General features: G+C 39.7%; 1 protein-coding gene and 1 long non-coding RNA gene across 3 annotated transcripts; both read right to left on the reverse strand.

Moving 5' to 3' along the window:
• Positions 1–29,806: 29,806 nt before the first annotated feature.
• B4GALT1 (beta-1,4-galactosyltransferase 1) lies at positions 29,807–118,526 on the reverse strand. Of its 2 annotated transcripts, XM_020967325.2 has the most exons (6): positions 118,065–118,526; positions 63,701–63,936; positions 41,197–41,384; positions 38,801–38,923; positions 36,564–36,668; positions 29,807–36,187 (listed from the first exon to the last, which is right to left on the reverse strand). In XM_020967325.2, the coding sequence occupies exons 1-6, from the start codon at positions 118,429–118,431 to the stop codon at positions 36,055–36,057; spliced, it is 1,152 nt and encodes a 383-aa protein (XP_020822984.1). In that variant the 5' UTR covers positions 118,432–118,526; the 3' UTR covers positions 29,807–36,054. The 2 variants fall into 2 exon arrangements, with proteins under 2 accessions (XP_020822984.1, XP_020822986.1); XM_020967327.2 differs by lacking the exon at positions 38,801–38,923.
• An 853-nt stretch (positions 118,527–119,379) lies between these two features.
• On the reverse strand, positions 119,380–120,657 carry LOC110194838 (uncharacterized). Its single transcript, XR_002320805.2, has 2 exons — positions 120,573–120,657; positions 119,380–119,649 (listed from the first exon to the last, which is right to left on the reverse strand). It is a non-coding gene; the product is annotated as an uncharacterized LOC110194838 (long non-coding RNA).
• Positions 120,658–144,179: the final 23,522 nt, after the last annotated feature.

Consider the following 144,179-nt stretch of genomic DNA (forward strand, 5'->3'; position numbering starts at 1 on the left):
CAATATCATTAATGTGAAAATATGTTTAATAGGAATGTATATGTATAGCCTATATCAGATTGCATGCAGTCTTGGTTGGGGGAGGGAAGGGGAGAAAAATTTAAAACTCAAAAGTTTACGGAAGTGATTGTTGATAAATCAAAATAAATTTTAAAAATTAAAAAAAAAAACAGCAACATTGTGCGATGATCAGCAATGCAATGATCTAAGACAATTCCAAAAGACTTGTAATGGAAAATGCTATCCACAGTCAGAGAAAGAACTATGAGTCTGAATGCAGATTGAAGCATATTATTTTTCTTTTTTTTTTGTTTTTTCTATCTCATGATTTTTCCCCTTGTCCTGATTCTTCTTTCATAACATGTCTAGTGCAGAAATATGTTCAACGTGATTGTACATTTATAACCTATATCAAATTGCTTGCTGTCTTGGGGAGGGGGAGGGAGAAAAATTTGGAACTCAAAATTTTACAAAAATGAATGTTGACAACTATTTTTACTTGTAATTGGAAAAAAATACTACTAAGAAAAAGAAAAAGAATAGGTCATAGCCCATAACTTAAATTCTTTTTTTGACAGGACTACTAAAATAGAGATGAGGGGATTGTTGTGGATGTAGTTTACCTATATTTTAGGGAAGCTTTTGATAAGGTATCTTATACTCTTTTTAAAGAGAAGATGGAGAGATACAGATTAAACAAGAAAATTATTATACAATAATATATTATATAATAATACAATTATATGGATTCAGTACTGGTTAGATAGCCGACCTCAGAGAGGAGCTGTTAATTGTTCAGTGTCAACGTGGTGGTAGGAAGTGGTCTCTACAGGAGTAATCTAGAAACTGTATTTGGCCTTTGGATTTTTAGCATTTTTATCAATGACTTAGTTAAAAGTATAATTCCTATGCTCTTACCTCATCAAGAGGTTCTTTGTTGAACACATCAACACCTTGTTGGCTATGTTTCTTGTCCTTTCTGTGATTTCATCAACCAAGTTATGGGGAAAGCTCATGGGTGTCCTGACCAAAACCTCATCCTCTATATTAGTCACAAGCATCATAAATTTTGAGCTGAGAAGGACCTTAGAAGTCATGTATTTTGGGCCTCTCAAGTAAATTTAAGCCCAGAGAGGTTTAGTAATTTGCCCAAGGTCACATAGGTTTTAAGAGGCAGAACTGTGGTTTAAACCCAGGATCTTTGGTTTTAAATCCAGAGCTCTTTCTACTGCACTATGTTGTTCCCAAATTGAAGTCCTTATCATGTCACACATGAATTACAAAATTCTGGTTGGTTTGGCATACTGCTACCAGATTAATCTTTCTCTTGCACAGATCTCATGGTGCCACTTCTCTACCTAAGAACGTATTATGGCTCCCTATAACCTTTTCTGGCCCTCCCCAACCTTTTTTTTCTGAGGCAATAGAAGTTAAGTGACTTGCCCAGGATCACAGAGCTAGTAAGTGTCTGAGGCCACATTTGAACTCAGGTCCTCCTGACTCCTCTATGCCACCTAGGTATCTCCTGTACTCTGCTCCAAGAGCTCCTCCCCCCGCCCCCCCCGCCTCCTCAATAACCTTCTGAAGCAAGTCCAAACTGTTTTGCTTGATTTTCAAGATCCTTCTCTTATACTAGCCATCTTGTCTTATAACAATTATAGCTCTTCAAAATTAGAGCAGGCCATCTTATGGGCATCCTCTCCCTGAAAGTGTTAAAGCCAAGACTGGTAGATGATTTTTCAGTGTTGTTATGGAAGGAGTGCCATATTAGATGGGAGATCTGACTACATAAAATCTCTAAGATCCCTTTCAACTCTAAGATTTAATGATCCTATTCAGAATCAGGTAGAGATAGAAACTTATTTGCAAACCACTACTGACATTTATCTCTTACCCAATTGTTAAATTTAATTATTTACTCACTTCTGATAGTATCAAGATAGTGGGAGAATTCCTCAATGCCCAAGTTCTAAGATCCTGCAGGAGAAGCAATCATCTCCACCATCCATTAGTTGTCAGTATGACTGGAGGGTGAGTTGGAAGAGAAAAAGTTTAAGTAGCATCAGCTGAAGGGCTGGTATTGGGTGGATAGCAAAGGTCACATAAATACATAGGGTTCTATACAGCCTTAGGGCAACACTACCATGGCAGCAAAGAAGCCTATCAGGTGAGGCTACTTAACCACTTTCCGTGTTTGGGAGGTTGAATAATGGGGACCAGAGTCAGATGATTTGGGGCAGAATGTGTTACCTGAGGGTTTCAGAAGATGCCCAAGATCAGGTTTGCTCCATGCATTTCTTTGAAGTTAGTCTTATAAGAATACCCTGGTGGACAGGAAATCTCTGAGATAGTGGAGGTCTTCTCCCAAGAAGAATGTTAAGTTTATCTGGGGGGGGGGAATAGACAGCCTGAGGGTCTGTCTCTACGCAACCTTATAGTTCTATTTCCTTGGTCTCACAGAATACTCTTTCGAGGAGTAGATGTTTCTTTCCGAAATGACAGCAAATAATTTATCTGCTTTTTTCTACAAGACAGAAGAAAAATGTTTCCTTATTTTATTAGTCATATTGATTTCCCTTACCTAATAGGCATGATGTAGTAGACAGAGTGCTGGACTTGGAGTCAGAGAGACCCAGTTCAAATCCTGCCTTTGACACTTATTACCTTTCAGACCTTTGGGTAAGTAACTTAACTCCTCTGAGCCTCAGTTTCCTTATTTGTAAAATTAGGAGATTGAATTAGAAGGCTTTTAAGTTACCTCCCTTCTCTTAATCTTTGACGCTTTATCTTAAAAGTCAAGTGATCACTCACCTTCCCATTATGATGTTGTTAAAAGAGAACTTCATAAATTATTACTAAGCTGCCCTCACATCAGACCTCTCAGATTCCAGGATATAAAAAGCTATCAAGAAAGAAGGAGAGAGAGAAGGACAGAAACAAGGACAGGAAGGGAGAGTCTGTGGCATTAGCAGCTGCAAGAAGAGAAGCCTGTTTCCCTGGCTTCCTTCAAGTCTCAGCTAAAATCCTGTTTACTGCAAAAAGCCTTTGGCGAACCCCTCTTAACGCCAGTGCCTTCCCTGTGTTGATTATCTCCAATTTACTTTGTATTTATCTTATTTGTATATTGTTGTTTCCATGTTGTCTCTTCCATTAGACTGTAAGCTCCTTGAGGGCAGAGACTGTCTCTTGCCTTTCTTTGTATCCCCAGCACTTAGCACAGGGCCCGGCACATAGTAGGCATTTAATAAATGCCTGTTGACTTGAGAGTCATAGAATCCTAGAGTTGGAAATTACCTTTGCAGGTCATCACTCAACGCAAGAATCATCTCTAATGCTAGCCATTATTGACATTTACACAGTACTGTAAGGGACTTTCCTTATAACGACCTTGGATCTCACCATTGCATATAAATAGAACACTTCCATAATCAAGAAATAACCAACCAACCCCTCTTCCCCTAAAAACCCTCTGAAATTCCTCTCTCCTATCATTCCATCATTGCCTAAGCCTTGATCCTCTTAAACCTCTTTACCCTAATCAAAATCATGATCTCCAGTCATTCCATCTCTCAGTTCTTTCTCAGATCAAAATCCCTGCCTTTACTTCATTTGTCCGCCTTCCCAGGCTCAAACCCCTGAGTAAACCTGTTCAATTCCACGTTGTCCTCTACTTTGGATACCCATGCCCCCTTGTCTTGTTTTCCCTTGCCAAAGGTTTGCTCTGGATGCTTCAATCACACACTGCCTCTATTTATGTACTGCTGAACAGATAACACATCTGGGCTAACTACCCAAGACACTGGTCCACTACCAATTTATATTATCTAATGGCAGCAGGGCAATCCTTTTACTCCTCCCTAATTGAATCTCTGGCCCTCTCCCCATGGAAGTTGTTTTAAACCTCCTCTAGGTTCCCACATTTCTCCTCCCCTTTTTTTCTGAAAAGATAGGGGTTGGTTGTGGTTTGCACTAATTGAATACCCACATACCTGAGATTATAGAGCCAATGAAATATTGATATATTGAAGAAGTATGACCTTACATTTATACTTATTCAATATCACCTTAGATTAAATCAATCAATCAACAAACATTCAATAGTCCCCTTTCCCCTTATTATGTTCCAGGCACTGTGCTATGTATAGATCTATCTATCTATCTATCTATCTATCTATCTATCTATCTATCTATCTATCTATCTATCTATCTATCTATCAGCCAGGCTTCCAGCTAAACCTGCAGGATTTTGCATGAATTTCTCTGAATTGGTAGAAAGAATGATGACTCAACATTGCCTGCCTGTGTGAGGAGTGAAGTTGGCATGAAAGCTTTGGAAAGGAGACAGTCTTCATTTTTTCGAGAGAGAAAACATATGTGGTTCCAGACTCTCTTCAGGACCAACTTCAGGGAGGAGGGGATAAAAAGACTTTGAAAGTAGCAAACATGCAGGAGAAGATGGCACTTCAATATGTCCCTGATTTCCAGCTTACCTCCCCAGAGACTTAGAGATTGGGGCCTCTCTCTTGGCTGAATGAGATATCACCTTGTTCCCATCTAGGGAGCTCATTCGCTCTTCTATATTTTCTAACATATTTTAATCTGAGGGACTTCTTCAATTTCTATGTGCTATATCTGCTTAGATAAAAGTGTTTTACTCACAATTCACTATTTATGATGGTTTTCTTTGTAATTAGTATTACTGGGAAGGGACCAAGTTGGTGGGTATAAGCTTGGAATGTCCTCCCCCTTGAAGAGATAGTGGCCAAAAAAGCAGCTTGAACCTAAAAATTGTATCCCTAGATTTGTGTATGTGTGTGTGGTGGGGAGCACAGGTTAGATTTAAATCTAGTCTGGTACCCTTCTCTCTCACCAAGGAACAAAACAGCCAACCTCATGGCTCTTTATCTTCAAGGCAGAAATCACAGTTTCCCTCAGAGAAGAGTGACCAAGATTCCAAAGATATATCTATCTACTCATGCCTCCACTCACATCATCTCTCCATACATTTAGACATTCCATGTGGATGCACATATAACCTAGAAGGGCAGCATGCCTTACACATATAACCCCTGAAATAATTCTTCTTGTCACCATCATCATCATCATTTATATAATGCTTTAAGTTTATAAAGTGTTTTACAAATGTCTCCTTTTATCCTCACAACAATCCTGAAAAGTAGGTGCTATTATTATCTCCATATTACAGATGAGGAAACTGAGGCAGATAGTGATAATGTGACTTGTCCAGGGTTTGTTGTGCAGTCATTTTTCAGTTGTATCTGACTCTTCATGACCCCATTTGGAATTTTCTTGGCAAAGATTCTGGCACGGTTTGCCATTTCCTTCTCCGGCTCATTTTACAGATGAAGAAACTGAGGCAGACAGGGTTAAGTGACTTGCCCAGGGTCACACAGCTAGTAAGTGTCTGAGGTCAGAATTGAACTCAGGTTTTCCTGATTCCAAGCCTAGTGCCCTGTCCACTGAGTTATCTAGCTGCCCCTGAGCTGTATCCCAATAAGAGACTGAGCATCAGATGAACCTCCTTCTTATCTAAAATGGACAAAGAAGAGGTACACATTTATATACACATACACACATTTTGGTGTAGAAATACATCAGACTCAACAAAGAATAAGTGGGGATGAGGCACGATGAACTTCCCAAAGCCAAAACTGAAAACCACTGGCTGTCTAGCAGACAACCCAGGGCATCCTGTACTCACGGCATAGTGTACTGGTCCACTTCCATCATTTTGTTCAAAGTTCGATATTTTACACGTATCATAGCTTTCCATTTTATTACATAGCACCACTATGAGTGATGCATAATAGCTGCTGTGATTGGATTCTGTAATAATGCCATTACCCAACATTTCTTTGAGATGAGGTTTCTGAGATCTTCCATCTTAGACAGAGGAATCCTCCCAGATCTTTCTCTGAATCGTCAGCTCACTTGACTATGTTTTGTGTTATGTTCATGCTATAGCAATGTCTGTTCATTTTTTTTGTGTGTGTATATGCTCCTATTTATTTTTAAGTAATGTTTTACATATAGGCCTATTGAAAGTATTACTGTTGGGACAGCTAGGTGGCACAGGATAGAGTACTGGCCCTGGATTCAGGAGGACCTGAGTTCAAATCCAGCCTCAGATACATAACACTTACTAGCTGTGTGACCCTGGGCAAGTCACTTAACCCCACTGCCTAACCCCCCCCCAAAGTGTTACTGTTGCAATTAGTTACCTTTGCTTCATTAGTCATCTTATTGCTTTCCATTGCACGTACTATGGATATATATGTTCCTTTGAAATGAGGATGTGTTATGCATCCTGCATGTAGTTAGGTATATTGCCACTGTAGTATCTTCCCAAGTGATGTTCTGTATGGTGCCATGCATTATTGCATCTTCTGTTAATATGCATGATGTACTTGCGTTCTGATGGTACCAAAGACTAGTTACCTGGAATGCCAGGAAAATCAGCCTTGTTTTAAAGTGCTGTTTGTGTTTATACTGTATGGTTACAGGTTTTGAATTTGCCCCAGCTGATCTTTTCAAGGGACTTCAAAGAGTTTCAACACAAGGGAGGCATGTAACCTGAGCTCCAAAGTCCATTGGTGGAAATTAATTGTGGGGGAAGGGCAAAGTAAGAGAAAGGAGAGATGTTTTCAGTTTTTTCAGGATTCTTCTGGCTTTCAGAAAAAAGGTGGATGACACCAACTCACTTAGGGAGGGGAACAGAAGGAGAGAGGAAGAAGGAGAGGGAGAGGAAGGAGAGAGAGAGAGGGAGAAAGAAAAAGAAACAAAGAAAGTAAGGAAGGAAGGAAAGAAAGGAGAGGAGGGAAAGGGGAAAAGGAAGGAAGGATGGAAAGAAGGAAAGAAAAGGAAAGAGAGAAAGAACTCATTTAACAAATTAGCAGAGTTCAAACAAAATGAATCCATACGGGAGCCATGTGCAAAAAAATATGTCTCTGCAACTTGAGTTCATCATTTCTGTCATGAGGATAACATGTTTCATCATAGGTCTTAATTGATCTTAAATTCTTAAGTCTTTTAAAGTTTTATTCTTTATCATTTTATTGTCTGTATAAATTGTTTTCTTGGTTTTGATCACTCTGCATTAGCTCATACCCTCCAGGATTTTCTAAAATTGTCTCTTGTAATTTCTTATGGCATGATGTTATTCCACTACATCCATGCAGTTTGTTTCAGTCATTCCCCAATTGTCTAAGAGGGAATCTAAAGCATTTATTTAAATTCTAGTTATTTTCTTTTCTCTCCTCACCCCCTTCCATTTTTAGTCCTTCATCCTTTCGATCATGAAGGCTGTGACATTATTATCCTCCCTCAACCATAACTCTTCCCCATCACCACTTGTTTCTTTGTTGTGTCTGATGTATTTCAACACCAAAATGTGTGTGTGTGTGTGTGTGTGTGTGTGTGTGTGTGTGTGATATGTAATTCTCCTTCATCCATCTTAGATAAGAGGGAGGTTCACCTGATGCCCAGTCTCTCATTGACAGAGGATTTAGATTGCACATGGCCAGATCACACAATTTCTAACCCACAGTGAGTTGAAAAGAACCCACTTCTCTACAGCCCAGCAGTTTTAATTTTTTTACCTGAGCTGAGGGCAAATAGGAAGTGTCTGTTTTCCCATAAATAAGGAACTGGCCTCAGGCAGAGTTAGATAGAAACCTGATAGGCCATTGTGTTCCAAGAATTCATTTGTAAGTTGGTTGTTTGGACCACAGAACACATTAGTCCATGGAAACACCCTGTCAGCTCACAAAAGCACTGGACTAGTAACTGGAATTTCATTTTGCAAATTCTCTAGACTATTTATAAAACCATGAAATAAGTCTTAGCCTAGACAGTATTACTGCTTACATTTCTCTATTCAGAGAAGTACTTACTTAGCCGCCAATTTTTTTTAAATCAAAGACTGTTCTCACCAGTTTAAATATTTGGAGACAATTAATTCTACTATTTCATACAATTTCCTTACTTAATTCGGTTGCATTGATTCCGTTTGTTTTCAAAAAGGGAAAAAAGGTGGATCCTTTAACTATAAGCTAGTGAGCTTGGCTTAATTCTGGCAAAACTGACTTAATTTCTAGCAAAATCCTAGAACACATTTTTAAAGGAATTTTCCCAGAATGCTTAGAAAGGAAAGTCATCACAAAGGGTCAATATGCCTCCCTCAGTCTACACAGCCTTGACCCCGGAGATGAGCTGAGAAAATGCACCTCTCTCTTCTTCAGAGGTGGGGAACTAAATGTGCGGAACATTTTCTATTGGTTAATTTTGCTAAATTTCTTTTCCCCCTTTTTTATTTTATTTTTTATAAGAGATGGCATTCTAGGGAAGGAAGAGATATATTCATAAATTAAGGTGATATAAAAAAAGATCTCAATAAAAAAGAACAGGTCATGCCAAATTTACCTGATTTCCTTTTTTTGATAAGGTTGTTAGACTGGAAGATTAGGGGAATGTGATAGAGATAGACAGATAGATAGATAGATAGATAGATAGATAGATAGATAGATAGATAGATAGATAGATAGATAGATAGATAGACAGATAGATAGATAGATAGATAGACAGATAGATAGGTATAGCATTTATTAAGCACCTTCTATGTGTTAACATTTGGGCTACAAATATAAAAAAGCAAGACAGTCTCTGTCCTTAAAGAACTTACATTCTAATGAGGAAAGATTTGAAATAAAGGGGACAGGGAAAGGGAGGCATGGTGTAGAAATGTCTGGGAAATGACATGGAGGCCTGGTTCTGGGCAAGATAATCAAAAGCTCACCTGTCAAAGCCAGGCGATCCAAGGGCAGAGATCAAGGTTGAAGTAAGGGGAGATGCTAGGGCAGCTAGATAATGCAATAGATAAGGTGCCAGGCCTGGAGTCAGGAAGACTTATCTTCCTGAGTTCAAAGCTGGCCTCAGACACTTACTGGCTGTGTAACCCTGGGCAAGTTACTTTACTGTTTGTCTCAGTTTCTCTGTAAAATGAGCTGGAGAAGGAAATGGCAAACCACTCCAGTATTTTTGCCAAGAAAACCCCAAATGGGGTCATGAAGAGTTGGACATCACTCAACAACAAAGAGGTGGGGCTGAAGATGACACATCTGGAAGCTGGTCTCTAACAGAGCTCTACAGTGTCCTTTACCTCATCTTGCCGGTTCAAAATGTTTATCATTACTTGAATGAAGGCATAAATGGCAGATTTATCAAATTTGTGGATTATCTGATGCTCGGTGAGATAGCTAACATGTCATCAAAAGAAAATCAAGGCCCTTTAATTTCTAGCAAAATCCTAAAACATTTTGAAAGGGATTTTTCCAGAATGCTTAGGAAAAAAAGGTCTCAACAGGCTAAATTCAGCAAGAGAAAATTCAATAGGGAGAAATGTAAAGTCCTATGTTGGGAGTCTGAAGATCTGAATTCAAGTTCTGCTTCTGACATATACTAGCAGTGTGACCCTAGGCAAGTAACTTAACCTCTCAGTGACCCATATGACCCACTTAAGCCTGTTTTGGTAGAAGTTTCTTATTCTTCTGGGCTGGGACTGACTTAGGCCAATCCCCTTATAGTTCAGAGTTGATACTGGAACAAAACCAAATGCTTGCAGGTTATTCAAGAGTTAACTAAAAAAGATTTACTTAGCCAAAGCAGGAGGAGGATATTCAACAAGGATGGGCACTGTGTATACTTGGAGGTGATTTAGCTAAGAGAAGGGCCCTTGCCAGAGTTACCCACCTTGATCTACCAGCCAACCATTAGACGGAGTGCCCTTTGTACTGCTTTGTACTCAGGTGCTGAGGAAGTAATGTGAACAGTCTGAGCCTTTATTCCTTAAATCAATTAAGTCTTGAGGAAGATCTCCATATCTTTTAAGAAAAAACTAGTTTAACTTGAATGGGAGGAAGAGGTCAGGATATTGCTTCTCACCTTTACACTTATGCAATCACAGGCCTGAATCAAACAAAAACATCATATAACACCATTTGTTCAGTCATTTTCCTCTCTTTTCCCCCAAATCAATGGACACCCACTTTATTTCTAGTTTTCTGCTAATACAAAAGTGCTTCTATAAATGTTGCTATATATGGGACCTTTATTTTTCACTTTTTCCCACATAATTCAAAATTATTTTTTCAGAATAATTGGACCAGTCCACAGTTCAACCAAATTTGGTTGCCTTCCTATAGCCCCTTCAACTCTGACTACTTCTGCCTCATTATCTTTGCCAATTAGCTGGGTGTAAGGTAAAACTTCAGAGCTGTTCTTAGCTGGACTTCTTTTATTCTACATGGTTGTTAGTAGTTTGCAATTCTTTTGATAACTATTTGTCCTTTTACTACTTTTTTTCTTTTTTGATGAGGCAATCAGGGTTAAGTAACTTGCCCAGGGTCACACAGCTAGTAAATTTCAAGTGTCTGAGGCCAAATTTGGACTCAGGTCCTCCTGACGCCAAAGCTGGAGCTCTATCTACTGGGCCACCTAGCTGCCCCTCCTTCTACCACTTATTAAGGAGATAGACAGATAGATAGATAGACAGACAGACAGATAAATGTCTTATATATTTGTGTTTATTCCCTATGTATCTTGGACATTAAAGCTATTTGATACAAAGATTTTTTTTAATCAAGTGAAACCTTCCTTTCTGATCCTAAATTGATTTTGTTGGTGCATAAGCTTTTCAACTTCATGTTAACTGAAATGATTCATTTTCTCTTTTATGATAAGTTCTCTCTTCTCTTTTTTTCTTTTGGTTGAGAATTCTCCCCTTCGCCATAGTTTTGAAAAGTATCTACTTTCATTTTCTTATGATTTTTAAATTATGTGGCTGTTCGTATTTAGGTTGAATACTCAGAATTTATTGCAGCATGTGGTGTAAGTTGCTAGTCTAAAACTGCTTTTTCCAGCAGTTCTTGCTGAATGAGAGTCCTTCCTCAAGTAGTTTATATCCTTAAACATGTGTTTGATGTTAAGAACATATGTTCTTAAACATGTTTATGTTCTTATAGTGTTTCCCAAACATTATATTATTGAGCCTGATTGTTTATGATTCCTGCTCATCTTGTCTGTTCTGTTGATCTATGCTCTTTTTAACCAGTACCAAGTCATTTTGATGCTTATGGGGTTTTTGTTGTTGCTGTTTACTTTGAGTTTTGGAAGGGCTATCCTTCTGTTCCCCACCCCTTCATTCTACTTTTATTTATTATTATTATTATTTCCCTTGAGAAACTAGATTTTTGGGGTTTTTTTTCCAAATGAATTTTATTAATTTATCAATATAAAGTAACCTCCTGGTAGTTTGATTGGTATAGCACTGAATCTATAAATTATCAATTGATCATTCTTCTGCTTTTAATTTCTACTATCCATTTTCTCCCTCTAATGGCTTAAAAAAATCTTTTTTTACTATATAGGGCTTTTGTTTTAGTAATACATCTTTTTTTTAGATCCATAGCAGGTATTTTTCTGAGATTTCCAATACAGGTTCAAGATTCCTGTGGTTTATTCTAGAATCACAGAATTGGAAAGTACATTAGAGGCGGCTTATCTTTCTTTTTGTTTTGAAGGGATGCGATTGGGGTTAAGTGACTTGTCCTGGGTCACACAACGAGTAAGTATCTGAGGTTGGATTTGAACCCAGGTCCTCCTGACTCTAGGACCAGTGTTCTATTCACTGTGCCACCTAACTGCCCTGACCCATGGCTTGTCAATCTCCACTATAACTTCCTTTTCTATTGCCATTCATTGTTTTTCCCCAATGAATAAATGCCTATGGTGAAAATTCCCTTTTCTTCAGTCAACTATGTAATTTATTTTGGCTTTCCTTCGGCCAGAAATTGCAACTTAATTATGCCCTATTACACAATGGTTTGCCTGTAATAATTGCTACTCACTACCTAGAATTCAGACTATTGTGTGTTTTTTCCTTATGTGTTCTCAGACTTCTTATTCTAGGAAGTCCTCGGTTGCATTATCCACAAATTTTAATGACACCTGCTGCCTGGATGAGGAATTTCTTTAACTGGTGTTCACAACTAAAGTCTTCCATTCTTATACTTGTAGTTTCCCCAGTATTATTTTCTATCTCTTTCTCAATCACATTACCTTGATCAGGCGCTTTAGCTCTATGTTTGTAATTCTTTAGATACGGAATTTCTATGACCACAAATACCATCACTTTAATGGAGTGATACAATATAACAAATGCCATATTACAAAATTTTAACAGGTCAATGCTTATCTTATTTGCAAAAAGTCCTTTCCCAACACAAAAACAATAAAGAAAAGAAGGAAAAGAAATTAAGCCTCTCTTCTCAGAGGGAAAGCCTGATCCCTTTCAGAATTCCCTGAACTTGTGGGGCTCTTCCTACAGGGATTAAGGACCTGGGGTTGAATGGAAGTCATTCTCTCATCTTTTAGGTGAAAAATTGAATCAGTTTGGTTTGGTACTTAGGTAGCAACACTGGTCCTTTTCTCCAATGGACAGGAACTCATTGTGCTATGTGGTGTGGGAGAGGGGTGACATATAACAAAACTGGCTTTCAGGCAATGAGGGGGCTGGGTAGTCAGTGTTACATTGTAACTGATCATGATCTGTCATAGCTAACTTTCTAAAATTCTATTCAAGTTCTTGACCTTTTTCTTATTTTTTATTAGATTTGTCCAGGTCTGAAAGGGGCATGTGCAGATGCCCAACTATTATAGTTTTGTTATTCCCCCTGTAATTCAATTAATTTTCTGTTAAGTGCTTAGATGCTATGCTAGTTAGTCCATATATATTATTTCGTTATATCTAGTGCCTTCAAGTGTAATATAGTTTTATTACTCATCCATTTTAACTATATCCACTTTTACTATTGTCTTATCTGAGATTATGGCTGCTATCCTTGATATTTGAAATTTGACTAAAGCACCATAAATTCTGCTTTAGGCCTTCATTTTAATTCTGTATGACTCCTTATGTTTCAAGTATGTGTCTTGTAAATAACGTTATTGGATTCTGCTTGCTAATTCATTCTGCTTTGCTCTGTTTTCTGAGTGAGATCCTCTCTCATGTTCATGATATGATTGATAATTGCGTATTTCCCTCAATCATATCTTCTTCTACTTTTTGTTCTCTCCTTCTCCTGTTCTCCTCCTTATAAAAAAATAAGGAATTCCTCTGGGATATTTTCTAGTTTATTATGTTTCTGTTAACATGGCACTGGAACAAAACACAGCACTGCAGATGTGGTCTGGCTAGGGCAATGTAGAATGGAATTATCCCCTCACTAGTCCTGGAAACTACAATTCTTATATTTCAGCCTAACCTTCTGTTTGTTAAGATGTACCAGGCCACTAAAACCCTCAGATCTTTGTCAAGCAAACCACCAAAAATCAGGATATTTGCCTTTCTTCAGTCTAGAAATACTGCTATCATTTTCTATCTTTTACATACATATAGTATTATATATTTATGTATAATATAGAAATATTATTATATTATCATATGTATATATGTATATGTGGAGAGAAAGAGAGAGTTAGTTGTTCATCATTTCAGTTGTGTCCCACTATCCATGACCCCATTTTAGGGTTTTCTTGGTAAAGATACTGGAGTAGTTTGCCATTTCCTTCTCTAGCTCATTTTACAGATGAGGAAACTGAGGCAAACAGGGTTAAATGACTTGCCCAGGGTCACACAGCTACTAAGTTTCTAGGCTAGATTTGAACTCATGAAGATGTCTTCCTGATTCCAAGCCCAGTGTTCTATCCACTTTATCATCTAACTGCCTCATATATATATATGTATGTGTGTGTATGTATGTATGTATGTATGTGTATAAATGTATGTATATATACACACACATATATGTATACATGTATATATATACACACATACACACATACATACATATATATGGATGTATATATATGTCTGCTTGGATACATACACATATATAGTTATTCTGAACTTGCCAAAAATTGACAGACATGAGGATTTCATATACAAAGTACTAAAAAAAATGATATATGAAGCCCTGCATCTCCATTATGTATAGTTTGCATTTCTTTTCAAAATTATATAAGCTCAACATGTTTCATTACTGTACCACCTCTTCTCAAAGCCCATTCCTCCTATCATTTAAAAAAAAACCCCTTGTAACAAACAAACATAGTCAAGCAAAACATTCACACATTGGCTCAAGTCTGAAATGTATATCTTAATATACACCTCAAGTCCCCCAGCTCTTTGTCAGGTAGTGGACAGCATACTCTATTATTATTTCTCTGGGGTCATGGCTGGTCATTGCACTGATCAGAGTTCTTAAGTCTTTCCAATTTGTTTTTCTTCACACACACACACACACACACACACACACACACACACACACACACACACAATACTTTTGCCAGCTCAAGGGGCTGAGGGGACCATTCATGGCTTATCCAATATTTCAAAGCTCACAAAGCTGTAACCTAGTTTGTTCTGTTTCTGATTCTCATTCACCCAAGATCAGGAAAGAATGAAACTCAAAAAAAAAAACCAAACCAGAAGACAGAAGCACCATGCATTCATAGACACGTGGCAGCCAGATGGGGAGAAGGCACAAGAATCCTACCCAAACCAAAGACCCATAGTTTCTTGCTTCACATTCAACCAGGGTAGAAAGAGATTTCATCTATTTAAACTTTTAGTATGCATCAGTTTTCATTTGGCAGAAAATTAAAAGGTCTTCTGTCGCCATTCAATAAGCAGACAAGAAACAATCAGAGAATATCTATGAATACTCAGAAATAGGGAATGAAAAGGCCCTTCCAGTACAAATTTCTGGAAGCAGACTTAAACAAGCCTCCATGTGGACATGTTTTAAAAACTGGACTCTTATTAGCCAGACTCTCCATCATACGTATTTCTTTCAATTCTCTCATTCAGTAATTGCCAGAGATTTGTAAATCTAACTTCTCTAACATTTTCTACAAGACCTATTTTTTTTAATCGTTTATCTTTTTGCTAAATTTGTAGAGGACTGAATGGGTGCAATGAGATCCCTAATTATTATAATTTTGTGGTCTATTTCTCTTTGTAATTCTATTAACAAAAGTTAATTTTAAGTATGTAGGTGCTATGCCATTCAGTGCCTATATATTAAGTAGTGACATAATTTCATTGTCTATGGTGCCTTTAGGCATAATGTAGTTTCTGTTTATCTCTCAATGATGTTTATTTTTATTCTTGCCTTATCTAAGGTCATGATTGCAACACCTGCTTTACTGAGTTGAGATAAAAAAAAGTTCTTCAGTCTCTTTAAATCTGTGTAAATCTTTATGTTTCAAGTGTGTTTCTTATAAACAACATACTGTAGGGCTCTGCTTTCTAATGTACTCTACTATAATCTTATATTTTATGAGTTTATCTCATTAAAATTCATGGTTATGATTGCTAATTATGTATCTACCTCCAAACTATTCTCTTGCATTTTGTTTTCTTTTTGCCTCTCACCATTTACTCTATAAAGAAGATGGTGACATAATTGGGGTAACCTACTTCTACTCAACTGCCCCTCTTCTCTTCTCCTCTGCCAGACACCAATCACTGGTTATTATCCTCTTTTTTTTCTTTTAATCCCTACTCCATGATTCATACTCTGAAGGTATCCCAATTCTATCCCTTCCTCTCAAAATTCCTTCTTTCCTCTCTCATCTCTTGTGTCTATGTTGAATTTAATGTATTTCTATGTAAAACTCATAATCTGTGTAAGTGGTAAATTCTCCTTTGTCCAGTTCAGATAAGAGTGAAATTCTTGTGGTGCCCACTATCCTGACTTCTTCCATCATGTTTGTCTATTATTCTGGCTCAACTGATTATGAGAAATCTCCTTCTTCCTCCTTTATTCTGTAGTGTATTCCCTTTCCCCTCTCTTTTCTTTCCACTCTGTCCAACATTAAAACAGAACAGATCCATCCCCTAGATTGTGTTTGTCTTAATTCTTTCTATGACCCTTGAAGATATTAAGGTCTTGAATGGATACATTAACTTTTCCCTTCTATTAGAATGTAACTACTTCATTACTGTAGCTTAAATATATTTGCCCTTCTCAGTTTCTCTTTACTTCTGTGATTGTATTTCAATGTTTTCTATTCAGTACTGTTCTTTTCATGAGGAATGCTGTACAGTAATCAGTTACATTAAAGGTCAATTTTTCCTTCTGGAGGATTAAAACAGCTTTACAGAGGAAGTTATTCTTGATTTCATATTCTTTTGCCTTTTGAAATGTCATATTCCAAGATCTTCTCTTCTTTTGGTGGTAGCTACCAAGTCTTGTGTGATCCTGACTGAGATTCCTTGATACTTCTACTCTTTCTGTCCACTTTTTGACTGACTGTATTTTTATTTGACCTAAAGCTCCAGATTTTTTCCCACATGATTTTCAGGTAGTCTAATGAGTCTTAAATTATATCTCCTTGATTATTTTCCAGGTGAGTTGTTTTTGATAGCAGATATCTTACATTTTCTTCTACTTTTTCAATCTTTTGTTTTTGTTTAAATATTTCTTGCTACCTCATGTAGAACCTGAGTTCTGCTTTGCCTATTCTAATTTTCAGGGAGTCTGTTTCTTGGGTCAAGTTTGCCATGGTTTATTCTAAATTATATATTCTCCTTCCAAATCTCCCCTCCATAGCTCTCATTTAATTTATATTCAACTTCTCTATCTTTTGCTTCATTTCATTCAGGCATTCCTGTGACCAAACCATTTTTTTCCTCTGAGGTTATGTTTGTAGTTGGGGGGCATGAAATCATTCTCTTCTTCTGAGTTGGAGTCCTGGGCTTCTCTGGATCTATCTATTTATCTTGGTTAGTACTTTCTTCTAATTACTTTTATTTCCATGCCTAGTTCCTGAATTGGAACTTTGTGCTTATGCTAGCCTCTGCCCCTATTCTTCATTCTTGAGTAGTATTATTTTGCCTGTTTCATCTGGGTCTCAATTACCTGGACCCTTGCTGCTAGCTTCCACTTCTTGTGATATATCTGCCCCCAGGACTCCTGTTATATTTTATATATTATAAGCCCTTTTGTCACCAGGATTCAGAGCATTAGATCTTCAGGGCTCTTTGTTTCAGCTCACGTCAGTGCCATAGACTTTAAGATCACCCAGGGTCTGAGCATTGTTGGCTCCTGGACCATTCCTAATAACATGCCCCACACCAATATACATTCATTTACCACTGCCAGCTCCCAAGGCCATGTATAAGGCTATACCAATACATCATGACTCATAGCGCTATTAGCTCCTGTCCTCTGTCCAAAGCCACACTGCCTCAGCTGTCTAACCATAATGGACCTTCTTGTCAGAGCTCACTGGTCCCCCCACTCCTAGTTATAGAGTGCCACAGACTCTAAGTGTGCCTACAGGGCCCCTGGTCCCAAATAGCAGTTTCTATCTTTTTTGTTTCCCCTCATAATGGCTTTTCTGACAGCCCCCCTTCTAGCTTCTGGCTGACTTACAATATAGGACTGCAATTGATGAAGACACTTATTATAGTTCCCTCATTAGATTTACTGATAATTATTCATTCTGGTACCATTTAAAGTTTTTCCTGGGGTACATGAATGAGAAGTGAGTAGCTTTTCAAGCAATTTACTCCACAATTTTATCCAGATATCACAATGTTTCCAAGAATATAGGCTCATAATACTAGAATAGACAGAAATCTTAGAAATCATAGATGAGGAAACTGAGGCCCAAGTGAGTCAAATGACTACTCTGAGGTCACATAGATAAGGAGGGCCAGAGATAAGATTTAAACCTAGGTCCTCCCAATTACAGTCAGTGCTATTTTCACAGTACCACAACACCTCTTAATCATGCATACTGGCAAAAATAATTACATCTGTCACTTCTTTCAGTACCTTATCTTGTAATTCATCAGGGCTTAATGACAAATTCATATATGATAACAAGTGCTGTTTTACCATCTCCCCATCTATCTTGAGTATCTACCTCACATTAGCCATTTTTTTCCCTGCCCTTTCCAGTTCAAAGATCATTCTTTTTCATTAGAAAAAACCCCGCAAAATTAGAATTGAATAGCCATGACCTCTCTGTCCTGTTGCAATGGTCCCATTCACCCTAATTAGTGATTTTTTTCTTTAAATTTCTCCATCAGTCTTAGCTCATTCTAAGTTTTAGCCCTTCTGGCATTATTTTATTGTTTTGTTTTCATTAATTCATTATATAAACATTTATTTTCTCTCTCTCTCTCCACCTCTCTTCTCCCTCTTTCCACCTCTCTTCTCCTCTCTCCACTGAATAATAAAAAGTCATAAAAAAAAAAGCTTCATAACGAATATATATGATCCAGCTAAACAAATTTTCACATTGGCCATGTCCAGCAATGTTTATTTCACTCTGCATTTTGGGTGACATATTACATCTTTAGTCCTCTGGACTCATGATTTATCATTGCATTCATAAGTGTTTTAAAGTCTTTCACAATTTTTTCTTCATAATTAGAATGAAGTGGGCAGAACTAAGAGAACAATTTATACAATGTATAGTTTAATCAAAACCAACTTCCACATTGGCCATATTAAAAAAAATTGTCTCATTCTGCACTCTGAGTACTTCACCTATTATCATGAGGTGAGTAGCATAGCGTATCATTCATCCTCTGGAATCTTGACTGGTCATTATGCTGATGAGTTTCTAATTCTTTTAAAGATTTTAACTTTTACTATAATATTGTCAGACTATTGTTCTTGATAGTTTCCCAGATGTCCTGGGTTCATATCTCTTGTGGAATTTTTAGGCCCTGGGATCCCATCTTTTTCTGAGCCCTTTGAAATCTGCTTTCCCCAGACCTAAGATGGATACAAAAAAAAAAAACTCTTCTCCATTTTACTCTCAATTATTACAAATTCTAAGAAGAAGTGGTTTCTTCTTCCCTAGGCTCCCATTGTTTACACATCAGTAACATTGCAAGTCACATCCAGATGAGAATTTTCCCCTTGTTGGTTCCTTTGCTTTTTAAAGGATGAAATTATGATTAAGGCAAGTCAAGAAATGATTAGCTGGTCTGTTTTTGGCAGGGGGAGAGATCCTGCAGATGTCTAAATAACTGAATGGCTGTGGATCTCACTGAGGAAATTCCGTATTATTTGGGGATTTGATGGAATAAACACAGTGTCACCAGCCAACAGAACCATCTGAAGGAACACATCTATGGGGAATTCCTTTTCCATTTGGACTTTGTATAGAATATCCTTCTTGAGATTGATGAAAACCTTTGGCAAGCATATGTTTCCATGTTTTATGCTTAGCTTGATGTTACAAATTGGAGGATCACTGAATAAAATTCTCTGCAGTTGCATCTATCAAGAAATCTTGCATGGTCTGAACTTGTACATAAGAGGCCTCTTATTGAAGGAGACCCTTTAAAGCAGAGTTCCCCAAACTTCTTCGGTTCAAGCTCCCTTAGGCCAAAAGAAATAGTTAACAGTTCTATTTATTATGTTGTTAAGTTGAAAAATTTAAATATACTGTGGTGGCCCTGTGAGTTCACTGATAGGGTGGTACACAGTTTTGGGAAATGTGGCTTTCAGGCGCTACATTTTGCATTACTGAGTCAAATGGCTTTTAAAATAATAATAATAATAATAAAAAAGCAGGCTCATATTTATTATATCTTTCATTCATTTGGGTAACTTTAAAGATATAGTTTACAGTGGAAAGCCTTTTCTTCTTTTAAAATATTTATTAATTTACTTCTTTTTAGTTTTCAACATTCACATCCACAAGATTTGGAGTTTCAAATTTTCTCTCATCCCATCCCTCCCCCAACCCCAAGACAGCATGCATTCTGAATACCCTTTACCCTAATCCACCCTCCTTTCTATTCCTCACCCCTTCTCTTATCCCCTTCCTCTTCTATATTCCTGTGGGGTAGGATAGATTTCTATATCCCACTGCCTGTATATCTTATTTCTCAGTTTCATGTGAAAACTTTTTTAACATTTGTTTTTAAAACTTTGGATTCCAAATTTTCTCCCTTCCTCTCCACCCTCATTGAGAAGGCAAGCAACTCAATACAGGTTATGCATGTGTAGTCATGCAAAACACTTCCATAGTAGTCATGCTGTGGAAAAGTAACTATATTTCCCTTTATCCTATCCCACCCCCCATTTATTCTATTCTCTCTTTTGACCCTGTCCCTCCTCAGAAGCATTTGCTTCTGATTATCCCCTCCCCCAATCTGCCCTCCCCTCTATCATCCCCTCCTGCTCTCTTATCCCCTTCCCCCCTATTTTCCTGTAGGGTAAGATAACTTTCCATACCCAATTGAGTGTGTATGTTATTCCTTCCTTAAGCCAAATCCGATGAGAATGAGATTCACTCATCCCCCTCACCTTCCCCTGCTTCTCCTCCACTACAAAAGCCTTTTCTTGTCTGTTTTATGTGAGATATTTTACCCCATTCTACCTCTCCCTTTTTCCTTCTCCCAGTATAATCCTCTCTCACCCATTAATTTTATTCTCCAGATATCACCCATTCATCTTCAACTCACCCTGTGCCCTCTATCAATCTATCTATACATATAATTTTTTTTGGAAAGCCTTTGTGAAAGCCTGTCAGTTCCTGTTTCATATTTTCATAAAGACTTCATAGAGATTAAAAAGTAGGCATGTGGTTCAGTAGTTATTGATATCATCTAAATTCCCCTCCCCTTCCCCCCAGGATCACAGCAGACTTTCTTTTCTAGCAGATGTCCTCACTATCATCCTCTCTTTTATTTTATTCTCTATCTACTGGGTCCTTCTTTGCTGCTTACAAACATAACCATACAATTCCCTTCTCTTAAAACACCCTCACTTGATCCAACCATCCCTGTAATAATTAGTCTATAAATTTGCCTCCCTTTCTCAGCTAAACTCCCTGAGAAAGCCGTCTACTTTAGTTGCCTCCACTTTTCTTCTTCCCCCTCTCTTCTAAGTCCTTTGGTTTCCAATCTCATAATTGGAGATTATATGAGGTGGTGAAACTAAGCCTCTCCAAAGCTACCAATGATTTCTCAATGACCAACTCGAATGGTTTTTTCTTCACCTTTGCCCTTCACCTCTGTGGCATTTAACACTGTTGACCACCTCCTCCTGTTCTCTTCTCTCTGGGTTCCCATGATGCTGATCTCCTAATTTTCCTGTATCTGTCTGATTGGTCCTCAGTCTCTTTTGTTGGCTCTTCATCCATGTCAGGTCCACTAACTGTGAGCACCATCCAGGGTTTTATCGTGGGCCTTCTTTTCTTCTCCCTCTATACTATTTTACTTGTTGATCTCATTAGCTCCTATGGGTTCAGTTATCATTTCTATGAAGATGATTCCTACATCTATATATCTGGGTCTTGTCTCTTGCTTGAGCTAATCACACATCACTTTCACACATCTTGAACTGGATGTCCCATAAGCATCTCAAATTTAACATGTCCAAAACAGGATTCATCATCTTTTCTCCAAAACCATCCCCCTTCTAAATTTCCATATTACCATCAACAGCACCATACTACCAGTCACCCAGATTCCCCACTTTGGTGTCATTTTTTTTTTTTGGCTAGACAATAGGATTAAGTGACTTGCCCAGAGTCACACAGCTAGTAAGTGTTATGTGTCTGAGACCGCATTTGAACTCAGGTCCTCCTGACTCCAGGGCCAGTGCTCTATCTACTGCACCACCCAGCTGCCCCTGGTGTCATCTTTGACACCTCACTTTCAACCCACAAATACAAACTGTTGCCAATATTTTTCATTTCTACCTTCATGTTTCTTGTTTATATCCCCTTTTCTCCACTCACATAGTCATCCCTCTGGTACAAGGACCATTTCTACCATCCTTTCTTTCATATGTCCCCTTCTTTCTCCTCACACAGATATAACCCCAAGTAGAGGCCCTCATTACCTCTCACTAGATTATTGCAATAACCTGCTGGTTGGTCTGCCTGCCACAAGTCTCTCCATACTCCAGTCTATCCTCCATTTAGTTGCCAAACTGATTTTTCCTAAAGCACAGGTCTGGATGGAATACTATTATGCTATAAGAAATGACTAGCAAGATGTTTTCCGAAAATCTTGGACTTCTATGAACTGATGCAAAATGAAATGAGCAGAACCACATGAACATTGTACACAGTAACAGCAATATTGAACAATGATCATCTGTGAATGACTTAGGCTATTCTCAGCAATACAATGATCCAAGACAATTTTAAAGGACTTATGATGAAAAAAGCCACCCACTTCCAGTGAAAGAACTGATGGAGTCTGAATACAGATTGAAACATTTTTAAAAACTTTATTATTCTGTTTCCATATTAGTTATTTTGTACAAGACTTGGACAAAGAAATGAACAAAGGAAGGAAGGAAGGAAGGAAGAAAGAGAGAGAGAAAGAGAAAGAAAGAAGAAAGGAGAAAAAGAAAGAAAGAGAAAAAGAAAGAAAAAGTAAGAAAGAAAGAAAGAAAGGAAGGAAGGATAACATGTTTCAGCCTACATTCAGACACTATCAGTTCTTTCTCTGGAGATGGATAGCATGCTTCATCATGAGTCCTTGGTCTGTGTTTTCTTTTGCAACACGGCAAGGTGGAAATGTTTCACATGACTGTACCTATATAATCTATATCAAATTGTTTGCCTTCTCAAGGAAGAAGGAAGAGGGAGAGAATTTGGAATTCAAAATTAAAAAAAAAAAGGATGTGAAAAGTTTTTGTTTCTGTGTAATTGAGAAAAAAATAAAAATTAAAAAAAAATAAAGCAGAGGTCTGATCACAGTCACCTTCCTTCTCAATAAACTTCAGGGGATCCTTATTACCTCCAGAGCAAATATGAAATCCTCTGTCATTTAAAGCTCTTCATAATCTGGCCCCTTCCTACCTTTCTAGGCTTATACATGCCATAATTGAACTCTTCTGGCCTGCTTGCTGTTCCTTGTACACAATGCTCCATCTCTGAACTCAGTGCCTTTGCATTGCTGACCCGGCATGCCTGAAATATTGTTCTTCCTCACCTTTGCCCCTTAGTTTCCCTGGTTGTCTTAAGACATAGCTCAAATCCCAGCTTCTACAGGAGGCTTTTCCTGGATGCCCCCACCTACTAAAGCTTTCCCTCTGACCTTTCATCTATTCTTTATGTATTTTTTACATGCACCTTGTTATCTTCATAGGGTTAGGGTTAGATGACTTACCCAGGATCATATAGTAGGTGTCCAAGGCTGGATTTAAACTCAGGTCTTCCCAACTGTAGGGATAGCACTCTATTCACTGCATCACATAGCAGTGGGAAAAAAGTAAAAAAGAATTTTAGAAAGAGTTATAAGAGACCACTGCGATCTTAGAATATCAAGACAAATGCTACCGTTACTGTTGATATTTGGAGGACAAATTCTTGTAAATACAGCCCTGGGTGACTTAAAGGGTGTAGTCTATAGGAAAATTAATTGTCAAAAAAGAAGAGACCACCTTGATATGAGCTGTCATGAGGCTTCACAATTGTGGCTTGCCAGCTATCCCCCACTGGGCCTGTAAAATGCTGAGCTGGAAGGTCACAGGCCAAACTGTCAAGTTTCTGTTCCATTTCAGCATTTTGGTATGTGCCTTTTTCCTCCACACTTTTCTGACGGACATAAGAATCTTGCCCCAAATTCTGATTGTCTGGGTTGGCAGGGAAAGGGTCGAAGGGAAGAGAATTTTTTTCTCTCACTGGCTGTGCCTGACACAGGAGGAGAGGGGCTGGGGCCTCAGCCTCCTTTCCCCTCAGGCAGCTGGGGCCTCCCCTTACCTGACCCTGTGGGGTTCCAAACCAGACCCATCAGAAGCCCAGAAGCTAGCCTGAAGACTTGGGAGCTAACAAGCTCTGGGAGGCCTAAGTTCAAAATAGGATTCAAACATATAAAGGAACATTCTCAATAAAATTGGCATATGAGATTAGGAAGGACCAATGAGAAAAATATCAAGCTGTTTCAGGTAGTTAGTTCCATTTCTTTCTTTTCTTTTTTTGTTTTTGCTCAGGCATTCAGGATTAAGTGACTTGCCCAGGGTCAACAGCTAGTAAGTGTTGATCAGGTGTCTGAGGTCGCATTTGAACTCAGGTCCTGACTCCAAGGCCAGTGCTCTATACACTGAGCCACCTAGCTGCCCCATTAGTTCCATTTCTTTAAAAATGCTTTCTCCATGAAAGACTTACCTTGCTTATTCATGTTTTAAGTTTAGTGGTTTATTGTTAAAAGTATTTCTCTTAGGGGCAGCTAGGTGGTGCAGTGGATAGAGCTTTGGCCTTGGAGTCAGGAGGATCTGAGTTCAAATCTGACCTCAGACTTACTAGCTGTGTGACCCTGGGCAAGTCACTTAACCCCAATTGCCTCACAAAAAAAAAAAATTCTCCTAACCAAAGTGGGGGAAAAAAGTGTGATAAACTTGATTCAATCAATCAACAAGTTATTAAGCACCTACTATATGCTGGGCTCTGGGGTATTATAAATACAAAGAACAATACAATCCCTACTCACAAGCATATATCCATCCATCCATATAAATATAAAACATAAATATAAAGTGTATAAGTACAAATATATACGAAGTAGTTAGATGCAGGGTAGGGAGGCTACTTATCAGTTGCAGGCAGAGTGCTGCGTCAAGAAAGGCTGATGCCAAAACTGTCTTAAAGGAAGAGATGCATTTGCCCCAGATGTATCCTCCCCATTCCCCATTAGGCACGGGGCACTGTCAGGAACAAGGTATGGAGCCTGAAGATGAAACAAGAAATGTTGTATGTGAGGAACACATGGCAGCTAGGGGGTGCAGCAGATAGAATGTTGGTCCTAGAGTCATGGAGACTCTTCTTCATGAGTTCAAATCTGACCTCAGACAGATACTCGCTGTGTGACCCTGGGCACTTCACTTAACCCTGTTTGCTTCAGTTTCCTCATCCGTAAAATGTGCTAGAGAAGGAAATGGCAAACCACTCCGGTATCTTTGCCAAGAAAACCCCCAATGGGGTCATGAAATGTCAGACACAACTGAAAAATGACTCAGCATGTGAGAAACGGAACAGAGAGAAGGCCAGTCTGGCGGGGATCGCACAGTATAGAAGGGAGAACTTTTTCAGTGAAAGCTGGAAAATAGTGTGGGGACAAAGTGATAGAACTTTATTTTAGGTGATCAGAGCAATAGCTTAACCCTTAATTAGGAGATTCTATAACTGTGGCATCATACCTAAAAACACAGGTTGAGTTACTCTGAAAATGCACATTAACCCCTTCGGAAAGGTTAACTCTGCAAGCTTTGTTGGTAAGATGACACAGCTCTGAGGTCTTGCCATTTAATTTCTAATTTGGAGCTTGAATTTTCTTTTGTTTTGTTTTTGGAGGCTGGGTCCCCCTATCTTGGAAGCACAGCAGCCCAGCCTGATCAGCCCGGAAGCCTTGACACCACCCGTTTCTACCTTGGGCTGCTTTGCCCTTTCTTCGGGCAGCCCTGGGGCTTCTCATTCTCGAGAATGGTGATCTCGGTGAATCATTTTGGTCGTGTCCAAATCTCTGTGACCACACTTGGGGTTTTCTTGGCAAAGATACTGGAATGGTTTGCCATTTCCTTCTTTGGCTCATTTTACTGATGAGGAATCTAAGGTAAATAGTGCTAAATGACTTGCCCAGGCTCAGACAGTTAGTAAATGTCTGAGGCTGGATTTGAACCCAGGTCCACTCCGACTCAAGGGCAGGCACTTTACTGTGCCACCTAGGGGTAGGGTAAGGTATCACTATATTGGTGCCAGATTTAATGTAGAAACTCAATCAACTTTAGCCCTACTATAACTCAGAACTTCCAAGTGCAATCAATCCCCCAGTCTCAGCCTTCCCTAGCAGCAGGGATTACACCTGATGAATCTTAGTCTTTGCATTATATCCAGGCACTCAATTGCTTCCCTCCTCCTCCTCACCAATATCAGAAGCCTTCCTCCTTTGCTCCACCTACCAGCCTCTTCCCTTTCACTCATCTCATTCTGATCCTCCCCTGACTTCCGGGACTAGGGACCATTCACTAACACAAGCACAAATTTTATAAATGTGTCACCACAGAGGAAATATTGGTATAATTGGATTGACTCTTTTTTTGTTTTATTTTGGTGAGACTATCTATGTCTATCAGTCATTTCTAACAGTTCTCTGGTCAGCCATGCACAGTAGATGGGCAAATTGGAAGGCTGGATAGAATGTGGAAGATGGGAGAGACATTTTCTAAAAGCAGTTGACTAATATTTCTGCACCCTCTACACTAGAGTTGGGCATTCCTGCAGGCAAGAAGACCAGAGTTCAAATCTGTCCATAGACACATATTAGCTTATGTGACCCTGGGCAAACACTCACCCTGCTTACCTCAGTTTCCTCATCTGCAAAATGGGAATAACAATAGCATGTACTTCCCTGGGTTGTTGTGAGGATCAAATGAAATGCCTATGCAGCACTCTGTGAACCTTAAAGTGCTATATAAACATAAGCTATTATTGTTTTCACATCTTGCTGTGTCCTTAGGTCGTTTCTTAGGCTTCACAAATATGGCATAGACTGGTTATGGTCCCTATTCAGATTAGTTTTGGTTGCAATGTGACAGACCAGAACTAACTGGACTATTTGTATATGACTAATTATTCCCGTAAGTACCTATGGGGCACAGTGGATAGAGGGCCTGGCCTGAAATCATGAACATCTGAGTTCAAATCCAGCCTCAAACACTTACTGGTTGTGTGATCCTGGGCAAGTCACTTAATCTGTTTACTTCAATTTTCTTATCTGCAAATTGGGATAATAATAGCACCTGCCTTCCAGGGTTGACATGAAGATAAAAGGAGATGATAAAGTGCTTGGCACATTGTAATCACTATATAAATGTTAACTATTATTATTATTTTTATTATTCTTACAGCACTTAGTACAGTGCCTAGCATATGGTAAGAGCTATAACAATGTTAGCTATTATTAAAGCTGGTACCAGAAAGGCATCAAACTCATATATCAGGCAAAAAATAATAACACTTAATTAAGACCACACACATGAAAATTTATAAAGATAAGCTCATTTATTCAAGTCATTAATGAATTTAAAGGCAAAAAAAATACAGTTCTCATCTGTTATGAATATCGAGGCTGGAATACCCATTTTCCCAGCTCTTAAAATTGTATATATACACACATATACACGTGCACACACACAAAAGTTAACCAAAAAAAAGTGCAAAGCAGAATTAGGATTTGAAGACAAACCAAATGACCCCATAACAAGCAACTGTAATGTTTACAGTTCAAAGTAACAGTATAACATACCTAACTCTGAGTACAAGCTCAAGAAAAGCCAGGTATTTGTACTTTCTTTTATGCTGAAATTATGTTGTGTGTACTTTTCATTAGTTTCCTAAAGACCAGCAATGGAACAGGTAAAATAATGGAAACACAAATGATAATTTCACAGTCACAATTCACTTGTGGATAAAAAAAATGCTCATAGAAAACCAGACCTTGAAAGATCCCAGAGAGAGAAAGAGAGTGAGAGAGAGAGAGACAGAGAGAGAGAGAGAGAGACAGAGAGAGAGAGAGAGGAGAGAGAGAGAGAGAGAGAGAAGAGAGAGAGAGAGAGGGAGAGGGAGAGAGAGAGAGAGAGAGAGAGAGAGAGAGAGAGAGAGAGAGAGAGAGAGAGAGAGAGAGAGAGAGAGAGAGAGAACAATGACTGCATTTCATGGACTGGTGGAGTCCAGTGGGAATTTCACAGTCTAACAGATGTGTCCCATGAACATTCAGCGACAGCTAACTCTCCTGAAGAATCCTTAGAAGGCCAGGAAATGAGTAGGGACTGGAAAGATATTTGTTTTCCCTTGTGCAGAGGATGATCTTACACACTCAAATGTTTGAGAGTGATATGAAGAAATATGAAATAGTCTGTGAATGAGGTTTTAGGATTTGGTATTTAAATTAAAAATAGGCACCAGAGAAGTTGCTATTCTGGGTTTCTGCTCCTTTTTTTTTTTTAAGGCACTTTATAAAATAATCCTGGTCATGATGTGACCTGGGAAAGAGAGACCATGAATTCTTAAGATTTGCATCACCCTCTTTCCCAAAGCTATGTTCCTACGGAAAGCATTTTTGGCTCTGAGAACACAGCTGTTAGGATTAAAAACTTAATAGAACAATTTCTTTGTGTTGCATAGCTGTTGCGGTAGTAGAAAACAGATTTTAAAAATAATAACTTTTTTTTGGGGGGGAGAAAGTTTAAAAAATTATTGGGAATTTGCAAAGTGAGAACCACAGCTATGATTTAAGAGACTGGGAGTGGGGGTATCCACTGGTATTTGGGGGCCAGGCAGTTGCTACACTTATAAAGGAAGGAAAACAAACAGTCTTCAGTTTTTCAGGCATATCAAGATTTCCAATGATTCTCCTCTGTTCAGCCACCACACAGCAGATGGGCAAGTTGGAAGGCTGGAGTGTGGGAGATGGGAGGGGCTTTAAGACCATATCCCTCATTTTACATAGGAATAAACTCTGGTCCACTTAAGGCTAGTGTTCTAAGGTCACATGGTGAATAAATAACAAAGCTTGTCTAGAACTTGGGTCTCCTGACACCTAGGCCTCAGCTCTAGAGTTAGGGCTTTGGGCAAATATACTTTTGAACCTAGTCAGTTTAACCAGTCTTAGCTCAGGCTGAATATTCAGGGATTTCTGGGTGGAAAATTTCTCATTTTGCCTCCTGTTCTGATGTGCTAAAATCCCAAGGAACAGGTTTAAGTAACAGCATAGTGCTAATAAGGCTTACAAAGTGATTAACATACAATTATCTCACATAACCCTCACAACAACCCTGTGAGGTAGGTAAGGTAGGTATCATTTATCTCTGTTTTACAAAGAGAAAAGCAAGGCTTTGATGACTTGCCTTACAGGTCACAAAGCTTGAAGAATCAGCATTGTTGGAATTCCAAAACCAGTGTTCTTTCCCCCACACCACGCAACTACAATTGTGGGTTATTGGATCTTATAGATTATTTGCACCATTATTAAAGCCACTGTAGAAAAAGTTGAGGGGTGGTGAAAGTTGTAAGCACCTGAGTTAAGCCTGGGCTAAAGTTTGTGAGGAGAAGGGAGATGCTACATGGATGAAAGAGGCCACCAGCAATCTTAGGAAACAGGAAGGTGGCGGGAAGGAAAAACTGAATGCATGGGGGAAACATGGCAGAAAGTAAAATGACAAGGGAAGAGAGGAGTTGGAGGGAGAAGAGTTTGAGAAACAAGAAGAAAAAAACGGATTGGTTTGGTAGGGGCTGACACAGACACTGCCTTGGTTGATACTTGGTATTCCAGTGCCATGAGCTTATTCCCAGACAAGATAGACCCTAAGAGTCCTCAAGGGCTGTAAAAAAATCTGGGAATATATATACTGAAAACAGTATTACCATCCACATCTATAATGAAACAGGGCACTCCACTCAGCTTGGCTTGCACGCTATCTCAGGCCAGTGTCTGTCCAGGTAAGCTTTCACTTTGTAATTAAGAAGTGATTTCCCAAAGAAAAAAAAAATGCTGTCTAACCATAAGGCAATTTTTGGACTGTTCTATGTCCTACTCTGAAAAGGGAAGTCCCTGTCTCAGAGGTTAAGCAGGTGGTCCCTTTGGCACTAGAGATCTGTCCTACCAAAGGGAAGGCAGAAGACTCTCCAGTATGCCTGGCAAACCAACATGTGGGTATAACAAACGAGACAATCCACAGCCTCATGTGAAAGACTTTTAAGTTCTCTTTTCTCTCAGTAAAGTGAAAAGGCATTAATACTGAATACAGCATACACATATTTTTGCCCCAACAACTCTTAACCTCAATGACATTTAAAACATTACAATTAAAGTGTATATAGGAAAATTCAAGTTTATGTCACGCTACCAGAAGAGAGAGTCTTCTTCAAAACCTAGAGAATACTAAACAACTGTGTAAAACCTGAATCAAAACAGATCACTTTATCCCACAATTACAACCTGATTTGTTCATTTTAAACAATACAAACTGCTATTAAAACATATTTGTCGGTCCTTAAAGAAATAAGGCAATTTAGAGACTGAGCACTAAACAATCTAGCAACCAGCATCTGCTCTGAGGGCTAAAATCCCTCAGAATTAAAATTTGGGGGAGACAAAAAATATCTAATACTACAATAATTGCTATAGTTGAGTTAAACTTTAAACAAATAGTACTTGAAAAGCAAACTGAACAGGGCATTTAAATTGCACTCATTCTCTGTAAAATTTTGGTATTTGTTATAATATGTGAAAGAAAATACATCATCTGCAATGCAGTCCAAGAAAAAATTCATAGCATCACCTGGGGGAACAGCTCTGGTACAGATATGTCTAACTAGAGATGAGTAGATGGGAGGTACACAGGCTTTTCTGATACAATCAGAGGATGGCAGAGAATAAGAAGCCCACTGCCCTTAGCACAGAGGAAATACAAAGGTCAAGAACAGGGGATCCAAGAGAGTTGCTGAGGGAGCAGGAGAGTAGCTCAAGAAAGCCAATGGGGCAGAGGAGAATGGGTTCTGTTCACAAGCAGGATAGTACTTACAAATGGGAATAGGCAATGTAGATAAAAGGAACACTGGCTAAAATAATGCCAGAAGGGAGTAAGATAGAGAATAGGAAAAGGAAGAGGCCAGAGGTCAGAGCTGAAGAAAGGGGATGGACAAGAAAGGGTCAAGACAGCTGGTAGAGGCAAATTATAGACATACAGCAATCAGCAGAATGGAGCACCTTTTAATGAGTCTGGCAGATTTTACTTCTTTGGTTCTTAAAGGATCTTGGGTCCTTCTTATACTTGACCCCCTATGACTTGAGCTTGGCAGGGGAGCCCTGTTAAGACCGTCTTTGCCTTCAGTAGTCAAGAGTATCCCATTATGCAGTTGGCTCTCAGTTCTCTCCACCCAGTATGTAGTGTTAGCTGCCATATTGGTTATGAATCAAGGACGGTCTACATCACAAACTTTGCTTTTCCCTAAAATCCACAGGAGTAGGGATGTAGATGAGATAGTAATGGAAAGTGGAAGAATGGTAGGAGAAGGGTGGAGCTAGAAGAGAAAGCCCAACTGCTTTGTGATCCAGACTATGGAGGATGGTTCAGTGTTTTGGGGAAGGACACACTGAATACAGGTTATGGGTACTGAGCTATGCCTGGCCCTCTACTTGCAAGGGCCCTTCATAATTTACATGCTATTTATAGCCTATCTTGGTCTACTAAAAGGTGGTCTGACAGTTAGTCTGAATAGCATCTAGTTCCCTCAAGTAATTATATATTATGGGGAAAAGGCAGAGAGAAACTGTGGAAGACAGGTTAAAGTCTTACTTGGAGTGGAATGAGGTGTTCTGAGGACATCAATAGTGATTATGAAGTTTAAAAAAAAAGTCAATCCTGGGGAAGACACACCCACCACCTGTCCTGGTGACAGGAGGAGGTATAATTGTCCAAGTAGTATTACAATGTCCAAATGGCATAATCTATTCACCACTCCTTGATTATAGTGAGCAAAGGACAAGTATATTTTTTGCGGGCAAAGCTGTGGACGGGGTATTGAAAGATGAGATGAACTAAGGGCTGCCGTCAGATGAGACGTGTAGGGAGACCACTTAGCCAAAAGATATTGCTAAGGAAAATCGAGCTATGGAGAAAGTAGATAAAGGGTGGAGCAGGTATGAAATCAGGCTATTTTTGAAAGGGTGTCTAACACTACAATGATGACACCATAGCCCTAAAGATTAATTTTTTAAAAAAAGATTCACCATAAGACCCAGGGATGCTATAACCTATGGACTGAAGGAAAAGTACAGGAGGTTTGGGGCAGCTAGGTGGCACAGTAGATAGAGCCCTGGCTCTGGAGTCAGGAGGACCTGAGTTCAAATCCGGCCTCATAGACTTGATCACTTGATACTTACTAGCTGTGTGACTCTAGGCAAGTCATTTAACCCCAGCTGCCTCACAAAAAAAAAAGTAAAGAAGGCTTGAAAGCAAGGAGAGCTATAGGACCCTGTTGAGTTTCCTAGTTTAATCTTTGGCAAATTGAATAAGATGAAATTCAATAGTGATAAATATGAAGAATCCAAGTGTATTTGGATTTTTTTAAAAAACAATTTCAAAAGTACAAGGTGGGACAGGCCTGGGTATAGACAGCAGCTATTCTGAAAAAGATGTAAGGTCTTACTGAATTCCAAGCTTAACGAGTCAGCAGAGTGAGAACAGCATTTCAAAAACAGCCCTCGTGGGCTGCATTAAGACGAGCATAAACTTCCAGGGACAGGAAAGTATAGTTCCACCGTACTTTGCCCTCACTGGATCTTATCTGGAGTCTTGTGTTTCAGTTCAAGAACAACACTGATAAATCAGAGGGAGTGCCCAGAGGAAGTCTGGTGAAGGGTCTCGAGGGCATGTCACAGGAAGTCCCGTTGGAAGAACTGGGCGTGTTGAACTGGAGAAGGCTTGGGGTGACACAGCAGCTGACTTCAAGCCTATGAAAGATTATCCTGCGGAAAGGGGATTAGATTGGTCCCAGAAGATGGAACTAGCAGCAATGGGTAGAAGCTGCCTAGGCAAACTGAGGCTTCATATCAGGAAAAGCTTCCAGACAACGAGAGTAGTCTAAAAGTAGAATAAGCAGGATGCCTTGAGAGGGGGTAGGCTGCCCCTCCTTGGAGGTCTTCAAGGTGAGGCTAAGTGACCATTTGTTCTGCATAGTGAGGATTCCTTCCAAGAATGAGTTGGGTTTTTTTTTTAATTGCTTGCTTTTTTTTTTGGGGGGGAGCAAGTGAGGTTAAGTGACTTGCCCAGGATCACACAGCTAGCAAGTGTCTGGGGCCACATTTGAACCTGATCAGGTCCTCCTGACTCCAGGACCAGTGCTCTCATGGATGAATTTAGCTATGTATGAGGTCCCTTCCAACTCTCACATTCTAGCATTCTGTGTTGATGTCACAGCAGGCTTATGGCCACTGGAAGTCCCGCTTGACCAGATGGATAGTTTTGAAGAAACCAACATGACCTTCAGGTAAGATTCCATGACAAAAGTCCTTCGCTATCAAAACCACATTTTTGAAATTAAAATTTAAAAAAGCAAAAAACTCATATTTTGCAAAAGAATAAGACTAGACGAATGTATATGTATAGCCCATATCAGATTGCATGCCATCTTGAGAAGGGAGGTGGGGAATCCGGAGGGAGAGAAAAATTTAAAACTCAAAAGCTTATGGAAAGAAATTAAAATAAATTTTTTAAAAATAGAAAAAAATAAGAACAAACAGTTCAGATGAAAGAGTGTGCTTGATGGACTGGATCCTGGAAATAAGTTTCAATGTTATCCAGATAAGATAATGATCTCTGTAAGTCTAATAACATTTAAGAAAATAAAGTTAATCAACTGGCTGGGATGCTAGAGACCCTGCAAAGGCCATACGCGGTTTGACCAGGCATTTTATGGTCAAATCGAATTCATCTGTAAGGTTGTTTTCAGCATCTTTTCCTTCCTTAGAGACAATTGGTTTGGAGGTCTTCCACAGTCTTAGTTTTGAAAAACTCAGGCATGTCTGAGCTAGACAAGCAAGTATGGAACTAGAGAAGAGGGCATTTATCTCATACCACAATGGCATTTACAGGCTTGGTTAGGAAGGACTATGACATCATTTCCCCCATGAACACAACCATAGAGCCCAGTAAGTGTCCTAAACAGATGAATTCCTAGCACAGGATGGTCTCCAGGTGACGCTGACTATCTGGATTCCTCAGTAAACCCTAAGATGAAGTTGAAGAGTTTGTGTTTCCTGAGAAATTGTCCTAGGTATTAAAGGCCATGTATGAGGGGCTTCTCTTACAAGGAGATGGATCTGGGACCAATAAAGAAGCTGCCCTTGCTGGTTTAGAGTTTAGGCAAACCAAAGGCTTGGGTTAAGAACCTCTTTTTGTCAGGTAGCTGAATCTGAAGAGGGTATTCAGTGGGAAAAGGACAGGACCTGAGAAGAGGCTCCACTGGACTCTACCTAAGAATGTGTTCCTTCCTTTGAGGTTTCCTCTTGTACTTGGATAGGGCTGTTCATAGAACAATGGACACTCTGCCTCACAAAACAAGCAAGGAGGTCTTCCTTTAGGCTCTAGATCTATTCTCTAAGAATGGACTCTACTTAATGCAGACTTTTTATACTAAGGAAGGAGACAGCAAAGTAGGAAAGAACAGGAGGCTCTGGTGTAAACCGTTGGTCGGTTGAAGAAAATCTAGGTAAGAGTTGAATTGCCTCTCTCGTTAGAAACACTGATCAATGAGGTATGACGGATACAGGCCAGCTGTACCTGAGCATGCTGAGTGGGGTCAACCAGGTTTTCTGGGTCACGGGCCAGCTAGAGCAGTTTAATTTCAATTCCAATTTAGATGTTAGCTTAACAACAAAAGGGCTTTGCTCTTCCTGTAGCTGCTGGATGGTGGATTGGCAATCACCTCTTCCCGTGGATAAGTCTCTGGGTTGGTCCAACTGTGGACCACCCTCATTGATGAAGAAACTGAATGGATTCAGAGATAGGCAGGAAGAACACAGTATGACTGTAGGCAGAAAACAACTATCTAGTGATGGTAGATGAATGAGGCAATTGAAGAGAATCCCATTTAGAGATAGTCTATGGAAAAGTTTATGTGTTAAGAGGTGCATGAAGAGCTACAGTAAAGCTCTGAAAAACTGGAAAGTTCCTCAGTTTTCCTGTTCAATCTTTCAAGGAGAATATTGGTACAGGAAGCTAGTGGGCTGATGGGGAGATGCAGACTGGGTGGGCATCTGAACCTGGAATCAGAAAATCACAAGACTCTTTGGCCAAGACTGAAGGGCAAATTTGTCCTCAAATCAGACCCCTAACAGCTAGAATTCTCCCATTTTTAGGCCTGTAATGCACGAAAGGAACTGTGAGAGCCTCTATACCAGTAAGCAATGTGACCAGTCTATGTCTACAATAAACCATGTCGGAGCTCTGGAACAGACAGGTTTCACTGGTGCCAGTGCCAGAAGAAGGCAAGAAAGATCCATTTGGAACCATTGAGTCAACCAGGCTTACTTGTGGCACGAGGAAGAAAAAGAGCAATGTTCAAGTCAAGTACTAATGAATCCACCTATATTGGGAGAAGGTACAAGGGACTAATCTGACAAGGCCAGCCAAGCAGATTCAGTCAAGGCACAATTTGGAAGCAAGAGACCTAAGATCCCAGCAGCAAAGGAAGGAAAATAGGAAAGGAATGAGGATGAGGAAGAGTCAGTAATGAGGAAGGTAGAGGTTAGAGTCAGGTCAGGCTGTTGAATGACATAGGAGAACTACAGATGATGCCAACTAAAGACTAAAGTAGGAACTGCAAAAGGGGAGGGCTTTTCAGCAGCCCCACGAGGACTTTTTCTAATACCTCCTTTGGTTCTTAAAGGGCCATAGCCCTTACTAGCTGGTTGGGACCTGGCAACTGATTTCCCAAAGTGTAAACTTGTAAACCAATTTTAGCAGCATTTTCCAGTCCTTCATAAAATTAAATATTACAACAAATTTAAAGCAAAATTCTTCTATATTACATGAAAATTTGGCAGATTGATCCTTGGGAATTAACCACCAATCACTGAAGCTAGAACGCAGTGATTTTTAGCTGTTCACAATTGTCAACTTTTGCAGGGTAACCTGTTAAGAACCATAATCAGATAGTCTCCAACAAGGGTATAAATAACCAACAATACTTATATACAGTCTCTAAAACTTACAGCTAGAAAAGTCGTGTGCTGAGTCAAGTTGGGGGCAAGAAGTCCCACTCGTCCTAGTGATTTGGAAAAGTTTTTGAATAATTACACGAGGCATTCCTGTTCATTCTGATTGTAGTAAAACAGAAGGCAAAAATGGAAAAAATTCCAGCAAGTTTACAAAGAAAGTCAACATGAGTCCTTGACTGTTGTCTTTTATTGAGCTCACTGAGATGCTAACTTGGTGACCCAATATCCACTGTGATTTTGGTATACAGAGGGTATTTCTGAATTTCCATAAGTTGGTATTTAAGTGAGTTCAAACCATCAGAGTTCATGGTCTGCCTAGTGTGTGCAATTCTGTCAAATCTGTAAACAGAAAAACAAACAATGGTGTCAAAATCCAACTCCATAGAAGAGTTATCAAACTGCTCCTTCCTGTTTCCCTTCCCATATTTCCCTGTGCCTTGAATGACCTCCGGGAGGTGGTGCTTGAATTAATCTAGCGACAACTAGAGAGGAGAGACATTCTTCTCAGTTCCCAGGACAGACTGAAACAAAAATATGGAAGGAGAGAGTAACCTCATGTCATGAACTAAGCAGGCTATCAAGGTGTCTACTGGTTTGAACCTGGGCTACTATTCTAGTACTCCTCCCACTCCTTTCCCAAATAACCAGTGCTTGGATGCCTAAACGTCATCACTTTAAATCACCTAGAGAAAGGAACTGAAAACTAAGAACACACCTTTGTGGATTGGGCTCATTTTTTTGGTCTCTTGAATGGCGGATCATCCGACATTTTCCAATGATAGCATTTGGGCGTGATATAGACATGCCTTTATAAATTAATCTGTAAGAGTTAAAAAAAAGAGGACAGTCATAAATAAGTGTAATTTACAATATTTCTTAAATACTGGTTAGCACGGTACAACGATCTGCTAAGCACTCCTTTTCTTGGACAGTATTAAATAAGTGATCCAACAACTACGTTAATTGCAGTTCAATATTTTATCGCTACATTAATTCATCAAACAGGAAGATGATTAAACTTAGTGTGACCAGTGAAAACTCTTTTCTCCCCTTGCCAAGGGGCACTTCACACCTTGAGATGAAATACCGTTTTTATTTTAAAAATAAGTTTTCCCTTTAACTTGTGAAGCACTGTGACTCTATGATGGACAAAAGTTAAGTCATATATAAACTCTCGTTTTCATTAATTCTTCCTTTTTCTATTGTAACTCTACAAAGCTACAACATATCTAGCGCTTACTCGTGGTAATTCAACGATTCATTCAAGGGATATTTATTTGGCATCTATTATGCACACAGAGCACTGTACTATATGCTGTAGGAGACACAAAAATAAATAAGGTACTACCCTGCCCTCAAGGGGCTTACAGCCTAGGAGGAGAGATAAGAAAGGCAAACAAAAACCTACATTGCAAAACAAAATGTTCTATGTACCTAAGAGAATTATAAAGTGCTATGAGAATTCACAAGAGGGAGAGATTATTTTTAGTTGGAAGGATCAGGAAAGGATTAATTCATGAAAGGGATGGTATTGTATCTTGAAAGATGGGTAGGAACCAACAGGCAGGTGTTGGGACCATGAGGATGATCATTCTAGCCATAGGGAAGAGTGTCAGCAAAATTAAAGAAAAGGGAAAAAAGAGGATATACACATAAGATATGTCAAAGATTCCAATGTGGCTGGGACAATAAAACATATGAGGGGGCGCACTATGAGATAAGGTCAGCAATGTAGGTGAAGAGGCAAACCACAGGGGACCTTGAATGTCTTGGCATTCAAAAAATTTGGACCTTATTATACACAGATAGACAGATGCACTCTTGTGCCTGCTGTAATTCACCGTATGACTGAGGATGACAAGTTAAATCTAAATTACATGTGTGTTTTTGTGTGTATATTTAAAACACATATTTCAATAGATGTTTTTGATGAGCTTTTTACCATCTGAGTGATGTTTTTTAAGCCCATTCAAAATACCCACTATTTAACATTTTGGAAATTGCTATCAAAATAGATTTGGATTTTACAGACAAAGGTAATTTTCATTAGCACATAACTGATGAGTTTTTTTTTATTAAACTGTATAAGATTGAATTATAAATTTTCAGTTCCTTCAAAAAAAATCTTTAGGATATCACCTTAAATAAACTAGAATGACAAAACTGTCTAAAGCCAGTAGAATTCAGTGTGGGGAAATAGAAACTCTACCACCTTGTTAGTGGAACTAGAGACTGAAGCAAATGTTTTAGAAAGCAGTATTATAATACCCAATAATATCACAAAACTAATCATGCCTTTTGATCTAAGAATTTCATTACCAGGACTCTATTCAAAAATAGGATTAAAAGGGTAAAGGGACCTACTTGAATAGAAATATTTATAGTTGCTTTGTTTTCCATAATTAAAAAATTGGAAAAACCTGTGTGTCTAAAAATTGGAGGATAGCTGAATAAATTATGGTCTGTTAAAAGAATGGAATCTCATGATGTCATAAAAATGATGAATGGGAGACATATGAAGAAATATGGAAAGATGAAGGTGATGAAAAGTAAAATCACACTGTATACAAACAACTATCATTTTTTGTCAAAGAAAATTAGAAAAAAGGAAAATGGGGCTAAAGATGGTTGAGTTTCTGATGAGTCTAGAAGTAGAGGAAGTATGAGAAGTATTTTTTTTTTGTTTATTATTTATTAGCTCTTCTTGGTTCTGCTTCATTAAAGTCTATGGAATTTAGGTAAGATTTTGCCCCTTGCTTTTGTATGCTTAATTGATTGTTTCTGTTTTAAATTTGCAATAATTAATAGTATAATAATTAAGTTCTTTTAGGGTGACCCAGCACTGGACAGCCAAAATTTGGAAATAACCAAATGAAGGGAGAAATGCACTTTCTAAGGGTGGCAGAAATTTTTTCATGGTTATTTAGACATAGAATTTTAACAAATATTTACCTGTTATAAATATCATCATCTTCACCTCCCCAACCCCAATAGTTATTAGGAAATCCATTTATTTTGAGGAATTGTTCTTTACTTAAAGCAGAGACACCTCCAAAATACTGGTTATAAGGTAAGCTAGAAGGGGGAAAGAAGTAAATAGAGCATTAGTACAACTGACTTTATATCTCTGCAAGAGACTTCAGGTGATCAGTGATACATATACCTTAACACTCATTTCCCCACAGATTTTGTAAACAATCTAATTCAACACAGATGTCTTAAGTCAATAAAATTTTAAGATACTACCTGTGATATCAGACCCTACCACCTGTAAGGATGTCAAATTGGAATACTTTTATCTTTAGAAAAGGTAACTTTTGAAGAAACTTAATGAAAGGTTTTGTCAAGAGTTAGTGGTTGAGGTGGGACATAAACCCACTCTTCCCTCACTCCAAGGTTCAGAGGATCTATCTATCTCTCCAGATTTCCGTTTTCTTAGTTTATTCTAGAAGTACGAAGTTATTGTCTATGAGGTCCACTCCAATGGATCTAGGATTACTTCTCAAAGTCTCTTAAATGAGGATGAGGGGGTTGGGAGGGAGATTCAGGGCTAACACCCTCCTCCCAAAAGAAACCTTATAGAAAATGAAAAAATACTTAGGGGTAGGAAGAGAAGACACAACCTGTGATTTCACTGGTGCAAGGAATTCCAGAGAGGAACATCTAAACTTCTACCAATGCAACTTAAAATTATTAGTGAAATGCCTGGAGGGCACTGAGGGTTAAATAACTAACTGCAAGGTCACACAACAATCAGAGGTGGGATTTGAACCTTGTCTCACTGCAGAGCCAATCCTCTACCCAGTAAACTAATTGGCTTCTGCAAAAATTTTTGAATATATATCTTTGTTGGATAGGCTAAGCTCCTTTTATCTCAGATCTTTTAGAAAACACCCATCTGACTGAGATATCTTTAGATCTTCTAAGAATTTATCCTCTCAAACCAAGGGATGGTATTTTAGAAGACCTTTTCAGGACACCTTCAAGGCCTGTGGCTACATGATTCTTTTGGATACAAAGTCCTGGCTGGGTAGAAAGATAGCTTCACTGCAGAGAAAAGAGAGAGAGAAAGAGAGAGAGAGAAGAGAGAGAGAGAGAGAGAGAGAGAGAGAGAGAGAGAGAGAGAGAGAGAGAGAGAGAGAGAGGAGAGAGACAGAGAGAGAGACAGAGACAGAGAGAGAGAGAGAGACAGAGAGGAAGAAATTTAAAGCATGAAAACTAAAGAGAAAAAAAAAACACATACCTAAAATAGAATTTCACTAAATGAAACCTTTGTTCAAAAGCACATTTAATACTTTCCCATACAGGAAGTCATTTCAAAAGTGTTTCCAAATACCTGAATGTTTCCTTCACAATGAAAAGCTTTGCCAAGTATCATCACTATTTTACAGGTAAGGAAACTGGAGCTCAGAAGTGAAGTGCCAAGTCTATGATCACAGATTTAAAACTTAGTATCTCTGGCCTCAATCTGTAAAATGTGAGAGTTGAACTGGCTGGCTTCTTGGGTTTATTCCAGTTCTAAAACTATGAATTTATGATCTTAAGCATCAAAACTGGGTCTTCAAGTTCAGTGTTTTTTCTACCAAACTACTTTATATTTCAAAAAATATCATCTAATAAGGCTATTTTACTTCTAGCTACGAAACCTGACTGAATTTTTTTTAAAAGTCTCAAGGAATATATCGACAATCATACTTACTGTTAAAAAAAAATAACAACCAAACAACGAGCAAGACAAGCTGGGGAAATTATTTGCAGAAAACCTTAAAAATGGATTCTCATTAAATTGCTGTGTGCTTATAATGGAGGAGGAAGGAAGCAAGAACATATTAGTAAACCTGGAACCCATTTAAAACGATGAAATAAAATCATTACTACAAACACCACAAAGCATTTCAGCAATAACAACAAAAAAATCTTTTCATGTTCATTAGAGGATGGATGGCATGTCTGGACTTCATTCTCCTTTAATAATAATTGATTGGAGGGAAATTTACCAGTATGATGCATTTCATATAGGATTTTTATTTTCTTTCTTATTTGATTTACCTATGGTAGTTTACTACTAGATTTAAGGAAGTGTTGAGTCTTTTTAAAAATAGTTTTTAAATGCCCTGCTTTTAAAGATATACATTTTAGTAAATAAAGAAATAATTTTAATCTCTACTTCAGGAAATTGTCCAATCAATGATAGTACCAACTGTGTCTGACAGAAGAGGTAATACTCCAACCCCATCATCTCTATCCTTGATCATTGTAATAAGCATAATGGCGTTCTTAAACATGCTATTAGATGGGAGACAAATGAATGAATATAATTCAGTCTTTTTACCTGAAAGATATCTTACCTAAATCCAAATTTATCCATTGACACAGAGAGGTGCCGGGGCTGCTCGAAACACCTGTAGGTGTTCCTGTCATCCATAGGTATCAGATCTACATCACTAAATACAAAGCAGTCATAGTCATATTCCTTCAAGGCTTCTTGAAAGCCTACATTCAGAAGCTTTGCACGATTGAATGTTTCTTCACCATCCTAGTTTAAAAATAAACAAACAATTATTAAAACAACAAAAACCCCCGGGAAACAATCACCAGGGGCTTATCTTACTGGTTCTCTAATCCATTCACCCCTGGCTAATAAGTATACTCACCTGAGTATCTTTACTACAGAATGGCATGACAACTTATAGGAGAGGCTAATGATACACACCCACTGCTCAATCCTCAAATGCTGACTATTGCAAACAGGTTCAGCAAAATGTTACAAAATCATCTTTATTCTATTGATCCAAGCATCATGATTCTGACCTAATAACAATCACAACTCTGAACTAACAAGGACCATTCTGAGCACTCACTCTATAATGGTGCAGGGTGGAACTCTTAAAAACTAAATTTGAGATATAAAAAAGCACGGTGAGGACAGGATGTTCCTTTCCACGTATACCTTCAGCGAACGCTACCAAACGACTCCAGAAAATTACTAATGACAAAGCACATTAGTTTCAACGTGAGAAAATCTAGCTGTTTTTTTTTTTTTTAAAAGGGGGGGCATGGAATTCCTGAACATCTCCTGGAAAAAGGATGCTACTAGCTTTTCAAATGGAGCTAATGCTGGAATAGATCAGGTACAATCCAATTATATACAACAATCACCACATTTTTGTTAATCTATTTTTCACCTAAAGTCTTTATTTGGTCAGTTATTTGATGTGACTGACCCTTGGTATAACTGAACAAATATGTAAACTGCCAAAATGACTCATGTTACATCATATTATCCAAGCTCTTTATCTTTAAAACATTAGGACACACCCCAACAGCTGCTCTGCCTATCTCACAAAGTGGTAGTGTACAGAGATGGCATTTAAAAGGCTGACTGAAGATTCTGGAATCCCTTGGTATCTGTTAAAGAGGGACCTGTGATGGATGGGTTTTCATTCTCAGACAGCAAAAGGCATTGGTTTTTTTCCAGGAAAACCTTTTCCTAGGCTTGAATAAGATACTTAATGCTAAACTCAATGAAGTAGTGGACTATCCTCCTTCCTGAAACCTCTGGGTATTAGCTGATATTATAAAAATGTCAGATGAACTTATGAAAACTTCCTTAAATGTAAAGGTCAATATAACTTTTTTCTTAATAATGTTTAAAAAAAAATAAGACTGCTTGCAATTTAACTAATTTCTTTACTTTGTGGGACAAGGTTGTTCCCTACCTTGGTAGGGCATAGTTCTAGACTTAGATTTGGGAAGACTCAAGTTTGAATCCTGACTCAGACACTTATTTGCCATATAATCGCGGATGATGCACTTAATTCACTGACTCTCCTTTTTTTAATCTGTAAAATTGGGATAGTAAACAACATTCACCTTAATGAGCATCAAATAAAATAAACCAGGTTTATAAATTTATAAATGTGAGTTATTATTGGTTTTTTAAATTTAAATTTAAACAATACAAGTCATAGGCAGTCAAATGATATGAACAGTTCTCAAAAGAAGAATTGCAAACTATTAACCATTTCAAAGAATGCTCCAAATCACTAACAAGAGCAATGTAAATCAAAACAATTCTGAGCTGCCATCACCCACTCAGCAAATTGGCAAAGATGATAAAAAGATGGGACTAGGCAATGCTGGAGGGACTGTAGAAACTCAGGCACACTAACCCATTACTTGGGAGAGCTGTGATTCTGGAAAGCAATCTGGAATTATACAAACAATAAAACATCCATAGCTTCTGAAGGGGAGATTCCAATGCTAGGAATATACCCAAAGGAGGTCACTGACAGAAAAAAAGGCTCTTCATGCCCGCAAAACATTTATAGCAATGCTTTTTGTGGTAGCAAAGAATGGAAACCAAGTATCTACTGGGGAAAGGCTAAACAAAAGTGTGATACATGACCATCATGGAATGTTACTGTTGTGTAAGGAAAAACGAACATGATGAATATATAGAAACATGGAAAGATTTACATGAACCGACAACTACAACAATTAAATACAAAGAACAGCTGCCACAACACAACCGAAAATGAATTCTGTGACACTACACAGAACAAACTTAAATTCAAAGATAAAACATAAGGAAACACCTCCCTCAACTCTTTGCAGAGATGGGGGTGGGAGCTATCCACAGGTATGAAATACTGCATATAATGTAAGATTTTTCCCCCCATGATATTGATCTCTTTTGTTAATTTTTTTCTTTTTCTTTTTAAAAATTCTTTATATAGAGAGAAGGAGGGATGGAGAAATACAGGTGATGGAAAAACAAAAGATTTCAGTAATGATCTTTTTTTAAAAAAAAAAGTCACTTCATTTCCCTGGGGCTTAGTTTCATTCTCAGTACAATGAAGGGGTTGATACCTAAGGTCACTCCCAGGTCTAAATCCTATGAGGCAATGCAATCCCACTGGAGAATATTTACATGTGTTTTATGAGCTATAAAGTATCACAAATATAAGATATCATTCCTAGTTAAATAGGTTGATAAACATTACTTGTCACCTTTCCAGTGCCAGGTGTACAAGTAAAAGCATTTTTCTAAAAATCCCTTTTTCTAAAAGCCAACAGTTAAGCCCTGGAACAAAGAATTTCCTTGGTCGATATTAGAAAGTATTCAGAATTCAGTTCCAGCATGACCACTTGTGTGAAATCAACCCAATAAGCAAACACACATATTTTTTGTTTTCAAAGCAGTGACTTTTTCATAACCCATGTTTACATACAGTGTTTTAAAACATTACAATTTATAGTTTTTATATTTGGGTGGTTTTCACTGAACTGAATTCTGCCCCATCTTTTAAAAATTCCTTAATACAAAGAATGGTTTGCTAGATATGGAAGACAACAGAGCCATATTCGGAAATGAAAGTAATGTAAAACCAAGAGAAACCAATAAAAAACCTAAATTTTAAAAAGAAATGTCCTAATTTATAGCTTTGCCTGATACCGCATTATGGTATAAGTTTAGTTTAATCTAATCAAATTACTATGGTTGCCAGGGCTGGTATAACACCTAGCAGGTATCTTTGTCCATATACACCTACCAGAAAAGAATGAATGAGAGCAGAATACAGCCGGTCACAAGATTAACATTCATGCCCTCCCCCGTTTTAATCAGTCTTATGATGAAATTATTTTATGAGTGGTCTGTGTTAAGCAGTAAAGGAGGCTCCAGGGAGACACCCTTAGACTCTATGACAAATTGCATATGGTTTTATCACATCCTTGGACAAGGACCCAGGCTGTTTGCTTGGAAAGCACATGATATAATAACTGTGTGTCCCAGAAACATGGTTCTCACATGCTCCCCAACTAGATCAGTGATTTCCCAGCAAAAACTTTTGTTCCTAGCACAGAGGCCTCAGTACTGACAGACTCACTTGGTGGGGATTGTCTTAAAGGACCTGAAGAGCTTTCAATGAAAAAGGAATTAGAACTTGCAGCTCTGTTTGACCCTGCAGGACTAAATAAGGAATTATGGTTAGAAGTTTCAGAAGAACAGAGTTAGGTTCTATGTAAGGAAAAACTTCTCAGGGGAAATGGAATAAGCATTTATGTAGCATCTACTATATGCCAGGCACTGTGCTAAGTGTTTGTTTGTTTTTTAAAGAAAATATTATGACGTTTGCTCAATTAAGACTTATCTATCCAAAAGTGGTGGATAGGTGCAGTAGAAGGTATTGGTGGTGGTAGCAGTAGCAATAATGATATTAACAAAACATTTATATGGTACTTTATGTTTGTGGAAACACTTTAACCTAAATTTTCTCATTGGAGCTTTGAGCTTCACCACAACTCTGGAAAGTAGGGATTGCATGGGAAAGTTGAGAAGGCAAAGTGGGTGACTCACCTTTGGACACAAAGCTACTAAGTATGAGAGGAGGAACTTGAACCCAGGTCTTCCTGATTCTAAGTCAAGCACTCTTCCCACTACACCAAGGGTTCATAGACCTCCTTTTGTCAGTCTGGTGAATTCTATGGACTCCTACTCAGAATCATGTTTTTAAATGAATATCACTAAGGAAACTAATTACATGGAATTACTGTATTAAATATTTAAAAAAATTAAAACAAAAATTTAAACCTCCTCCCCTAATATTAAAAATAAAAAGTTCAGGAATCTCAATGTCTCCTAGATCAAACTGCTAAATCTAATTAAAGGGACATTACACTTAAACAGGAAAAGACTGACATAGAGGGAATCTCTGATTAAGATGATTGCTTTCATGACTGGTTATAGCTCTCAAGTGGTACAGCAAAGATCTGCAAAGGGCCCAAGGCTAAATAATGATAAAGAAATCCAAAGAGAAAGTACAGCAAGCAGCTTCATTCCAGCCTAAGACTGCACAAAAAGACAACCAGAAGTTTGCAGGCATTGGGATAGGGGTTTGACAAAAAAGCTAGCAAGAGGGAAGGTAAGCCAGAAACCTGCTAGTATAATCCAGAAATGCTAGGAAGAGGATGTTCCAGGGGAGTAAGCAGCAGCAGCAGCAGCAGCAGCAGCACTCTGACCACACTGAACCTAAGAGCCAGAAACCCTCAGACCAGAGACAATGAAAGTTCTCAGCACTCTGACCAGGGCTTTGAAAAGGGAAGGGAAGGAAGCATTTACTAAGTGTTTAATATATCCAGGCACTGTGCTAAATGCTTAATCTTGCAACAACCCTGGGAGGAAGATGCTGTTAATGATCCCCATTTTGCAAAATGAGACAGAAGGATATGAAGTGACTTCCCCAGGATACACAGATATAAGTGTCAGAGGCCAAATTTGAACTCAGATCTTCTGGACAGTTAGATCCAGTTCTCTATCCCCTAGGCCACCTCAATGTCCCATTGAGAGGAGCCGGGTAGGAAATACAGAAGTCAAGAGAACCAGAGAAAGGTAAATAGGATTTTCATAATAGGAAGGGGTCAAAGTACTTATAGAAGAAACAAGACCTTCAGAATCCCACTGGCTTCTAGGGTCAGAGAATGACAAGCACAGGTTAGGGGGTAGGGTGGCAGAAGATCGTTTTGATGGTCATAGGAAAGAAAAGGGAGGGGCCGAGGAATACACTAAGTTATAAAAAGGAAGAAAGGAATGGAACTTCCTATTTCTCATGACCAGGTATACAAAAGAATAAAAAGAATGTACAAATATGGAAGGGGAGAAGAAACAGCACATGTACCTCACTTTTATCTGAACCATAAAAGGAAGGTGTCTGTCTGTCTGTCTCTCTCTCTCACACACACACACACACACACACACACACAGAATTTGGTATAGAAGTAATCAAACTCAACAAGGAAATAGATGGATACAAAGAGAGTGAGGGCTCAAAAGAGGATATATTCAGGGAAAGAAGTGTCACAAGCCAAACTAACTGCAAATTAAGAGGATAGATGGCGAAAGGGGGAAGATTGATTTTTTTTTTTAAAGAGTAAAGAAAGAGTAAGGACCAGTGATCAGGGTCTAGGATCAGGGTCCTGGCAAGAGGAAAAGAAGAGAAGCAACAAAACTGAAGCGGATCATTTCAATTACAGACCATTACTGTTAATCATACTCATCTTTTACCACATTCTTTGAAGGGAGGAGGGTGACTGGACAAAGAAAGGAAAAAGTAGAATTAGCAACCACAAGCATGAATGTGAACGTGACGAACTCACCCATAAAACAGAGAAAGACAGCAGAACAGAATAGAAAGCAAAACTGAGTAACATTTTATTTACAAGCTTTTCACTTGAAATACAAAGATACACAAAGTTGATATGATGGGCTAGAGTAGAATTAATCTTGCCTAAGGTGAACTGAAAAAAGCAGAGATAGCAATCATGATGTCAGAAACAGCAACAATAAAAATATACATAGTTAAAAGAAGTTAAGTAGAGAAACTGTATTATTCTTAGAGGCATCATAGACAAAATAACATCAGTATATACACCATATGGAATAGCATCTAAATACTTAAAGGAAAAATCAAACTAAGTACAAGGAGAAAAAAGTAAATATTTGGGGAAACCCTTTCAGACTAGACAAATTTAGTAAGGTTAAACAAGAAAGAAGTTCAGATCTTTAACAAAATTAGATATGATAGATTTCCTGCGATTACTGAATGGGAAGAGAAAGAAAAATACGTATTCTCAACCGTGCATGACAACTTTATAAAAACTGACTGAGTCAGGGCTTAAAACACATGTAACAAATGAATGAAAGATGAAGTATTAAACTACCAGTGTCAAACTCAAATTGAAACATAATTGAAGGCTGCATGTTGACTTAGAAAACTACAAAAAAAATTTTCTATGTTGTACTATATTTTTTATTTATCTTGTTAAACATTTCCCAATCACATTTTAATCTGGTCCTGCAGTATTTGTTTTGCTAGCCCTGAGTTTGATATCTCCATATTAAATACATCCTTTACTGACCATAATGCAATAAAAAATCATAACCAGTAAAGAACCTTTTAAAGAGAGGATTCAAATGTAAATGAAGACCAAATAAATGAATCCTAAAGAATTATTTGGTGGATCAAAGAACAAATCAACAAAGAAATTCAACAAAGAAAATGTTAACAATAAGACAACACCAAAATACTAGGATGCAGCCAAAGGAATTTTTAGGAAAATGAGAAAAAGCTTCATTGAACTGGAGGACAAATGTCCTGATTTTCAAAAAAGGTAAGAGAATAAAATAAAATTTGTGGACTATGATTCAATGAGCTTAATTTAGAGTCCTGATAAAATTCCAGGAATTATTAAAAGCCAGCTGTCTAGAAAAGGAAGTAGAGATTACAAAGTATCAGCATGACTTCATCTAGAACAGCTCACATCAGACTCATTTCCTCTTTCTGACCGTCTGGTATATCAGCAAAATGCCATAGCTGCAGAAGACAGCTCGAACCACCAAAAGCCACTGATTATCAAATTTTCAGTGTGAGCATTCACACAAATGGAAACATTACAATGGATTTATTGTTTTATTTAACGGTCCCCTAATAGGTCCCTACCACATAGGCTAGTTTTTCCCTGAAAGGGCAATGTGACAGCCCTTGAGACTTAACTGGCCCCAGGAACTAGGGCTGCAGGGTCACCTAAGGCTGCAGGTAGTAGTCAGTGATCCTCAGGTCTGACAAACTTTCCACTGTCCTTCATCAACACATCTTTCTGAACAGATGTGCCACGTGTAGCAAATATGGAAGTGAAGGGAGCTATGCCCAATTGCATCAACACAGTCTTTACTGCATATCCTTCCTATACTACGGTTGAGTAAATTTCCTTTTGTTATGTTTTCTTCTGGTCTTATTGAGTGTTCCATTTTGTCCAAACCTAAAACAGAATTAGATTTGGTCAAAGACAACTGCAGAGTCAGCAAGACTGGTTCAGAATGATCTTGTAGATGACATCATTGTTAAAAAGTAAGGAAAAGGCAGTCAGGAGAGACCTGGGGAGTTGCTTCTCACCACGCAAGACAAACCTTCTCAAGGGGATAAAAAAGAAGGCCTCCACTTTCATAGTGGCATTAACCTGTTGGCAATTTAAGGAGCCTGACAGGCTACACAAAGCCAGGGCTAGCCCCCTGTTGCCAATCATCCCAGAAAAGCTGGACCACCAGTAGGAACGCTGGGAATCCAGTAATAATTAAGCTTTGGGATCCTCTCTCCCGCCCCACCTTACCCCCATCCCTGACTTCCTCCAAGGAAGTTGTGGTGGTGAACACGGGGTGAAATTCTTAAAAGAACTGTGCTTGGTGGACTGGGCTCTAAGTCACCATCAATCACAACCCCCCTACTGCCAATGACCAGCATGGTGGCAATTAGATCCTAGCTTCTGGGCAGAGCCTCACCTAAGTGGTGCCAAGCTTAAGCATGAGCCTCTCCATCACACCTCCAAATCATCCTGTGCATCCCAAATGGTAAAATTAAAATGAGACATCAGGACAGACACAGCAGCCATCTGGGAATATAGAGCTTTATAAACAAATAGCAGGATGAGGTGTGGTCCGGAGGTGGGAGATTTGTACGTAGCTCTTGAAATGTGGGATTGATAAGAGTGGCAAGGTACCTAAACAGGGCATCTAGGTGGCTCAGGGGATAAAGTGCTGGGCTTAAAGTCAGGAACATTTCATCCTCATGCCTTTAAATCTGGCCTCAGGGACTTACTAAGCTGCGTGACTCTAGGCAACTCACTTAACCCTGTCTGCCTCAGTTTCCTCTTCTGTAAAATAAGCTGGACAAGGAAATGGCAAACCACTCCAGTATCTTTGCCAAGAAAACCCCAAAAGGGATGAAGAAGAGTCATACAAGACTGAAAATGACAAGTGAACAAAATGGTATCCAAGTCTAGGGAGGTGATGGTCCTGCTCTAACCTACCTGGTATGTGATAACAGACCACACCACACCACACAAATGCAGTACTAGGCTCTATTTTAGGGGTTTACATTTTAAGAATCGTGTTAAGCTAGAAGTTAAGTTGCCCAGAGGAGACAACAAAGATGGTAAAAGGGCCTCTAGTGCATAAGACATAAGGCTCATTAAAAGGAACTGGGCTTAAAAAAAAGGAATCCCTCCCCCCTCCCCCAATTACACTGCCAATATGTCCAAACATTTAGCCCTTCCTCCTGGCTTCGAAAAGAATGGCATGTGTAAAAAGACAGGTCACCAGAGGGAACTACAACTGTTTTAACCTAGGTCCTGGATATGGGATTACTATCCCGGGACTTCTAGGGCATTTTTCCCTCCAAATGACTCTCAAATTGGGTCAGGCACATCACTGTGATTTTCTGCCACACTTCTGCATATGTAAATTATGCAGATTCTGGGTTAACTCAACTGCCTCTGTTCTTTATTGTCAGTTATAACTCGTGGCTGATTCTCTGATTGTGGATGAACCTGAGGACTCTTTCTTGGACCCTCTTCTCTTCTCTATCTAAACTTCCTTTCGTTGATGTCATCGGGTCTCATGAATTAAAACTGTCCTCTCAATGTAAAAAAAAAAAAAGGAACCGGGCTTGTTTAGCCTGGGTAAGAACACTGCAGAACTAGAACAGTTTTGGGGGGAAAAAACGTATTTCAAGACCTGTCATGTGGAAAGGGGATTAGATTTTCTTCTGTTTGCTCTCCCAGAGGGCAGAACTATAAGTAACAGAACCTGCAAAATGCTCGATGTAAAAATAAACTTCCTAACAAATAAAGCTCTCCTAGACTGGAATCAGCTAACTTGGGAGGCATCAGGTTTCCCCCTCACTGGAGTTTTATAAGCAAAAGCTTGATCTGTCATCCAGGTGTGCCACAGAGGGTTTCCCCCCCCAGATACGGTTTGGACTAGTTAACCTCTGAACTCTCTTCCAACTCTGTAGTGACAGGATGCTGCTGTGATCATAGGAATTCACATAGCCATCACATGGCTGGGTGTGGGAAGAATGCCAGCACCTGCCTAGCATAAAGGTGGTTTCCCAAATGGTTAACAATTAGAGGGTGGCAGCCCTACCAGTGGCACAAAATCCAAGACGCCACTGGAAGCTGGATGGAAGCCAAGGCTGATAAACAGGGTCCTGGGGAAGAACAATGCTACTTCAGACTATATACATGATGGAAGGGAACACATGTTTTTCAGGGGCTCTGGTCATTGATTAAATGGCCACCATGGCCAAAGAACAGCTAGACTCAATTCCTGTTTGGAAAGTGTAGCTTATAACTAGCAAGATTAAAGCTGTCAAATTAGACATTAAACAGATAACTCATGGTAGTACTGTGAGTTTGTTTGTACTATATGCACATATATGTGTATACATACACATGCTGTAATTTGATCCCTCTTTTATAAATAAACCCTTCTAAAATTCATTCTGGTCATCGTCATAGTCAAACGGCTGGAGTGTCAGATCTGAATACTATATCTAGGGTTGGGGAAGAATGCCAGGATCTAATTGCTATCAGGGTGGCATCCTGTGTATGTGTGAAGAGTCTTAGGGTGGGGACAAAGGACTAAGGAGGAACAGATGCCAGAGGTCAGCAGCAGGCTGCCCGGGTCCAGGCTCTCATCATATCGTTCCTGGTCTACTGCAGTAACTGTGATGGTGGTCTATCTGCCTCCAGTCAAACCCTACTCCAATCAATCTGCTCAACACTTAGCACAGTCCCTGGCACATAGGAGATGCTTAATAAATGTTTACTGACTCATCTAGCAGAATGATTTTCCTAAAGCACAAATCTGACCATGTCATTCCCTATTCAATAAACTCCAGTGATTCCCTATTACCTCCAGATTTTGTTTTTTTTTTTAAATCCTATTTGACTTTTGAAGCCCTTCATAACCTAGTTCCTCCCCACTTTTCCAAGTCTTCTCATACCTCCCCTCTCCACTCCCACCAGGGCAGCTAGGAGGCTCAGTGGATACAGTCAGGAAAACTTATATTCCTGAGTTCAAATCTGGCCTCGGATACTTATTAGCTGTGTGACCCTGGGCAATTCACTTAACCCTGTTTGCCTCAGTTGCCTTATCTATAAAATGAGCTGGAGGAGAAAATGGCAAATGACTCCAGTATCTTTACCAAGAAAACCTTAAATGGGGTCAGGAAGAGTCAGACATGACTGAACAACAACAATAAACAGTCAAAGAATTCACTGATAAGCCTGTCTGTACTTACCGATACTGGGGCAAAAGACATAGGTATGCCATGGGGATAGTGAGAGATTGAACCTTTTCCAAAATCTGAATGGCAAGAAATATGACAACTTCTTCTAGACACTATAAGGAAGAGAAGTGAAAACCCCAGTCTACTCAGTTACAACAAGATTCAAATTCTGAAGAGGGGGAAAATATGAGAAATCTCTGAAAAGATGAAATAAGATTTAGTATAGAGAACTGCACAGAAGGTACATTTGTATGCCAATAGACACTGACTTTTGCTGTCAATGAGCCCTGAAGAATTACGGGGATGATAAAAAATCCTGGTAAAGTGTTAACGGTTTTTGTTTTATTTTAAGGACAAGAGACAACCAACCAAAACCTTAAAAGAAAAAAAAGAACTTTTAAAGATTTTACCACCCATACAAGCAGGTGTACCCATCTAATGAACAAAAGCTAGAATAATAAAAAACACAGCAAAATTATGGAAATCCCATCAAATCTGCATTTTTTTAATAGGATTGGCTGTCTGCTAGCAAATATGGACCACTGTCCATAGTGGGATTGGAAGGAAATTGTGGATGATTTCAGGGCCAATACCAGATATAGATGAAGATGTTCTTATGGCCCATTAATTTCTGTTGAGGGAGGGGAAGAAGGCTAAAATGCATTACATGGCTCCAAAGGAAACATTTTTAATGAGTCCTCAGGCACAAGGGTTAAAAAAAAGACAAGCATTTTTTCTGCACCTAATGAAATAAATGTGATTTTTGTTGGTTTGTTAAAAAAAAAAGACATCCTGAAATATACACGTGAATCGGCTAGTATCTGTAAAAAATGAGAAAACGAGCTCTTCAAAAATCCTGAGGGAATATTGGGGAAAAAACTATATTACACATTTGCCAGTCCCCATTAAAAAAAAAATCCTGCCCATTTACATGTTAGATATATGTGCATATAAAACACATACAACTTTTTTTTATCATCTCCATCATTGATCCTCTCCAATAAGAAAGGCAGATAAAAATTAACTGGATTAGGTTCTTCCAAAGATCCTAGAAAACATCAGTATGAGATGCACAAATTAAAATCATAAATTTAAGAGGTTGAGTAAAAATATCAGTAGGAAGATAGGTGGCACAGTAGATAGAGTTTGATTTATAACCAAGAAGACCTGAGTTCATATCCTGTCTCAGACACTTAGCGGTTATGTGACTCCTAGGCAAGTCACTTAATCACGATTTGCCTCAGTTTCCTCAACTGTAAAATAAGTATGTTAGCACCTACCTCACAGGGTTGTTGTGACTATCAAATGAGATGTGTAAAGCACTTTGCAAATCATAAAGAGCTATATATTAATTATTATTATTATTATTATTATTATTTTACTAGTATATCTCTTTTGTTATATTTAAATTATTTTTTTAATATTTTATTGAAGATGGATACATCTTAGCATTGCTTTTCATATGCTGCAATAGCAACTTTAATTTTATCTATGAAACCTTAAACATTTTAAGTCCCTGCACATTTACATATAATTATAACAAAGGAATCTCCAAACATAAATACAGAGGTAAAAACTGGGCCCAATCATCTATCTGAATCCTTACCTCCCAACTTCACCCCAAACTTCCCACAAATGTTTTCTATTTTTTGCCTTTTCCCCTATGTAATGGTGTAACAGGGACAAGGCAAGTGGGGCAGGGTAGCATTCCAGGGTACTATATTAAAAGTGTCATACAGTAAAGAGAGATATAGTCTTCCTAGCAAACCAGGTTGGAATTAGTTCAGGGAAGCCAGAGGGGTAATGCTTAGAACTTGACCCATGAAAATTAACTATTTATGTCTTTCCTCCTACTATGCATTTTTAACATCCCCTCATATACACCTTAGCAGCTGTCTTACTAATTTGCTGAAAAGTGACTTGGGCTTGAGTATTATGTGCCAGATAATGTACTTGGTGCTAAGGATATAAAGACATAAATGAAACAATCCCTGTCCTCTGGGAGCTTACATTCTAAACTTCTTCCTGCCACCAAAGCATATATAGTTTTTTAACACCAATGTTTTCTAGGTGGCAAAATTGAATAGTGCTGGTTTTGGAGATACAGGTCCTGAGTTCAAATCTCAGCTCTGACTCTTAGTGACCAAATGCCTTGGAGAAAGTAATGTGACCTGATTGAGCCCTGGTTCCAGCTATAAAATGAGGAAACAGAATTTATTGAATTGCTGAGATAACTGGCTAGTTTTAACACAAGAGGGAAAGAATATACACAAATGTCTCTCTTAGCTTACCTATTTAGCACAAGCAGCTTTAATTCTGTAGAAAACTAAGTTCTAGGGCCTTACTCTTTTATGCCAGTGAGTAAGAAATTGGTACTAGAATAAATCACCAAGTTGTCCAGGGACAGTCACTAAACATTTTCTTATAGCAATCCCTCATGACATTAATAATAAGTATTCTCCATACAACTCAAATTTGTCTGTAGCTAATATATAATGTATATTTGTAGCTATAAATATAAATTTGTAGCTTTTTCCCACCTTGGGGAGGGGGGCAGGGAGAAGAGGAGAAATCAATCCATAATCATTATTATGTGTCAGGAACAAACATAATTAAGCAAATAGTTGGACAAGGAAATAGGTGATGAGAGAGGATGAGGTAGGGTTGGGGTACTGATAAGAATATACTGAATGAGGAGAAAAAAAAAGAGATCATAAAGACAGTTTTATTTTTAAAGCTTCAAGATCAGTGTTGGTTTATTAAGAATGCTTTTTGGAAAAAAAAAAAGAATGCTTTTGCTTACTAACATTGATGGTAACTAAGCCAGGTTCTTAAGACTGTAGATTTAGATGGGGGCAGCTAGGTGGCACAGTGGATAGAGCACCGGCCCTGGAGTCAGGAGGACCTGAGTTCAAATCCGACCTCAGACACATAATACTTCCTAGCTGTGTGACTCTGGCCAAGTCACTTAACCCCAATTGCCTCACTAAAAAAAAAAAGATTATAGATTTAGAGCTAGAAGGGACTTCATAGGCCTTCTAGGAGCAAACCTCACATTTTATAAGTGAGGAAACTAAGGCCCAGGGAAGAAGCCAAGTGACCAGATGTTAGCATGCCAACATAATATGAATTAATTTTTTGGCAAAGTATAAGCAGTCAACTTTTTTTTATAAAGATTCAAGATTCAAGAGAGGAAAAAAAATTGCCTTGTAAATAAAGATTTCCACTCAGAGTATCAAAAATCTGGGTATGTATTCTGATTCTATCACATTCCTTTTCTAATCAGCCACTGTCTCTAGGTAACTTTTACAAATGCTTTCCTGGACATAGTTCAGCATATGCCAAATTTAATCTGTGTTTTCTATATCTCAGTAACAGATGAGGATGATTTAATGGCATGAATTAAATTAATGTTCTTTGCTCTTTAAAGAAAAATGTTTGTGGACATTACCAGGGCAGGAGCAGCAGCGGCAGCGGCGGCAAGGACCAGGCACACCTTCTTTCTGGGAGATGGAGAGTACAGGAGAGAGCGTAGGTGGAGAGTAAGAACCAGTTCACACACAGTAACTCTTTCTTCAGGTTTGCTTTGCTACAGACAGGATTAACAAGTAAAAGCAACACTCCCCTGCTAAAAGGCAAGGGGAAACACGAAGAGGAAGGGCAGATGCAAGGAGAGAGAGACAAGAAAAAATTGTCAAGACGGCAAAGAAATAAGGCGCTTTCCTATTGAACCTCTGTCAAAATAGAAAACACATTACAAATAATCCTTACTAGGTTGGGGATAAGAGGGGGAGAAAGAAAACTATTTTAGTTAGGTTGGGTTAATAGAATAGACAGCAAACTATGACCATAGCTTTTCTCAGATGAACCAAATGTCTAGGGAAGTGTTTCTTTGGGTCTGTAAATAAAGGGACATATTTCCACTAAGAGATCAGAGCAAATATTAAGACTGCTTGGGACATATGAACTTGCTGGCTGACATACAAAAGTATATTTATGTTACATTCATTCACTCTTTGATCTCTGTGTAGGTCAACTGCCTGTCACCTCTGGGGCACTAAAGAAGAGAAGATTGGCCTTCTCTTGGAAGGAAGAGCAATCTGAAAAAAAAAATTATGATTCTCATCCTCCTAACTATACATCCTTCTACTCTCATAAGGGTGTCTGTGTTAGGGAATGGGGGAGAGACAATTGAGAAAAAGTTGGTTGACCCTCTCTGCTTAAGAAATGGAAAACCTGTAGGCTCCTTAGAAACAATAAATGGTACTGGGCTCAATATCAGGCAATCTGCACTAAGATAGGCCCCGGGCATAAGGTGGGAGGGAACATCTAACTGAAAGGGAAAACAGAGTTTACTTTGAATCACTAAGTTCGTAAATAAGCATAGCTCACAATTAGCTTAATTCATAGCATGTTCTGAATATATATCATCAAATGTGGTATCTGAGAAAGGTCACTGTTAGAATGGAAACACCTTCCCAAAAGAAATGTCAAGCAGCATCAAAGACAACTGGGGGAAATGGAGGGAGAGGGAGGAGAAGATGCCAACCAACAGCTCACAGGTTTATCCAAAACTCATCAAGTGACTTTATCTTGGCTTCATGAAGGCTGCACCTTATTTCTGAAGGCAAAAAGTTACTTTTCCCCATCTAGACAACCTCTAGCGAAAAAGGCAAAATAAAAAAAATTGAAAACTAGACAAAAACTTCTCAGAAAAGTCCAAGGAGGTAAGGAAATTCCTAAAGCTTTTAATGAATGAACAGTCCCGTATCATGTGTCATGTGAAATGTCCTAATAATTTTAGGCATGGCAATGTGGAATCATGAGTAGAGAGCTGGCCTCAGTCAGGAAGACCAGAGTTCAAATCTAGCCTCTGACGCAAGAGGCCAAGGTTCCAAGGGAAAACTTGCTTAACCTCTCAATGCCTCAGGCATCTGCATTCTAAGGTGTAGAAGGATTGCCAATCCGAATTGGTAGAGAGATTCCTTAACTTGGAATTTCCCTCACCAATGAAATCATAGGATCGAGTTAAAAACAAACAAACAAACAAAAATAAAATGTGTAATCATGGGGTTGGGAAGGAATCAGCTCAGAACCTGAGTGTAAACCTGTTTCTCCTCCCACCCCTTTCCCAGTGTTCCTCCAAACACAATAATCCATACTTTACCTTCTAGATGTTTAAATCCAAAACATTTAACAATATTAACTTACTTAAACAAAGTTACAAAATGTTACTCAAGTTGTATTTTACTTCCTCACATCCTAGGACAGATTTCTGATTTTTTTTTTAAATAGTAGCTTCAAATAGAGCAATTGCTTGAAACAAGGATTAAGAATTTAAGATCAAGAATACTGTATAACTTTAAGGTAACAGTGACAAAAAATGAATGTGCAAAATTACAAAAAACAAACATGACCCCAAGGCAGCCTCACCCCACTCTTTGTGTGTATGGGGGGGGAGGTGCAGTACAGAACCTTGCTTTTATTTTCAGATTTTTTTCAATGTATTCATTAGTTTTGCTGTGTTTTTTCTCTTTCTCTTTTTCCTTTAAAAATATTATTTATTTTATGGGATGTCTCTGGTGGGGGCAGATGGGGAAGAGAGGGAAGGATGCTGGGAGAAAAATCTAGTGATATAAAAACAAAAGATATCAATAACATTTTCAAAAAAATTTTTCAAACATTTTAGGTATCATCAGGGCTCTATGTTTCTCTAGAAGGGAAAATCCAATTCTGGTTTTCTCCCACACTTTCACTGAGCTCCTTACCAGGTGCTCAGAGCAGGCTTAGGTTTGGTGGGCAATACAGAACATGGTACAGTTTATCCCTTCCACACCTTGGGGGTTAAGGGCATGGCTCCTTGCAATCCAGAAAAAAATTTTGGCCCTCCCTCATACCAGAGAAAATGTCTAGATTTTTTCTTCTTCTTTTATGGGGTGTTTACAGTACCTTATTATAAAAATTGGGTTGATATTGTATAATACAATACATATATTTTATGCATTTCTGGGTTTCTAAACTTTTTCTCTGTCATCTGCTGGTCTTTGTGCATCATCTGCAGCTTCTGCAAAACTCCCCCAAACTTCCCATTTAACTGCTTATGCCAACCAGTGATACATTGAAACCTCGGTGGGAAAAACCGAGACATGGAAAGGATAACTGTATAAAGCACGGTCCCTGGAATCCTGGATGTTATACCTTCAAGTCAAGGAGTTGAGATATACCATATACAAAAAACAGTTAAACCGCTAAACTGTGTATTGTAACACTGACTAAAAGGACAGATATTAATTTGGAGCAGAATGACCCAACAGGAGATCGTTTTCTTAGTCAAATGTGGATTGGATTATACAACTTTTTAGCTTCCTTCTAACTGGGGATGTATGAGCATTATTTGTCAGGATAATTTCCATCCAAGAAAAAAACCTCAGTACACACTCATTGAATACACCTATTATGTACAAGGCACTATGCTAGACACTTGCGGTGGCGGGAAGGAACAAAAATGAAAATATAACATAATGGGGCAGCTAGGTGGTACAGTGGATAAGAGTACCGGCCCTGGAGTCAGGAGGACCTGAGTTCAAATCTGGCCTCAGACACCTGACACTTACTAGCTGTGTGACCCTGGGCAAATCACTTAACCCCATTGCCTAGCAAAAAAACCCCAAACAAACAAAAAAGAAAATACAACATAAGACTTGGCCTTAAACTCCAGGAGCTTCTGTTCTCATGCATCCGAGACAGAGCTTCTCTTTCTTTCAAAACCCACCATTTTCTCCTTCTTCCCCTACTTCTCTTCATGGCCCACGCTTATGTGTGTCAACTCCGAGTCATCTTTGGACTTCTTCTCTCTGGTCCCCCACCATTCAGTCAGTCACCAAGTTTGGTTCATTGCTTCACTCCCTCCTTACTATCTGCGTCAAAGAAAGGCAGTGTGGTATAGTAGAAAGAGCACTGGTCTGGGAGTCAGCAGAAACCTGGGTTCAAATCCCATCTCTGATTTTTAGTAGCTGCCTGATGGTGAGCAAGTCATTTAATTTCTCTCAGTCTCAGTTTCCTTAGCTGTAAAATTGGGGAGTTGGGGGGGAAGGGGGAGGAGAATGGATATTTAATTGTCGTAAAGCCCAAATGAGAAAGTATATTTAAAATGGTTTGAAAACCTTAAGGTATTAGTGTATAAAAGAGCAGCTGTTATTATTCCCACCTCCTCTATTAAGAGCTCAGGCACTCATTACCTCTCACCTAGGCAGCAGCCTCCTAACCAGTTTCTCCCTATTCTACTCTATCCTACATGGCCACCAAATTAACCTTACTACTAATGCACCACATTGCACCATTCACCTGCTCCAAAGTTGGCTTCCCATTGCTTACCAAATAATAGTCCAACCTCTTCTTGGCCTGGCATTCAGTACCCTCTAGTATCTTTTCAGCTCTGTGTCCTCCCTCATATCCCCTCCTCCTCCTCCCAAGCTAGTCTATACTCCAACCAAATTGCAGTGTAGACCAACAACTCTCCTTCCTAGACTAGTCTATGCATTCCTACCTCCACATCACTGTTAATGCTGACCCTATGCCCAGATCCCCTCCCCATATCTCTGGCTTGTTGAAATCCTACCCATTCTTCCAGGCACAAGTCAATTTCTACCCTCCCCCCCCATAAAACAATCCGCCTCATAGGGTAACTCCTCTCAGATTCTTTATTTATGCCTTACATTCTTTTTTTAAAGTTTTATTTCCACTACTAGATTAAGTTTATTAAAAGTAGGGAACCACATATATTTCCTCTTTGGGCTTACCATACCTAACACAGGGCTCTGGATATTATAGTAGGTACCTAACACTGAATAAATGACATATACATAAGTAACTATGGTCAATGCCATGAGATGTCTAAACTAGTCTAGATGGTGGCTTAAATGTTTAGGTCTAGATAGATCTAGATCTAGATCTAGATCTAATAGAAGAGGAAGATATCACATCAGGACTAAGGGTGGATAGAAGAAAAAAACCAGCAAAGACCTCATGGAAGAGGTGGCATTTTGACTAAATAGAAAAGAGGGAGAGAAGAGGTGGATGTTTTTCTCAGGCAGGGTTACAAGGACAAAAAGAGGAATGAATTTGTAAATAAGCATGTGTTCTAATAAGTGCAATAAAGTAGAAAACACGTCCCAGGGAGTAGTAAGATAAAGCTGGATACGTACAATGAGGTAAGTTTAGGAAAGATTTTAAATGGCTCAACAACTTAATCTTTATTTGGTTCACAAACTTAGCAGTCTTAGGACTCTCTCTCTCCCTTACACTCCTAAAATTTTGTTGCTAAGTCATTTCAGTCATGTCCCACTGTTCCGTAACCCCATTTTGGGTTTTCTTGGCAGAGAAACCAGAGTGCTTTGCTATTTCCTTTTCCAGCTCATATTATAGATGAAGAAACTGAGGCAAACAGGGTTAAGTGACTTGGCCCAGAGTCACACAGCTAAGAAGTGTCTGAAGCCAGACTGAATTCAGGTCTTCCTGATTCCCAATCTAGGTGCTCTAACCACTGTACCAGCTAGCTGTTCAAAGTTACTGAGGATAAAATGTAACTGGAAAATATATAACAATGTAAATAATTTTTTAAAATTACTGACTAGCTGTGTGACCCTGGGCAAGTCACTTAACCCTGACCACCTTGTCAAAAAAAAATACAATAAAAAAAAATTACTGAGTATCCCCCCTTCCCAAAGAGTTTTTATTTATGCGGGTTATACCTATCAATGTTTAGTGTATTAGAAATTTAATTATCTTAGTATTATTATGAAAATAGTTTTGACCTCACAGACCTCCTGAAAGGGTCTTAGGGCTCCCAGACCACACTTCTCTATAAGAAGTAGAGAGCCAGAGTAGGTGTTTGAGCTAAGCAGTAACATGATACAGATAATGTTTTAGGAAGAATAATCTGATAGTAGTATTCTGGAGGAAGGAGAGGCTAGAAGCAGGAAACTTTAAGTGGGGAAGACTTCTGCAGTTATCAGGTGTGAGGTAACAAGGCCATAAAGGAGACTGGTGGCAATAAGAAATGGAGAGGAAGGATTAAAATTTGAGAGAGACATTTTGATAGAACAATCTGTAGGGCTGGAAAACAAGCTGAATGTGGGTAATGAGGGAGAAAAGCCAACTTCAGACTAACCTAACCTCAGACATCAGGAAACTGGTGGCCTCACAGACAGAACTGGGGGTTGAGAAGGGATACCCTAACAAGGAATAATAGCCCATGATATTTAATTTAAACGAGTATGCAGAAGCTCCAAGACGCTACAGTTAATAAAATTCTATCATGTTAGAGCAGAAAGGAATCTTAAAGGAAAGCCACAATATACAAATGAGAAACTCTTCTCTATAGTCAACAGGCTTTGGTGCGTGCTGGGCATTTTGACAAGGAGTGTTTATAACCAGGATGCCTGCATATCTCCCAACAGGTATCTGTAGCAAAAGTAGATGTTTCACTGTCTATTCAAAGTGAACCTATCTAAAATTAAAATCATATTCCCTTCAAAGACAGCTTCCCCTCTAGACTCATCTAGTTTTATCCATGAAACCACCATGCTTATCATTGCTGATATTTTAATAATATTTTTAAAAGTTAGCCAAGTACTTTACATACGGTTTCTCATTTGAGCAACACAACAAAAACCCTGAGGTTAAGTAGTGAGTATTATTCTCCTTTCTTTAGAGATGAAGAAACTGAGGCTCAAAGATTTTTAGGGGCTTTTGAATTGACACATGGCTTGTAAGTATTAGAAGCAGGATCTGAACCTGGGACGTTCTTAACTCCATCTCCAGCACCCTAGCCTTCATGCCAAGTGACCTCTCCCCCAATTTATTCAATTCACTCATCCTCCCACTAATTTGGACTTAAAATCTTAAGCCTAAAAACTTGTCTCCTCCATTATGTATTCATTAAGTTTTTTATTCTTCTACTTTTTCCCCCCACTCTTCTAATTATATAATTACTTTAGATCAGGGGCCTAATACCTCTTACATAAACTGTATCACAATAACCTCTGCTCTTCTGCCTCTGGTCTATTTCCTCCCACCAACCCCTTTTACATCCTACCACCAAAATGATCTTCTTAAATTTGCATCAAGTCACTTCCTTCCTCAAAAACCTTACATGGCTCCCTACAGCCTGATGCACAAAGTCCAACTCCTCTGCCTAGCAGTGGCAGATTCTCTACCTCCTGCTCCACATACCTCAATTCCCTCACCCCCTAAATTTACCCTCTCATTTCATTCTTTCATTACTCTACCATGTTAGGCTGAGGCCTTTCTAAACTGCCCAAAGCTGCACGGACCACTTCCATCTCCGAATTTATCAATCCATTATGCAATTCAACCATAGGCTAACATGGAGTGTGATTTTGATAAAATAAAACTTCAGAGTTAGAAAGACCTTACACAGAATACAGTTCAATCTTTTTACTTTACAGATAAAGAAACTGGAGCATAGGGAGGTTAAGTGATACCTTAACCAGGTGACTTAGTGAACTATTTTTTTTATACAAATGTCTCATCTTGGAGACTGGATTGCAAATTCCTTGAAAATACCTCATACAGAAGAACTTCGTGCAATGTACATACATAATAGAAGCTCAATTAATGTTGGCTCAATTGAAGTCACTCAGCAGTCTGTATTTGTCTGTTTCTTGATAACTTTGGTGATATTCATTGGTTTTGATAAAGCTTTTACTCTATTAAATGGCACTAAGATGTTGTAAGTTAAAAATAAAATGGTGGCCAATTCATCTTAAAATGAACATCTCTGTCACTTCTAAGAAATTTCAATGAAAATGGTACACAGGCAGAGATCAGATCTACGACTGTGCTGAGTTAGGTCACAATTTATTAGTAATTTACATATAGAGCAAAAAAAATCAAGCATAAACTTCAAAAAAAAATTATATCCTCCACCAAGTGACAAAAAACAAGCAACTGTTTATAAATAAATGTCTCCACAACCAACCTTCTTCTCGAAGTCAAATCAATTGTGAGCAGGAAAAAATGCAAAAGCTTAGCTGTCTCTTAAGCACTAATATCACAAGTCAGAATAAACCTTAATGCCACCCACATGGGAGAGATACTCAACATCAAAATTTATTTCCTCCATCTACTTAATGGATATAAATCTCAACCCATTCACTGGTACACGACAAATAAACACCCAAAAGATATTTACGTGTGCTTCTGACATTAAATCTAAACTCCATAATAGCTTCCAAATAGAAGAAATACATTTTAGCTTTATGATCACTTAACTGTAGTACTAAAGTCTGAGTTCAAAGTAACAAAGTCTGAGTTTGGAATCATAAGACCTGGGTCCAGCTCTGCAGTTGGGCAACTGACTTTTCCTGTTTCTAGGCTTTACTTTCCTCTATACAAAGTTGAATCTCTAAATAATCTCTAAGGTCCCTTCCGCCTACAAGTTCTATGATCCTGGACAATGAAATGAATGAGCTAGGTAAGTTAAAATGTTTAAGAAGGTTAAAAGCCACTTCTGAATAGAAAAACAGCTCAGTGAAATGTGGGTTTGCATTTCCGCTTCCAATTTATGAATTTCCTCCTCTTCATTCACTCTTTTTTTCTGCAATACTAACAATAGTATCAAAGCTTGTTGCCAAATGAAATCTGTATATACAATATCCTGTTAAAAAGGAAGCCAATAATGTCACAATATCTTTTGTCTTACCTGATTTATCACATATATCCCGTAATCCAGCTGCTGCCGCTGCAGAAAGGGGTGGAGATAATAAAGCCAATAACGAAGGTGTTCATCTCGGTTCCTAAAGGGGATAATAATGGCCACTTTTTGAAGTGCTGTGCAGTCCTCTGGGGCAAATCGACCTCCTTTCCTCAATTTAGGATTTTCTTTTTCTATGGTTTCCAGATTCACAGGGCGAAGAAATTCCACCTTTAATGGGCCAACTGAAAAAGTATAACAAAGAAAGGACATATTAGCAGGTTGGAGAATGGCATGGGTTCATATATAAAATATTCACTAGCACCACTCAAGTAAAAATGTATTCTTCTTTTTCCCCTCTAACTCGGGGTGGAGAGTAAGGCCATATGTGGCCTTAAGTCTGCAGGTTCCCCACCCCTGCTCTAAATTACCAGAGTCAAGACATGGGTGGCATTCCTCTCTCCTTCACCTTTGTTCAATTCAACAAAGACACACCATGCAACTTATCATTCACCCGAAAACAACCCTCTCCAAGGGTTAGAGATAAAGAGCTTTGGAATAATCCTTACTCTCAAGCGTACTTGGGAACCAAGGCTTGTTTTCAGGAACCATGAGAGAAAGAACTGTACACGAAACTTGAAGCAAGTAAGCTGTTTGGCAAGTGTGCAATTATTATAATCAGGTGACAAGCATGCAGGCAATAAATGCCATGGAAGATGGGAATCGATATCTGGAAGATGGGAAATAAATATCACCTGGAGTATAAAAGAAAAGGCTTCCTGGACAATGTGAGGTTTGAAACACATCAGGAAGAGGGAGAGAGAAGATGTGGGCATTATGAAAGAAAAAAAAAAAAGAAGAGTATGGTGAATGTGGAGGATAGGAAAAGAGCAGTTTAGTTCAACATAAGCTTAATTCAACAAATATTTAAAACAGTAAGCACTTAATAGATATTTGTTTCCTGCCCCCCCCTTCTCTTCCTTAAGTGCTCACCATGTAGAAAATACTATGCTAGGTGCTAATGACACAAAGGTAAAAATAAAAATAAGCTCTTTCCTCTAGGATCTTATATTCTATTATTTTCATCAAATGGTACATATTAAGGAATAAAAGACAAAGTGACAGATTGGCAGATATGTCTATGTGGGTATGTGAGAATGCACACACAAACGTAAACCAGGGTACAGAGGGCCTTAAATGCCAAAACAGAACTGAGTCGAATGTACAAGAATACAAGTCATTCCCTAATTGATAAATGGTTAAAGGATATAAACTGGCAGTTTTCAGTTGAAGAAATCAAAGCTATCTATCTGTAATTATATGAAAACATGCTCTACATCACTAACGATTAGAGAAATGTACAATTCTGAGGTACTACCTCACACCTATCAGATTGGTTAATGTGACAGAAAAGGAAAATGACACATGTGGGAGGGGATATGGGAAAATTGAGACACTATTGGACTGTTGGTGGAGTTGTGAACTGATCCAACCATTCTAGAGGGCAATTTGGAACTATGCCCAAAGGGCAATATAACTCTGCATACCCTTTGACTCAGTAATACTACTACTAGGTTTGTATCTCAAAGAGATTTGGGGAAAAAAGAAAAGGATCTATATGTACAAAAATATTTCTTTTTGTGGCGTCAAAGGATTGGAAATTGAAGGGATGCCCATCAATTGGGGAATGGCTAAACAAATTGTGGTATATGATTGTGATGGAATTAATACTGTGCTTTAAGAAATGATGAGCAGGATGCTCTCAGAAAAACCTGGAAAGACTTACATGAACTGATGCAAAAGAACATTGTACATAGTAACAGACATATTGTATGATGATCAACTGCCAATGACTTAGCTACTCTCAGCAATACAAAGATCTAAGACAATTCTGAAGGACTTTTGATGAAAAATGCTATCTACCTTCAGAGAAAGAGGTGATGAAAGCAAATCAACGTATATAGTTTTAAACTTTATTTTCCTTGGGATTTTTTTTGATCTGTATTTTCTTTCATAACATAAGTAACATGGAAATGTTTTGCATGACTGCACACTGTATAACCTATATAAGATCACTTGCCTTCTAAATGAAGGGGGAGGGGAGGCAGGGAGGGAGAAATGTGGAACTCAAAATTTAAAAAAAACTCATGTTAAAAATTGGAAAACAATTTTTTTTAAAATCAAATGCTGAGGGAAGGATAGAATTTGGAACTCAAAACTTTTTTTTTAATGTTAAAAGACACTAAATACTTAGCTGGAAATGCAAGACAGTCCCCAATCTCAAAGAACTCATGGTCTAACGGGGGTAGACAATAAGAGATATCAGCCATAGGTCAGATGGAAAGGCCTCATGGTCCTTAGTATACAGTGGCAAAGCAAATGTTAACTTTTTTCTTGAATATGTCACTCCCATTGATAAAACTGTATTTGTTCAGTGTTGAGCCATGGAGCCATCTGACAGGGCCAATGATTTTGGTGGTAAAAATTTTCTTTTCTGGGTCTTTAGTAGTGACTTTAGTAGCGACTGCTGAGGAAGAAGGGGCGCCTGCAGAGGGGATTGCCATATTACATCTCCACAAGGGTTGTTTATCTGTTACCCCATAATCCCCAGGGACAACTTCACTCAGCCTTGTATCCTCTTCTCTACTTCCTCATCCCGCCAAGCAACTGGCCCCAGTGCTCTGCAAATGGTATAAACTTTAAAAATATTTGTATCATTGAATAAGACCTCCAGTAATAAGAGCTTGTCCAAAGGTTATGGAAGTGGGAAGGGGGAGGAAAGAGGAGGACAAAAGATTATTTCAAAGGAAGACTGATAGGATATAGTGACAAATAAAATGTAAGGAATGGAGGAGAGGTAAGGCTCCAATGTGAAGTTTCCCAGCCTGGGACACCTGGATCCAAATCCCAGCCCCACCTTTTACTAGCTATATAACTGTGGGAAAAACCAGTTAATTTCTGAGTCCCAGTATCCTCAGCTATAAAACAGTAATGAGAGTAACACCGTCTACCCCTACGGGATTGTAGTGAGGAAAGTGCTTTGTAAACCATAAAATGCCATCAATGGAAAGAAATGGGGAAATCTGAGAATACAAGTTGGTGTAAGAGGAAAAATGGCTTTATTTTTTGGATGTGCTGAATTTGAGATGTTAACAAGAGAATTAGGTTTTTAAGTATTTGGAGACAGAGATCTCAGGATCACAAACAAAGGATGAAAATGGAAGGTCAAAGGAAAGACAGTAGAGTTACTCTTTCTAACCCCCTCTTTTTAAAGATGAAGAAACTGAGGCTCAGAGACATTAAATGATCCTTCTAAGAACAAGCAGCAAGTTAGTGACAGCACCATGGCTAACATTCAAGTATCCTGATTCCTTCAAGACACAAAGGAGAGATTCTCTGACATTCTTTGTATCTAGCCTGATCAGTCTACAGCTCCAAAAATATATTTGGATCAAGTACCTTGGGTTTCTTTTTGCGTGTGCTGCTTTCATTCTGAATTTAAACACGAAATAAAATAAGCATTTCCACACGCCAAAAAGGACTGTACATGAAATTTGAAGCAAGTACTTTTTAAGAAAAAAAATTACACTACTGTGTAATAAAAAACAATGAGCAGGATGCCCTCAGGAAAACCTGGAAAGATTTATATGAACTGATGCAAAGTGAAATGAGCAGAACTAGGAGAACATCATACACAGTAACAGCAATATTGTATGATACTTCGCTACTCTCATGCACACAATGATCAATGACAATTCTGAAGGACTTATGATGAAAGGTGCTGTCCATCTGTAGAGAAAGAACTGGGGGAGCCTGAATGCAGATTGAAGATACTTTTTCTTTACTTTATTTTCCTTAGGTTTTTTTTGTGTGTGTTTTATTTCACAGCATGACTTACATGGAAACGTGTTTTAAATGACTATATATGTACAATCTATGTCAAATTGCTTACCTTCTCAATGAGTGGGGAGGGAGGGAGAGAATTTGGAACTCAAAATTTGAAAAAAGAATGTTAAAATCCTTTTTATATGTAATTGGGGAAAAAATAAAACATTAATAAAGAAAGAAAAGAAAAAAAATTATCCTTTCAGTCTTTGTAGTTCTGCCATCAAATGTTTGGTCCCAAACTTTCAGAATCATTTTGGATGTTCAAATATAGTAACTGGAAACTGACAGATGGTATGAAATGAAAATGTGGCCCTCGATCACAAATGTTCTCTCTTTTATTCTAACACCTGGCTAAATGCCAAAGGGTATATATGTTGAGGGGAAGGGAAGGGAATTGAAAGGAGGGGAAGGGAGACCAGAAAGAAAAGTCACACTTCAAAATTCTATCTTAAAGGTCTGGAAAGATGTAGACTTATGGTTTACCCATTCTCTATCCCACCAGCTAAAATATATAATATTATGTATTATAATCCATAATGCAAAAGCAAAACTGCAACTACTTAGGAAAGCAAGAGAGGATGTATTGTCCTACGCCAGTGTAACAGGCAGTTTTTCCATAGCATTTAAAAGTAAAAGCTACAAACTAACCTGGGCCTTCGATAAAAACTGAAGCTATCTTTTGATAGTGCCTGTTTTTCTTTTCTATGTTCCCACCTGCCCACTCATTTCCCCAGTCGTCCCCTTCCTCCTCACCTCTTCACAACCAATCTTGGCGTCTTGCTGCCCCTCTTTTTACATTCTACTTTCTATTCCTCTGCAAGGTCCCAAGTTCCATTTGTCCTCATTCGTTCTTAACAAATCACCAATAAAGTAAGGAAATGAGGGACGTGATTAAAAACTCATACTGAGGGCACTCAAGACAAGAGGTTATCAAGGGACTATTGATTCAACTCTTAACCTTGGCTTTAATAGCTAATGCTTAATTCTGGGAAATATGTTCCAAGGTTTTAGGAAGGTTCACGTTAACTCTTAAAACTCCACAGCCCAATTCAGTTGTTGTGTTTGGCTCAGGCAGTGTTAGTGTTTCTAGTTGGGGGTCACAGAATCCTAACATTCGGCACATTATTGTTGTTCTTCAGTTGTTTCAGTCCTGTCCAATTCTTCGTGACCCAGTTTGGGGTTTTCTTGGTAATTTGGGGGTTTTCTTGGTAAAGATATTGGAGTGGTTTGTCATTTCCTTCTCCAGTGAATCCAGTGGATCATTTTGTCAGGTAATCAGAAATTAAGGGACTTGCCTCAACGGTCATGCAGCTAGTAAGTGTCTGGGGCTGGATTTGAACTCAGGTCTTCCTGACTCCAAGCCCAGCGCTCTATCCATTGAGCTACCAGCTACCTTTAATGGCATACAATAGACATAATCTCAGCATTGGAAGAGAACTCAAAAGGTCATCCAGTCCAACTTACAGCTAAGTAGAAACCCCTCTGTGGATTTTGGCTAAGAGGGTGACATGGAAGGTTTTAGAATCCTAGCTCTCTCATACAAACCCAAAAAGAATCTGAAAAGGACTCCACAAAAGAGCAATGATAAAGAAAACCAAAAAGAATGAGAAATAAACTCTTCCAAAGTACTAGATTGTTTTGTGGGGGGTTTTAGTGGCCAGAATGGCAAAATAAGGAATCTAGATAAAACAATGTGATAAAAAAATGAAATCAGAAATGTGTAGGAAGTAAGCACAAGGAAACAACAACTACTACTACTACTGGCATATATATGCTGCTTTAAGGTTTGCAAAGACCTTTATAGATGGAAAGAACTTTATCTGATCTTCACAACATTATTATCCCCATTTTACTGATAAGGAAGGTGAGGATGAAAGTTTCTCCTTACCCCGGGTCAAAGAGCTAGCAAATGCCTGAAGGTTGGAACTCAGGTCTTCCTGCCTCCAAGTCCAGCACTCTATCCATTAGGACACTTCGTTGAATGGAAGTCTGCAGGGTAGGGTTGAGGGGTTGTGCCAGGGAAGCCAGCTCTAATTCCCTTAAACAGGTGATCTACAGAATAGGAAAAAAGAGCCAAGCCGGAGAACACCAAAGTGAGCTCAAGCCAACAGACCTGAAGCACAGCCCATGATTTGAATAGGGGACTGCAAGCTAGCAGGAGCTCCAGTAACCATGAACTTGAAGCCAGATACCAGCCCTGGACTGTCAGAACATAAGTGGTGGAGACAACTAGATCCCACAGATCACTGAGCATGCAGACAGGACGTGGCAGTCCACTTCTTGGAGCACTGGAACAACATCGGGAGACGAAGCACCCGAGACCAGTCTCTCTCTAGCAATCGGCTGGGGTTTGTCAGATACGCGGAAGGGGTCAGATGTGGGGAGAAGGAGAGATAATCTGGCTGGGCAGGCACAAAACTTGTTGTGAAGAGCCAGGAAATGAAGGAGGTCAGGTATTGAGGTAGAGGGCAGGGCTTGCCACTTCATTTGGGCAGGCAACAGCCTATGTTACAGAGGACAAGAGCAGATAAGGTGACTTAACTTATTCAAGGGTGCCAGAGGAGACTGAGTTGAGATAGAAATCCTCAACTAAGAACTGAGCCCAAAAAAAGATGTCCCCAAAATCTCATGCAGTTTTCAAGTATTTGGGGGGTGGGAGAGGCAATCAGGGTTAAATGACTTGCCCAGGGTCACACAGCCATTAAGTATCTGAGGCCAGATTTGAACTCAAAAGTTTTAACCTACAAAAGACTTTTGAGACATCCCATATTACAGTTCGCCTGACTTTCCCCACTGTGGTTTCGATATATTGCCAGTTGGCATAAGAAATTAAATGGGAATTTTGGGGGAGCTTTGTGGAAGCCACAAATGACACATGAAGGCCAGTAGATGATACAGAAAAAGTTTAGAAAACTCAGAAATGCATAAAATATATGTATAGTATTATATAATACCAACATATTTTATCTTTTAATACCATAAATACATACAATTTCTTCTTTAAAGTTAAAATATGACCAAATATATAACCCAAATTTTACAATTAGGTCCTGTAAACACCCTATAAAAGAAAAAGAAAAAATTCGGACTTCTTCTCTGGTACAAAGGGAGGGCCAAAAAATTTTATGAGGATTTTCCAGATCGAGGGGACACCATGCCCTAACCCGTGATGTGGAAGGTATAACTGCAGTTAACAGCAGAAAACAACAAAAGTAATAAAGAAAATGATGAGTTGAAAAGCCCAAGAAGTAAACTCAAAAGAACTCCATAACAATTTTAATTGAAACCATTCTCAAAAGTCATCAACAATCTTTAATTACCAAAAACACTGGCCTCTTCTCTATCCTCATCTTCCTTGACCTCTCTCTGTGGCACTGCTAACTATGCTCTACTCTGGGTTTTCAGCTCTCTCCTCATATCTATCTGACTAATCTTTTTCAGGCTTCTTTGTTAGGGTAGCCCAAGGATCTGTTTGGGGTCCTGTTCTCTTTTCTGTCTGCTGATCTCATCGGTGGCACATGGATTCAATCACCATCTCTACTCAGATGACTCAGACCTATATGTTCTGCCTTAGTCTTCTTTCCTGGAGTCCAGTCATGCATAACCAACTGCTTCATTAGACATTTTGAAAAGCATGTCCTAGAGGCATCTCGAGCTCAAATGTGTTCAAAACAGAATTCATTATCTTTCACCCCAAACCCACCCTTCTTCCCTACTTCTCCATTACCACAGAATGAACCACAATGCTAGAAGTAACTCATGTTTGCAGCTTTCGTATAAATCCCTGTGTACTTATCTCACTCTACATATTAGTCGTCAAATCTTGTCACTTTCTTCTCCATGAGATCCCCTGCTTATATATCATTTCCTCACAATTCACACATCTGCGGCCACCCTCATTGTCCCTTGCCTGGACTATTCTAACAGCCTCCTATTAGATCTCCCTGTCTCAAGCCTCTCCCCACTCTAATCTATCTTCCAAATATACACATAAGTAATTCTCCTAAAATCAAGGCACGATCATGACTTTTGTTGTTCTTCAGTCATTTCAGTCGTGTCTGACTCTTTGCAACCCCATTTGGGATTTTCTTGGCAAAGATACTGGAGTGGTTTGCCATTTTCTTTTCCAGCTCATTTTAGAGATGAGGAAACCGAGGCAAACAAGGTGAAATGACTCACCCAAGGTCACAAAGCTACTAAGTTACCTGAGGCCAGATTTGAACTCAGGAAGATGAGCCATCCTGACTCCAGGCCTGGCACTCTATTCATCGTACCACCTCTTCCCCTTCTCTACCCCCTCCAAAATCTGGTGACTCCCTATTGTCTTGAGGCTCAAATATAATCAGCTCTGTGTGAAGGTTCTTTATAACATAGCTCCTTCCTACTTCCCAGTGTTCTTACGCATTATTCCCACTACTATACTTTGCAATATAGTCACATTGGCCTAATGAGAGAGGTTCCACATACTCCATCTCCAAATGCTTACACCGGCTGTTCCCCATTCAGGGAATGCATTCCCTCCTCACTTAACAACTGTCGGGAGTCCCTGGTTTTCTTTAAGACTCAGCTCACATTCACATGTCCCTGTCTATAAGAAGCCCTTCATGACACCCACCCTGTCATGAAGGTACCTATTGTGCTTTCCCTACCATAACCACAGTGTATTTATTTTGTATATAATTATATGAAAACATCTTGCTCCTAATAGAAAATAAGTTCCTAGAGGGCAGACCACATTTCACTTTTGTCTTTGTCTTAGCACTTAGTAAAGTGCCTGGGGACACAGTAAGGCTTAATAAATAATGCTGACTGGAAATGGATTTTGCATGAGTTCATATGTAAAATGGGTATCTTATTTCTTGGCTTCTCAACGGGTGGGGAAAGGGCTGGAGGGAGAGAATTTGGGACTGAAAATAAAAATGATATTAAGATTTTAAAAAATAAATAAATGTGCAGAAAAGGAGGGATAGATAGATAGATAGATAGATAGATAGATAGATAGATAGATAGATAGATAGATAGATAGATAATGCTATCTGGCCGAAAGAGCCAGGTCAGGTGGGATATGAGAGAAGGAATGGCGATATCCTCTCCAGGTAGGAAGTTTGAGAACAAGAATAGTAGAAACGTGAGGATGCCCTAGTATCTTTCTGAGGATATAATCATTGCCCTCTGGGAACATGACCTGAGGGTCCAGTGTAAGTTGGGAGACTGATCTCAGAAAGGGTGCTATATTTTTTTAAAAATGCAAGGCAACTAGTGGTAGAGTGGATAGAGAACCAAGCCTGGAGTCAGGGAGAGACCTGAGTTCAAATCCAGCCTCAAACATTTATTAGCCTTTGGCCCTGGGCAAGTCTGCCTCTGCCTCAGTGTCCTCCTCTGTAAAATGGGGACAATAACAGCACCTATCATCTCACAGGTTTGTTGTAAAGATCACTTAGCACAGTATTGGCACATAGTAAGCACTATATTAATGTTTGCTATTGTAGAGATTCATGGTCTCATGCGTAAGTCTTTTTTTTCCATTTCCTTGTGTATATATGGAAATGGTCATGTTGGTTGATGTTTAAGTTCAAAATAATAATAAAGTAGGAAAAAACTCTTCTCTACAAGGCAATTGGGCAGGCCAGTCTACTAGCCTTCAAGGTCCTTTGTCCACAGCAGGACCCCAAAAGTCTACAAGGCAGAACCAGGTTCTGGCGTTAAATTAAAGCTCTGGAGCTCTCTGGAGGCTGAATAGTCTTCACCAAGAAGGATCCATAAGTGCCCCTCCCCCCGCCCTGCCCTCCACCAACCAGCCCTTCTAGAATTAAAGCACCTACCTGTCCAGGTGCCATGAGTTGTCCAGCTCATTGGAACTCTGACTATCACCACCCTGTGGAAGGAATGCTTTCTCTGAACAGACAGGAGCTCCCCAAAAGAACTCAGGACCCAAATTCATGGGATTCTTCTCTGGTGCATTGTTGTTCTCTAAGAATTAAACTACAGGGCTCCAGCCACAGAGTTCCTGAGAGTTAGTGGCCTAAGTTCAATGCCAATTCCAAAAGTAGTAAACTTGCCCTATAAAAAAGTTTAAAGGGATCTCTAGACTAAGTCTTTAAGCCTGAGAGAGAGGCTTTGCCTAAATGGGTAACTATTTACATTGGGATCAGATGAAAACAAAATAAGAAACTACTACCTATTTACCTTACCAACTGTACGCTCCCCAGAAGATCAGGGGATAAAGAGTTTTTTAGTAGGATAGTAAACTTTAATACTTTTATCAGCTTCCCTTAATCTCCTTTTTCTCCGGTTTCCAAGTCCATAGTCTTAGTGCCCTCCTCTATAAAAGGGGGTTACTCTAGTAGAGGGATTCTTAGTTTGGGGTACATGACCTTGGGTTTTCTTTTTATATGTATATATTAATAATTGTATTTCCATGTAATTGGTTTCTTTTACAATCCTGTGAATTTTATTTTAAGCATTTAAAAACATCCTGGGAAGGGGTCAATAGGCTTTATAATCCTATGCATTTTGTTTTATACATTTAAAAACATCCTGAGAAGGGATCAATAGGCTTCATCCTGGGAAGGGGTCAATAGGCTTCCTCAGACCAATAAAAAGCGCCTTGACACAGACTCTCCATAATCTAGGATGCCTTCTAGGTCTTAATATTCTAGTATTCTAAAGCATTACAAGGTTTGTTAGAACTTAGAGCGACCCATCATCATGGCTCTCTTATGCTTACATCTGTTTATCCTTCCAATTCATAACAAAGAGAAAAAAACTTTGGTAAAATTTCCAGAGCAATTTATGTATTTTTATTTGATCCCCTCTAACAACCCACAAGTATTATTGTCCGAATTTTCAGATGAGGAAATGGAGGCACAGTTCCCGGTTCTCAAATCCTTCTAGTTTCTGATTTGCAAAGTAAACACCTGTAGGTAAAATGAAGATCTAGGACACAACTATTCTTACTGCATAGCTGAGGTGAAGAAGGACACAGAAAACAAAGAACGAGTCACTTTATTTCTGCCTTAGTATAAAATGGAGATAATAATAGCACTTATCTCCTCACAGGGTTCTTGTGAAGATAACTTAGCACAGTGACTGACACATAGTAAGCACTATATAAGTGTTACCTACTGTAGAGATTCATGGTCTCGTGTGCGATTCTTTTTCCTATTTTTTCATGTTTATGTGGAAATGGTCACGTTGGTTGATGTTTTCCAAGTTCATAATAATAATAATGATGATGATGATGATGATGTGGGGGGACAATCTCTACAAGGCAGGCTGCTAGCCTTCATGGTCCTTAGCCCAAGGCAGGACCCCCAAAGTTCCTTGTGAGCTGTTTGAGGGAACTTCAACACATATATTGAAATCTCTTAGTACAAGTGTGATAGAGGAGAAGAGTATAAGCCAGAAACCAAGGGGTGGAAAATGCCAGAAGGGCTGATGGATAATTGCCATGGGGATCAGGATTGGGTAGGAATAGAGTAAACCTCAAAGTTGGAGATTGTTGAATAATGGCTGCAAAGACAGAGTCTGGAAAATAACATGAGGAACAAAGAGTATCCTATCCCATCTCCTAGGAGGTAGGAGAAAGTGCTGCAGAGGATGACCTGGGGTCCTGTGCCATCTAGGGAATGTCAGGTCTTTGTGAGTGCCAAAAGATGGAAAGACTACAAGAGGAAAAAGCCTAAAATGAATCAAAGTTTTTTAAAATAAGAAATTCCAAAGGACATAATGGAAGAGAATTACTCAGAGTAAACATTTCAAATCTGTCACTCAAAGGAAAGAGGGGTGAGGGTTGTACTTCAAAGGTTTTACTCTGGTGAAAAAAGAAACAGGAAGAGAAAAACTCTTAGGTACTTTTCATTTTGAAGCATACCCTGCAATACCTGAAACAATTAGTCTTTTAGATCTTTGGTTCTAAAGAGAAGGCTAAACATAGCCCTATTTTCAGGACCCCAACTGGCATATGGACCAGCCATTTGCCTACCCATTAAAAAAAATTTTTTTGTTAATTGCCTAAAACCATTACCAGTCAGACCCAGCCATGGATGGCATCAACTCAATTTTTTTCTTTGTTACAAGGTAGGGCAAATCCGGAAATGAGTGTCATAAAAACAAAAGACAAAAGATTTTAAAAAAATTTGAAAATGGAACTTAAAAAAAAACAAAACACCAAATTTTGGTGCCAACTTCCTTTATCACTTTTGTTAAAAGCTCTATTTGGACTGCCAACTCCACTAAACCACAACTATGGAGTACACGGAAAAAATGTGATAAAATATCTAATAGAAAAACTTTCTACTCTTAAAAATGGCAAGCTTTGTATCTATTCATGGACCTTCTCCATGTTAATGATTAAGACCTCTTCAAAATGCAGGTAACAGAATCATCTTTTCTTTCTGACAATGACACGGTGAAGTCACAGCTTCAATAAAACCCCAGGGGGAAAAAAGAGGGTCCATCGAACCATGTTTTTAAAATGGATAGAAGAGAAAAAAGGCCAGAAGGAATCAGAGACAAGCAATAGAGCTCTGAGAGTTACATGCCGATTTTATTGTGTATTTAAAAAGAAAAGCAACCCGTACGTAATAAAAATCACATATATTCCTCTTTTTCTGTTCTACAAAGTATATGGAAATGCTTGTGTTATTTGGTGCTTTTTAACTAAAAATTTAAAAAAATGTTTTAAATAAAATCCCAGTAAAATCCTTATTCTTACTTCCAAGGAATTAAAATGGAAAGCTAAATGGGGGGGGCGGAGAGCTAGGTGGCTCAGTGGATAGAGCACCAGCCCTGGAGTCAGGAGAACCTGAGTTCAAATCTGGCCTCAGACCCTTGACACTTAACTAGCTGTGTGACCCTGGGGAAGTCACTTAACCCCATTGTCTAGCCCCCTCCCCCCTCCAAAAAACAAACAAACAAAAAAACCAAATGGAAACTAGTAGGAATCATTGTCCTCCCACCCCCTCACACACATTTCAGCAAAGATGAAGTGCCTACTATGAGTGATGCTGTTGACCTTCTCCCTCTCATGCCACTTTTATGCCACCTTCCTCATTAATCCACACTCAGAACTCTTTCCAACCCACCACTCTCACCCCACCATCCTTCTACACTCTTACTTCACCCTTCCCCAATGACCCTTGGTCTTGCCCTCCTCAGTGTTCTCTTGTGCCCAAAGAACTTACTCTTTCTTCAACATACTGATCTTTACACTAACCCTAATACTCTCCTCTTTCTTCCACTCCTCATAGGTGTCACAGGGGACAAGAACACTGGGCCTTGAGTTCAAATCCAGCCTCAACAATTTACTAGCTATGTGACACGGGGGCAAGTCACTTAACCTCTTCTGCCTCAGTTTCTTCAACTATAAAATGGGTATTATAATAATAGTAACCACCTCCCAGGGTTGTTGTGAAGGTCAAATAAGAAGTGCTTAGCACCATGCCTGGTGCTTAATTAATGCTTATTCCTTTGCCCTCATCCTTTCCCATCCCCTAAACTGAAACTTGGCTGGTTTTAGATGATTTTTATCCTGAATAAGATTTATTATCCTCAAGTCTTTGCTCATCTGGGACTAGAACAAAAAAAATCAAAGCGGGTCTGTTATGTTTCAAAGTGAATCATCTGAAATTATGACTGGCAAATCAAATATCAATCATAATTACTATTAACTACTCTTTCTAGCCTTTAGTTTCCTCAACTATAAAAATAAGGGAATATAAAAATGAAGGCAGGGGATAAGGGGGTAAAATACTTGATCCTTAGGTCTGATTTTTTTTTGTAAATGTTTTATTCATCTTAAACTTAAATACAAAACAAGAAAGAAAATTAACAAAAAAAACCATTTCCCTGTACACAGCAGAACATGAGAGGATTCAATATAAAGCAACAAATTTCCACTTCAAGAAAACCTATATAAAAAATACTATGCATTATTTTCAAAGCTACCCAGCTTTTCTTTGCTTCCTTGTAGGGTTTTTTTCTCTACTGTGTACTGCTTACTGCTAATTCTAAGAATCAGAAGTTCAGATGAATTGAAACATTGTACACACAAATCTGTTACTTGAACGACTTCACCTGCCTTTCTATCTGTTCTACTTCATTTTTATTTTACTTGCTTAGGCTTTTACCATTCTTCTTTCCAATTCATCTAATTCTTCATACTTTGATCAATCCCTTTTCTTGTCCAGACTACCACATTCTTCATCTTACCCCTACTCCTACCCCTTCAATATTCCCAACTTCTAATGAGGGCATTGCCATCCTTCCAATCATGCAGCTTCCCAACTTAGGACTCATCCTCAATGCTTCACTCTCCCTCATCTTTCATATTCAGTCAGCTGCAGAACCCTGTTAATTCCATCTCCCTAAGCGCTCCATCCCCTATCGTCTCTCTCTACTCCCTGGGCCACCACCCTACTTCAATGTCTTATCCTCTTCTCATCAGAATTACTGCAATGGGTTCCTCCAGTTTGATCTCTCTCTGACCTACTCTCTACCAAAATAATCTTCAAACAAAAGCCTGAACCAGTCACTGTTACACAAAAGACTTCAGTGGCTTTGAGGACAAAATACAAGTTCCTCAGCCCGATCAGTTAAAGCCCTTCCTTATGTGTCTCCAGCCTCCCTTTCCAGACTTATTGACACAATTCTGCCGTCTTTCATGGACTCTACATTCTAGCTAAACTATCCTGTTTGCTTTTCCCCATGCTCAGGAATATGGACCTTCCTCAATTCCGCCAACCAAAGTTTTCAGCTTTCTTCAAATCTCAGCTCAGGGGTTTTATATAGAGATCCTTTCCTGATTCCTTAAGAACCTAAGCTCCTTGAGGTCAGAGAATGGAGTTTTTCTCTTTGAATTCCCAGCCCCAAGAATAGTCCCTTGCACTCAAATATGTGTTTTGTTAAATGAAACTGCCCTGAAAACTCCTTTCTGTGAAAGTCTCAACAATGTCCATCTGCAAAGACAGAAAATTCATAGAATTGCATCCATTTTGAGATTCAAAATTATTTTTACATGGATTTCACTTGAATGGACTACACTATTTTTGCCCTGACTGAATCTCTAGGCTACAGCATGTGATGCTGTCCTGTCAGCTTTATAATTTGAGGGTAGCCTTACATTGTTCACACTCTGCTAAGCATGACCTGTCCTCATTTGGTGGGTTGGTTAGCTCCTAAATGTGCTTTAAATGAGTCCTCATGCCTGATTACAAGCAAGTGAGATTTTAGGAACACAGATCTAGAACCAGAAGGGAAATTAGAGACCACTGAATTTTACTTCCTCTGGAGAAACTAAGGCACACAGAGTTAGTTAAGTGATTTGTCTAGGGTCACACAATTGGTAAATATTTTGAACCCAGGTCTTCCCAGCGTTGTTCAGTGGTGTCTGACTCTTCACGACCCCATTTGGGGTTTTCTTGGCACTAGAGTGGTTTGCCATTTCCTTCTCCAGCTCATTTTACAAATGAGGAACTGAGACAAACAAGGTTCAGTGACCTGCCCAGGGTCACACAGATTTGAGGCCATATTTGCACTCAGGTTCTACTGACTCTAGGGCCAGAGGTCTGCTCTATCTATTGCATCACCTAGTTAACACTCAACTAGACTCCAAGTCTAGTCCCCTATTTATACCGCTTTGCCTCTCCTTTCTGATTCCCTAAGTTTTATAAATAGATGGCAGATCCCTAGACTGCCAGGAGAATGAAGTTAAATGTCAATTTAATTGATAACGTTATCAAGAGCACTTTTATTGACCTTCTAAAACCTCTTTGTGGGGTAGGTAGGTGGTGCTGTGGATAGAGCAGTGGCCCTGGAGTCAGGAAGACCTGAGTTCAAATGTGACCTCAGACACTTACTGGTTATATGACCCTGGGCCAAGTCACTTGACCCCAGTTGCCTCCAAAACAAACAACCAACCCTTAATGAGGTGCTGAGTGGCCAGACATGGAGCTGGGCTGATGATTCATATAGATGTTATGACTTTGTTGAATATCTAAAATTATAATGACTTTACTGCAGGGGTCCATGACTCCAAGCTCTATATAGGAATAATATATAGAGCATGGGAATAATACTGGTATTAATCAGATAGGCCTGTACTTCAGGCAGATGCTTGCAGTCTTTGAACACTTCCCAAAGTGCTCCCAAAGACTTCCCAAAGTCAACCCAGACAGCTCTTTTCCTTCTGTTCACACTTCCAAATGGGGAGACAAAATGCTAAGTGCCAAATGAGCTTTGCAGATTTTGCTGTTGTTCAGTCTTTTCCGTTGTGTCCCAATCCTTCATGCTCCCATTTGGAGTTTTCTTGGCAAAGAAACTGGAGTGATTGCCTTTTCCTTCTCTAGCTCATTTTACAGATGAAGAAATTGAGGCAAACAGGGTTACATGACTTGCCTGGGGTCACACAGCTAATAAGTGTCTGAGACTGGATTTGAACTCAGGTCTTTCTGACTCTAGGCCCGGTACTCTATCCAGTGGACCACCCAGCTATCCCCAGCTTTACAGGTGATGAGAGGAGAGAGAAAGGGGAAGAAGGTAAGGGGAGAGCAGGTAAAGGGACTGATTTTTTTTCCCTATAAAACAAGAGTTCCAAAAAGGGAGAGCTCATTGAGACCTGGGCAAAGCTGCATAGACAAGATATGCCCTTTTGAATATAGCCTTGAAAGAAGCACAGGATAAGCTACAAAAAGGAGAGAGAATATTAGAGATAGAGAGAACAGCAGATGCAAAGGCAGAGTTGGGAATGTGAATGGTATGTTTAAGCAGCAATGAACAGACCTGCAGTTTGATGGAATCTTGGGATTAGGAAGTTCTTGGACTAGTGAGAGAGAAAGTTGAAGGAGTAAACAAGAACCAGTCTGTGGACAGCCTTAATTCCAGGTTAACATGATAAGACTTGGTTCTTAGAGGTAATAGGGAACTGTTGAAGGTTTGAGTATAGGCTTGTGCACTAGACCTCATTCTTTGGAAGATAAATCTGGAAGCTGGGTGGATTTGACAGAGGAGAGAACTGAAGTAGACAGACCAGTCATGGGGTTGTTATAGTCCCTGCTTAAACTGAGCAGGACCTAGACTAGGGAAAGTGGAAGGGGATAAAATCAAGACAACATGGAAGGGAGGGAGAAAAATTTGGAACTCAAAATCTTGTAAAAATAAATGTTAAAAATTGTCTTGACATAATTGGGGAAAAAATACCATAAAAATAAATTTTTAATTTTAAAAAAGACCCAATCAATAATATTTGAATGATTTTTTTTTAAACCTAAGACAACATGAAAGAAAAATCAATTGAACTTGACAAGTGACTGGAAGTAGGAAGAGGAGTCAGGGATGACTCATGTTATGAGCCCAGGTGACAGAGATGAAATGAAATTGAAAGATAGACAATTAACAATAACGGATTTCAGTCTAGATCCAAAAACATCCTGACAGGTTAAAAACTGGACTGATTCTAAAACTGTAAAATCTGACAGATAAATAATGCTTTATGTTTGAGTTCTGGTTTTTTTTTTTTAATCAACTTCATATATATAAGAGGTGACGGGGACATGGGGGTAGGGAGAGGACTGCTACACCAGTTCATCTGAAAAAGATCTGAGGGTAACAGTGGATGACAAGCTCAATGTGAATCAGTGTGAGAAATAATTCATTTCTACCTACACTCTATGCCAAGCAGTTTGATATATTACATAAATCGTATAGGGATAGACAGGTTCTTAGAGTGGGCCTCAAACTTTAATGTAATGTTCATTACTTGTTTACCAAGTTATGAGGCTCACTTGTGTAACCATAAGAATGTTGACAAAGATATCTCCATCCTGTTTTGCTCAAATTCCATGTCTAAACCCAGCATGGGTGGGATGCCTTGATGCTTTGGAAAGTCCCCAAATTTATCTTTGTACCTCCGGACCTCTCTCTTTTGTCCAATATGAGCAAGTGACCATCTTGTGACCACTTAGTCAGCGGAGATGCCTCATGCTTCATCCAACCTGTGACCCCACCCCTGCTGATATGTTGGGGGTTTTGGTCCTCAAGAGCAAGGTCTATCAACCAATGAGATTCTGTATTTCACCATGCCTCTTTTGCATATTTGGAAACACTATGAAAACAAGGTCCTGGAAGAAGGGGACATCTCAGATAATGAGGAAGATCTGAGGTCCATTTCATTAGAGGAGACCATGGACCCTTTCACAAAGTGCCATGGGCTCAGAGCCCTGCCTTGGTCTCTTTGATTGTAGGTTGAACAATTTTAATCCCCACATCAGTAGAGTCACACACAGTAGCCAGGAAAACGAATGCAAGCTTAGGTTGATTAAGAGAAGCACAGAGTGCACAGAGTGCAGGGGAGGAGGGGCAATGATCCCTTTGTACACCAGCCTAAATCAGGGATTTAATAATACTGTATTCAATTTTAGCCATTACATTTTAGAAAAGACAAGGATAAATCGGAGAGCATTGATAAGAGGGAAACTGGGATGGTGAAAGGACGTAGTCTTATACTGCAAAGAGGGTTATCCTGGAGAAGAGAAGACTTAGTAATGAGAGCTGTCACCTAGGTCCCTCCTATGGAATACGGTTTAACTACTTCTTAGTCCTAAAAGGCAGAACTAAGAGCAAAATGAGTGGATGGTATAGAAAAGTAGATCCAAGATCACAACAGGAAAAAAATTTCATAACAATTACAGAGTTTCCCACAAGGAACAGGGCGCTATCAGTGGGCAGCAGGCTACCCAACCCTGGAGAGGGAGAGAAGCTAGATGGGAGAGTCTCCCATCAGGTATACTGCGGAGGGGACTCTTGCTCAGGGCTGGGTTTGACAAGATCGTCTCAAGTCTTCCAACTCTTAAGATTTATAAAACAGATAACTAGGTAGCACTATTGTGTAAGTGAGAAAGCGAGAGTGAGAAAGGCCTGAGTTCGAATCCATCCTGTCCAGATGTGGAGCCTACACACTAGCTGTGTGGCAATCCACTTAATGTCTCACCCTGACTCAGTCAAGGCAACAAGCATTTGTTAAGTTCTTATTACATGCCAGGCACTATCCAAATGCTGGAGATACAAATATAAGCTTAAAAGGGGGGGGGAAGCTAGGTGGCACAGTGGATAGAGCACCAGCCTTGGAGTTAGGAGGACCTGAGTTCAAATCTAGTCTCAGACCTGACACTTACTAGCTGTGTGACCCTAGGCAAGTCACTTAACCCCAATTGCCTCTCCAAAAAAAAAAAAAAAGGGAAGAGAGGGAGGGACAGTCCCTGACCTCAAGGACTTTACATTCTAACAAGGAAAGACAACATGGCAGCAATGTCCAGAGAGTAAATCTCAGCGGCTTTGGATCATTTTCTTCAAAATAAAGCTTCCAGGGAGGAATTCAACAATAGAACAAGGGAGCCAGTGGAGAGAGAGGCAGATGAAGCGTCATGGCAAAGTCTGTAGAGCCTGTTTTCTCATCTTTAAAATGGGGATAATAATAGGAATCTTCTCCCCCCAAAAGGTCGTTGTGAGAATCAAATGAGACAACCTACATGAAGGGCTTAGCAAACTTAAAAATGCTACATCAATGCCAGCTGTAGTGGGCCAGTTTGATGGATTTAGAGCATGGCTATGGGGGTTGTCCTTTCGGAGGTATCAAACATTTCATGAATGACTGGAGCCCGTGATTTGGCTCCATTAGCTTATCCCATTACTGGCTGTGCTAAGTTTGCTTGGCTACATGAGACATTTCGTATGAGGCATTAAGAGATTACTCAGTCCGATGCCCTTATTTTAAAGATTAGAAAACAGAGTACCAGGAAGCGGAAGCTATTGGCCCTAAACGATCCAGCTATTAAGTGGGAGAGCCAAGATTCCCAACGTTAGGTCTTCTGTGTATGTGTGTGTGTGTGTGTGTGTGTGTGTGTGTGTGTGTGTGTGGTGGTGTCCCACTACAACAGAGACTTCAATCCCCCCTTCACCCTAGCTTTACCCCCCCTCCCCCCCATTTTCAGACAAGGATTGATTCAGACTTCATTATCTGATCTGTTTTCATATGTGACTAGTTTCTCCTGCTTATTAGCCTGTAGTGTTCTTGCTAGTGTTACAAGCAGAAGGCTGTGTTCTTTGCTGATGCTTTTTCAAAGTCCATAGTTCAAGGGGGCAAAGATTTCTTTGGCAGAATTCCATATGCAGTCTGTCCACACTGAGGGCTACACTGTCTGTCCTGCCTACTGCAGAGGGTTAAAGGCTACAACTGTTCTGAAATTCTTGAAGCAAAGCCATGCTCAGGGCCTGATAATTTCTGGGTTTTGAGGGGAGGGGTGGTGAATAAAGACAAAAGGAATTATGGGTAACAGAAGACTTGCCAAGGTATAAATCACATGAGGGGTGGAAGGAAAGAGAGAAGGGGCAACAGAATTCCAGTCAGAAAAATCACCATATCCCTGTCACCAGACCTTCTAAATAGTAGCAGTGACTTCAGCTTGTATATAACAAGACACTCCCCCTTCCAAGTCCCCATCTTTATCTTTACCTACTTTCTCTACTTGGAATGGAATTCCTATTTTGTAATAAGATCCCACCAGAGGAAGTGGGGGGGAAGGAACTTAATATATAGAATTTACTTTATAGTCATGGGGGTGAGGGGTGGAGTGTACTGATTGCATTTAGATAGGGCACTGCACCTGGAATCTGGAAGACTTGGGTTCAAATGTCACTTCAGATACCTATTAATAGCTATGTGATTCTGGTCAAGTCACTTAACTACACTGGCCTTCAGTTTCCCTCATCTGTAAAATAAGGGAATTAGACCTGATGGCTTGTCAATGTATGTTTGGTCTAGGGGCTCCTAAAGCCCCCAAGGCCCTTTTAGGGGGTCCCCATAAGATCAAAACTATGTTCATAATAATACTAAGATGTTTCAATTTCTAATATGGTAAATATCCATAGACAAAACACAAACTGGTAGTTCTCAATAATTTTAAAGATTGTAAAGGGGTTCTGAGACCAAAAAGTTTGAGAAGCACAAATCTAGAAATACAAGTGTACATTTTATTGTGCTTTGCAGATGTTGAAGGTTTGTGGCAATACTGTGTTTGGCAAGTCCATCAGCACCATTTTTCCAACGTTGTTTCTTTGTGTTACAGTTTGGTAATGCTCACAATAGTTCAAACTTTTTCATGATCATTATATCTTTTATGGTGATCTGTGATTAATGATCTTTGATGTTACTACTGTGACTATTTTGGGCAGCCACAAGACACACATGTAAGACATTAAACTTCATCAATAAATGTTGTGTTCCTTCTGACTCCTCTACTGACCGGCTGGTCCCATCTCTCCTCAGGCATCCCTCTCTCCCAAGACACAACAATACTGAAATTAAGCCAATTAATAACCCCACAATGGATTCTAAGTGTTCAAAAGAAGGGAAGAATCAATCAATGGGGACAAACTTCATTGCCTTATTTTAAGAAATTTCCACAGCCACCTCAACCTTCAGCAACCATCGTCCTGATCAGTCAGCAGCCATCAACATGAAGGCAAGACCCTCCACCAACAAAAAGATTAGGATTAAAAAAAAAGATTAGGATTCGCTGAAGGCTTAGGTGATAGCATTTTTTAGCAATAAAGCATTTTTTAGTTAAGGTATATACACCACTGGGAAACCAAAAAATTCATGTGGCTTTATTGCTATATTGGCTTTATTGCTGTGGTCTGGAAAGGAACCTACAATATCCTGGAGGTATGCCTGTAGTCAAAATACTTACACGGAATGAAAGAATCTGGCTACTATGAAGGACCCTTCCCATGTTTGTACATACTTCTTAGAAATCCATATTTTCCCATAGCTTCACATAACACATTTTGCCTCGTTCTCACTCCAATTTTTTTTTTTTGCTTTTATTTCCCAGTCTTCAAACTTATTTTTGGTTTTCTGTTTTATCCAAGGAGAACAGTGAGAGCTTATGTATAAGCTATATAACATATAGTTCTTAACACATTCGTAGAACTCCATAAACGTCAACTATAGCACTATGTAAAGAGTAGAATGCCAGCCTTGAAGTCAAGGAGACCTGGTTTCAAGCCTGCCTCTTTACACACTGCATAACTATGGCCAGGTCACATTAACCTCTCTGCCAAACAGAAATGGTCATTGTTGTAGTTCACATTTAGCTATGCGGATGAATCCCTGATCTCCATATCTGGCCCCAGTCTCTCTCCTATGCTCCAGTTAACACATCTCCAAAGACTTACTGGACAATCCTAATACCATCTTGTAGGCCCCTCAAAGTCAACGGGCCCAAACAGAACTCTTTATCTACCCCCTCACCCCATAAAAAACAAAACAAAATGCTCCCTTCTATTTCTGTCCAGGGCACCACCATTCTTCCAGTGACACATGTTTTCAGTATCAGTATCCTCAACTCTTCACTCTCCTTCAGCCCACATATCCAATAATCAGTTGCTAAACCTTGCCCTCTCTGCCCCTACAACCCTCCCAAACACCCCCTTTTATCTATTCACACAGCCACCGCCCTGGTTCAGACCCTCATTATCTTTTACTGAGAATATTGCAAAAACTCCCAACCACCAGATAGGGAGAGATCAAAGTGATTTTCCTAAAACACAAGTTTCCTGCTCAAACTCCAGTGTCAACTATAAACCTTGAATGCCTTTCCCAGCCTGACCCATTCCATCTTTCCAGGCTTTGTGCCAACATCCCTCCCCTCCATACATCCTGATTATCTTCTGGTACTCACATACAACCCTCCATCATCTCCCTCCTCTCTACTTCCCTTTGCCCTGGCTGTCCGTCCTGCCTAGAATTGGGTCTCTCTCTTTCTCTCTCTGTGAACCTATGCTACAGATCATGGTAAGGCCATAATCTTCTATAGCCCCTAAAAGCACATCTGGTCAGGAATGAACCCAGTAAAGAACAACAGCTAGCATTTACAGAGCCAACTATTAGGTTTGCAAAGTGCTTTATACATGTTAACTGATTTAAGCCTCACAACAATCCTGTGAGGTAGGGTGCCATTATTATCCCCATTTTACAAATAAGGAAACTGAGGCAGTTAAGTGATCTGCTCAGGGTATCAGGGCAGAAGAAAAGGATTGCTTTGGTTGATGAGATCTATTATAAGGCCAGTCTTTCTGACTGAAAAAGAAATGATAAGAAATAAGAATAGAAAAGAAGGAGTAACTGGTTGTTTGTCGTTTTTTAATAACTCTTCCACTCTCCAAATCAGGGACAGCTAGGTAACAAAGTAGATAGAGCACTAGGCCTGGAGTCAGAAAAACCCGAGTTCAAATGTGGCCTCAAACACTTACTAGCTATGTGACTCTGGACAAGTCATTTTACTTCTGCCTCAGTTTCCTCCTCTGTAAAAATGAAGATAATAATAGTACCTACCTCCTAGGGTTGTGAGGGTTAAAGAAGATACTATTTCTAAAGTGCTTAGCACCATGCCTAGCACATAGTAATAAGCATTATATAAATGTCAGCTGTAGTTAGCTCCAGAAATCATGCTCAGAAAGAGTTAAGCCACTCTATCTCCCTCCCATTTCATTCATTCAGGTTATCCCAGGTATTTCTCCCCTTTCTTCTACCCCCAACTTTCCACTTTTAGATCTTGAAGCAGGAATCAAATTAACACTTGACTGTCAATTGACTGCCCTATGGTTCCACCCACCATTCCAGAGACTCCCTAGGATAAAAGATCCTCCCCTGGCCATCACTACCCTCTACTGTCTAGTGCTTCTAGGCAGAAACTGCCTCTACCTTTTCGGTAGGATTCTATCCTCTGCACTTAAATACAGTGCCACTGGTTCTCATGAATAGCTAGCATTTAGTGGCTATTTGGTTTGCATAGCATTTTAATATGTTATCTCATTTAATCCTCACAATAACCCTGGGAGGTAGGTGCTATTATTATCCCCACTGTGCAGATAAGGAAACTGAGGCACATACAGGTAAATTAAGTGACTTGCCCAAGATCATACAAGCTAGTGAATGCCTGGGACAGGATTTGAACTCAGATCTGCCCTGATTCCAAGACCAGCACTCTATCCACTGTACCACACAACTTCCCATTACAAATTAGAAGCTCCATTCCAAGGGAAGGTACAGAGATGGGGACATGAAAAGGTGGGGGAGTGCCTTGTTGTATACAAACTGTAGTTGCTGATGCCATAGAGGAAATCTGATGATGAAGATCTGGGCCCAAAAAGTACTTAATAAATGATTTGGGGGTTTTTTCCCCATTCATTCTAAGTATCATTGAAACTTGACACCTCTGGCATCAAGAGCATCACGTTAATAAAACTCATCAGGGAAAGGGAAAAGGATCCACATGTGCAAAAAATATTTTCATGGTGTCAAAATACTGGAAACTGAGGGGATGCCCATCAAATGGGGAATAGCTGAACAAACTGTGGTTTATGAATGTAACGGAATACTATTGCGCAATAAGAAATGATGAGCAGGCCGATTCAGAAAATCCTAGAAAGACTTGGACTAGCTAATGCAAAGTGAAATGAGCAGAACCAGAAAAACATGGTACACAGGATCAGCAACATTGTGTGATGAATAACTCAGCTCTTTTCAGTAGCACCATGATTCGAGTACAAAGGATTCAGGAAGGAAGTGCTATCTATAGCCAGATAAAGAACTGATGGACTCTGAATGCAGATAGAAGCATCATTTCCACTTACTTTATCATTTCTCGTTTTTTTTAATGTTTCATCTTTCACAACTGTGACTAATATGGAAATAGGTTTACATGATAGTACATATATAAACCATACCAAACTGCCTACCATTTCCAGAAGGGGGAAGGAGAAAAATTTGGAACTCAAAAATCATTTTTTTAAAAAATTCAAAATACTGTAAAAATGAATGCTAAAAATTTTTCTTGACATCTAACTGGGGAAAAAAATCTGGGCTGCTTGACTGCTTGGAGAAAGGAGCTACCAATTCTATTTCTTCATGTGCAAGACCACCTACTGCCTGCCTCTACCTCCTAAGGTCCTCTAGGCCTTACATTATTCTGGCCTCTACTGACTAACTGCACACCCCCGGCTTTATCATCTGACTTCACCTTCCTAACCTAACTTAGCCTAACCATCTGCCAGATCACTGAACCCCTCAGGACCTTCAGACCTTTCTCATCCTTGAAGAGGAACTTTCTGGTACACAATGTCTTCTTCCAATTTAGCATGAGCTCCATAAGGGCAAGGACTGGCTAGCTTTTTCTGTTTTTCATCTTTAAATGTAGGCATAATGCCTAGAACCTACTAAGGGCCTAAAAGTGCTTTTTGTCATCTATTTAATCAGTTTCTTCAGGTAATATAGATGAAGCATGAATACTGTCATTTCCCTCATAGACAGATGTCTTCCAAGTGTATTCTGGGCCAGACCTGACTTAGACCTGTCTTTAATACCTCTCAAGCCAATTCTAAAACTAGGCTCAAGGGTCAGAATAAATAAGATGAACCACAAAAGGCAATAAAAAGAGCTCTACTGAGCTAGGGAAAAAAAAAGAATTCTTAAGATAAGCCTATTTTCAAATACAACCTGCTACACCAGGTCAGGAAGGTTTTCCCCACAGGGCAGGAGCCATGGGCTGGGCCTTTCATGCCTCATGTAGTAAGAAACTATCCCAAGAAAGGCTTCACCAAACCCTCTTAAAGGAAAACCTACCCATGACATATAAAAATAGGTCAACTGGCACTATGATACTTTCAAGGACATCAACGTTGGGGAACATTACAAGTGGCTGTTCATAAAGCTATGCTAACTACCTCTCTTGTAATGCTTTTTTGCTCTTTATCATCTCTTCTTCATACATTCTTGATTCTTCAATTATTCTATATGTTATTGTTCAGTTCTGTACAACTCTTCGTGACCCCATGGACTAACTGGCAAAGATAATAGAGTGGTTTGCTATTTCTTTCTCCAGCTCATTTTAGAGATGAGGAAACTGAGGCAAATCAGGTTACATGACTTGCCTAGGGTCATACAGCTATATTTTAAGCAGGATTTGAATTCTGTTCTTTCTGACTCCAGGCCTAGCACTCCATCCACAGCACCACCTAGCTGGCCCCACTGTTCTATTCCTTTATACCTTCTGACCCACTTTTCTCTTATCTCTTGTTAACTCTTTTCTAGAACTCATTAGCCAGAGCAATCTTTTTATTTTGCTCACAAATGATTAATTTCAAACTAGCAGCTCTTTGACTCCTCTGGTTTCAATTTTTTCAATTGTTTCCAGGTGTGCTTAAGGTCGGCAAAAGGTTATAGCTCCCTTTCCCTACTCTCTCCTTCTAACTCCTACTAGATCAAGGCCATTCCAGAATTTTATTCTTCAGACAGTCAAAAGTTTACCATGATAATGTCTAACCTCTCAATAGTCTTCTATTATATATCCACTTATTTATTCATTTCATCTATTTTCAGTGTTTTTTAACTCAATTCCAAATTCTCTCCCTCACTCACCCATTCATTGAGATGGGAAGTGATATGCTATCAATTATACATGTGAAGACATGCAAAATATTAGCCATGTTGCCCCTCCCCCCCCCCAAAAGGGCAAGAATAATAAAGAGTTTTAAAAAATCTGCACTCGGAGTTTATTTATGACTTCTCTCTCCCTCTCTGGAGACAGAAAGCTTATTTCATCACGAGTTCTTTGGCATTCTCAGTAGTCTTCAGAAGACTCAAGTCAAACCAGACTCCTTGGTGTCTACATAATACCCCATGCTATTCCTGTTTCCATGCCTCATACTTACTATTCTTACTGTTCCCCCTTTCTGAAAAGCCTTCTCATTATCTTCCTATCTATTCAACCTAAATATTACCTCTTCCATGAAATGACCCTGCCACACCTTCTATACTACTATTCAGTCATGTCCAACTCTTCATGACCCCATTTGGTGTTTTCCTGGCAAAGATACTGGAGTGGTTTGCCATTTCCTTCTCCAGCTCATTTTACAGCTGAGGAAACTGAAGCAAACAAGGTTAAGTGATTTGCCCACGGTCACAGAGCTAGTGTCTGAGGCCAGATTTGAACTCAGGTAGATAAGCCTTCCTGAGAACCAGGATCTATCCATTGTACCACCAAGCTTTCCCAAAGTGGTCTACCTTCCCCCTAACACTACCTCCTTATTATTACAACCTATGGATGAGTGAGTAATTGGGAATTTCAAGGTGTATTATCTGTGTGTGTAAATATTTGTGCAGTCAATTGCAGCTTTGGATGCAGATAAGGACTTAACATTGAGAGATTTTTGGAAGTCCCCGTAATCTGGAATATTGCTAAGGCGTGGGAAGATATAACAGAAACACATATGATGAGAGAGTGGGGGAAAAGTGTGCCCGAAGTTCATTCTAGACTTGGCAAAAATGAAAAGTTTGAAGACGTAGCAACATTGTAAAATTAACACAAGAATTAGAGCTACAAGTAGATGAGACTGATGTGGGTGAGTTGATTAAGTCTCATGGAGAACAACTGTCTAATGAGGATCCAACGGAGCTTCTACCTGCAAAGATTTCCCAAGGAGAAAGGGAAGCTTCAGAACCCAAGGCTGAACCAAAACAGTTCAATCACAAAACAGCTGGAAGAAATAATTCCATCATCTGAGTGAATTCTGTTCTTGTATTGAAAATGTGGATCCAGGGGCAGCTAGGTGGCACAGTGGATAGAGTACTGGCCCCGGATTCAGGAGGACCTGAGTTCAAATCCAGCCTTAGATACATAACACTTCCTAGTTGTGTGACCCTGGGCAAGTCACTTAACCCCATTGCCTAGACCAAAAAAACCAACAACAACAACAACAAAAAGAAAATGCGGATCCAAATACTTCAAGATTTTTAAAAGTTCAAAGTTTGGATGAGGATCTTACTTGCTATCATCAGATATACAAGAGAAAAAGTGAGTCAAAATCCAAACTTCTCCCAATAGCTTGGGAGCCAAGAGTGGCAGAGTAAAGGCAAGGAATCACCTAAGCTCTCCCCAAAAACCTTTAAATAATGACTCTAAACAAATTCTAGAGCAGCAAAACCCACAAAAAGATGGAGTGAAACAAATTTCCAACCCAAGACAGCTTAGAAGTTTGGCAAGAAAGGTCTGCTGCACCAGAGTGAGAGAGAAACACAGTCCTTTACAGGCCAAGCCAGCGCAGACCCAGCCCAAGCCCAGGCCCGGCAAAGCCTGGGAGCCACTCAATCAGCAGCAGCAGCAGCAGCAGCAACTGCTTCCAGAGCTCTCAGGCCACAGACAGTAATGGGGTCAAACAACTGGTCAGAAGGAGATTACAGGGGTCTCTGCTGGTACTGAGGCAGGACTCCGTTGTTTTGCCCTTACTTGAATCCCAGTTGCAGTCCCGAGTGGCAGTTCCAGGCTGAGGAAGAACACTAGCACCAGAGTTTGCAGCCACAGTGGAGAGGGGACCTTCCTCACAGGTCCAGGGCAGAAGAGTGCTTGCTTCACTCACAGACCAGAGCACAGGTCAGGAGAGGAGTAAACATCTCTCCTGAGATCATGCCATCTGGGAAGAACTGAAAACTTACAGGTCCCTAGAAGTATCTCTGAAAACAGCTGCACAAAACCCCTGAAGCCTGGGGACAGTGCGCCTCTACCTTGGAAGTGGAGCCCTATTTTAACAGAGTTAAAAGTCAAGTAATAGACTGGGAAAATGAGGAAACAACAGAAAAAAAATTCTTACCATAAAAAGTCACTATGGGGGTGAAGAACAAAATACATACTCAGAAGAAGAAAATAAAGTCAAAGTTCCTACATCCCAAGCCTCCAAGAAAAATCTGAACTGATTTCAGGCCATACAAGAGCTCAAAAAGGATTTTGAAAATCAAGTAAGATAAGTAAAGGAAAAATTTGGAAGAGAAATGAGAGTAATGCAAGAAAATCATGAAAAATGAGTCAACAGCTTAGTAAGGAGACACAAAAAAATACTGAAGAAAATAATATCTTCTGTTCCTTTTTTTTTTCTTTATTGGTTAGGCAGTGGGGTTAAGCAACTTGCCCAGGGTCACACAGCTAGTAAGCATTATGTGTCTGAGGCCAGATTTGAACTCAGGTCCTCCTGAATCAGGGCCGTTGCTCTATCCACTAGGCCATCTAGCTGCCCCTAGAAAATAATGTCTTAAAAAACAGAATAGGCCAAATGGTAAAAAGAGGTACAAAAAGCTAATGAGGAAAAGAATGCCTTAAAAAGCAGAATTGGCCAAATGGAAAAGGAGGCACAAAAGCTCACTGAAAAAAATAATTCCTTAAAAATTAGAATGGAAATCTGGCCTCAGACCAAACACTTGATGCTTACTAGCTGTGTGACCCTAGGCAAGTCACTTAAGCCCAACTGCCTAAAAAAAAAAATTAGAATGGAGCAAATGGAAGCTAGTAACTTTCTGAGAAACCAAGAAACAATAAAATAAATCCAAAAGAATGAAAAAATAGAAGACAATGTGAAATATCTCACTGGAAAAACAACTGACCTGGAAAATAGATCCAGGAAAGATAATTTAAAAATTATGGACTAACTGAAAGCCATGATACAAAAAGAAAAGACCCCAGACCTCATCTTTCAAGAAATTATCAAGGAAAATTGCTCTGATATTCTAAAACCAGAGGGTAAAATAGAAATTTAGAGAATTTACCAAACACCTCCTCAAAGAGATCCCAAAATCTGCCAGGAATATTACAGCCAAATTCCAGAGCTCAAAGGTCAAGGAGAATATATTGCAAGCAGCCAGAAACTAAAACAATTCAAATATGATGGAGCCATAGCCAGGATATCACAAGATTTAGCATCTTCTACATTAAGGGATCAGAGGCTTGGAATATGCTATTCCAGAGAACAAGGGAGTAAGGATTACAACCAAGAATCACCTACCCAGCAAAGCTGCATATAATCTTTCGGGGGGAAAATGGACATTCAGTGAGATGGAGGACTTTCTTGATAAAAAAAAACCAGAGCTGAATAGAAAATCTGACTTTCAAATACAAGACTCAACAGAAGCATAAAAAGGTAAACAGGAAAGGGAAATCATAAGGGACTTAGTAAGGTTAAACTGTTTATATTCCTATATGAGAAGATAATACTTGTAATTCATAAGAACTTTCTCATTATTAGGGCAGTTAGGAGTATATATAGACAGAGGGTATAGTTCAATATGAAGGGATGATATCTTTTTAAAAAAAGGAAAGAGAGAGGTAGAATGGGGTAAATTATCTCACATAAAAGAGGCAAGAAAAACCTTTTACAGTGGAGGAAAAGAAGGGGGAGGTTAAAGGGGAATGAGTGAACCTTACTCTCATCAGAATTGGTTCAAAGAGAGAATAACATACACACTCAATTGGGTATAGAAACCTATCTTGCCCTACAGAAAAATAGGAGGGGAAGAGGATAAGAGAAAGGGGGCGGGGTGATAGAAGGGAGAGCAAATTGGGGGAAGGGGGTCATCAGAAACAAAACACTTTTTAAAAATGATTTATTTTTTAGTTTTCTACATTCACGTCCATGAGATATTGTTTTAAATTTTCTCCTCTTCTCTCTCCTCCTCCCTCCCCAAGACAGCATGCAATCTGATATAGGCTTTACTTATGCATTCATACTAACCTATTTTCACATTAGTCATGATGTAAAGAAGAATTAGAACTAATGGGAGGAACCACAAGAAAGAAGACACAAAACAATAAAAGGAGAGCAAATAGTATGCTTCCATCTGCATTCAGATTCCAAAGTTCTTTCTCTGATGTGGATAGCATTTTCCATTGTTAGTCTTTTGGAGTTGTCTTAGATCCTTGCATTGCTGAGAAGAGCTGAGTCTATCAAAGTCAGTCATCCCACAATGTGTTTGTTACTACGTACAATGTTCTCCTGGTTCTGCTCATTTCACTCAGCATCAGTTCATATATAAGTCTTCCCAAATTTTTCTGATAAAAGTCCACCTGCTCATCATTTCTTATAGCACAATGGTATTCCATTGCATTCACATACCACAACTTATTCAGCCATTTCCCAATTGATGGGAATCCCTTCAATTTCCAATTCTTTGCCACTACAAAAAGAGCCGCTAAAAATATTTTTGTATATGTGAGTCCTTTTCCCTTTTTTATAATCTCTTTGGGATACAAATCTAAAAGTGGAATTGCTGGATCAAAGGGTATGCACAGTTTTATAGCCCCTTGGGTGTAGTTCCAAATTGCTCTCCAGAAGGGTTGGATCAGTTCACAACTCTACCAACAATGCATTAGTGTTCCAATTCTCCCATATCTTCTCCAGCATTTATCATTTTCCTGTTTTGTCATGTTAGCCAATCTGATAGGTGTGATGTGGTACCTCAGTGCTGTTTTGATCTGCATTTCTCTAATCAATAGTGATCTAGAGCATTTTTTCATATGACTATAGATAGCTTTAATTTCTTCCTCTGAAAACTGCCTGTTCCTATCCTTTGACCATTTATCAATTGGAGAATGACTTCTATTCTTATAAATTCGATTCAGTTCTCTATATATTTTAGAAATGAGACCTTTAGCAGAGACACTGGCTGTAAAAATTGTTTCCCAGCTTTCTACTTCCCTTCTAATCTTGGTTACATTCGCTTTGTTTGTCCAAAAACTTTTCAGTTTAATGCAATCAAAATCATCTATTTAGCATTTCATAATGTTTTCTATCTCTTGTTTGGTCATAAACTCTTCTTTTTTTTTGGCATTTTTTTTCCTTTTTAGGCAATTGGGGTTAAGTAAGTGCCTTGCCCACGGTCACACAGCCAGTAAGTGTCAAGTGTTTGGTCTGAGGCCGTATTTGAACTCAGGTCCTCCTGACTTCAGGGCCAGTGCTCTATCCACTGTGCCACCTAGCTGCCCTGACAAACTCTTCCCTTCTCCATAGATTGAAAGGTAAACTATTCCTTGTTCTCCTAGTTTGAGGCAAAACACTTTTGAGGAAGGACAGGGTAAAAGAGAGAGAGAATAGAACAAGGGTGGAGGTAACAGGATGGAGGGAAATATAGTTAGCAATAGTAACTATGAAAAAAATTTTGAAGCAAGTTTCTCTGATACAGGCCTCTTTTGTCAAACATATAGAGAACTGAGTCAAATTTATAAAAATAAGTCATTCCCCAATTGATAAATGATCAAAAGGTATGAACAGTTTTCAGACAAAGTAATCAAAGCTACCTATAGTCATATGAAAAATGCTCTAGCTTACTAATAATTGGAGAAAGGCAAATTAAAACAATTCTGAGGCTAATTGGCTAATAGGACAGAAAAGGAAAATGACAAATGTTAGAGAGGATGTGGGAAAAGTAAGACACTAATACACTGTTGGTGGAGTTGTGACCTGATTCAGCCATTCTATAGAACACTTGGGAACTATGCCCAAAGGCAACTATAGTCCAAAGGGATATAAAACCATGTATACCCTTTGACCTAGCAATACCACCACTAGGTCTATATCCCAAAAGAGATAAAAAACAAAAAGGAAAAGGAGCTATATATACAAAAATATTTGTAGCAGCTCTTTTCTGGTGGCAAAGAATTGGAAATTGAGGGATACCCATCAATATGGGCATGGCTGAACAAGTTGTAGTATGTGATTATTATGAGCAGGACGCTCTCTGAAAAACCTGGAAAGACAACATGAGCTGATACAAAGTCAAATGTACTGTGTACAAAGTAACAACATTGTAAAATGATGAGCTCTGAATAAATGACTTAGCTACTCTAAGTAATACAACGATCCAAGACAACTCTATGATGAAAAATGCTATCCATCCCCAGAGAAAGAACTGATTGTGTCTGAATACAGATTGAAGCATACTTTTTCTACTTTCTTTATGTTTCTTGAGGTTGTTTTTCTTTTTTTGGGGGGGTGTTATATTTTCTTTCACAACATGACTTTCAGAAATGTTTTGTATGACTACATGTATAATCTATATTGAATTGCTTGCCTTCTGGGGGGGGGAAGGAAGGGAGAGAATTTGGAATTCAAGCTTTAAAAATGAATGTTAAAATACTAAAAAAAAAAAATCTGTTCAGCTAACCACCTGTGATAACAGCAAGATGCAGTGGGTGGGAAAGAGGGAAAATATTGCGCTTCTATGTTAATTTTACTATGCAATACTGTGCATACTTTATCATTAACTTTATCTTTCATTCCATAATTCTATTTATCATCATTGTACAATATTTAAAATGACTACATCTTATGACTTGGATTAAGGTATTATTTTGTGCATGCCTTTGTCATATATGCTAACTAGGCAGGTAGGGCAAATTCATATTACCAAAGAAAACTGTTTTATATGTAATGTCCACTTATATAAAATAAGAGCTGTCTGTTACAGGTCTGATTCTATCCTCTTCATAATCCCACCCTTTTCTCCCCAAAAAAGTACTGAAGGAAGTAAATGATTCTTTCCTTTAACACACACACACACACCTCTCAATTAATATAAGATGCTAAAAGTTAAATGGGCTAATTTTGTTAAAAGTGGTTTCATAAGAGGGAATATATTTAATCCAAAGTACACATTAAAACATTTTCAAAAAAGTTCAATTGATAAGGTAGACTTTTCCTCAAGAAAATAAAGGAAAGCCAGTGGTATTTTTTAAAAGCATCCAGCAGAAGAAAGACCAGAAAGAGTCACAGACAAATAAGGCAGCTTTAAAAATTACATGTTGATCATTTTTTAAAGCTAAGCAAGCTGTATACAAACAGATTCCACAATCCTCTTTTTTGTGTGTGTTCTATTTGGTTAAAAATGATCATTTTATTTGCTGTTAAGACTAGATTTTTAAAAATAAAATTCTAAAAACAAAATGGTTCAGTTATGACTGAATTAGTAATGGTTCAATGAAAAAGCATGATGTGCTTTATGTCCCTCCTTCAACTCAACCAAATGCAAGTCCCTGGAAATAATAGGAAACAACATATGAATGCTGAAACAAAAATATCTTATGGGTAATTATATTGCCCAAGCTTTACGTCAGGGAAGAGGTGAGGAGGTGTACCTGCTCCTCACCCCACAACCTAGCTTTACAGAGCTACCAGGGACTGAGGAGGGCATAGTACACATTGGTGTTAGCGGATTCTTTTTTCCTTTTCCTCCTTTCTTTTAAAATCTTTACAAGATGGCCCATTGGATGGAAGATGAGGAGGAATATATTTTAAAATGAAGGTAATGTATAAAACCCAAAGATATCACATAGAGATTTTAAAATATGAGGTGAGAACTGAGAATTTCCAATATTGACTGAACACATTTTCTCTATTCCTCTTTCCTTTAACCCATTAAACATCTTGATTTAATTTTCACTTTTGTTTCCTAGTCTTCATAAGCCTTCAAAACTTGAATATTTTTTGTATTTCTCCCTTCACTCAAGTTATATAGCAGCTTCCCTTACCCAACTTAGGAAATGTTATTACTTTGCTATACGACCACAATCTTCTTTAAGTCAAAATGAGGTTCGTGGAGAAATGCTTGTAAAAATGGAGGGGGAAGACCATGATAGCATTACATTTTAGGAAAAAAATTCATTTTGGCAAAACTATTTATTGGCTGACTTATTTTATATGCTTGGAGACAGTTACTGAGTATCTCCAAGGGCATATGTAATAATAAAGTTCCTATAGTCTGAAAGTTTTTTTCCCTGGATTGGAGTGTGTCAATGTTCAATTATCCTTCAAAGAACGATATAGGCTTTATCCTTCTGAACTCCCTGAGACTGTAAAAAACATCAGAATCCAAAGACAATTTTTAAAAAATATTAATTATGCCCAAACAAATGGCTATTTGCTACAGTTTTTCACTTTCAAAAAAATGTTCTTACCCCACATTATCCTTCAACCAAATAAAGTCCTATTAGGATGTCTCACTGTAACAGCACACAGTGGTGACCTTTTGTTCTCAAAGCTTATGGCAGTGGACACAAATTGTTGTAGGTCCTACCAGGCTGGAAAGGCTTTAAATAAATACCTACTGATAGTCTATGTCTGCTATGAAAGGATAGCCTAAGTCTGAGAAACTCCCCACCTGAAGGTTGTTACTCAGGATAAATAATGAAAATCATCCACTAACAGAGTAGTGTCGCAGACTCCCCCCGCCCCAAGTCTACTGAACCCTTCTCAAAGAAGATCTTATTGAAGTTAATAATGAAAGGGAATGCTAAATTTAAGTTCGAAGTTAGAGAAAATAAAGATGTCATTTGCTTCCCATCCAAATTCAGAGATTCCCTGAAGTCTATCCCTGGGAAGGTGGGAGGCAGAGAGTGTCAGCATGTATCTGTGGACCCCAGGTTAAGAACTCCTGTTAAAAGGCAAAGGAGGGGCAGCTAGGTAGTGCAGTGGATAGAGCTCCAGCCTTGGAGTCAGGAGGACCTGAGGTTCAAATCAGGCCTCAGCCACTTGACACTTACTACCTGTGTGACCCTGGGCAAGTCACTTAACCCCAAGGCAAAGGACAGACTGCAATCTGTATCTATGGAGAGTACTCTACTGAGGAAACTACAGACCCCTAATTCATATTACCCATAATAGGCCAGGAAAGATCTGGACTCTATGAGAGGGTAGAGAAGGGGAGAGACTCAAAACAATGAAATATAGGTCACAGATAATGGGAATACAATACAAATTAGCAACGACTGATTTTATACAAATCTTGAATTTTCTGTTTCATGGGTCTCCATTTTAGTGAGGGAACCAACATCTTCCATCACCCAGGTCCGCAACCTAGGGGTTATCCCTTTACATAATTACATGAAAAGCCTCCTAAACACACTATAGGCTTTTAAGGAAATAAATCACTATTTCTCATAGTTTATTGATGTCAAAAAGACAAATGTGTTTTTGGTGGAGAGGAGAAATATATATGAAACTGATCAAATTATTTCTATAGCTCTAAAGCAGGGGTCCTTGGCCATAAAGTTTTTTAAAAAAAAATATACTCTAATAGTCCCATGTCAACATAATTGGTTCCCTTTGTAATCTTATGTATTTTATTCTATGCATTTAAAAATGTTATTCTGAGAAGGGGCCCATAGACTTTACCAGAGTGACAAGAAGGTCTGTGACACACAAATATTAAGAACCTCTGCTCTAAGTCAACTTTTAATGTCTTTTATTTATGTATTTTGAGTTTTTTCATCTTTTAGATTCTTCCAGTATCCCTCCTTCCTCTCAGAAAGCTATCCCTTATAACAAAGATTTTTTTAAAAACAGGGAAAATATTTACTAAAATGGACCAACCTATTTTTAAAATTTGACATTATTTCCAATATTGCACAAATACAGACACAACTCCTATCCATTCTAATCTTTACCAAAGAGTGGGGGTAGGAGTCTTCTCATCTTTCTTCTTTAGAGTCAAGCTTGTTCTTTGTAATTTTACAATATTCATTTTTAATTGTTTTGTGGTGGCTGTTCTTTCCATTTATGCTATAGTAGTCATTATGTGCATATGGATCTCCCTATGTCATAAAATAAACATCTAAAACTGATACCTGCAAACTTTCAGAAGGCATGGGGAAGTGAATACATGTGGCTTCATTGAAACGTGTACCTTCAAATTAATGTTTTACTATCAAATTATTAATGAATAAAATACTAAGCAATATAGCAACCTGGCATCTGGAATCTTTTTGAGTCCTGGTCTAATCATCATGCCATAAATTCATTCAACTTCCCATAATATATGCAAAGCACTGTGCTGGCAACCATAAGGGATAGAGAGATTAAGCCAGTTAATCTTCACCCTCAAAAAGCTTACAATCTGTGCTGGCAGAAGTGGAAGGAGAGAGGGAGAAAAAAATCACAGTAATGTGTTGGTAGAAACTGAAATTTCTGTAGGCAGGTAGAAATTTTTGTAAGCTTAGATATTTTTCACCAAGTCTAAGCTTGCAAAGAGTATAGCTTCACTGACTTATGAAAAAGGCATCTAATGATCAAATCTATGAGTTTTTCTTTAGAAGCCCCAAACTGGAAAGGATTTTTCTCCTGCCTTAAGTAAACAGTACTAGTTTCATGAGATTTAGGAGCTGGAAACATTGGACCCTCCTTTACTGTTCCGACTTCTCCTTTTAAAGAATTGGGGGAGGGGCGGAGGCAGGGAATGAGGCTCAAAGAATTTAAATGACTTGGCTAAGGTTATAAGGATAAGTAATTAGCTGCTGGGAACTGATATTTCCCCAAACCTCTCCCCCCAACCCATGCCACATATAGTGTTATTTGTTCCATCATTTCAGTTGTGTCCGACTCTTCCTGAGTCCATTTGGAGTCTTCATGGCAAAGATACTAGAGTAGTTTGCCATTTCCTTGTCCAGCTCATTTTAGAGATGAGGAAATGGTGTGCCCAGGGTGACACAGATAGTGTGATAGAATCCAGGTCAGTTTCCTATCTCAGCTGAACCCTTCTTCTGGCTTGGTTCCTGTGGGTGAAGTTAAGTGAGGAAGTGTTCCACACCCTTCCTTTACATATTCCCTTAGCAAAGGTATGTCAGATGATGTAAGAGCCACCCTGGGTCCCTCGGATCAGTGATTAGTCCTTTCACTGAATACAATAAATGATTCACTGGGTTTTATGGCAGAACTAAATTACAATATCCTTAACCTTTGGCATTTCTTAAGTTTACCAGAACTATCAAAAGCCTATTTCAAAACTGCCTCTATCACACACACACACACACACACACACACACTCTCTCTCTCTCTCTCTCTCTCTCTCTCTCTCTCTCTCTCTCTCTCTCTCTCTCTCTCTCTCTCTCTCTCTCTCTCTCTCTCTCTCTCCCTCTCTCTCTCTCTCTGTTTAAACCACCCACCATTTTAGGTCTTACCAAGTTAGAGAAATAATACCTAACTACCAATTCAGTAAGGTAAGCTTGATTTTAATTTGTGTGCCTTGAGATGACAAAAACATTTTAAAGTAAATTTCTTCATAAATTTAAAGAAATACTTCCCAAACTACATTCACATGCCCAGGAGATAACTGCAACCTTCAATTTAACAGCAGGGACTGATAAGCCCTAACACCAACAATGCTTGAGGACAACCCCTACAACTCAAAATGCTAATCAATGTGGGAATTTGTTTTGCTTGACTAGGAGTATTTGTTAGGAGAATGTTTTTCTCTTTTTTCCAATGGAGGTAAGAATGGGAAGGAAGAGAGGGGAGGGGACAGGAATGTGGTAGCACTACACTACCCCTAAAAAAAAGAAAAAGAAAAGAGGGACAACTAAGGCAGCTAGTTGACACGGTGGATAGAGCTCTGGGCCCCGCTGAAATTAGGAAGATTCATTCTCCTGAGTTCAGATCTGGCCTCACACTGAGTGATTAAGTCACTGAAACTTGTTTGCCTCAGTTTCCTCAACTCCAAAATGAGCTGGAGAAAGAAATGACAAACTAAGACAGAACGACACAACAACACATACAATCGCGACACAACAAAACAACAAAAACAATCACAATCGGGGCAGCTAGGTGGCACAGCGGATAGAGCACCGGCCCTGAAGTCAGGAGGACCTGAGTTCAAATGCGGCCTCAGACCAAACACTTGACACTAGCTGTGTGACCCTGGGCAAGTCACTTAACCCCAATTGCCTTAAAAAAAATCACAATTAAAGGCACTAGTATTTAGGGGGACTGAAAAAGGCTTCTTGCAGAAGGTGAGATTTTAACCGGGACCTGAAGGAAGCCAAAGACAATAAGAGCTGGAGGTGGGGAGGAAGAGCGTTCTAGACATGTTCTCTTTATCCATTCTGGATAAACTTAACAGCACCTACCTAAGACTAAGTGGTGCAGTGGATAGAGCACTGGGCTTGGAGTCAGGAAGATCTGAGTTCAAATCCAGCCTCAGATACTTACTAGCTACATGACCCAGGAAGCAAGTCACTTAACTTTGGCTGTCTCAGTTTCCTTAACAGTAAAAGGAGGAATAATAGCACCTACCTCACAGGTTTGTGGTGAGAGTTAAATGAGGTGGTATTTGTAAAGTGCTTAACCTAGTGACTGGCACATAGCAGGTGTTACATAAATGTTTTTTCCCTTCTCTTTCCCCCCTTTTCCCCTACAGGTTTGCCCACAAGAGCCCAGCATAGTGACTGATAATCTCAGGCTTATGAAGTCAGAGAATCAAAGATCTAAAGCAGGAAGAGACATAAAAGGCCATGTAGGGCAACCTCCTCACTTCACAGAAAAGTGAAGAGGGACTTGCCCCAGGTCACACAGATAGTAAATGGCAGACCTGGAATTCAAACCCAGGTCCTCTGACTCCAAATGCAGAGCAACCTTTGCTTCCAAAAGCCTTACAGTTTAACGGAGCAAATATTTGCACCCCAATAAACTGAAAATTATACAAATTACAAGGAGAGAAAAGGCTATATTGACCTGTATTGTCAATATAACTGTCATTTATGTTTGCAAAGTACATTTACAAAGCACTATTATTTTATATGACTACAAATAAAACTCTCTGAGATGGTAGCAGGGCAGATATTATCAAATTCATTTTACAGAAGAGGAAACCAAAGATCATGAGCATTAGATGCCTAGCATAACATCATATACCTAGTAATAGGTCCAGCCATGATTCTCAAATTCAAGACTACTAACTTTACCCACTGCTCTTTCCACTTGCCTTTCAATTCCCCAACTAAAGCAGTCTACCAGTTAAGTGGCCAAGCAGAGTTTCCAAAAGTGGGCAGAGACCAAGAATCTTCTTTCCCCACCACCCACCAAAAAAAAAAAAATCTGCCAGGGAAAATTTCAAAATGCCTTGTGATAGACAGCCTAAACAATTTTAGGCCAGAAGAGATGTGTATATATTTGGGAGTAATGGTAGTTAGCCTAATTTAACCTAATTTTATCATGGTAACAAGATAATCCTACTGGAAGGACTTCCTACTTGAGGAGATACAAGCTGCTTCTTGTTTCACCAAGCTAGAAAGGTTTCAGAGGCGGTCCCAGCAATGGAATGAAATCGAAGTTCAAGAACAAGCTGGGGGGGGGGGGGAGAAGAGAAGGTGAAGCCAAGATGACAGAGTAAAGGCAGGAACTTGCCAGAGTTCTCCTCCAAATGTCTTTTAAAAATGACTCTAAACAAATTCTAAAGCAGCAGAAGCCACAAAAAGACAGAATGAAACAAATTTCCCGGCCAAGACAACCTCGAAGGTTGACAGGAAAGGCCTGTTGCACCTGGGTGAGAGAAGAGCACGGTCCAGCACAGGCCAAGCTAGAGCAGACCGAGCACCAACAAACTGGGAGCGGGCCTTGGGAGCCACTGAATCAGCATCAGCTTTGGTGGCAGCGTCAGAGGCTGCTTCCAGAGCTCTCAGCCCACAGACAGTAAGGGGATGGAACAACGGGTCAGGAGATTACAGGGGTCTCTTTGCCAGCACTGAGGCGGGACTCTGTTGCTTTGCCCCCAGCTGGATCTGAGTCACAGTCCTGGGGCAAGAAGGAACAGTAGAATAATAGAGCTCGGGGCAGCAGTGGAGAAGGGAACCTCCTCACAGGTCCAGGGCAGAAAAGCCCTACTCTTGTTACTCACAGACCAGAGCAAAGGTCAGGAGAGAAGTAAACACCTCTCCTGCGATCACACCACCTTGAAAGAACTGAAAACTTACAAGTGCCCAGAAGCATCTCTGAAAACAGCTGCACACAACCCCTGAAGCTTGGGACAGTATGACCCCCGCATTGGAAGCAGAGCCCTACCTTAACAAAGAGTTAAAAAGTCAAGTAACTTGGCCTTGAAAATGAGCAAACTCTGACTATAGAAACTTACTTTGGTGACAAGGAAGATCAAAACACACACTCACAAGAAGACAACAAAGTCAAAGCTCCTACATCCAAAGCCTCCAAGAAAAATAGGAATTGGTCTCAAGCCATAGAAGAGCTCAAAAAGATTTTGAAAATCAAGTGAGACAAGTAGAGGAAAAATTGGGAAGGGAAATAAGAGTGATGCAAGAAAATCATTAAAAATGAATCAACAGCTTGGTAAAAGAAACATAAAAAAATACTCAAGAAAATGACACCTTAAAAAAACAGACTAAGCCAAATGGTAAAAGAGGTCCAAAAAGCCAATGAGGAGAGGAATGCCTTAAAAAGCAGAATTGGCCAAATGGAAAAGGAAGTCCAAAAACTCACGGAAGAAAATAATTCCTTAAAAATTAGAATGGAGCAAATGGAAGCGAATGACTTCATGAGAAACCAAGGAATCATAAAAGCAAAAAAAGAATAAGCTCAAGTATGGAGAGAGTTATCTGGCTGGGAGAGGTTGGCCACAGTGGTCTGTGAAACAGATGAAAACAAAAGAAAGACCCCCCCATGGATATAGAAAAATAAGGACACTAATGCACTGTTGTTGGAGTTGTGAACTGGACCAGGCCTCCTGGAGGACAATTTGGAACTGTGCCCAAAGGGCCATGAAACTGACTCAGCAATACCACTATTGGTCTGTATCCCAAAGAGATTATAAAAAATGGAAAAGAGCCTACATGTACAAAAATATTCATAGTTCTTTTTGTGGTGGCAAAGAATTGGAAATTGAGGGGATGCCCATCAATGGGGGAATGGCTGAACAAATTGTGGTATATCATTGTGATGGAATACCACTGTGCTCTAAGAAATGATGAGCAGAATAAACCTAGGAAGACTTTTATGAATAGATGCCAAGGGAAGTGAGCAAAACCAGAATACCGTACACAGCAAGAGAAAGATTGTAACGATGATCAATTGTTAAAGACTTTGCTACTCTAATCAATACAATGATTCAAGATAATTCCAAAGGACCTATGATGAAAAATGCTATCCATCTCCAGAAAACTGATGAACTCTCAGTGCAGACTGAAGCACATTTTTTTCACTTTGTTTCTTGCCTTTTTTTTTTTAGTGAACATGGCTAATATGGAAATGTTTTGCATGACTTCATATGTATAATTGATATCAGATTGCTTGCCTTCTCAATGAGTGGGAGAGGAGGGGATATAGCAAGAGCGGGAGAATTTGGGACTCAAATTCTTTTTTTAAAAAGTTACCAATTAGAACTGGAAAAAAAAAGATCCTCAATTTTGTAGAGTCCTTTCTTTCAGTAGAGAAGATGGTGGAGTGAGATAGTGGGTGTTCATGGCCCTTTAGACTAATTTCACTGTTGGCACTTAAATTTGAGCCCTTTTCCTAACCAAGAGTCAACATGCTACTTATAGGAACTGAGCCACCGCTACACTGACATTCCTAAGGAAGTTGTAGCTAAACAGGAGCATGGCTCACAGATTATCTCCAGAGAGGTGAATAATGAGATGATTTCATCATGTACCCAAAGGCACCGTGAAACAGTGTTATCACTGTCACCTTGCCTAGCAGTGCTCATAATGAACAGCAGCAGAAAGACCACTAGAAAAACAATTGCAGTTTATGTACCAATACCTATTTCAAGGGGAAGAGAAGAGCAATTAATAGTAATTTCTCATAAAATCCTAGAAATCAAGTCTTCATACGCCTCCACGTATGACTGGTAAAAATTAGGTTGGAAAACATAGGTTAGGTTTAAGAAATTAGAGAGAGAGAGAGAGAGAAGTCATTTTAGTCTTCATGACCCTTTCTTAGCAAAGATACTGGAGCAGTTTGACAGTTCCTTCTCCAGTTCACTTTACAGATGAGGAAACTGAGGCAAACAGGGTGAAGTGACTTGCCCAGGGTTACACAGCTAGTATGTGTCTGGAATTAGAAATTAAGAAATTAGAGTCCAACAGCCTACAGAGTACCACAAGTACCACCTGTGCAAACGTCAAATGACATCACAACAAAAATAACACTTACATCAATAGGCAGGAAATAACTTGTCAAGGCAGTATGAGCAACAAGATTAAGGACTGCATAATTTCTCTGAAACTCAGGACCTCACAAGCCTCTCCAAATCAGAAATTATGCACCTAAAGATAAGGCAACTTCGGTTGTTTCCATGGTCTAGGACACTCAGAATCCAAAAGAAGGTTAAAAACCAAAACCAAAACCCATGAACTGACTCTGAGCTCATTCAGCACCCCTCCCCCATCTCCCATCCTACTAGCATCAAGGCTACACTAGCAAACCCGAGGACACAACACAGTCTTACAACAAAAACAAACCCTAAACTTCAGTGCTGTGGAGACCCCAGCCCTTTAGGAGTAACAGCCTGCAGAGAGTTGGACCAAAGAAATAAGCAGCAAAAAGAGGCCAGGGCACCAGAACAGGTGACTTTGTGTACTGGCACCTGTGGGACACACCACCTATCGTGAAGGAAACAGCACAAACAACACAGCTTCTGAGCTCCTTAACATCAAATGGGGCAAAGCCCTAAGCCAATGGGAAAGGCTGAGGTCAAGCCCTGAATGAAACCACTCCAGAGAGGTGGGAATCAGAAAGTCAGCAAAAGGGGAAAATAAGGGGAGGAAAGACTAAAATTACCAAAGATTTCCAGAAGAAAACTCAAAGACCTTGAACGTAAACAGATAAATCAACAGGGAAAAGAGTAAAAACAGAAGGAAATGTGATCTCCAAATCTAGTAAATACGTTTGGGCTTCTAGAAATAAATATTGGAAAACAAAAAAAGGAAAAAATGATCCAAGGCTTGATGAGACAGGGCTGCTCATACACCTTTGGTGTCTACCTGTCCCCCAACTCCTATCTGTGGCTCCAAGAAGCTGTAGCAGGAGGCAGCAGCATACCACAGTAAAACTGCCTCAGCAGACAGGCTAAACCAGGTTGAGGGTAACCAACAGGTCTCAAACCCATCGGTGAATTAGGGGAGTGTCTACTCCAAGCATGTGAAGACTTTCTCTGGTGGAATGGGTGGTTGAGAACAAGCTCAAGCAGAGCCTAGAGCTTGGTCATCCACCACATCCTAGGCATCTTGACTTTTGTTCTGCCACTGGACTTCAATGATTCAGGAACAGTGAGGCTGTCAACTTTGTGCAGCTCTGCCTCACTTCAATCCAATTCACACATAAGTCAAAATAACACCCTGTGATATCATTGGTTGTTTTCGAAACGGGAACAACAGCTGTTCTTATGGCAATGTTAATAGACTGCCTTGAGTATATTGATTTCATATATAATCTGATTGCTTAGTCTGCTGTTCATCCTTCATTTTCAAAGAAGACCAATGACATTACATTGGAATCAGAGTATATATGGGTGTGGTTGACTGCAGCTGATCAGTCTAACACAAGTTTGGAAGGCAGCACCACAGATCCGGCACTAGTGGTTCATTAGAACATCTGGAGTGGAAATGGCTCTAGATTTTGTAGCTCACTTTTTCTTTGTATTTCTACAATTCTGCTTTGCTCATGGAGTACAGCAATTTCTTTGAAGCAAGTACGCCATGTTGGACAGTCCTATGTCAGCATTTCCTGAGTCTGATTGTCAATACTAAAGTTCTTCAGAAACACCTTAAGAGTGTTCTTATACCACTTCTTCTGACCTCCACGTGAGTGCTCACCACATGTGAGTTCTCTATAAACTAATCTTTAGGGTATGTGTGTATTTGGCATTTGAACTATGTGGCCAACCCATTGTTGTGCTCTCTGCAATAAGAGTTGGAATGTTTCAAGCAGCTCAGCTCTAGAGGGGACCTCAGTGTCCAGTTCCTTATCTTGCCAGGTAATCTTCAGGATCTTCCTGAGACAATTCAAGTGGAAGTGATTCAGTGTTCCCAGGTTTCAAAGACATAAGACAATGAAGTAAGCATGAAGGCTCTGTAGACATTTAGTCTGGTTTGCAGCCTGGTGGGTACAAGGCCACATCTTGGAGTCAGACACACTGGCTTTCAAATTTTGCTTCTAACATCTATTAGCTGCATGGGCTGAGAGCAGGGACCTTGGGCAAATCACTTAACCTCTCAACCTGAGTTTCTTCAATCTATGAAATGAGGAAAATAGCTTAGCAGTTACCTTATCACTTAAAGATTTTTGGACCTCCTCATCTATAGAGACTATAAATACAGCATGTGGCATACCCTGGTATATCTGACACCATTTGCTGTCCTTCCTCCAATGCTGCAAGGCTCATAGGATTACAGATTCAGACCTCAAAGATGATCTAGTCCAACCTTCTAACTTTATTTTTTTTTATCCTTTTTCCTTTTTTTTGTGAGGCAATCAGGATTAAGTGACCTACTCATGGTCACACAGCTAGTAAATGTTAAATGTCTGAGGCTGGATTTGAACTCAGGACCTCCTGACTCCACAGCTACAGCTGTAACCACTGCTCCACCTAGCTGCCCCTAACCTTTCAACTTTAGGAAAAAACTTTGTTCTTTGAGGAGACAGAAGAGGGTGAGGGGTGGGGCATGTCCAAAATTACTTTTGTATTTTAATAAAAACTATGAATGGAACTTACTTTTTTAAAATTAAGTGCTCTGCAAACTGGTAAAGTCCTTTGGGCTTCAGGGATTGTATCTTATACATCTTTCTATTAAGCACACAGCTTTGAACAGAGGAGACATTCAAATACACAAACCTTCAGGATCGAAACCATCTGCCTATGGAGCTTGTTGGCTGCCATGAATTTGTATCATATGGCTGACTCTTTGTTCCCATCATTAGTAAGGACAAAAAAGACCTGAAAGAAGATCTGTGTCTACTCATTGTTCAGATTATAAACTGGTGATGGAGTGATAAGGAAGGGGAGGATAAGGACTGAAAGAAGATTCCTGCAACTTGTGCTCCATCTGCCACCAGTGCATACAAGACTCCACAAAGAAATGAATGCCTTTTCATCATCTGAAACCAGGTCTTGCACAGGGGACCTTTGAAAAAAGGTTTTGTCACACAGACCTGCCAGATCTCATGCATCTATGGATTCTCTGGTATCAGATCCTTAAAAATAAAGAATGCCTATGGCCTGGCTATTTATTCCACATTGTATCACATCAGATACAGAATGTAAAGTTAATTCTTCAGCAGAACTATAATTATGTTACTAGTATTCTAAGAAAAATTACAGCTAGCATTTTTGGTCAGCAGCTAAAAACAGTGATAACTATTAAAAATGTAAAAATCATTCTTATCTTTCTGGCGTACAAAAAACAGACCGAAGGTCTTAGTTTGCTGACTCCTGGCCTAAGGGCACTCTTTCACCCAAAATAAAATACTTTCAAGAATGTCTATTTCCCTAGCTACATACACCAAGTTTTCTTTAAAAAGGAGAGAGAGATATGCAAAACAAAATCTACCACAGGAGACCAGTACCACTTATAAATAATGTTACATTAATGTGGATGATTCGATTCTCACTTAGTTGGCATTCAATATCTAGTCTACAATTTCTCACATTATACTTGTTTCATGTAACATGTTTTGAGAAACTCAACTTATTCCTATTGATCAACTTTTATTTTTGTATGTACATAAAAATCAAAAGACAATCTGTTACAGTGGTTTGAGCAATGAATGGCCTTGGAATCAGGAAGATCTGTAGGGTCACGTTTCATTTGACACATTCTACTATCAATGTGACCTCTGTAAGTCTCAGTACGACCTACGTGAGTCTCAGTGCCTCAACTAAATATCAAAGATTATGAATCATTGAACACACTGACCTACACTGCGTGAGGGAGTTTTCTCACTGGGAAAGTCCCCACACCCATAAAACCACAGGTTCAAACTAAAAAATTAAAATAAATAAATGCATCCACAGATAACTTTAGTAACGGTGAGGTAATTATTAAGTAGTATCATAAGGTTTATTCTATCACTGGGCAAATTTTTTTTTAAGATAAAAAGGCCAGACATCTATGTAATCTCGGTCTAGGGATACAGATCAACAACTGTAATTTCATCACAGAAAGTGGCATGAGGTCCTTAGAAGTTAAGTGACTGCTCCAGAGTAATACAACCAGCCAAGTATGACACAATGAATATCAGTAACTAAAGCCTGCCTTCCACATTTATTAGATATATACCCCCACCCAAGTCCTTTCATGTCTCTAAATCTCAGATTACTTATGTATGAAAAGGGATGTCTGTACCAAAGGATTAGAAGATCAAATGAGATGATGTTTAGCAAGCGTTTGGAAAACTTTAAAGTAATATGTAAAATAGAAACCATTCCACATAAGTTTCTTTCCTTCTCTTCATCTCAGAACCACCAGACAACAGTCCCCCTAGTCTCTCCTCCTATTTTCCAGTCTAAAAATGAGAAGACCTTTTTAGGCAAAAATGAGGAGGCCACAAAGCAGGGGTGTGATGATGAATGTTGAACAACCAGGCTGGGGGAGAGAGAGAAATAGGATATGGACAGGCACACTTTTACGTTTAATCCACATTAGTAACTTTTTTTTCATTATTTTCTTAAGTCTAGGCAATAAAAAAAACACCCCATAAATCGAGCACTGGTTTACCAATAGTCTTAAAGACTTTTTGAGATGTTGGGGCAGCTAGGTGGTTCAGTGGATAGAGCACCCGCCCTGAAGTCAGGAGGACCTGAGTTCAAATCCAGCCTCAGACACATAACATTCACTAGCAGTGTGACTCTGGGCAAGTCACTTAACCTCACTGCCTAACCAAAAAAGACAAAAAAACCCCCAGACTTTATGAGATATAAATGCTCAAACTACAATTGGTTCTCCCAAGAACAACTTGGAGGCAACCCCCTTGATATCACTCCTTCCCATACTCTCCCAAAATGGACTCACTTAGAATGACTCCCCCACTGTTATGATGCCTTTCTCCATACCTGCAAAGTTACCCAAGTCTCCCCCATCCTTTAAACAAACCTTCACAAGACTCTATTGTCCCCTCAAGCTACCTATTATCCTAGAGTGGAGCACATATCAACTGGAACAAAGTAAAATAACTGAATTTATTGATACATAATCTAACATGTAATATGGCCTTTTGCACAATCACTACTTTTATACAATTTTATACCTGAGTTCACAAGATTTTGATACACTTCAATTCTTCATCTTGAAACCACATTTATCACATGGGATATTAGACATATTTTTGTCCATTTCTCAGATCCTAACCTTAATTACAGCTTCCTCCCAGTCCAATGAAGCAGATTTATCTTCATTACTTGGGTAAATTTCTTAATCTTTTGTGGCGGCATATGATGTCAGAGTATTGCACCTCCATTTGGGGATTTCTGTAACTCCAGAGCATATTTATCAGGAGGCAGCTCGTGGCTCAGTGGATGGAACACTGGACGACTCCGTGTGTAGGAAGATCTGAGATGAAATCCAGACTCAGATACTTCCTAGCTGTGTGACTCTGGGCAAGTCATTTAACCTCTGACTGCTTGACAAAAGGGACCAGCTGGGATCCACTGTAGAAGGAAATGACAAACCATTCCAGTATCTTTGCCAAGAAAACCCAAACGAGGTCAGCAAGGGTCAGACATGTTTGAAATGACTGAACAATAAAATTTATCAGAGTTCATCGTTCCCCAAGACACTTGTGGGAGAAATAGATTTTTTTTTAAAGTCTGATGAAGATGCCTAAATCTTAAAGGTCCAAATGAACTTCTCACGATGCTTTTGGTATAGCCTTGAATGAAAAAGTGAGTTTCTTTTGTAAAAATTGCCTTTTCACCCTCAGTCTTCAGTGCTCCAATTATAATACTGACTTGCCCAAAATCAAGTTTTTTTAATTCAAAGCAATGATCAGTAGCTGTTTTTTAAACAGGTTCTCCAACTTAAAGAAACCTCCAACATACTAGAGGAACCAATACTAATCCCTTCTGCTGCCAGGTCCCTCTGAAGGTCTCTGCTTGTTTTCTGAGGATTAATTAGGCTGTTTCACCGAAATAGTTTGTCAGTTCTTAGAATTGTTTTTCCTTTTTGATAGCATTTTCCTCTGAGCTTCAGAGAAATGACTTTGTTTCATTGTGGACTTGAAAGATCCTTTCCATCTTCCTCAAGCCAGCAGCTGTCATAATATCTCTAACAGCCACTGAAGTGTACTTCTTAAAGAGCTAAAAGTTTTTACCTGTTTCACTGGAGTAGCTAGCAACAATTCTTAAAAACCAGAGTTAAAAACAAACCTAAGACAGTAAAAAATCTAACACTGGGCTGACAGAGAATCAAAGGTGGGAAAACCAGTTTAATCCTTCACATCTGGTCAAGGTCAGACATATAAGCCTAGCATCAGTAGGAGCACACAGGCCTGAATGTTGCTATAACAAAATGAAACCATATCAAAATTGTTTGTCCCAAGTAATTCGCTTGGTACTGTAACATCTTTTCTTCTAAACTCAGGGCTCTCCATTTCCTTTCTTTCTCATTCTCAGTACTCCCTGACCTGGCTTATGACCTTATCACTCAAATGAAGCTACTCTCTCCAAACCTATCCATGATCTCTAAATTTCTAAATCTAATGGTCTCTTCTAGATTTTAACAGTACTGCACTCATGCGTGCTCTCTCTCTCTCCCTCCCTCCCTCCTTTTCTCTCTCTTCTCCACTAGGCACCTGTTTGATTTTGTTTGGTTTCTTTTGCTGATTCATTGCACATTCACTAAATGGGAGTAGACCCCCACCCACCAAACCAAACACCCCCAAGGCTCTGTGTTCTGGTTTTCCTTTCTCTATATCCTCTCTCATTAGGTCAACCCCCATGGCTGTAATTATCATTGCTATGCAGATGACTCCCAGATATATAAATCCAGTCCCAGACTCTCTCCCAAACTCTACATCACTAAACATTTTGAACTGGGTGTCCTATAAGCAACTCAAACTCAACATGTCAAAAACAGAACTCTACCTATCTTCATCGAAACCTTCTAATTTAGTCAGTGGGAAATAATCATCTATTAAATGCCTACTATGTGCCAGAGAAGCCAAGTGTTGAAGCGGAGAGAGCGTCAGGCCTGGAATCAGGAAAACTCATCTTTGTGAGATCAAGTCAGGCCTCAGATACTAGCTGTGTGACCTTGGGCTAGTCACTACACCCTGTTTACCTCAGTTTCCTCATCTGTAAAATGAGCTGGAGAAGGAAATGGCAAACCACTCCAGTATCTCTGCCCAAAAGAACCCCAAATGCGGTCATGAAGAGTTGGACATGACTGGACAACGACAACAACATGCGTCAGGAATTGTGCCAAGCGCTAGTGACACAAAGAGGGGCAAAAGGCAATCCCTGCCCTGGAGGAGCTCACAATCTAAGTGGGGAGATAACACACAAAGAAATATGTACAAATAATAAATATAATAACAAATATATATAAAACTACATATGGGATAAATGGGAAAAATCAGAAGAGAAAAGGCACTAGAATTAAGAGGGACAGGGAAAGACTTCCTTTAGAAGGCAGATTTTACTGGGATTTGAAGGAAGCTCTGGAAGTGGGGATGATGAGGAGGCAGTGAATTCCAGGCATGGTTATCAGTCAGAGAAAAAATGCCCAGAGCAGAGAGATGGAATGTCTTGTTAAGGAAACAGCAAGGAGCCTTGTGTCACTGGATCAAAGAGTGGGGAGGGAGAGGTTGGTGTAAGATGGGAAAAAAAATAAGAGGTGGCTAGGTCATAAAGGGCTTTGAAACACCAAACCATTCACCCAATCACACTCAAATCTTCCTTCTCCCTCATTCCACAAATCAAGCTTAGCACAGTGTGGGACAAATAGTAGGCACTTAATAAAGGTTTGTTGATTGAAATCTTCTTATTCCTGCCTATAAAAAACTCTTGCATCTGACTGACTTCTCCCTACTCACACCCAGCCACTACTTTAATTGCCTCCTAATTAATCTTTCTGCCTCAATCTCTCAACCCATTACTGTCAAAATGATTATCCTAAACCACAGATCTGTGTCACTCCTCTGCTCAAAAAATTCCAGTCCTGCCCTATTGCTCCTAGGAAAAAATATCATTTGGCCTTTAGGGCCCTTCATAACCAGGCCCCAACCTACTTTTCTAGATTTACTATTTTTCTATTCCAGGCAAACTGTTCCTTACAAAGACACTATCTCTTCTCCATGTCTTTGCACACTTGGTTCCCCTCGATTAGAATACACTACCTCCTCCCCTCTACCTCTCAGAAAAGCCTTTCAAGACTTGGCTCAAGCACCCTCGCCCCTTTTATCTATGAAGCTTTTCTTGATCCCCTCTCTGCCTTTAAAGTGCTAGTTCTTTAGCTCCCCAAACTACTTAATTTTACCTTGCATTCCTGTATAATGTTGTCTCCTCGGATGGAATTGGACATCAATATCCTGGCCTGACTCCTCAAAGGGAAAGTCTTCCATATTTCTAATCTTTGTATCCCTAGGGCCTAGCACAATGCTCAGCACATAGAAGGGGCTAAGATGTTGAGTAATATGGAATTTGGTATACTTCTAAGACTTAGTACTGAGTCTGTTGTCATTGCTTAGACACTTTGTTTCAAGGAAGTGTTTAATTGGGGAGGGGAAATGAGGAAATGACAAATCTAAAACTAAAATGGCCATAATATATTTTTAAAAGATTCTGTAAAATAGAAAAAGGAACAAATAAGAAATGAATAAGTTACTCCTCATTGTAGGGTTTAACAACTCATGAGGTGAAACTGTGACATTAACTGGTCGAATGAAGCTTTGGGCAGACAGGACATGATAGAAAGGCTGCAATGGCCATCGTACTAGGGAAAGAAATTGTAAGAAGTAAAAAAAGCCACAACAAAACCTGTGTACGGTTTCTCTTACCAACCTCAAAACCACCCCACAAGGTATCAACCAACATATGCCTTACTTCACAGCAATGCGAAGCCATGACTGTCTTCTAGGTTCAAAAATAAGATGAATTTTTATTAGCCTGCAGCACAAAGGCAAACATCTGAAACCACATGAAACCTGACTAAAAATCCTTCAAATGGATAAAATTGAGAAACAGAAGTTCCTCAGCAGATACTTGATAATACTTTCATCCCCTTATCCAAGAATGCTGAATGACTGAACTCCACAAGGTGAGGCTAAATGAAACAATTTAATTGCATAAATTTTGAACAGGTTAATGTTTGTCACACAAAGGCAACTTAATGGACTTCATGCACTCTTTCCAGAGTAATCAAGTTTTCAAAACGCACTAAGTTAGAAAATAAGTAAAAACTGATCACAAGAAATGCAGCAATAGGAAAAAAAAAGCAAACCAATTCTTAGGAAAACTTTTTTTAACTATACCATCTACCCCAAATAGCATTTTAACACTACGGTTCTGATTTTAACCAAAATTATGACACTAACCTGTTCCCTTGTTCCCAAGTGCTTATTTTGGCAATATTTCCAATGTAATTCTAGACAACTCTCAACTGAATTTTTAGTTACACACTGTTCACTCAAAAATTCTGGTTTCTTTCTGTCTTTCTCCTCCCACCCACTTCCCCTTTAAAAGTTGCTTATTTCTCAAGATTGTTTTACTGTTCAAAAATCTTCCGAACTGGAATTCAGCACCTCAAGAGAAGTACCTGATTGTATGCGTTTGTTTGTTTGTTTAAAGCTTTTAGCAGATCAATCTAGTAATTAAGTTCTAAAATTTTCAGTTAAGTCTCAAGATGACCGCTACCACAAAAACAGCTGATATTTCTATAGTACCGGCCCTAACATTCTCATTTGATCCACAACACCATCCCTGTGAGGTATTTGTATTCCTTAAAGATAGGGAAACTGAGGTCCACGGAGTTGACTTGCCCAAACTCACAAGCAAGAAAAGTATCCAAACCAGGATTGGACACTTTGTAAACTAAACCTGCCTGCCTGTCTCCTTGTGCAAAATAATGAGGACAGGACATACAGAAAAGTATCGAAGTAATTACAGAAAAAAAGTTGAGCAACAGCTTTCTGGAAGCCTATTATGAAGTAACAAGTTTCCGGAAGGTCTTTTGGAATGTGGTTCATAAGATGCTCCAGAAACTCTCTTAAAATTTTTTAAAAATCTCAATGGAGAAAATGAAAACTGTAGGAAAATATACCCAAGCTAAGCACCCTTACTGGGCTGCCTTTTTTTTTTTCCTGGGAGGCAATCAAAGAAAAGTCTGGGTAAATCAAAAGAATTTAAGCTCTTTTTTTTTTACTTAACTCCTTTATCGGAGTGGTTTCTGCACAAAAATTAATGTCCAGGTGATTCAGACTTCCACCTTAGTTGGGCTTGGACTGCTAGATATTCCATAAACAAAAAAAAAATCAGCTCAAGATCTTTGAAATGCTTTTCTTCCCTCCTTAAAGTTTTAACACTCCACTCAGGTTTTAGGTAGGGAGAGAGGGAGAGAGGAAGGGAGGAAGGGAGGAAGAGAGAAAGAGAGGGAGAAAGGGAGAGAAGCAGAGAGGCAGAGACAGAGAGTGTCCCTCTCACACTGGCCTAAGCCGGTGGTTTACTAGCACAGCACGTTGCTGATTTACCATCGTTGGGGAAGGGCACTGGAATTTTGGGGGGTAGGCAAAAAAAGAAAATCCAAAATCCAACTGAAAAACCAATTTAAAAAACCTACGCCAGGAGCCTTGGGGTGTCACACTTAACAGAAGAGGGAACTCAAAAAACCGACAGAAAAAAAAGCTTGATGTTAAGAAAACAGGGCTATGTCGGGGAGCCTTGCAGCCAGGATTGAAGGGATATCTGTCTGCACACTGCGGCCCCCCACTAAACACACTTACAAACACGTATGTACTCAAAACCTGAAAACGGAGGGAGAAGAATTGGGATGAGCAAAAAACAAAAAAAACAAGGGAAGAGTTGCAGCCAGGATTTAAGTTACGTCTCCACTGCCTCACCCCCCCACCACACACAAATACCAACGGGGGAAACGGATGGGCAGATAACAGGACTGACTGTAGACGGAAGCCTTGCAGCCAGTATTTAAGTCGTCTACATATCGCCCCCACTACGCTCACTTTGTCTCTGTCTCTCTCCATATATATACACACACACATTCACACACACACGCACACACACACATACACACACAACCCAGTAACGAAGGACAAATGGGATGAGCAGAGAGCTTAGGCTACAGAATGGAGTTTTGCTGCCAGCATTAAAGTTATGTTGGCAAAATTCTCCCACCTCTCTCTCTCTCACATACACACACACACACACACACACACACACACACACACACACACACACACACACACACACGGGAGAGAGAGAAAGAGAAAAACTCGAGAACCAACGGAAAAGAAAAAGGATGGGCTGAAAACAAGGTTAGAGGGGAGCCTCGCAGCCGGAATAAAGTGAGCTCTGCATATTGCCCCTATCACGCGCTTGCTTACACACACACACCCACGCACGCCCCCCAGGCAGCAGGACAGAGCCTCCTTCCCTTAGCAGCCCCAGCCCAGCCGAGCTCGCCGGGCCAGATCCAGCGTAGCCCCCGGGCTCGGGGCTCCGGGCTCGCAGCCTCTCTCCCCACCCCGCAGGTCTCCACGCCCCCTGCAGGGACTTCCCCCCGACGGCCCCATCCAGCTGGGGCTCCAGCTCCCAGGGCCCGCCGCTCGGCTTGCTGAGTCCGGGATGGAGCCAGAGTGGAGGACGACGGGTGGGGGCGAGGCGCCTTACCCAGCAGCGGCGAGGGGTCCGGGCAGCTGGGCAGCGGCCGGACTTTGCCGGGCGGCCCGGTCTCCATGCTCTCCGTGGCCTCCTCGGGCTGCGGCGCCGGGTCTCCGGCCGGCTTCTCCAACCCCGCCGCCATCGAGGCTGCCAGCGCCTCTCGGGCGACCTCGGTCACGGTCACCGGCACGGAGCCGCGGCCCTCCTGGCTCTGCTGGTGCTTGGAGAAGAGCTGCAGGACGTCGAAATCGCGGCCCGACAAGTAGTAGAAGAGCGTGACGAGGAGGTGCAGGGCGCAGAAGACCACGAGCAGCCGGCAAGCCTTCTGCAGGGACTTGCCCGGCATGGCCATGCTCCCGAGCAGCGGCTCCTTCATCCTGACGCGACCCCCTCCCCTCCCCCCTTCTTAAAAACGGGGTGGGCAGCTTGGAGGCGCCGGCGAGGGCTGGCCAGGAGGGGTGGGAGCACCGCGGCCGCCAGGCTCGCTCGGGAGGAGGTTCCCGCTCTCTGCTGCCCCGGCCCCGCGAGTTGCGGAGGGGAGGGAGGGGAGGAGGAGGAGGAGCCGCGGAGAGAGGGGGAGGGGCGAGATTACGCCCAGAGCCGGGCGCTTCCTCAGGGGGAGGGGGGAGAGGAGGAGGTTGCACGGAACTGGGGCTGGCGGGGAGGGCGGGGCCCGACTGGAGGGGTGGAGCAGGGGAGGGGAAGGGGCCGGGAGGCCTCTTTCCCCAACTCCTCCCAAGTAAAACCTTCCAACTATCCGCTCTGCCCTTGCAGCTCCAAGGGCTCCCGGCAGCGTGGGTGGGTGCGTTGACTGTGTGTGCTTAGTCCACGAATCAGTAAACATTTATTAAGCACCTGCTATTCGCCGGGCAAGGTGATAAGTGTTGTGGGGATGCAACCGCTAAGGCCTGTTGATTATTTACAATCTTACTCTGTATATAGCTTGTTTGTGCCCAGTTGTGAGCAGTGTCTCCCCCACCAGACTGTGAGCTCCTTGAAGAGCAGAGACTGTCCTTTACAAGTCTTTTCATCTGCAGTGCTTAGTACTATGCCTGACATGTTGATCAAAGCAAAAGACGGTCCCTGACCTCAAGGGGCTCACAGTCTTAATGGAGAGACAATATACAGACAAGCCGTGTACAAACAAGATAAGATATAGGATAAATTGGATATGATCAACAGGGGAAGGCACTAGGCATTAAGGGGAGTCCGGAAAGGCTTCCTGTAGAAGATGGGGTTTTAGCTGGGATGTGAAAGAAAGCAGGAGATGGAGATGAGAACATTCTAGGCATGGGGGAAAGCAAGTGAAAACGCATGGAGGAGATGGAGTGCCGGGTTCGACTTTATAGTAAGGTGGCCAGTGTCACTGGATCAAAGAATATTGGGGGAGGGTAAGGGAGAGAGTCAGGTCTAAGAAGACTAGAAACAGGAGATTTTATATATGATCCTCGAGGTAATAGGGAAGGCACTGGTGTGTTTTGAGTAGGGTGGTGATGACCTGGTCGGACATGGTTCTGCACTTTAGGAAAATCACTTTAGTGCACAGGAACACCAACAGGCTCTTGTAGTAGTCTAGGTGTGAAATGAAGAGGACCTGCAAGAGAATGGTGGACGAGTCAATGGAGAGAAGGGGGAGTAGTGTGGAACCATGGGTATGCCTCTCTGGCCACCTCTCTAAAGCTGTGGGCAGGGTGTTGTATGAATGCTCCGAGGGCCACTCTCTCATCCCGTTAGAGCTGGTACTGCTCTGCTCTCCCAACGTCCCGGCTCGGCCTGCTTTCCCCTCGCTTGCCCAGCTTTTGCTTTCTTCTTCTTCTGTCTTCCTAGCCCAACAGCAGCCTCCGCAATGTCTCCCTCGCTTGATGGTGCTCAGGAAGTCCAGGTACAACTTCAGTCGCCCTGCGCTTAGGCTGGGCTGGGGCGGGCTGGGACTTGAACCTTAGCAGCTGCTATTTGGGACTCCTTCCCTCCCTCCCTCCTCCTCCTTCTCTTTACTGGCCCCTGACCATCCTCCCGCCTGCCTCTCCGGAGGGAGCGTGCCTTCCCTGAAGTGGAAAAAAAAATACAAACAGCTTGAGCTCGATTAGTTTCCTTCCTCTCTAGCCGGGGCGGAGAGAGGAAGGAGGTTGCAAGCCAGAGGGGAGAGAGAGTTTGGGCCGAGCTGCACTGGGGGAAAGCAGAAGGAGGGGCCACTTTGCTAGGCAGCCAGGAAGCTTGCAAAGCTGCAGCACGGCCGTCCCGTTTCAGAAGGGCAAGCGTAGTAGTCAAGGCCACTCAGTTAGGCCGCCCCCCCAGTTCCTCCCTAGTACTTTACCACTTTGGGTCCTAAGGAGAAAAACCAAGCTAAGCTTAGGCCGGGCCCAGGGAATGCCTAGGAAACTCCGACCCGCTGGAAGATAATCCCTACCTCTTTGCCTGTAAATTCGGCTGGGAAACTCTCAAAAGTGAGAATGGGAAAGAGGAGAGTTGTTATTGCTGCTGTTACTACTATTATACAGCACTTTACGGTTTACAAACCTGTTTGATCATTCTCTTGACGTGGCAGAACTGGACCTGAATCTGACTTTTCTGTACACTTCGGGTGTCCATCCGGGAAGAAGAATGCTTATAAGCCTTAGCGGAGAATTGGGAAAATGCCCCCGCCTCATTCGGTCGCTTTTCCCTCTCCAAGGCTTCTCAGTAGTTAACTGATCTTAGGTATAGCTGACCTCAGGGTATGTTCCCTAGAACACTTTTCAAATAAATGTCTAGAGTTTTTGGATTGCTTAAAAAAGTCTGGGGAGGGCGGGGAGAGAAAACTGAATAATTCCCCTAAATTCCTTTTGTTTAAACTCCCTGGAGGCAAACACCAGCGGTTCCCATCTCCCCCCAGAGACCCCCCCCCCCCGCAGGTGGAGAACCGCCGGGACCCAAGATGAATAACAGATAGCTTCTGTCTCTGGGGTTTAACTGTTCTCAGTCGCTGTCCTATCCACTATGCAAAAAGCTCACCACTCTGGACTGAAGAAGAAAGGTTGCCTTAGAAACCAACAAGACCCACCCTAGGTTGTTTCCTCCTGGGGGGAGGGAGAGAAACCTGGTCTGGATGTGACAAGATGTCCAGAGCAAAAGGCAGTCAAGAGGTCTTTCCCTATACCATTTAACTATTGGAGATAGTTCCTCTGCTAACCTCCCACCAAAGGTGTTGGGTCTGAAAACACATTAAAGAAGATTTTAGGTAACTTCACAGAGGATAGAGAGAGATCTTTGTATGACTTTTTTTGAAAATGAGTTTATTATCACAATTGTGGAAAAGAAAAAGAGAAAGGAAATAATTTTTGTGTTCCTAAACTATCCAACCCCAACCTTGTCCATATATAACATGTCTCAAAAGTCTTAGTGAAGTTAAAGCTTAAAACTGTACCCTAAGACTTTTGGACACCTTGTGTGTGTATGTATATATGTATTATATGTATATATATGTAAACATTTTAAATGCATGTTTCTACTCATTTATGTATGCATAGAGACTGTCCAACGACAAAATTCTTAATTATGTTGAGCCACCTAACTGAAAATCCTTAAAAAGGAGTACTTTACCTTGAAGTTTTAATATTGATGACTGTGGCATAAAAAACTTAATCCTTCTCTCTTCTAGGATTGTAAATAGCTTAAACCGTGGTTTAATTATCCCTCAGGGGCCTCCCCACTACCAGGAAACAAGAGAAGTGCTCTCTGAATTGAATTTGTTGAACCATTGCTTCTTGTTATAGATGACTGTTTTATTAAATTTATCTTTCGATGGAGAGTTGACAATAAAAGGCCTGTGCTACTGAGCCACTTTTTCTCACTAATCCTTTTACCCACTCTTCCAAAGTAGTTTTGCTCTATTCAGACAAGTCCAGTTCTTTCCAACCATTAACCTGTAGGAGTTGTAATTGTCCATAAGTGGCTCCTAAGTGCCACACAGAGGCAGCCAAGTATGAAAAGTGGACTGAGCGCCCATCCAGCCAGGAAGACTCATCTTCCTGAGTTCAAATCCAGCCTCAGATACTTACTAGTTGTGTGACCTTAGGCAAGTAACTCAACTGTTTGCCTCAGTTTCCTCATCTGTAAAATGAGCTGGAGAAGGAAATGGTAAACCACTTCAGTATCTTTGCCAAGAAAACCCCAAACATGGTCACAAAGAATAGGACATGACTGAACAACAACAACAAATATGCCAGGCACTGTGCTAAGTGCTTAGAATACAAAAAAATTCTGGAAAAGAAGAAAGGAGCTAAAAATTGCCTATCAGTTTAAATTTAGACTATAATATTGTTGATTTCTTAGTTGTGCAACTTACATTTTGTCTCAGTTAATGGTTATCTATTCCATAATTATTTCTCTAAACCATATAAAAACCCCAGTTTCTGCCAAATATTCTATTGCTTCCTTGCTCTCTGTAAGCCTTGTGTATGAAGTTTTTTTCCTTTCCTTTTGGTACCCTTCAGGTTTTCAAAAAGGCTGAAGAAGCCGATGGAGCCTTGGAAATAGCTTTTATTGCTTTTTGCTAATACTTTCATTTCTTTCACCATTTCCACGGTAGCAAGAAAAGCTTTGGGCCCAGACCCCAAAGTAGTCCTGAGTAAGCTCCTTGGAAGGCCACACACACAAGCAACTACAGCATTGATAAAAAGCCCTAACTAATCCTGCTGCTAATGAGTAGACACAAAGCCAAATAAGGCTAGGAACTGCTTCTCTTCTGTGATAATCAGCACCATCTAGTGGAAGTCTGGGTATTGCAGCTATTTTTTAAAATTGTTTTTGTTTTTGTTTTTGGGGGCAATGGAGGTTAAGTGACTTGCCCAGGATCACACAATTAGTAACTGTCTGCCACATGGATTCAACTCAGGTCCTCCTGACCCCAGGTTGAATGCTCTATCCACTGTGCAACCTAGCTGCCCCTTTGTTTTGGGGTTTGTTTAGCTATTTTTTAAAAATTGGTTCAACCTATATTTTTAATTAGCTCAAATATTGATAAAACATCCTACTGTACACAAAGAACTGTACTAGGCACTGAATAAGATGCAAACTTTAGATGAAAAAAAGATTCCCTGTCCTTTTGGAGCATGTATAGTCTTGTAGAGAGAGACGACAGATATATACTGCCCTAGAGTACATAACAAAAGTATATCATACCAAGAGTACAAATAAAGTGCTACCAGAAGCCTGAAGAAAGGAAAGGCCATAGAGGGAGGAGGAAGAAAAGACAAAAATAGGGAAAGCTTCTTGGAGGAAGTTCCCAGTTCATCAACTTACTTGGCTTGCATTTCCCATGAGCTACACCTGCAACCCACATCAGCCACACACAAAGATGTGTGACCATTGATCTTGCCATCATCTACAAATAACTACCTTCATGTTTATGAACTCAGAAATTCTCTTATCTGACCATAATCTATTAGAATTCCAGATTTCTCTCTGCCTTACTATACCAAAATCCCTGTTCTCAACTATGCCATGACCTCCAACCCCTTGGCCTCTCAGTTCTTTCCCAGGCCACCACTCCTAAACCAGCTACACCTTCCTCCTTTCCCTATCTTGACCTCTTGGTGAGCCATACATATTCCAGTCTACACTACCCTCTTCTCTTGAGTCTTTTACCCCCCTCATAATATCATTGATTATACCCTACCAAAACTCAGTCTTGTACTACACCCCCACCTACTGCCTTAGTTCCTACACACATACTGCTAAATGAAGGTGGAGAAAATCATGCAACCATCCTAACGGGATCCACTACAAATTTATGTTATGTAACATCAATTGGGCCCTCACCACTACTAAGCAATCCTTTTACATTTCCCCAATTAACTCACAATCCCACTTCCCATAGCAGCTCTTCCAAAACTTTTCATTTCTCCTCAAAGCCCCCATTGCTCACCCTACCCCCACCTCTCAGCTAAACATCTTGCCTCAGGTTTTACTGAAAAACTGAGTCATCCCTACAGTCATACTTATCTTCAATCTCTCCCTGTCTACTGGCTGCTTCTCTATTACCCATGTGTCCCCCATCCTTAAAAAATCCTCATTGACTCATCCAGCCCTGCTGATATCTGCCCCTATCTTTCCTGCCTTTTATGGCTAAGCATTTTGAGATTCCCATCCAGAGCAGGTATCGATACTTCCTCTCCTCTCACACTGTCTTTAGGCTTCCAACCTCAACAACCAAATTCACTCCAAAGTTACCAACCATCTCTTAATCGCCAAAACCAATTACCTTTTTTCAGTTCTCATCCTTCTCGACCTTTCTATAGGCTTTGCCACTGTCAGTTACCCTCTTCTCCTTGATAGATGTCCTCTCTGGATTTTCAGGAAACCATTCTTTCCTGGTTCTCCTACCTATCTGACCACTCCTTGTCCATCTCCTTTGCTGGATCTTCATCTAAGTCACTAAGTCACTAGCTTACTAACCATGGGGCTTCTTCTCTTCTCCCTCTATACTAGTTCATTTGGTGATCTCATCTGTTTCCATGGATTCCATTATCATCTCTATGCTCATTCTCAAATCTACTTAATCCAACCCTAACCTCTCTGCTGACCTCCAGTCTCCCATCTCCAACTTGCCCATTAGGCATCTAGATGTCCTACAGACATCTTAAACTCAGCATGTCCAAAAGTGAACTCATGATCTTTCCTCCCAAGCCCTCCTCCCTTCCTAACTTCTATTACTGCCCAGAACACTATCCTCCTGATGCCCCAGGCTCCTAAACTAACAGTCATCCTTGACTCCTCACTTTCTCTCTCCTCCCATATCCAACGTGTTGCTATAGCCAGTTGATTTACCCTTGTAACCTCTATTGAATATGCCCCCCTTCTCTCCTCTAATATTGCCACAACCCTGATGCAGGCCTTCATGTCCTCACTCCCGGACTACTGCAACAACCTGCTGGTTGGTCTCCCCAACACAACTATCTCCTCCCTACAGTTTATTCTCTGCTCAGCCAACAAAGTGATTTTCCTAAGGTATAGGTCCAACCATGCCAACTCCTACTCAATAAACCTAAGTGGCTTCCTATTGCCTCCATGATCAAATATAAAATTTTCTGTTTGGCATTCAAAGCCCTTCATAACTTAGCCCTGCCCTATCTTTCCAATCTTCCTACTTTACTGTACTTTTTGATCCAGTGACATTGACCTTACTTCCTAAAACATGGTACTCCATCGCCCAACTCCTGGTATTTTCACTGACTGTCCCCCTTTGCCTGGAATGTTCTTTTTCCTCATCTTTGCTTCCTGCCTTTCCTGGCTACCTTCAATTCCCGACTGAAATCCCACCTTCAACAGGAAACCTTTCCCACTTTCTCTTAATTCTAATACTTTTCCTCTGTTGATTATTTCCAATTTATCCTGTATATAGCTGTGAATTCCTCAAGGGAAGGACTGCCTTTTGCTTTTCTTTGTATCTTCAGCTCATAGCATAATGCCTGGAACATTGTTGCTACCTAATAAATGTTTATTGATTGGCTACAGGAGGAAGTGTTTCATTTGAATTTTTGTTAGACAAATATCAAACACCAATAGATGGCTTAGCAATATCAGTCTACAAGCTTTTATTAAGCACCTGCTATGTGCCAAACACTGTGCTCATGCTAGGGATACAAAGGTGAAAATATTTCCAGTTTACATTTGGAGGAGTTATGCACACATACAATAAATGTAAGGTAAATTGAGGAACAGTGGCATTTGTAAAAAAAAAAAAAAAGTAACATTTGGGGCAGGGTTTTGAAGAAAACAAGGGATCCTAAGAGGCAGAAGGGTGATAGCCAGAGAAAAGGTATGGGCACAAAGGAGGTGGAGTGTCATGCCTTAGCAGCAAGAAGGATGGTTTAGCTGGCCTGTAGAATACAGGAAAGGAAGGTAGGGTAGAGCCAAGTTGTAGAAGACTTTAAAAGACTAACAGAAGGGCTTATGTTTTTATTCTAGAGGCAATAGAGAGCTGTTAGCGTTTATTGAATAGAGGAATGACAAGATCAAATCTGTATTTTAGGTAAATCACTTTGAAAGCTTGTATGGAGGATGTATGGAGTGGGAAGAAAAGTAGACCTCCAACTGGAAGAAATGATAAAGACCTGCACTGGGAATAGAACAGGGATAGAGCTCAGATCTATGCTTTCTTTGGTCTGGGGAGCTCTCAGGTGAGGAAATTTCCAATGTAGATTGGTATCTTCTCTGAAATGCACAGTACTAGAGAGAGGCCTAAAATACTATAAGTTAAGTGACTTCAATTAATCAAAAATATTTATTAAGCATTTACTACTTATTAAGCATTGTGCTAAGCATTGGGGATATGAAAACAAACAAAAGACAGTCCCTTCCCTCAAGGAGCTTACAATCTAATGGGGGAGACAACATTCAAACAGATACATACAAAGCAAGCTACATACAGAATATATAGGAAATAATTAACAGAGAAGGCATTAGAATTAGGAGGGATTGGGAAAGGCTTTCTGTAATGGGATTTTTGTTGAAACTTAAAGGAAGCCAGGGAAGTCAACAGATGGAATTGAGAAGAGGAGCATTCCAGGCATGGGGGACAGTCAGAGAAAATGCTGGTCCAGTCACTTTGTTTCAGAAGCTGTACTTGAACCCAGGTCTTCCTGGCTTTGGGGAGCTCTATATCCTCTCACTATAACCTTCTATCTGTAGGAATGGGAAGATGACACAGTCCCTGCCTTCATGGAGTATACAATCTAATGAGGAACAGAATATACATATATGTGTGTGTGTGTATGCATGTATATGTATATATACACACATATACATATGTGTGTGTGTGTGTGTGTGTGTGTATACACATAGCAGTAACCAAAAAAAGTTATTTTAAAAAATGAGGTAAGTGCAAAGGAAGAATCAATGGAATAAAAGGGAAAGAACTCCGGCCCTGGAGTCAGAGGACCTATTAAATGAGCGACCCCAGGCAAGCCATTTACCCACTCTTTTTTTCTTTCTATTTTTATTTTCAACACTTAAAAATTGAGTAAGTTGTGCACATGGAAAATGTCATCTTAAACAAAATCCCATCTGTAAAATGAAAGGATTGGAGCAGATGAATGCTGAGATCACTTCAAGCTCTAAATCTATAATCCTACGTGACAGAAGAAATCTGTAATCCTAAATGCTATGAGCAATCTGAGGACCGAAAGAGGATGGACTCATGTCTCAGACCTCAAGAAGGAATTGGTGGTGAAGTTGGGTCTTGATAATCAGTGAGATAACTTGTATATAGTTAGCCTCCTAACGTTTACTTAGCAAAACTGCTTACAACAATCCAGTAGGGGCAGGTCTTTGTTTTGCTTTGTATTCAGTTGTTCATTCATTTTGGGGGGAAATGGGTAGGATATAGCATAGAGGTTTCACTGGAATCAGGGATCTCTCTCCATTAAACTCTGTCCCCTAAAGCAGCTCAGTGAATTCTAATTTGTAGTCCTAGGAAGTTGCCTAGGGCTCTGAGGTTAAATAACTTTCCCAGAATCACAGAGGTAGTGCCTATCAAGGCTGAGCTTGAACCCAGGTCTCTCCAGGCCCTCTCTGTCGTAAACTGTACTGCCTGTTGTAAATCAAGCATTGGCTTATTATCCTATTTTTACAGATGAGGAAACTGAGGCTCTGTTCAAGGGCCATCTGCTACAGAGCACCTATCTTGATCTCTCCAGTTTCTAGTGCCCTCCCTTGAAATTATTTTGTATATAATTTCTTTTTAATATTCTATTTATAAAATGTAAATTCCTTGAAAGTAGGGAACTATTTTGGCTTTGCCTGTAAATCAATCAGTCAACAAGCATTTATGAAGGACCTATTATGTACCAGGCACTCTGCTGAACCTAGTGCCATTGGAGGATAAATAGTCACTAAATGAATACTTCTTGAATGCATTACGGGTCAATAGTTAGGATGGTACAAAGCAAAGCACACGGGAAAGTTCTGGTGCCTCAGTCAATCCCAGTTTTATGTGGATACTACGAGTATAACTGTTTCTTAATGTTGCTCTTTCTGGTGACTTGACTCATTTGTGTCTCTGAGTCAGCCCTCTGGTTTCCTCTGGTCTCTGCCAATGGATTAGATTTTACAACTCTTCTGATGTAGGTACCTTTCTAGAATCCACTTCTAAGACCCATCATTCTGGTTTTAGAATCCATTTGGCAAGGCCAAATGAGGCAGATTTTTACAGTTTTCTCCGAGGTGAGTATTCTCTATCCTCTGAAATGAAGACCTACTATGTGCAAGGCAGGACAGCTAAGTGGCACAGTGGATAAAGTGTCAGGCCTGGAGTCAGGAAAACTTACCTTGCTGAGTTCAACTACAGCCTCAGGCACTTACTAGCTGTGTGACCCTGGACAAGCCACTTAATCCTGTTTGCCTCAGTTTCCTTATGTGTTATATTAACTAGAGAAGAAAATGGCAAGCCACTCTAGTATCTTTTGCCAAGAATACCTCAAATAGACTCACAGAGTTGGACATGAACTGAAAAACAAAATGTGCAAGACACTTTCCTTAATACTAGAGAGCCAAAAAACTAAAACCTAGATCGCCCTCCAAGCCACAGAGTCAGATATAAGCCCCTGTCTCTCCTTCCACCACACTAGCCCCAACAGATGTCACTCTTAGACCCACTTCTCTTCCTGTCTGAAATGCTGGGGGTTTTCTCTTGAGGTTTCCTGTTCCTAGCACCCTTCACCTAGCTCATTGGTTGAACTTCAAAAACAGGCACAGATTATGGAACCAATCAACATTGAATCTGTTTCCCTGGTACTCTCTCTTACTCAATCTCCCCAGCCTTTGTCTATGCTCTCTCTCCTGGGGAATGGCTTTCTGAATTTAAGTTTCATAGTAATTGAAGATACACTGTACATGGCACAGTATATTTTTCCTCAGAGGCACCAAAGTGCCCTGAAAAATGTTTTAGAAAACAATACTATAATGTAAGTTTATGCCATTAAATAGACCATGACTGTCCCTGTTCTTGAAGCCACAAAGAATAAAGGATACATTAATGTAATTCAATTTTACAAAGATATATTAGAGGTCTACTATGTGGTTAAAAAAAAAACTGTCCTAGGTGCTGGAGCTAGAAAACCACAAGTAAAATCATCCCTGCCTTGGAGGAACTTATTTTCCTGGAGGGGAAGCAAGTATGTATGAAGATAAGTAAATTCAAGGTAATAAGTACAGGGGAAAAGTACCAACAACTGAGGGAAGGAGAGTGGTCAGAGGAAGGCTTCTCAAAAATGGTGGTACCTATAGAAATGTGTTTTGCATGATTTTACATGTATAACCTAGATCAAATTACCTCTCAGGGAAGGGGTAAGGAGAAGGAGGAAGAGAGAGAATTTGGTATTCAAAAAAATTTGTTAAACAAATATTAAAAATTACATGTAATTGGGGAAAAAACAAAATATAAAAGAAAAACAAACAAACAAACAAACAAAAAACCAGTGGTACCGGAGCTGACCCTTGAAGAAAGGTATTGCTTTCAAGAGGTGCAAATAAGGGGAAAAACTGTATTTCAGACATAGGTATCTAGATGGCTCAGTGGGTAGAGCCTTGGGCCTGCCTGAATTCAAGTCCAGCTTCAGACACTTACTAGCTGTGTGACCCTGGGCAAGTAACTTAACCTGTTTGCCTTAATCCACTGGAGAAGAAAATGACAAACCACTCCAACATCTTTGTCGAGAAAACCCCCACAGACAGCATTGGAGTGCTACGGTCTAGAGGGTCACCAACAGTCAAACATGACTGAACAACAACAATATTGCAGGTATAGAATATGACCTAAGCAAATGCAAGAAGGCAAGATGTGAAATCTTGAGTTGATGGACCATCCAGCAGCTGCAACATACCATGCATGAATGAGGGAAGAAGTAGGAAATTAATCTGGGAAAGTAAATTGATGCCAGATTTTGGGAGGGCTTAAATGAGAGGCTGAAGAGTTTTTTTTATGCTAGAGCAATAGACAGCTACTAAAGGTTTTTGAGCTGGGCAATGACATGGGAGAGGGGGGCTAGAAGAAGAAATTCATTAGAAAACCATTAGGGTTAGCACCTTGTAGATTCAGGTTTGGTATAGGGACAAATTGAGGCACTGATAGGCCGTTCAGCAGTTATCAAAAGGTTTATATAGTCCTAACAGTAGAAAAGATATTCAAAGAGACTCCTGCACTTAGCTCGGTTAGACTCTGCCCTCTTTGTCTCCAAATGGAAGCACATCTGCTCAGCAGGGCAGGGTGTGGTGACTTGCATGATCTCAAATCTGAAGTGCCTTGACACTATAGGAGTGGGCCTTTTTTGTGTTCTTCAATGACCGGGCCTTGCCCCTGGGTCAATCAAGTCTGAGGACAGTTTTGTTGTATTTTGGGGAAAAGCTAACCTAACCCATGTTTCAGACCAGGGAGAGAGAAACCCGGTAGATAGTGTTCCTATCACCAGCCCCAGGGTGGCAAGATCTTAAGGACATTCTAGAGGATCGATGTCAAACTCAAATAGAAATTGATCCATGCTGGGCTGCGTATTGACTTAAGAAACCACAAATTAATATTATCTGTGAAGTATTGTATTTTTCTTTATTTTGTTAAACATTTCCCAATTTCATTAGCCCCACAGGAGTTTTGCTGAGGGCTTGTGGCAGCAAGTTTGTAACTGTCCCGATGGAAGATGGCGATGGGATAGCCAGCCAGAACACTACCTGGAACATCAATGGCGCAACAAAGATGAGGATACCTCTGACCCAGACAATAATTCTTCATTACTCATCAGGGTCATCTGTACAGTAGTAGTTAAGAGGTCATAAACCTCTTGCATGCAACCTGTCCTAGGACCTAAGCTGATACTAAGGCTATTCCTATACTACCACCCATTCTATATTCACTGGCCCACCTAAAACCCTTCCCCTTCCTCGGAGCCCCTTCAGGGGAATGATTCTGAATCTTTACCACTCTTAGAGGCCTCTATGGAGGAAGGATTGCTCTTTTCTTCCACAGGGGCCAAGTAAGGACTGTCTTTCATGTTCATCCAGAAGACTCAGGATTGTCACCAAGTTGGCAAAGGAATCTTCTCTCTTCCATGAACATTCCCAATCACTATAGCTCCTCTCCCATATCATTAGAAAGCAGAGCCCCTGAGAAAATGCCACTCCATGGTCCTCCAAGCTCTCTATGGGAATGAGTTGTCCAATCCATCTTGAGGGAAAGGAGATTTGCCAATTGAAGGGAACTTGAGGTATTTTTCCCATGCTATGAAACCCTTTGAGGGAGCAGGGGTCTTGAGGCCCAAGTGACTCCATGCAGAGAGCTAGATGGCACACTGAATAGAGGAATGGCTTTAGATCAGGAAGATTGGGTTCAAATTCTTCCTCAGACACTATCTGTGTGACCCCAGCAAACCATTTAACCTCTCTGTGCCTCAGTTTCCTCATCTGTAAAAATGATGATCATTAATAGCACCTACTTCTCAGGGTTATTATGAAACTCAAATGAGATAATATTAGTAAAGCACTTTGCAAACCTTAAAGGAATATATAACAATAGCTATTATTATTATTATAATCATCAAGCAGAACAAGGTAAGATCTGAGAGGTTCAACTGAACTGTGTCCCAAAGCAGTCCATCCAAAAAATTGGAAATTGAGGGGATGTCCATCAACTGGGGAATGATTGTGATGGAATACTATTGTGCTATAAGAAATGACGAGGGGCATGATTTCAGAACAACATGGGAAAACCTATGTGAATTGATGCAGAGAGAAGTGAGCAGAACCAGGAAATCATTGCTCACCATAACAGCAATATTGTGATGATGATCAACTGTGAAAGACGTAATCAATACAATGATTCGACAATTCCAAAGGACTCATGATGAAAAATGCTATCCACCTCCAGAGAGAGAAATAATGAACTCTGAGTGCAAATTGAAGTATAATTTTTTTTGCTTCCTTATTTTTGTTGCTTTTTTTGTGCAACATGGCTAATATGGAAATATGTTTAGCATGATTTCACATGTATAATTGATATCCTAGTGCTTGCCTTCTCAATGGGTGGGGAAGGGTCAGGAGGGAGGAAGAGAATTTGGAACTCAAATTTTTTTTAAAGAATGCTAAAAATAAATACATTTTAAAAAATAAATAAAAGCAGTCCATACTTATCAGGTAAGTCTTCTTGGAGCCTGGATCTAAGAGACTCTCTGGATTGAGAGCCCATTCCCTTCCTAGGATGGCATTGATCCATCACAGACATGACCTCTGAGAGGTTAGATGTAGTCAGCTGTTGATTAGCAAGGGCAAATCACTTGTCCTAAGATGGGGGAAAAGGGCCCTTTTGCCAGCTGGGGACAGGTCACTGGGGTTAGGGAGAAGGGAATAAGCACTTATATAGTGCTTATTATCTGTCTGCTTTGTGCTGAGTACTTTATAAATATTATCTCATCTGATCCTTGTAACAATCCTGCAAGGTAGATGTATTATTATCCCCATTTTATAGTTGAGGAAACTGAGGCAAACAGAGGTTAAGTGACTTGCCCAGGGTCACACAGCCAAATTTTAATCCAGATCTTCCTGACTCCAGGCCCAGCATTCTATCCTCTGTACTACCTAGCTGGGTTAGGTGCTCTGATTGGTACAAGAAGCTCAGATGAATAGGAATAGCTGCTGCCTCATCCTAATTTAGGGAAGCCATTTGGTACCAATAGGGCAGCTGGGTGGCACAGTGGATGGAGTACCAGGCCTAGAGTCAGAAAGACCTCAGTTCAAATGTGGCCTTAGATACTTACCAGCTATGTGACCCTGGGCAAGTCACTTAGCCTGTTTGCCTCATTTTCCTCATCTGTAAAATGAGCTGGAGAAGGAAATGGAAAACAACAACAATGGTATCAATAAAATATGGCATTCCCACCCCAATCTCTGGTTGGTAATGGACCTGCTCTTCAGCCTCTGCTGTTCTTGTAACAGTTCCAACCTGGTCATTTAATTCAACAGAGAGCATATGATGCCTCTGATGGGTGCCCATATGTCCACTGTATGCAGTAGGAGGCATCAGCAAAAATTCCTCCTTTGATCTTAATCCCCCAAAAAGAGAGCTTTTGACTATCCAGTCCTGTTTTCTCCACGCCCCAGATAACATGTCCAGATCCATAGCCACCATTCAGGAATCAGTGCAGATGGAGATAGTTTTTGCCCCATCCCTCATTGCTTTCTCATATGCTGTCCCTAGAGCTCAGCACACTGGGAGGAATTGTCAGAACCTCCGTTCCCCTATTACCCACATTATAACCACTAAAGACTAGCTGCTTTTCAAAAGTGGTCTAGTGAGTGGCCACTTTAGAGAACTTACAGCTCCAGAAATCTAACAGTCACTTATTCTGACCAACCCTTGATGCCTTCGATCAGCCTGCTCTTAATGGACAGAGATCTCCAGAAACAGATTTACAGGGTCGTCATGGCCCAGGAAGAAAGACTGCTGGCCAGACAGCCTGTTTGAATTCTTACAGAGCTGTAGCCTCTTCTGGGCTGCACTTGAAAGAGGCAGACTCCCTACATGGAGTTCATCAGGACACCAAGATGGGAAATGTGGGTTTTCAAAAACCTGAAGAATCCAGTGGGTCTCTTAACTTCCTTTTTAGATCATAGGAATCGAGTGCTAGTAGCTCATTGCCGACTGAGCCTGGAATCCTCTTAGTTTTCCCGGCTCACTGCTTTTCCCTAAACTTGCCTGAGTATTCTCTGCCTCTTTTTGTGTATCCAGCACTTACTTAGCATAGTGCCTGTCACATAGTAGGTACTTGTTCAGTCGTGTCCAACTCTTCATGACCCCAGTTGGGGTTTTCTTGGTAAAGATACTGGAGTGGTTTAGCCATTTCCTTCTCCAATTCATTTTACAGATGAGGAAACTGAGGCAAAAAGAGTTAAACGACTTGCCCAGGGTCACACAGCTTGTAAGTATCTAAGGCAAGATTTGAACTAATGAAGATAGTCTTCCTGATTCCAGGCTCAGAACTCTATCCACTTCACCACCTAGCTGCCCTTATATAAATATACTCTTTCATTTAGAATTTGACTTTCCTTTAAGTAATTTGGTTTACGTATAATGTCTTTGGGAGAACATCCACTTGACAGTTTTGCCAATAAATGCAAGAAAAAAAAGTCTATGTACGTTTGGAGATCTATTCAGAGAGAGGGAGCCTCTCTGTCCTACCAAAGATGGTTTCCTTAGATCATTTTCTAAACAAACAAGCATTTATTAAGTATCTATTATGTGCTGGAAGTATGTCCTCAAGGAACTTGCAGTGGGAGTGTGGAGATGGGGATACAACATATTCACAGATAATAAGCAAATACAGAATATGGACAAAATATGAAAAAACGATTAGGGAAAGTGGACAAATCAGAAAAAGAGGTGGCACCTAAGCTGAGCTTTGAAGAAAGCCAGGGGTTCAAAGAGATAGAGACGAGGAGGAAGAGCATTCCTTCCAGGCATGGCGGAGCTGTCCAGACAAAAATATGGAAGCTGGAATGTCTTGTTCAGGGTATGGAAGCTAGACAGGCTTGGCTGGGATATACAATGCTTGAGAGGGAGTGATAGAAAACCACCCTGGAAAGACTGGCCGGAGATAGATTGCTGAAGGGCTTTAAATATCAAATAGGATAATTTGCATTTTAGCCAAAAGGCAGCAGGGATTCACTGAAGTCTCTTGCACGAGGAAATGAAGTTTTAAGCATGTGCTTTCGAAATATCAATTTGGCTGCTTTGTGGAGGGTGAATTGGATGCAAAGAGGGCGATTAGGATTTGTTTTTATAACATAATTCTGTGCTACATGTGTTTCTTATACTTGCTAATAATTTTATTTTTGATTTAAAAAAAATCCAATGATTTCCAAACCACTTAGGAAAAAGAAGTTGGAGTAGTTGGAGTGGCTTCATACGTCTCACAGGAGGAGAATGCAAGCTTACTATGAAAAGGCTTTTGTGAAAGTCCTTTTCTCATGTCTTTCCCCAGCTTGATAAATACTCTGCTGTTAGATCTTCTGGGTTTATCAGATAAGCAAATTGTGACTGTCTGGAAAAAAAATCACTTTTAAATAATATTTGGCACGAGCTGGTGAAACAGGATCTGATTGTGTCATCCTGTCTGGATTTTTTCTGGTTCCTGCTTTCTATGTGAGTCTGTCACTGAGTCTGAGATATTTGCTCCAAAGCAGAAGTGATTTGAGATGAGAAAGGCTAGATTAAGATGAAGGACAGAAAAATTTTCCTGCATACCTAAAAATGTCTGTTTCTAGCCTATGTCTGGCCTGAGTGCTGGCCATTATTGTTATTTGGCATCTTATCTTCCAGAATGGAAACTTTGAGGAATGAGGGAACTAGGGATGGAGAGAGACAGGAGGAAATTGCCCGAGAGTTTCCAATGCTATTAGGAGATAGATCATTAAATTGTTAACTGTTCCCTAAGTTTCCTCCTTACTACTCTGCCCTCCACTCAAATTGAAGTCTGTTAATGTTTCAAGTTTTTCCACCTCAAATTTTTTTTTTACTAATGAGGTTTCTGGAATCTGTCCTCTCCCTCACTTTCACTTGCTGAAACACTGGCAGTTCTTGGCAGCTTAACTGCCAATTATCCCTTGTTTGTTTGTTTCTAATCATTCATTAATTAGTTTGTTTGTTTATGCCAAGTATTCTTTTATCCACTCCCATCCTCTCTCCTCCAAAATATATCGCAGCACTTTATTTGCACTTCTAACCCCATGTGATAGAGGTTCTTTTGGGAAAATGGTTTAGATTAGAAGAACTTTGAGAGCCCTTGGAACTCTAAAATTCTCTAGGAAAAATCAAGATGCTAACAATAGTGTTCAAAGAACTTTTGCACTATTATTAGTTTTAGAACTTTGAGGTATATAAAATGCTTTCACAGAGGTCACCAGTGACCTCACAATTGCCAGATTCGAAGATCTCATTCTCCTTGATCTGTATGCTCAGAATAGAATGCTGGGTTTAGAATCAAGAAGACTTGAGTTCGAATCTCATCTCAGATATTTACTAGCTGTGTGACCCTGGGCAAGTCATTTAACCTCTGTTTGTCTCAGATTCCTCAACTGTAAGATGGGGATTATAACAGCACCTACCTCGTGAGGTTGTGAAGACCAAATGAGAGAATATTTATAAAGTACTTAGCACAGTGCCTGACACTTAGTAGGTACAATATAAATGTGTATTCGTTTCCCCTCTCTTACCTTCCTCACTCCTGAAGGTTTCTTGAGAAATCTCTCCTTCACTATGCCCAAAGGGCATACCCTTTGATCCAGCAATACACACTACTAGGTCTATAACCCAAAGAGATCATAAAAAAGGGGAAAAGGTCTATATGTACAAAAATATTTATAGCAGCTCTTTTTGTGGTGGCAAAAAATTGGAATTGAGGGGATGCTCATCAATCAGGGAATGGATGAACAAGGTGTGGTATATGAACGTAATGGAATATTATTGTGCTGTAAGATATGATAAGCAGGCAGATTTCAGAAAAACCTGGAAAGACTTACATGAACTGATGCAAAGTGATGTGAGCAGAACAAGGAGTACATTGTACACAATAACAGCAACATTGTGTGATGATCAACTACGACTGACTTAGCTCTTCTCAGCAATATAACGATCCAAGGCAATTCTAAAAGACTCATGATGGAAAATGCTATCCACACACAGAGAAAGAACTGATGGAGTCTGAATGTAGATCAAGGCATACCATTTTCACTTTATTTTTTTCATGGTTTCTTTCCTTTTGCAAACTGTAATTGCTTAGCAAACTTTCTTATTTTACAACATGGCTAATATGGAAATAGGTTTTACATGATTGCTCACATATAACTTATATCAGATTGCTTACCGTCTTAGGGAGGGGGAAGGGAGAAGAGCAAGGGAGAAAATTTGGAACCAAAATTTTATAAAAAATTAATGCTTAAAAATGTCTTTAAATGTAATTGGAAAAATGAAATGCTATTAAAAGAGAAAAAGAAAAATCTCTCCTCCCTTGACTGTTGTGATGAAACATGATCCTGGTTCTCTTCCTACCTCTTTGAGCCTTCTCCTGGCACCTTTGTTCACTTCTTATGTCTTCTAATTTTCCCCCTCATTGATCTCATTCACTTTTGGGGTTTTTTTTTTCAATTAACTTACTTTAAACTTGAATACTAAAACTTAAATACACAGAAAAGAAAAAGAAACATTATAAACTTAAATATTAAAACTTAGATACAAAATAACAAAAGGGAAAAAAAGCATTGCCATGTTCTCAATAGAATGTAAGAGAGGATTCAAAATATGCAGCAATAAATTTCCATTTCAAGAAAGCTTATGTAATAAATGATACCATTGTGTTCAGAGCTGTCCATCTTTGCTTCCTTGTTAAGTTTTCTTTTTTTCTCTGCTGTGCACTTTCTCCTTTCTTTTTTCCCCCTTCCTTCCCCCACCCTTCCCCAAGAAGGCTACAATTAAGTGGATATATATGTGTGTGTGTGTATATATATATATATATATATATATATATATATATATATATATGTATATATATATATATATGTATATATATATGTATGTGCATGCACACACATGCACCTATGTACACATATACACACATATATATATATACTTCTACTTATATATGCATGCATATGCTTAGATATCTATAATCATACTTATATATAGACATATACATTCATATGCATCTATGTAAAACCGTATTATATTTATTTGTTCCCTGTTTCTTTGAGGGCAGATAACCTCTTCCTTCATAAGTTCTAGTCTTTCCATAATTTTCTAGGTCCACCAACTCATCATTTTCTGCACCATAGCAATGTTCCAACCTTTTACTGTCTAGTTACTTTAAATAATCCAAAACAATTTTGATTAATAAGGCTGACATATGGTGTAGTTGTCCTATTTTTCTCTTTTTATTAAATCTGTATTAGCTTTAACTTTGTCTGAGATCATGATTATTACCCTTGCTTTTTTTCCTAATAAATTCTACTCCTGATCTTTATTTTATGTTTGTGTGTATCTCTTATTTCCTGTCCCTCTTGACTCCTCTACTTTATTTCTACCTGCTACCTCCCCTCATCCTATTCCTTCACCTTCTTATTTATAAATTTAGAAGACTTTTATTCCCCTCTAAACGTGCATATTGTTCCCCTCCTCCCCTCTAAAAATCCCTCCCTTATCCTCTCCCTCCTCCCTATCCCCTTAACCTTTTATTTTTTTCTAAATTTAGAAGCCTTTTATACCCTTCTAAATATGCATGTACTGTTCCCTCTTTAACCCATTCCTGATGAGAATAGGGTTCCAGAACTACCAGCCCTCCTCCCCCATTTAATTTCTCTGTGTCAATTCTTCCTCTTACGCCTTGTTGTATAAGGTAATTACTCTTTTTACCTTTTCCTAAATGATTTTACTCTTTAGAATCACATTATACTCAGACCTACCCCAATCTTTCTTTCAAACTACCCAATTACTAATAACCATCTTAGACATACGTTTTACGTTTCCTCATATAAAAAGTAAACAGTTTTTCCTTATTGAGTCCCTTACAATTAGTCTTTGATGTGTACTTTGTATTTCTCTTGAATCTTATATGTCAAATGTTCTATTAAGTTCAGGGGGTTTTTTTTGGGTTTTTTTTTTTTTACAAAATCCTGGCAATTCATTGAATATCCTTTTTTTTTCATTCAAGATTATGCTTAACTTTGTTGAGTATGCTATTTTCAGCCATAACCCCAGTTCTATTGCCCTTCAATATATATGTTCCAAGATCTGTGGTCTTTTAGTGTTGCTGCTGCTAGGTCTTGTGTGATTCTAATTGTGGTTCCACTATATTTGAATTTTTTTTCTTGTTGCTTGTAATATTTCTCCTTGAGCTAGGGATTTTGGAATTTGACTATCATATTCCTGTAGGTTTTCCTCATTTTTTCCTACATCTATTTTCCCCTCTTGCTCTAATGCTTCAGGACACTTTTCTTTCACATTTGGTTTCAACTGTGACTTCTGTGCAGATGACTTGCAAATCTATATCATTAAACCTGGCCTCTGTTCTCAGCTCTACTCCCACATTCCCAACTCCTTCCCAGAAATCTCACCTCCTAGTTGTCCCCCTATAGCCTTATCTAAAAGGCTTATAAGCCCTCAAAGATGCTACCTTATCAACATATCTAAGAGAAAACTAAATGATCTTTTCTCTCAAATAGTCTCTGTCATCTGATATCTTTGTTTTTCTTAATGGTATGGCCACTTTTAAACACCCAGATTAAAAAATTTGAAGTCATCTTGACCTCATCTTCCTCCTTCATGCCCTATATCCAATTAGTCACTGATTCCTGCCAGTTCTCTGTCACAATACTTTTCACATTCATTCCTTTAGCTCTTTTTCCCTATTGTTACCACACCAGTTCAAGTCAATGCCTAGATAAGTTACAGGCAAAGAATGAGCAGGTTTTTAAATGGCTGTACATTCCTGCTATAAAACTGTCCTTGGATAACTTTATTCTAGAAATCACTGCAGCATGCTACAATGGGGTTAAAACTAAACAGGAAATCGTAAAGAATCAATTTCCAGTTACTATGGCAGCATGGAAAGTCAGAGAAGCATGTTTCTCCCTTATAAAGTGAGGAAGGGTTTCAAGGGTTATGAGGTCTACTAATGGGATTCTTAAGTCAGATCCTAAAACCCCGTCATATCAGAATAGAAGCAGAGCCAGCCAGCATGGATTACTATGCAAGGAGATAGGGAATGGCCATGAGCTCTTCAGAGCAGTGGGAACGATAACAGGAAACAGGGTCAACTCAGTACTTGGACGCAATTGTCAGGGGTCATCACTAGAGGCCTGTGACCAATGTTATCTTCAGCATCCTGCTGGGAACCATCAGGGCCAAAGGGATGATTCAAGGAGATGATGACAGATTCTAGCCAAGGCCAAAACCCACCACAGACCACTAGGGCACTGGGACAGAAGCCAGGGTTTAAGGCATAAAGCGGGATCTAATCTCACTCTATCTATATGAGATAAAGCAGAGGCATCCAGGCTACAGAAGAGACAGGATTAAATAAGGCCCACCCAAACCATCCAAGAGGATGAGAAGGAATTGGCCTAACCATGAAATCCCAAACCAAGAACTGAAGCTGAAAATATAAGTAAATAGAAGAAAATACCAAATGCAACGAATAAATATTATGGTTTGAGAGAAGTCCAAGTGGTTAACCACTTAGAAAGTAAACTTACAACTATGAGCAGAGCCTTATTTTTCAAAAGTGAAAAAAAAAGACTTGGCCACAAGAACTACAAGCATAGCTGAAGAAGTTAAGTAAGAGGAAAAAATGAAATTAGAAATTAAATGGAAGAAAAAAATTGAAAGGGAAATAAGTAGTTTAGTACAAAAAGAAGAAAATCTAACCTAAGTAGCAGACTCCATTAAAGCAGAATGGAACAAACAGATCCATATGATTTCCTGAGATAAGAAGATGTGTGAGAACAAAGCCAAAGACTGGAAAAAAATAGAAGAAAATATTAAGTATCTAATATAAAAAATCCTTGATATTGAAAAAAAAAAGATCAAAGAGAGGTAATTTAGATTTCCTGAAAACCATAATCAGACTGAAAACATAACCACCATATTTTTTTCATTGTTTGGCATTTTTTTATATTTACTCATATTTTAGCTTCAGTTTCTGAATTGGGACTTTGTGCTTGGGTCAGACTCTTCTCCCTCCTCTTTTCTTGGATGGGGTAGGCAGGCCTTGCTTGGTCCTGGAAGTGGTGGATAAGAGTAGGCCCTGCCATCTTCAGGAATTCCTCAGTTTGAGCTCAGTCTCCTGGTGGATCAACTTGGGTCTTGCTTCTCCTGCTACGGCTCAGACTGTTGATCATACCAGTGCCCCTGATGGGGCAAGGAGACCTGGACCCTGAAACTTCCCCATACAGCCCAGACCCTGAACCCAGTCCCTAGCATTCTCATGAGGCATCCATCCCATCCCAGTCTACTCAGATACTCAACAATCCTTTTAAGTGTCCTTTCATTGTGGTCCTACCACATAACTCATTACATTGTCTGCACCTGGCCCACTTGCCACTCCTTAATCCCACCCAGATCTTCCCATAGTCTTTTTCTGTATATAAGTATCAATTTTACTCCCATGGTTTACTAGAAATCTTGCCTGTCCAATTGGTGTATAATAAACTTGCTACTCTAACTAAAAGAAGGCTCGAGTGGTCAAATTCTTTCCAGGCAGATCTACCCTGTACTCTTGCATTTCGGGGTTCCCAGCATTCCCAAACCACCTTATGCCTGTGTTTCCAGGGCATTGGTATGTCCTTGTTTCCTGTTGTGGTCTGAGCAGGGATAAATGGGCCCTGAGCTGGGTTCTGTTCCAGTTCTGTCTCTTGCTGTAGATCCAGGCTGCTTGCATGCTATACTCTCTGGTTCATCTCTGCTCAGAACCCCCATAGATTTCTAGCAGTTTTCTTGTGGAGTCTTGAGCTAGGTGGAGGAGCTTATATTTATTTTTCTTTATTTTTCGTATGAATGTTTCTTCTGGTGCAATTTTACAGCTTTCTGGGATATTTGTAGAGGATCTGTATTTCCCAAGATCCTAATATGTCATCGGTGATCTTGGGTCAGAATGGATATTACATTTTCAGAAATCATAAGATAACTGGCCCATATCTATTGGAACCAATGGGCAAAGTAAAAATAGAAAAAAATCTGCCAATCAGCTCCTGAAAGAAATCTCAAACTGAAAACGCCAAAGAATACCATGACCAAATACAGAGCTTTTAAGCCAAAGAACAAATATTGCTAATAGCCAAAAAGAATTCAGGTACCAAGACACTATACTCAGGATCACATAAGACTTGGGAACAACCATTACAGGGAAGAAAAAAAATCTTGGAAAACAATATTTCAAAAGAAAAAGAAAAAGACATAATCAAGAATGACATCCTGCAAGACTGAATAATCATTGTAGGGGAGGGGAGTAGATTTTTAATAGAACAGAGGACTTAAAAGCACTCCTGATGAAAAGATAAGAGCTGAGTAGGAGCTTTGAAATGTAAATTCAAGAGTCAAGAGAAATTAAAAGGAACTAAGCAATGCAGAAGTGCTTATATTTTAATGGAGAGAAGAGAGACAGGTGTCTCTCCAGTGTCCTAAAGTCTTCAAGTGTAAGAGAGGGAGTTAAATAAGACAGTGCAGGGCCTGGATGAGGTTTTGCTCTGTTTCGTTGATTTTAAGAGAGGAAAGAAAAGGAAAGGAAAAAGGAATACATAAAAGAAGAGGGGAAAGAAAAGGTGGGGAAAAAAAACAGAGAAAAAGGAGTGGAGAGAGCTGGCATCTTCTAATCTCATTCACCTGAACCAGAAAAAGGAGGGTTGAACACACACACACACACACACAACACACACACACACACACACACACACACACACACAGAGTTTGGTATAGAAATACATTCAGTTCAACAAGGGAACAGGCAGGGACAGGGAAAGTAGAGGTAAGGAGGTTAAGAGAGAGAGTACAGTTGGGGAGGGAATAATTCCAAGCACATAACAAACTTCAGCTTTGGAGGTTTTATCATAAAGAGAGGATTAGATGACAAACAAAATATAAGAATAGGAGTTCAGGCTCTGGGCTTGGTGAAGAGAGAGGAGCAGAGGAGTAGGAGCAAATCACTTCAATTACAGTATGTTAGGGAGCTGTACTAATCTAATGTGGAGAGTTAGTGAGGCACTAGAAAGTTGTTGGCAGGGAAGAATGATTATCTCTACAATGTACTTTTGGTAACCCCACCTAGCACTTCATTCACAAGGAAGTTGCTCTAAGCAGCAGGTGAACTAGGTTGTTGCCTTAGAAGGTGGGGGTTTTCTGTTCCTTGAAATTTAAAAACCCTTAGCCTGAGTATAAACAGGAGTTAGAAAATCTTGGCTTAGCTATTGATGTTCTTTGAGGGAATACTTTCCAGTTGCAACTGATTGCTTGCTGTGTTGAGAATGTAAATAACATTTTATATCCTTTTAAATCCAGTGTTATTAAAGGTGGTTTTAATTGTGTTTACATTCCCTTAATCTTTATTATATTTTAAACCAGGAACCAGCTTCTATGCTACCTAAATAAATTGATTGCTAATGGTGATAAGATTCACTTTCTTTCTCTGTCTCCTTCTTTGTAAAAAAGGAGATGGGAGAAAAGGAGAAAAAGTAAAGAAGTTTAATAGGATGAATATCTACCAGGGTTCTTCCTTTCTTCAACCCCAATAGGGATTAGTTTTCTCTAAAGGACCACAAAGTTGCCCCAGAACCTGATTGCTCCCTCCCTCCCATGACACAGCTTCCTGGTCACCTAAGACTATAAAAAGTCCAGCATCTGTGGAGTCAGGGTCCTTCCAACGTAGTAAATGTCTGAAGACCTTATGAATACTCTACCTTTCTGATTCGACATGTTTCCATATGGAAATGTGGGTAGCTGCATTTATAGTGAAACTAAAGTTTGGCATCACTATTCTTGTTACACATCCTTGCTGTATTTAGGTTTAAGTAAAACTTCTTTTGTTAACTGTTCGATGACTTATGAAAGCCTCATTTCATTCCAAAATCAAAACTGAACTAACAGAGTGTTAACTTTAAGTCCACTCTCTAAAATTTGGTATAGTCAGTAATTGGGATGGGATGAAATGAGATGGCCTCGTGACTCATATGATGACTGAGTTGAGGAAAGGGCACAGCAGATATAGAAGGTGGGCAACTGGATGAGGGGGACATTGCATGACACCCACTCAAAGAGCCCTTCTGGCAATATGTGGGGGAGTTTTTTTAATGGCACATGGAGCAGGCCCCTGCTTATATGGAACAATTAGCTCAGTGCGTGCTGAAGACAGATGTCCAAAAGGGTATGGAAAGCACCAAGTCCCCCATTCCCTGATTGTTGTTGGCTGGTAGAAGCTGTGTTATGGGTATCATAAGACATCACATTCAAGCCAATAGAGTTGGTGGCTATGCAAAGGAAGGAATTTCTCCTGATGGAAGTGGGAACTGTCATGCCACAGACTTGAACCTTTTGTATGATCTCTAACCCAAAATTTTCTTAGT

The sequence above is a fragment of the Phascolarctos cinereus genome, unplaced genomic scaffold (assembly GCF_003287225.1).
Source record: "Phascolarctos cinereus isolate Bilbo 61053 unplaced genomic scaffold, phaCin_HiC Scaffold_4;HRSCAF=312, whole genome shotgun sequence".
NCBI lineage: Eukaryota > Metazoa > Chordata > Mammalia > Diprotodontia > Phascolarctidae > Phascolarctos > Phascolarctos cinereus.

Excerpts from the sequence above, each read along its gene's own strand:
- B4GALT1 (XM_020967325.2), bottom strand. The coding sequence starts at position 118,431 with ATGAAGGAGCCGCTGCTCGGGAGCATGGCCATGCCGGGCAAGTCCCTG. Across the intron at positions 38,924-41,196 it reads ATGGATAAATTTGGATTTAG|CTTACCTTATAACCAGTATT; the intron begins GTAAGATATCTT and ends TCCCCCTTCTAG. Across the intron at positions 36,188-36,563 it reads AATGAGCCCAATCCACAAAG|ATTTGACAGAATTGCACACA; the intron begins GTGTGTTCTTAG and ends TTCTGTTTACAG.